This window comes from Leuresthes tenuis, unplaced genomic scaffold (genome assembly GCF_036924035.1).
Source record: "Leuresthes tenuis unplaced genomic scaffold, fLeuTen1.0.hap1 SCAF_13, whole genome shotgun sequence".
Taxonomy (NCBI): domain Eukaryota; kingdom Metazoa; phylum Chordata; class Actinopteri; order Atheriniformes; family Atherinopsidae; genus Leuresthes; species Leuresthes tenuis.
Genome location: NW_027325367.1, coordinates 33,754,031 through 33,896,666, shown reverse-complemented (window position 1 = coordinate 33,896,666; position 142,636 = coordinate 33,754,031). Strand labels below are relative to the sequence as shown.

General features: G+C 45.1%; 7 protein-coding genes across 11 annotated transcripts in view; 3 read left to right on the top strand and 4 right to left on the bottom strand.

Annotated features, from left to right (window-relative positions):
* Positions 1-37,629: 37,629 nt before the first annotated feature.
* On the bottom strand, positions 37,630-44,681 carry gja1b (gap junction protein alpha 1b). Its single transcript, XM_072362842.1, has 2 exons — positions 44,486-44,681; positions 37,630-42,167 (listed from the first exon to the last, which is right to left on the bottom strand). The coding sequence occupies exon 2, from the start codon at positions 42,149-42,151 to the stop codon at positions 40,985-40,987; it is 1,167 nt and encodes a 388-aa protein (XP_072218943.1). The 5' UTR covers positions 42,152-42,167; positions 44,486-44,681; the 3' UTR covers positions 37,630-40,984.
* A 658-nt stretch (positions 44,682-45,339) lies between these two features.
* On the bottom strand, positions 45,340-46,413 carry LOC140267063 (gap junction Cx32.2 protein-like). The gene has a single exon (XM_072362232.1). The coding sequence runs from the start codon at positions 46,373-46,375 to the stop codon at positions 45,533-45,535; it is 843 nt and encodes a 280-aa protein (XP_072218333.1). The 5' UTR covers positions 46,376-46,413; the 3' UTR covers positions 45,340-45,532.
* Positions 46,414-53,644: 7,231 nt separating this feature from the next.
* Positions 53,645-55,710, top strand: LOC140267531 (gap junction Cx32.2 protein-like). Of its 2 annotated transcripts, XM_072362840.1 has the most exons (3): positions 53,645-53,687; positions 54,404-54,481; positions 54,656-55,710. In XM_072362840.1, exons 2-3 carry the CDS (start codon positions 54,413-54,415, stop codon positions 55,187-55,189), a joined length of 603 nt encoding a protein of 200 aa, XP_072218941.1. In that variant the 5' UTR covers positions 53,645-53,687; positions 54,404-54,412; the 3' UTR covers positions 55,190-55,710. The 2 variants fall into 2 exon arrangements, with proteins under 2 accessions (XP_072218941.1, XP_072218940.1); XM_072362839.1 differs by having other exon boundaries at positions 54,404-55,710.
* Positions 55,711-57,916: 2,206 nt separating this feature from the next.
* Positions 57,917-78,360, bottom strand: mcm9 (minichromosome maintenance 9 homologous recombination repair factor). The gene is made up of 15 exons (XM_072362838.1): positions 78,213-78,360; positions 77,420-77,608; positions 75,027-75,192; positions 73,714-73,820; positions 71,246-71,452; positions 71,044-71,125; positions 70,173-70,373; positions 69,950-70,075; positions 67,061-67,180; positions 66,706-66,880; positions 65,179-65,381; positions 64,602-64,805; positions 63,052-63,134; positions 60,218-60,363; positions 57,917-59,848 (listed from the first exon to the last, which is right to left on the bottom strand). The coding sequence occupies exons 2-15, from the start codon at positions 77,582-77,584 to the stop codon at positions 58,117-58,119; spliced, it is 3,717 nt and encodes a 1,238-aa protein (XP_072218939.1). The 5' UTR covers positions 77,585-77,608; positions 78,213-78,360; the 3' UTR covers positions 57,917-58,116.
* A 224-nt stretch (positions 78,361-78,584) lies between these two features.
* cep85l (centrosomal protein 85, like) lies at positions 78,585-105,256 on the top strand. Of its 3 annotated transcripts, none has more exons than XM_072362853.1 (13): positions 78,585-79,223; positions 79,586-79,747; positions 86,315-87,171; positions 88,448-88,533; positions 88,830-88,947; positions 89,030-89,197; positions 91,151-91,303; positions 94,585-94,736; positions 95,065-95,182; positions 95,260-95,310; positions 95,838-95,942; positions 102,818-102,992; positions 103,509-105,256. In XM_072362853.1, the coding sequence occupies exons 1-13, from the start codon at positions 79,175-79,177 to the stop codon at positions 103,670-103,672; spliced, it is 2,358 nt and encodes a 785-aa protein (XP_072218954.1). In that variant the 5' UTR covers positions 78,585-79,174; the 3' UTR covers positions 103,673-105,256. The 3 variants fall into 3 exon arrangements, with proteins under 3 accessions (XP_072218954.1, XP_072218953.1, XP_072218952.1); XM_072362852.1 differs by having other exon boundaries at positions 78,586-79,223; positions 94,582-94,736; positions 102,821-102,992; XM_072362851.1 differs by having other exon boundaries at positions 78,586-79,223; positions 94,582-94,736.
* Positions 104,376-121,210, bottom strand: gopc (golgi-associated PDZ and coiled-coil motif containing). Of its 2 annotated transcripts, XM_072362854.1 has the most exons (9): positions 120,672-121,210; positions 119,788-119,952; positions 115,996-116,019; positions 112,740-112,915; positions 111,278-111,443; positions 111,103-111,198; positions 109,582-109,746; positions 109,337-109,502; positions 104,376-107,208 (listed from the first exon to the last, which is right to left on the bottom strand). In XM_072362854.1, exons 1-9 carry the CDS (start codon positions 120,930-120,932, stop codon positions 107,093-107,095), a joined length of 1,335 nt encoding a protein of 444 aa, XP_072218955.1. In that variant the 5' UTR covers positions 120,933-121,210; the 3' UTR covers positions 104,376-107,092. The 2 variants fall into 2 exon arrangements, with proteins under 2 accessions (XP_072218955.1, XP_072218956.1); XM_072362855.1 differs by lacking the exon at positions 115,996-116,019.
* Positions 121,211-128,326: 7,116 nt separating this feature from the next.
* The window catches only part of katna1 (katanin p60 (ATPase containing) subunit A 1), a 15,570-nt gene continuing 1,260 nt past the window's right edge, over positions 128,327-142,636 (top strand). Inside the window, exons 1-10 of the mRNA XM_072362834.1 lie at positions 128,327-128,429; positions 129,282-129,444; positions 129,539-129,678; positions 131,509-131,713; positions 135,729-135,826; positions 136,195-136,300; positions 136,380-136,538; positions 136,662-136,788; positions 136,956-137,090; positions 141,394-141,520. Coding sequence (XP_072218935.1) covers positions 129,283-129,444; positions 129,539-129,678; positions 131,509-131,713; positions 135,729-135,826; positions 136,195-136,300; positions 136,380-136,538; positions 136,662-136,788; positions 136,956-137,090; positions 141,394-141,520 — 1,259 coding nt within the window. The 5' untranslated portion in view covers positions 128,327-128,429; position 129,282. The remainder of the gene's footprint in view (positions 128,430-129,281; positions 129,445-129,538; positions 129,679-131,508; positions 131,714-135,728; positions 135,827-136,194; positions 136,301-136,379; positions 136,539-136,661; positions 136,789-136,955; positions 137,091-141,393; positions 141,521-142,636) is intronic.

Here is a 142,636-nt window from a genome sequence, read left to right as displayed (position 1 = left end):
CTGCACCCATTCTGTTACCTTTCAGGGCTTTGTTTTACACTATCCACAGCCGTTCTGTTACCTCCCAGGGCTTTGTTCTACGCTGTCCGCAGCCGTTCTGTTACCTCCCAGGGCTTTGTTCTACGCTGTGTGCAGCCGTTCTGTTACCTCCCAGGGCTTTGTTCTACGCTGTCTGCAGCCATTCTGTTACCTCCCAGGGCTTTGTTCTACGCTGTCTGCAGCCATTCTGTTACCTTTCAGGGCTTTGTTCTATGCTGTGTGCAGCCGTTCTGTTACCTCCCAGGGCTTTGTTCTAAGCTGTCTGCAGCCATTCTGTTACCTCCCAGGGCTTTGTTCTACGCTGTGTGCATTCATTCTGTTACCCCCCAGGGCTTTGTTCTACGCTGTGTGCAGCCGTTCTGTTACCTCCCAGGGCTTTGTTCTACGCTGTCTGCAGCCGTTCTGTTACCTCCCAGGGCTTTGTTCTACGCTGTCTGCAGCCGTTCTGTTACCTCCCAGGGCTTTGTTCTACGCTGTGTGCAGCCCTTCTGTTACCTCCCAGGGCTTTGTTCTACACTGTGTGCAGCCGTTCTGTTACCTCCCAGGGCTTTGTTCTACGCTGTCTGCAGCCGTTCTGTTACCTCCCAGGGCTTTGTTCTACGCTGTGTGCATTCATTCTGTTACCCCCCAGGGCTTTGTTCTACTCTGTATGCAGCCATTCTGTTACCTCCCAGGGCTTTGTTCTACGCTGTGTGCAGCCATTCTGTTACCTTTCAGGGCTTTGTTCTACGCTGTGTGCAGCCGTTCTGTTACCTCCCAGGGCTTTGTTCTACGCTGTCTGCAGCCGTTCTGTTACCTCCCAGGGCTTTGTTCTACGCTGTGTGCATTCATTCTGTTACCCCCCAGGGCTTTGTTCTACGCTGTATGCAGCCGTTCTGTTACCTCCCAGGGCTTTGTTCTACGCTGTCTGCAGCCGTTCTGTTACCTCCCAGGGCATTGTTCTACGCTGTGTGCAGCCATTCTGTTACCTTTCAGGGCTTTGTTCTACGCTGTCCGCAGCCGTTCTGTTACCTTTCAGGGCTTTTTTCTACGTTGTCTGCACCCATTTTGTTACCTCCCAGGGCTTTGTTCTACGCTGTGTGCAGCCATTCTGTTACCTTTCAGGGCTTTGTTCTACGCTGTCCGCAGCCGTTTTGTTACCTTTCAGGGCTTTGTTCTACACTGTCTGCAGCCGTTCTGTTACCTCCCAGGGCTTTGTTCTACGCTGTGTGCAGCCATTCTGTTACCTTTCAGGTCTTTGTTCTACGCTGTCCGCAGCCGTTCTGTTACCTTTCAGGGCTTTTTTCTACGTTGTCTGCACCCATTTTGTTACCTTTCAGGGCTTTGTTCTACACTGTCTGCAGCCGTTCTGTTACCTCCCATGGCTTTGTCCTTCGCTCTCCGCAGCCATTTTGTTTCCTCCCAGGGCTTTGTTCTACGCTGTCTGCAGCCGTTCTGTTACCTCCCAGGGCTTTGTTCTACGCTGTCTGCAGCCATTTTGTTTCCTCCCAGGGCTTTGTTCTACGCTGTCTGCACCCGCTCTGTTACCTTTCAGGGCTTTGTTCTACGCTGTCCGCACCCGTTCTGTTACCTTTCAGGGCTTTGTTCTACGCTGTGTGCAGCCGTTCTGTTACCTCCCAGGGCTTTGTTCTACGCTGTCTGCAGCCATTCTGTTACCTCCCAGGGCTTTGTTCTACACTGTGTGCAGCCGTTCTGTTACCTCCCAGGGCTTTGTTCTAAGCTGTGTGCAGCCGTTCTGTTACCTCCCAGGGCTTTGTTCTACGCTGTCTGCAGCCGTTCTGTTACCTCCCAGGGCTTTGTTCTACGCTGTCTGCAGCCGTTCTGTTACCTCCCAGGGCTTTGTTCTACGCTGTCGGCAGCCGTTCTGTTACCTTTCAGGGCTTTTTTCTACGTTGTCTGCACCTATTTTGTTACCTCCCAGGGCTTTGTTCTACGCTGTGTGCAGCCATTCTGTTACCTCCCAGGGCTTTGTTCTACGCTGTGTGCAGCCATTCTGTTACCTTTCAGGGCTTTGTTCTACGCTGTCTGCAGCCGTTCTGTTACCTCCCAGGGCTTTTTTCTACTCTGTGTGCAGCCATTCTGTTACCCCCCAGGGCATTGTTCTACGCTGTATGCAGCCATTCTGTTACTTCCCAGGGCTTTGTTCTACGCTGTCTGCAGCCGTTCTGTTACCTCCCAGGGCTTTGTTCTAAGCTGTCTGCAGCCGTTCTGTTACCTCCCAGGGCTTTGTTCTACGCTGTGGGCATTCATTCTGTTACCCCCCAGGGCTTTGTTCTACGCTGTGTGCAGCCGTTCTGTTACCTCCCAGGGCTTTGTTCTACGCTGTCTGCAGCCGTTCTGTTACCTCCCAGGGCTTTGTTCTACGCTGTCTGCAGCCGTTCTGTTACCTCCCAGGGCTTTGTTCTACGCTGTGTGCAGCCCTTCTGTTACCTCCCAGGGCTTTGTTCTACGCTGTGTGCAGCCGTTCTGTTACCTCCCAGGGCTTTGTTCTACGCTGTGTGCAGCCGTTCTGTTACCTCCCAGGGCTTTGTTCTACGCTGTCTGCAGCCGTTCTGTTACCTCCCAGGGCTTTGTTCTACGCTGTGTGCATTCATTCTGTTACACCCCAGGGCTTTGTTCTACTCTGTATGCAGCCATTCTGTTACCTCCCAGGGCTTTGTTCTACGCTGTGTGCAGCCATTCTGTTACCTTTCAGGGCTTTGTTCTACGCTGTGTGCAGCCGTTCTGTTACCTCCCAGGGCTTTGTTCTACGCTGTCTGCAGCCGTTCTGTTACCTCCCAGGGCTTTGTTCTACGCTGTGTGCATTCATTCTGTTACCCCCCAGGGCTTTGTTCTACGCTGTATGCAGCCGTTCTGTTACCTCCCAGGGCTTTGTTCTACGCTGTCTGCAGCCGTTCTGTTACCTCCCAGGGCATTGTTCTACGCTGTGTGCAGCCATTCTGTTACCTTTCAGGGCTTTTTTCTACGTTGTCTGCACCCATTTTGTTACCTCCCAGGGCTTTGTTCTACGCTGTGTGCAGCCATTCTGTTACCTTTCAGGGCTTTGTTCTACGCTGTCCGCAGCCGTTTTGTTACCTTTCAGGGCTTTGTTCTACACTGTCTGCAGCCGTTCTGTTACCTCCCAGGGCTTTGTTCTACGCTGTGTGCAGCCATTCTGTTACCTTTCAGGGCTTTGTTCTACGCTGTCCGCAGCCGTTCTGTTACCTTTCAGGGCTTTTTTCTACGTTGTCTGCACCCATTTTGTTACCTCCCAGGGCTTTGTTCTACACTGTCTGCAGCCGTTCTGTTACCTCCCATGGCTTTGTCCTTCGCTCTCCGCAGCCATTTTGTTTCCTCCCAGGGCTTTGTTCTACGCTGTCTGCAGCCGTTCTGTTACCTCCCAGGGCTTTATTCTACGTTGTCTGCACCCTTTTTATTACCTTTCAGGGCTTTGTTCTACACTGTCTGCAGCCGTTCTGTTACCTCCCATGGCTTTGTCCTTCGCTCTCCGCAGCCATTTTGTTTCCTCCCAGGGCTTTGTTCTACGCTGTCTGCAGCCATTTTGTTTCCTCCCAGGGCTTTGTTCTACGCTGTCTGCACCCGCTCTGTTACCTTTCAGGGCTTTGTTCTACGCTGTCCGCACCCGTTCTGTTACCTTTCAGGGCTTTGTTCTACGCTGTGTGCAGCCGTTCTGTTACCTCCCAGGGCTTTGTTCTACGCTGTCTGCAGCCATTCTGTTACCTCCCAGGGCTTTGTTCTACACTGTGTGCAGCCGTTCTGTTACCTCCCAGGGCTTTGTTCTACGCTGTGTGCAGCCGTTCTGTTACCTCCCAGGGCTTTGTTCTACGCTGTCTGCAGCCGTTCTGTTACCTCCCAGGGCTTTGTTCTACGCTGTCTGCAGCCGTTCTGTTACCTCCCAGGGCTTTGTTCTACGATGTCGGCAGCCGTTCGGTTGCGTCCCAGGGCTTTGTTCTACGCTGTCCGCAGCCGTTCTGTTACCTTTCAGGGCTTTTTTCTACGTTGTCTGCACCTATTTTGTTACCTCCCAGGGCTTTGTTCTACGCTGTGTGCAGCCATTCTGATACCTTTCAGGGCTTTCTTCTACGTTGTGTGCAGCCATTCTGTTACCTTTCAGGGCTTTGTTCTACGCTGTCTGCAGCCGTTCTGTTACCTCCCAGGGCTTTTTTCTACTCTGTGTGCAGCCATTCTGTTACCCCCCAGGGCTTTGTTCTACGCTGTATGCAGCCGTTCTGTTACTTCCCAGGGCTTTGTTCTACGCTGTCCGCAGCCGTTCTGTTACCTTTCAGGGCTTTTTTCTACGTTGTCTGCACCCATTTTGTTACCTCCCAGGGCTTTGTTCTACGCTGTTTGCAGCCGTTCTGTTACCTCCCAGGGCTTTGTTCTACGCTGTGTGCAGCCGTTCTGTTACCTCCCAGGGCTTTATTCTACTCTGTGTGCAGCCATTCTGTTACCCCCCAGGGCTTTTTTCTACGTTGTCTGCACCTATTTTGTTACCTCCCAGTGCTTTGTTCTACGCTGTCTGCAGCCGTTCTGTTACCTCCCAGGGCTTTGTTCTACGCTTTTTGCAGCCGTTCTGTTACCTCCCAGGGCTTTGTTCTACGCTGTGTGCAGCCATTCTGTTACCTTTCAGGGCTTTGTTCTACGCTGTCCGCAGCCGTTCTGTTACCTTTCAGGGCTTTTTTCTACGTTGTCTGCACCCATTTTGTTACCTCCCAGGGCTTTGTTCTACGCTGTCCGCAGCCGTTCTGTTACCTCCCAGGGCTTTGTTCTACGCTTTTTGCAGCCGTTCTGTTACCTCCCAGGGCTTTGTTCTACGCTGTGTGCAGCCGTTCTGTTACCTCCCAGGGCTTTATTCTACTCTGTGTGCAGCCATTCTGTTACCCCCCAGGGCTTTTTTCTACGTTGTCTGCACCTATTTTGTTACCTCCCAGTGCTTTGTTCTACGCTGTCTGCAGCCGTTCTGTTACCTCCCAGGGCTTTGTTCTACGCTTTTTGCAGCCGTTCTGTTACCTCCCAGGGCTTTGTTCTACGCTGTGTGCAGCCATTCTGTTACCTTTCAGGGCTTTGTTCTACGCTGTCCGCAGCCGTTCTGTTACCTTTCAGGGCTTTTTTCTACGTTGTCTGCACCCATTTTGTTACCTCCCAGGGCTTTGTTCTACGCTGTCCGCAGCCGTTCTGTTACCTCCCAGGGCTTTGTTCTACGCTTTTTGCAGCCGTTCTGTTACCTCCCAGGGCTTTGTTCTACGCTGTTTGCAGCCGTTCTGTTACCTCCCAGGGCTTTGTTCTACGCTGTTTGCAGCCGTTCTGTTACCTCCCAGGGCTTTGTTCTACGCTTTTTGCAGCCGTTCTGTTACCTCCCAGGGCTTTGTTCTACGCTGTGTGCAGCCATTCTGTTACCTTTCAGGGCTTTGTTCTACGCTGTCCGCAGCCGTTTTGTTACCTTTCAGGGCTTTGTTCTACACTGTCTGCAGCCGTTCTGTTACCTCCCAGGGCTTTGTTCTACGCTGTGTGCAGCCATTCTGTTACCTTTCAGGGCTTTGTTCAACGCTGTGTGCAGCCGTTCTGTTACCTCCCAGGGCTTTGTTCTAAGCTGTCTGCAGCCGTTCTGTTACCTCCCAGGGCTTTGTTCTACGCTGTGTGCATTCATTCTGTTACCCCCCAGGGCTTTGTTCTACGCTGTGTGCAGCCGTTCTGTTACCTCCCAGGGCTTTGTTCTACGCTGTCTGCAGCCGTTCTGTTACCTCCCAGGGCTTTGTTCTACGCTGTGTGCAGCCCTTCTGTTACCTCCCAGGGCTTTGTTCTACGCTGTGTGCAGCCGTTCTGTTACCTCCCAGGGCTTTGTTCTACGCTGTCTGCAGCCGTTCTGTTACCTCCCAGGGCTTTGTTCTACGCTGTCTGCAGCCGTTCTGTTGCCTCCCAGGGCTTTGTTCTACGCTGTCTGCACCCTTTTTATTACCTTTCAGGGCTTTGTTCTACACTGTCTGCAGCCGTTCTGTTACCTCCCATGGCTTTTTCCTACGCTGTCCGCAGCCGTTCTGTTGCCTCACAGAGCTTTGTTCTACGCTGTCCGCACCCGTTCTGTTACCTTTCAGGGCTTTGTTCTACGCTGTCCGAACCTGTTATGTTACCTCCCAGGGCTTTGTTCTACGTTGTCTGCGCCCATTTTGTTACCTTTCAGAGCTTTTTCCTACGCTGTACGCAGCCGTTCTGTTGCCTCCCAGAGCTTTGTTCTACGCTGTCCACACCCGTTCTGTTACCTTTCAGGGCTTTGTTCTACGCTGTCCGAACCTGTTTTGTTACCTACCAGGGCTATGTTCTATGTTGTCTGCACCCATTCTGTTACCTTCCAGGGCTTTGTTCTACGCTGTCTGCACCCATTCTGTTACCTTTCAGGGCTTTGTTTTACACTATCCACAGCCGTTCTGTTACCTCCCAGGGCTTTGTTCTACGCTGTCCGCAGCCGTTCTGTTACCTCCCAGGGCTTTGTTCTACGCTGTGTGCAGCCGTTCTGTTACCTCCCAGGGCTTTGTTCTACGCTGTCTGCAGCCATTCTGTTACCTCCCAGGGCTTTGTTCTACGCTGTGTGCAGCCATTCTGTTACCTTTCAGGGCTTTGTTCAACGCTGTGTGCAGCCGTTCTGTTACCTCCCAGGGCTTTGTTCTAAGCTGTCTGCAGCCATTCTGTTACCTCCCAGGGCTTTGTTCTACGCTGTGTGCATTCATTCTGTTACCCCCCAGGGCTTTGTTCTACGCTGTGTGCAGCCGTTCTGTTACCTCCCAGGGCTTTGTTCTACGCTGTCTGCAGCCGTTCTGTTACCTCCCAGGGCTTTGTTCTACGCTGTCTGCAGCCGTTCTGTTACCTCCCAGGGCTTTGTTCTACGCTGTGTGCAGCCCTTCTGTTACCTCCCAGGGCTTTGTTCTACACTGTGTGCAGCCGTTCTGTTACCTCCCAGGGCTTTGTTCTACGCTGTCTGCAGCCGTTCTGTTACCTCCCAGGGCTTTGTTCTACGCTGTGTGCATTCATTCTGTTACCCCCCAGGGCTTTGTTCTACTCTGTATGCAGCCATTCTGTTACCTCCCAGGGCTTTGTTCTACGCTGTGTGCAGCCATTCTGTTACCTTTCAGGGCTTTGTTCTACGCTGTGTGCAGCCGTTCTGTTACCTCCCAGGGCTTTGTTCTACGCTGTCTGCAGCCGTTCTGTTACCTCCCAGGGCTTTGTTCTACGCTGTGTGCATTCATTCTGTTATCCCCCAGGGCTTTGTTCTACGCTGTATGCAGCCGTTCTGTTACCTCCCAGGGCTTTGTTCTACGCTGTCTGCAGCCGTTCTGTTACCTCCCAGGGCATTGTTCTACGCTGTGTGCAGCCATTCTGTTACCTTTCAGGGCTTTGTTCTACGCTGTCCGCAGCCGTTCTGTTACCTTTCAGGGCTTTTTTCTACGTTGTCTGCACCCATTTTGTTACCTCCCAGGGCTTTGTTCTACGCTGTGTGCAGCCATTCTGTTACCTTTCAGGGCTTTGTTCTACGCTGTCCGCAGCCGTTTTGTTACCTTTCAGGGCTTTGTTCTACACTGTCTGCAGCCGTTCTGTTACCTTTCAGGTCTTTGTTCTACGCTGTCCGCAGCCGTTCTGTTACCTTTCAGGGCTTTTTTCTACGTTGTCTGCACCCATTTTGTTACCTTTCAGGGCTTTGTTCTACACTGTCTGCAGCCGTTCTGTTACCTCCCAGGGCTTTGTCCTTCGCTCTCCGCAGCCATTTTGTTTCCTCCCAGGGCTTTGTTCTACGCTGTCTGCAGCCGTTCTGTTACCTCCCAGGGCTTTATTCTACGTTGTCTGCACCCTTTTTATTACCTTTCAGGGCTTTGTTCTACACTGTCTGCAGCCGTTCTGTTACCTCCCATGGCTTTGTCCTTCGCTCTCCGCAGCCATTTTGTTTCCTCCCAGGGCTTTGTTCTACGCTGTCTGCAGCCGTTCTGTTACCTCCCAGGGCTTTGTTCTACGCTGTCTGCAGCCATTTTGTTTCCTCCCAGGGCTTTGTTCTACGCTGTCTGCACCCGCTCTGTTACCTTTCAGGGCTTTGTTCTACGCTGTCCGCACCCGTTCTGTTACCTTTCAGGGCTTTGTTCTACGCTGTGTGCAGCCGTTCTGTTACCTCCCAGGGCTTTGTTCTACGCTGTCTGCAGCCATTCTGTTACCTCCCAGGGCTTTGTTCTACACTGTGTGCAGCCGTTCTGTTACCTCCCAGGGCTTTGTTCTAAGCTGTGTGCAGCCGTTCTGTTACCTCCCAGGGCTTTGTTCTACGCTGTCTGCAGCCGTTCTGTTACCTCCCAGGGCTTTGTTCTACGCTGTCTGCAGCCGTTCTGTTACCTCCCAGGGCTTTGTTCTACGCTGTCGGCAGCCGTTCTGTTACCTTTCAGAGCTTTTTTCTACGTTGTCTGCACCTATTTTGTTACCTCCCAGGGCTTTGTTCTACGCTGTGTGCAGCCATTCTGTTACCTCCCAGGGCTTTGTTCTACGCTGTGTGCAGCCATTCTGTTACCTTTCAGGGCTTTGTTCTACGCTGTCTGCAGCCGTTCTGTTACCTCCCAGGGCTTTTTTCTACTCTGTGTGCAGCCATTCTGTTACCCCCCAGGGCATTGTTCTACGCTGTATGCAGCCATTCTGTTACTTCCCAGGGCTTTGTTCTACGCTGTCCGCAGCCGTTCTGTTACCTTTCAGGGCTTTTTTCTACGTTGTCTGCACCCATTTTGTTACCTCCCAGGGCTTTGTTCTACGCTGTTTGCAGCCGTTCTGTTACCTCCCAGGGCTTTGTTCTACGCTGTGTGCAGCCGTTCTGTTACCTCCCAGGGCTTTATTCTACTCTGTGTGCAGCCATTCTGTTACCTCCCAGGGCTTTTTTCTACGTTGTCTGCACCTATTTTGTTACCTCCCAGTGCTTTGTTCTACGCTGTCTGCAGCCGTTCTGTTACCTCCCAGGGCTTTGTTCTACGCTTTTTGCAGCCGTTCTGTTACCTCCCAGGGCTTTGTTCTACGCTGTGTGCAGCCATTCTGTTACCTTTCAGGGCTTTGTTCTACGCTGTCCGCAGCCGTTCTGTTACCTTTCAGGGCTTTTTTCTACGCTGTCTGCACCCATTTTGTTACCTCCCAGGGCTTTGTTCTACACTGTCCGCAGCCGTTCTGTTACCTCCCAGGGCTTTGTTCTACGCTGTTTGCAGCCGTTCTGTTACCTCCCAGGGCTTTGTTCTACGCTGTCTGCAGCCATTCTGTTACCTCCCAGGGCTTTGTTCTACGCTTTTTGCAGCCGTTCTGTTACCTCCCAGGGCTTTGTTCTACGCTGTGTGCAGCCATTCTGTTACCTTTCAGGGCTTTGTTCTACGCTGTCCGCAGCCGTTTTGTTACCTTTCAGGGCTTTGTTCTACACTGTCTGCAGCCGTTCTGTTACCTCCCATGGCTTTGTCCTTCGCTCTCCACAGCCATTTTGTTTCCTCCCAGGGCTTTGTTCTACGCTGTCTTCAGCCGTTCTGTTACCTCCCAGGGCTTTGTTCTACGTTGTCTGCACCCTTTTTATTACCTTTCAGGGCTTTGTTCTACACTATCTTCAGCCGTTCTGTTACCTCCCAGGGCTTTGTTCTACGCTGTTTGCAGCCGTTCTGTTACCTTTCAGGGCTTTGTTCTACGCTGTCCGCACCCATTTTGTTACCTTTCAGGGCTTTGTTCTACGCTGTCTGCAGCCGTTCTGTTGCCTCCCAGGGCTTTGTTCTACGCTGTCCGCACCCGTTCTGTTACCTTTCAGGGCTTTGTTCTACGCTGTCCGCACCCATTTTGTTACCTTTCAGGGCTTTGTTCTACGCTGTCTGCAGCCGTTCTGTTACCTTCCAGGGCTTTGTTCTACGCTGTGTGCAGCCGTTCTGTTACCTTTCAGGGCTTTGTTCTACACTATCCGCAGCCGTTTTGTTACCTCCCAGGGCTTTGTTCTACGCTGTCTGCACCCATTTTGTTACCTCCCAGGGCTTTGTTCTACGCTGTCTGCAGCCGTTCTGTTGCCTCCCAGGGCTTTGTTCTACGCTGTCTGCACCCATTTTGTTACCTTTCAGGGCTTTGTTCTACGCTGTCTGCAGCCGTTCTGTTACCTCCCAGGGCTTTGTTCTACGCTGTTTGCAGCCGTTCTGTTACCCCCCAGGGCTTTGTTCTACGCTGTGTTCAGCCATTCTGTTACCTTTCAGGGCTTTGTTCTACGCTGTCTGCAGCCGTTCTGTTGCCTCCCAGGGCTTTGTTCTACGCTGTGTGCAGCCATTCTGTTACCTCCCAGGGCTTTGTTCTACACTATCCGCAGCCGTTCTGTTACCTCCCAGGGCTTTGTTCTACGCTGTCTGCACCCATTTTGTTACCTTTCAGGGCTTTGTTCTACGCTGTCTGCAGCCGTTCTGTTACCTCCCAGGGCTTTGTTCTACGCTGTTTGCAGCCGTTCTGTTACCCCCCAGGGCTTTGTTCTACGCTGTGTGCAGCCATTTTGTTACCTTTCAGGGCTTTGTTCCACGCTGTCCGCAGCCGTTCTTTTACCTGTGGTTTCATTTTTTGTCTATGCAGTGTACGTTTTTCAGTGTTATGTATGTCAAGAAGGGAACTCTCGAAGAGGACTCGGACACAGAGCATAGGTTCAGCTGACAACCTTTATAAAAATAAAAAAAAACAGGCGAAATCCCAGGGAACAAAAAACACCTCAAAAGATGGATGATCGGGAAAGGCTCAAATTCTACTATAGGAGCTAGGGAAATACAAAAAGGCAAAAGGCCAACCTAAAAGTCTCTCCTGGCGAGGAAATCAGAAAATAACAACAAAACTGGAAAAGCTTAACTCAAGAGCTGTAAAATATAAAACAACAAAAGGCCAACCAAAAATCTCTCTTAATTAGGAACTAGAAAGTAACAACAAAACTAGTCTATGAGGAAAAAATGCAAAAGGGCAAAAAGCCAACCAAAAATCACTCTTTTAAGGTATTAGACAGACTTGACTATGACAATATTCTTTACTATGGACTATGGACTATGGCTTGTGTGTAGGACAATCAGACATGACAGACTGGCACAGGACAAAGGGAGACGCAGACGATAAGTATACATGAGGGAAGTGGGGAACAGGTGGATACAATCAGGAATCAGGGAAGACAATCAGACTGGTGGCACATGAGGTAGGGCAAGGAATCTGAACCGAGAGGAGAGTTCATTTAAAAAATAAAACAGGAAGCCACAAAACAAACGTGGAGACAGGACAAAAGCTCAGCTTGACATACTAGTGTGACAATGTATTTGTTATCAACTTTGGTGAAGTTCTTCCTTGCTTTTCTTGTGTTTTTTTCTTTTCTGTACATTTCTTATGTTGCAGTACAAATCAGTGTTGATAGGTTTCTATCAATGATCGTTCCTTATAATGAGAAACACAATGCCTTTCCAAAGACACGTGATCTGTGTTGAATGAGCCTTGCATGATCCTGCGTGTGGCTGTAGCTCAGGAGGAAGAGCAGTAGTGCCTGGGAATGACACCTAACCCCACATGGCCTACCGATGTGTCTGTCGGTGTATGAATGTAGAAGAAAGCACTGTATAGACTAAGATGTGCTGTATGAGAATGTGAGTGAATGGGTAAGTGTGTCATGTCGTGTGAAAGCCCTTTGAGTGGTCAGCTAGACTAGAAAAGAGCTACAAGTACAGTTCATTTACCATTTAACTAGAGAAATGTTTTTCCATGTTCACTAGTCAGAACAACAGTGGACATTTAAAATGCATGTCAACATGTTAGTATGACCAAAATCATATGAAATCAAGCTCCATGCTGGGACATCTGACAAAATCACTATTCAAGTAACTTACGTCTGTGAGGTCAATTTAGCTTTACTGACATGCACTATGATCTCCCACACAGAAAGTTAGACATAGAGGGTCCGCCTCGCTTCTGCTGGGGTCACGCTGAGGGGCTCTTCTCCTGGTGGAGGGGTGAGTCTGGTGCTGGGGGAGGAGTTTGGGTCGTCGAAGCTGGCATTAAACCTGTTGAGGGCATCGGGCAGCGAGGGGTCCCTGGGGCATTGTACATCTCTGGTGTTGTAGTTTGTGATGCACTTTAAGCAAGGCAAGGCAAGTTTATTTGTATAGCACAATTCAACAACAAGGTGATTCAAAGTGCTTCACAGAGACATTAAAACAGAAGAAATAAAAAGCATGATTTAAAATTTAAACAAAAGAAGGAAATAAGAACAATAGATAAAATCAGAAAAAATGATATATATGAAAGATAAAATCAATAGTTAAAACATGATTCCGTTTTGAAACTCAAGCTTATTCAAATGCAGCTGAAAATAGATGTGTCTTCAACCTGGACTTAAATACACTGAGTGTTTCAGCTGATCTGAGGCTTTCTGGGAGTTTGTTCCAGACATGTGGAGCATAGAAGCTGAATGCAGCTTCTCCATGTCTGGTTCTGACTCTGGGAACTGATAAGAAACCGGATCCAGATGACCTGAGGGGTCTGGAAGGTTCATAGTGGGTCAGGAGGTCACTGATGTATTTTGGTCCTTGACCATTCAGAGCTTTATAGACCAGCATCAGAACTTTAAAGTCTATCCTCTGATGGACAGGCAGCCAGTGTAAAGACTTCAGAGCTGGACTGATGTGCTCCACTTTTTTGGTCTTAGTGAGGACTCGAGCAGCTGAGTTCTGGATGAGCTGCAGTTGTCTAACTGACTTTTTAGGCAGACCTGTAAAGATGCTGTTACAATAATCAAGCCTACTAAAGATGAATGCATGGACTAGTTTTTCCAGGTCCTGCTGAGACATCAGATCTTTTAGCCTTGATATATTCTTAAGGTGGTAGTAGGCTGACTTTGTTATTGCCTTAATGTGTTTGTCCAAATTTAGGTCTGACTCCATCACTACACCCAGATTTCTGGCTTGGTTGGTAGTTTTTAGATTTATAGATTGAAGCTCTGTGGTGACTTTCAATCGTTTATCTTTGGCTCCAAAGACAATTACCTCAGTTTTGTTTTTGTTTAGCTGGAGGAAGTTGTGGCACATCCAGTCATTAATCTCCTCAATGCATTTTCCAAGGGCCTGTACAGGCCCTCGGTCTCCTGGTGACATTGTTATATACATCTGTGTGTCATCTGCATAGCTACGGTAGTTTATTTGGTTGTTTTTTATAATCTGTGCCAGTGGGAGCATGTAGATGTTAAACAGAAGAGGTCCCAGGATGGAACCTTGGGGAACTCCACATGTGATTCTTGTCTGCTCAGATGTAAAGTTACCTATTGACACAAAGTACTTCCTGTTCTCTAAGTATGTTTTAAACCAGTTTAGTACAGTTCCGGAAAGACCAGCCCAGTTCTCCAGTTGTTTTAGTAATATATTGGTCAACTGTATCAAAGGCAGCACTGAGATCCAGTAAAACTAAGACTGACATTTTTCCACTGTCTGTATTCAGACATATGTCATTAAACACTTTGGTCAGAGCAGTCTCAGTGCTGTGGTGCTGTCTAAAGCCTGACTGGAAGGTATCATAGCAGTTATTTTGTGTTAAAAAGTAATTAAGCTTTTGAAAAACCACTTTTTCAATGATCTTACTTAAAAATGGGAGATTTGAGATGGGCCTGTAGTTGTTAATTTGCGTCTTGTCAAGATTGTCCTTTTTCAGCAGAGGTTTAATTACAGCTGTTTTTAGTGGCTCTGGAAACACACCTGACGTTAAGGACAAGTTCACAATCAGTAACAGGTCTGACTCCAAAGTCTTTGAGACCCCTTTGAAAAAACCTGTTGGTAGGATGTCTAAACAGCAAGAGGAGGAGTTCAGGTGACGTAAGATGTCCTCCAGGTCTTTACTGTTAATGGGTTGAAATAGTGTCATGGTGTTTAAACCGGTTTTCGGTGGACACAGTACATATGCTGAACCTGCTGCTGATGTACCAACTGCTTGTCTAATATTTTGGACTTTGTCTATGAAGAATTTGGCAAAGTCATTGCAGGCCATGGTGGAATGAAGTTCAGTTGACACTGACACCCGAGGGTTTGTTAGCCTGTCAACTGTAGCAAAGAAGGCCTGAGCATTATGACTGTTTTTGGTGATTATGGCAGAGACGTAGGATTTCCTTGCGTTCCTCAGTTGTAAATTATGAGTATATATTGTTTATAGATGTCATAATGAACCTGGAGATTTGTTTTTCTCTATCTGCGCTCAGCTTTCCAGCACTCTCTTTTCCCATTTTTCCCCAATGTGGAATTTCGCCATGGAGACTTCCTTCCAGAGATAACCTTCACCTTAATGGGAGCAATAGTATCCATAACATTTAACATTTTAGTATTAAAGCTACTGACGAGCTCACTGACTGAACCCCCGGACAGGGCAGGTGTTAAAGAGAAGACCTGGTTAAAGATCTTACTACTGTTTTCAGTTATACGCCGTTTTGAGATCACTGCTGTTGAGACATTTGTGTGCACTGAGATCGTACTCTCAAAGAAAACACAGGAATGGTCAGACAGGCCCACAGACACAGTAATCTTTGAAATGCTTAGACCCTTAGAGATCACTAAGTCTAGAGTGTGCCCCCTATTGTGCGTGGGCTCTGTTATATGCTGAGTCAGCCCAAAGTTGTCCAGAGTGTTACTCAGGTCTTTAGTCCCTCTGTCCTGAGGATTGTCCATATGGATGTTAAAATCACCAACAATAATTATACAGTCAAAATCAACACAGATCATAGACAGCAGTTCACTGAGGTCTTCAGAAAAATCTGCACAGTATTTAGGGGGCCTGTAAACATTCAGAAACAGGACTCTGGGTGAGGCCTTCAGCTGTATAGCCATATATTCAAAGGACTGAAAACTTCCAGGAGATAACTGCTTACATTGAAATGATTCATTGAATCCCCTCCACATACTCCGTGGATCGTTGGACGTGAAGTGTCCCCGGATCTTCTGGGCATATGCAGCCTTGGCCCTTTTATCTCCCGAGTGCCAGTCTGTCACCTGACCTGAACGCAACATCCCTGGCTTTCAGCAGAGACCGGACGTCCGCCTTGATCCAGGGTTTCTGGTTACTGGTAATCGGTTACTGTCCTGGTGATGGTGACATCCTCTGCACACTTGCTGATGCATCCAAGGACAGCCGATGTGTATTCCTCCAGGTCTACCTCTCCCTCATAGGCAGCTGCCTCCCCGAAGATCTGCCAGTCTGTGCACTGAAAACAGTCCTGTAGTGCGGGGACCGCATCACTGGGCCACACAGTGAAGGTCCTCTGTGCTAGCGTGTGAAGAGAAATGGCATTAAACATTTTATATCAGCACCTCATCACCCATCAACAAACGGCTTAGCCGAAAGATTTGTCCAGACATTCAAAAGGTCCATTAAAACTATGGAAAAAGAAGATATTTCCCTTCAGCACAAGGTAGACAATTTCCTCTTCGCATACAGAACCTCTCTTCACTCGACTATGACCAAAACACCTGCCATGCTCATGCTGAACAGAAACCTCAAATCTCGCATGGACCTTCTGAAACCAAATTTGCGAAGGGACGTACAAAATAGACAGTTCAGTCACCTTCCTTACAAAGATCAAGAGACTTTCAGATGGGACAGCAGATCCTGGCATGTGACTACAGAAGTGACAAGTGGACCCTTGGCAAGATAGCCACAAGGACAGGACCGCTGACATACACCGTTGATGTAGGTGAGCAATCGTGGAGACATCATGTGGATCAGATCCTAGATACACAACCACAGAATGACACTTCATCATCTCCGGATGCTCCCATCGGTGACATTCAGGCTCCTGCCACCAGCACACCATCTGCAATAGAGACCCAGACAAAATCTCTGCTGCTACCCGTAAGCCTACAACACAGGTTCAGAGGCATTGCCCAGAAATGCACAGGGTGCCCCCTAAGAGACTGGACTTATAATGTTCATATTATTCAACACAGGAACTGTTTTAAATAGTTAACAATGAAATGGGGCTAAATCTTTATTTAATATGTTTCATAAATGAAGGTAATGTTTTGTTGTGGCCTTTTGTTTTTTAGGTGTTTATCTGAAGGTGGAGGAAGTGTAGTGTACAGACTTACTTTCCTATGCAGACTAATACACCCCCTGTGCCCAACAGCGCAGCCTATGTTGTCATGCACGTATGGATTTGTATTGTACTTGTTCTAAACTGGCAGTTATGTAGTAAAGAACGGCTTTAACCAAGACACAGGCTGACTCCGAAATCACTCCCTAACCACTATATAGTGACCACGCCATTTTGTAGTGGTGTCATAATGTTTAGGAGTTTTTGATGCTCGCTATATAGTGCACTCAATGTATCCCACAATTCACCGCAAAATGTAGTGAGCATCCGATGGTCACTGACCGGAGCAAGATCTCCCATAATGCATGGCAAAAAATTCTCTGGGCTGCGCGTAAGGGATGGCAGTCAGACGTTAATTTAATATTTAAACTTCAGTAATAGAGATGGTTGCAGCTTTATCTAGAAAATGTACATAGATCGTTTAATAAGTAAATCTTAATTCGCCATTTATTAATGATGGCTAGTACAGTGTACACTAAAAGCTGAGTGACTCTGACCATTCTGACTACTCACACACAACTGGATTAATCAGTTTGTCCAATATTGTGAGACAGGAAGTAAAGGAGCTGCCTAAGGTTCAGGAAGTTTCGCCAGTAGGGGTTGTAGTTTATTGTTCAGAGAATTTAAAAAGAGTTATATTACTTGAATTAAAAAGGTAGTAAAAAGTAGGCTAACACTCACAATTTGACGATGTCTTGCTAGTTTTACAAGAGCAGCACGTCTTCTCCTTTCACTCTCTCTCACAATTCTAGTTCTCCTCCGTATCATCATTAATCTAATTATTTTTAAAAGAAACACGGTCGGATTGATAGAAGACGGCATTTCGATACAGCTACCTGAGTTTTCTAGATAATGGTAAGTTGTTGTTTTTTTCCCGGTGAATTGCTCGTAGCTGTTGGATGACAGGCCTGAGACAAATTCATGAGCTGTGGAGCAGTACAACAGTCAGGAAGCCAGTTTATTCCATTTTTATTTCATTAGAATTTTTTAAAAAAGGCCTTTTAAATGGCTTCCTCCATTCATTGAAAAAAAGTGTAAAACGAACAGCATGTAATTAAACATTCCAGCAGGTTACACTGTAACTTGCTGTTACTAAAGAGCCAAGAAAACAAAATACGAAATTAAAAATTACATGACAGTAATCAAAAGCCTCTAATTTAACAAAAATGGACAAACGGACAAGATTGTGTGAGACGATATAAATGTGGTACATTTTAATTGTGCGACAGCGATGACGCAATTACCAGCGCAGAGAGTAGTGTCCGAAAGTGTCCAAAAGATTTTTCTGTTAAGCTCACTACGTAGTGCACTACATTTATTTCCCTATGTAGGGAGTGGGGAATGAGTGAGTGATTTCGGACACAGCCACAGATTGCAATGAGACTGGGTTGATCCGTCAGCGAGCAGTGGGCTTATTTCCTCAGCATACAGAAAAACTATTGAGACTTAGTGACAGTCCATTTCCACTGAAAACACACTGTGTTCTCTCAGATGATAGAAACAGCTCTAAGGCTGGAACATGAAGGCAACATGCCTATCGGTCTGCCATCAGAGCTCAGGGTTGATGGTCAGTAGAGTGTATCTGGTGTGAGTGTTAACACATGTGGTCTCCAGAGACTTCTGTTTAGATCTGAATATTTTCCACCTGACATATGCTGGGCCTGAATACAGAGTACCAAGTGCCACATACAGCACAGTTACAGAGTCATGTTGCATTAAAGTCCTTTTAATGTTTAATCATTTTAGTGAAAGAGAAAGAAGAGGATTCATGATGCAGACCCGATGCAGCCATTGTGGAGGGCTTGAATCAAGTGATGGTCATCAATTGTTTCAGAAGCATGGCTGAAGATCTAAGTAGCAATTTATAAAAACAAATGAGATTTGAACACAAGGGTGCGCTGCTCTCTATCAAAATTATTCCATTTACCAGATAGTTGATAAATAGTCACTTAGTCAGCAATAAAACAACAGTGTTCCATCATCAAATTAGATCAGGATTTCATGTGTTATCATATTAGAAAGAAAAGCTGGAAAATGTTCTTTCTGTAAGTTTTTCTTTTCTTTTTTACCTTCTCAGCTCATAGTTATTTTAGTATAATTAGTCACTCTTTTTTAAGGCACTCAAAACAATTACCACCAGGAAAATGTTTGCCATGGAAACACATTGACTTCAATCATGAAACTGCATTTTTGCATCACCTTTTTACTTAGCGAGGTTCTATTGATTTAAGTAAGTACATGACTGAATGTGATAGCAGAAAAACAAACAAACCTTATGTTCGTGTGACCAAAACTAGACTTTTAAAAAGCATGTAAACATGTAAGTGTGTCCAAAACAGGCAGAAGTAAAGCTTCTCAAAACTGGATGAACTCACCCAGGTCTTAATAAGGTCATTGGACAGTAGTTCTATGTAGTACAGTGATCCAGACTTGTTTTTGTCAAGAACAATGGTGCAGAAAGGGAGGACCCATATGCAGACTTCAAAAATACTCAAGAAGGTTTATTTCCAAAAAACACAAAAGCATGAACCAAGGGCCGGGTCTCAAAAATACTCAACTATGACACAATCAAACAAAACAAGACAAGACTATGATTAATAAATAAACAAGACTATGGAAAACAAGACTATGAGGCAAAACCAGACTTAGTGTTGGTGGCGTGAGCATCAAAGGTAAAGTGAGGATTTTGCGAAGACTGTGACTGAACCTGGAAACTAAATACTGCAGGGAGGTAATTCGTGATGACGTGCAGCTGTGAACAGAAACAGGTGACTTGAGTGAGACTAAGTGCCAGGGGAAAAAACATGACCAGAAACCTGAAAACATAACAAAAAATCTGAAAACAAGAATGATCAAAACCTAAAACCGTGACAGTTTTCTGAGCAGACCGGCTTAGTAGCTGCTTTAAAAGTCTTGTCTTGAGTAGAAACAGAGTCTATTTCATAGAGCTGACTGTTCCTTGGGAGGACTTAGTGGCAGAAGCATATGCAAGGCAAAAGCTTAGGTATGTGATGTTAAGTGAAAGTAGGATGTAGAGGATCTGTTGCAACGTCTGTTGTCTCATTGTTGAGGGAGTTGGGTGTAAGTGGACAGAGTGTGAGGAAAATAGTGAAGGAAGTGTCAGGTGAGGCAATAAAGTCCAGTCAGTGGATTTGGATCAGAAGAAGCAATAGTAGCTGGGGGCTGGGGTTTAGGGCAAACAGACTCTTGGAAGAAGCAAGGAAGAAATCCAGGATGTATTTAAGTGGAGGGTGAGAGCCTTTTGAAACCAGGTGGCCATTTTAGGTAAGTTGGCCCGTATGGCCTTGTTTTTGCTGGCATTTTCAGTAAATGTCTGACTGTTTAGGTGAGTTTGTCTGCTGAATCTGCTAATGTGCCTTGTCCTGCCTCCACCTCTGGCACCCTCTATACTGTCATTACCCGCTACCCAAACAGGGCTTTGAATCCCATTCCTACTTATCTGTATCTCTTCTATTTCTACCCCCTACCCGAACCAGGGTTTGTATCCCCACCCCACTATGACTGGTCTGCAGTTGGTGAGAGGCTGGGGCAGCTTGTGGTTGGGGAAAAAAAAAGGTGGTTGTTGTGGTGTGTGAGGAGCAGTGATGGCTGCCATTAGGGGAGTGACTCTGGGACGTCAGTGATCACTGTCTGGCCTCCTGAATGTGTCGTGGGCCCAACTAGATGAAAAGGGGTTCCCACTTGATGACCCAGTGACATGTTGGTGAGCACTGCTCACTGGTAAATACAGGGATTATAGGGATCAGGAGGTTCTTTATTAGGTACTGAGCCAGTATTAGAAGGTTAATTGTTAAATTAAGGGAATTTTTTCACTGGGTCGATTTTCTTTTGTAGCACAAGTTTCTTGTTTAATTTGAATATGATTATCTTCTATAATTCTATAGTTGTTTGCTGGACACCATCTTGACAACCAGCGATTGAATGAGGACATGTGGCTAAACATGTCATCACTGGTCAGATTTGGCAGGGGTCCAGAGAAAACTACGGAGTCCCACGTTGTTTTGGCAAAATTACACACCGATGCAACGTTAATTTTAGTGACCTCCGATTGGTGTAACCGGATGTCATTGCCGCCAACGTGAATAACTTGAATAACTAGCAGTTTTAAATAGGATTCTATGTCGCCCGCTCTGGCCCCTGGAATACATTTGACTATGGTCGCTGGTGTCGCTAATGCCACGTTTCTGACTATAGAGCTGCCAATTACCAGGGTTTTGTCCTCAGGGGTGTATTGCTGAGTTAGGGATGTCATGATACCAGACATTTAGTAGTGGATACCAATACCAGAGGTAATATCAGAGGCTAAAAGGAGATTATTGGTAACTTTCACCAGTGCTGTTTCTGTGCTATGATGCACTCTGAATCCTGACTGAAACTCTTCAAACAGATTATTTCTATGTAAATGATCACAAAGTTGAACTGCAACAATTTTTTCAAGAACTTTAGACAAAAAAGGGAGATTGGATATAGGTCGATAATTAGCCAACACTTCTGAATCAAGAGTAGGTTTTTTAAGTAAAGGTTTAATTACAGCAACCTTAAAAGTCTGAGGTACATATCCTGTCAACAAAGACCGATTGATCAAATCCAATATGGAAGTATCAATAAAGGGGAAAACCTCCTTGAACAGTCTGGTTCCGCACTGACTAAAGGGGCCTGGCTCGCTATCGGGTGGTTTTCAACGGTCCAGAGCTGAGCTTCCAATTCAGATAACCTCTCCTCCAAAACTACAAAAAGTCTACATTTGTTACATGAACCATTATCACTAAAGGAGGCAGAAGAGTAACGAACCATCTGACACACGGAGCAGGTGAAAGCAGGAGATGGAGGAAGAGAATTGGTGGCCATGAGAACTTTAGATGTGTGTCAAAACACCAAAGATCGCATGTGATAGGGTTTATGTTGGGTAGGGGTTAGAATGTGTCACTATAAGAAGAAGTTAATTGACATTTAATAACCTAAGAACAGCAAAAAGTCCCACAGAACACAAATGAGGTAAGAGGAAGTGATGTAATACGTCTTACCATAAAATCTCAGCACGCCGAAGATTGATTTGCTTAGAAATATAGGTTAAATTCAGGCATTCTCGCTCTTGTATTGTACTATTTTCTGACAAGTTGCAAAAAGGGTGACAGGGTTGATAAATACATTTTTTAAAAAAGGACTTTTTTAACCACAACCAGTCGATTAGATTAATTCTAAAAGTGACCAGGTGGTTTGTTTGTTTGTTTTTTGTTGTTGTTTTTTTTGTAGAGGTCCTCCGGGGTGGGGTGGGGCGGGATGGGTACCTTCTGGGGGCACAGTAGCTCCCCTAATACGGTCGCTGCAGGCCCCGAGCCTGGTGGACATCAGGCCCTCCTGCCCTGGGTTGGCTCCCAGGTAGCGGGGATGCCTATTGCAGCCAGTCCCTGGCTGCCCTCTCTGGGGGAGAGTAGCTCCCTCGGTGTATATCCCCATACCCCTCTCCCTTCTGGCTCCTGTACACAGCACACACTCACACATGAAGGGTTTTGGGGGCATGTGTGTTCGGTGGGGTGTAGTGGATGGGGCCACGTAGGTGGTCCCCTTTGGTTGCACTCTGCAGCCCCCCGCCCCTGTTTTAATTACACCTTAGACATCACTACTTATCAAACACACTCACACACACACATTAGGTCTTGGGGGGTGGTTACACTGAGTGGCATCTGGTGGGCAGGGCTCTTTGGGTATGTAGGCTGCCCAGAGGGCCGCGCTCCCAGTTCTACAAGTTTGGCTGCCCCTCAATTTTAATCGCTCACTATTAGCCAGAAGGGTGAGGGGAGGGGTCTTCTTCCCACACCCCTGCTTCCTGGTTGCTGCTCGGGGTGGGAGGGGCCAGGAGGATTAATGAATTGTTCTGCTGGTTCGGGGTCTGTGGTGGCTGGGTGGCTGGGTGGCTGCTGCCCCCCCACCGCCCACCCCCGGTGTGCCCGCTGCGCTACACCCCAGCGGAGTCGAGGGAGGGAGGACGTGTGGACGTGTGGATGTATGGGACGTGAAAGTGTGTGTGGTAATGATTGGGCCTGGATCTGGGACTTGCTGTCGCCTGGCCTGCCTGTGCTTCTCCTGATGGGGGGGCGGGGTTGCCTCTCCCCACTGCTCGCGGCTTCACCCACCTGTGGGCACGTCTTGACTCCCAGGGCACTTGGCCAGGGGCGCTGGGGCAGGCGCTGACCCACTGTGTGGCTGTCTGGGGCGCTTGGCCCTCCTGAGTATTGGGTGGGGCCTCTGCCGGGGGGTTTGGGGGCGCTTGGGCTCTTGGGGCCCGGGTCCATTGCACGGCCCATGTCTGGGTGGCTGGGGCCTGGCGGGGTCAGTGGGTTGTTGCCCCTGGCTCCCGGGGGGCCTCTGCCCTATGCTTATGGGGGCTCTGTCCGGGGGCTTCCTCTGCAGTCTTCTGGGTGGATGCGTGGTTGTCCCTGTGGTGGGCTTCCTGGGTTCTGTGCTCTGTGGGGGCTGCTGGTGGCCTGGGTCTTGTGGCCCTCTCTGCCTGCTTCTGATTGCTTGGGGGGGGGGGCTGTGGATTGTGGCCCTGTACACTTATACACTCATAACTAAGCACGGTTATCATGTAGGTCCTGTGCCATGGGTGTTGCATGTTCTCACACACACACACACACACACACACACTAGTCCAGTAGCATGGTCGCTAAGCAGTTGATGTGTTATCATGTCGTCTCAGGTCATCTATATCCACAGCTGTGTTGTATGTGATTGCCGCTTCTTGTGCTTGTTTTTGTTTGTTTGTGTGTTTGTTTTTTCTCTGCTTGTCTGCTTTCAGGTGCTCCTGGTGGCGCTAAGGCTGGATTCCCCTCAGAGGCCGTGGATTGTTGTCTGTTTTGTTTTTTACAGGTGTAGCAGCTGGTTGTCTGGTTTTTGTTTCTATTTTTGTTCTGTTTCCTCTTCTTTCCTCTTCTTAAAAAAAAAAAAAATAGATTAATTCTAAAATTAATGTAAAGGCAACATTTGGATCCTTAACTAAGGGATTTTCAAGGGGATAGTGAAAAATGTAATATCATTATAACACCACTACTAATGGATGCAGTACCTTGAGTTTAGGTGTGTTAGTATTGGTGTATATCTAACCATCTATGTTTTTGCCAACAGGTCAGTGACATGGTTGTTTGTAAAACTATTATTTCAGAGAGGCTGAGCCTACAAATAAACATAGGGTTTGCCACTCATTACCAGTCTGACCAGATGAAAGCACTTTTAAAACTCTGTTGGTGATACCACCTAAATCTTAGGGATGGTATCTGAGGAGATAGTATGCAAGAGACCTCCAGACCTCCTACTGACAACCACTTTGTTTGTGATAAAAGTCTCAGCCTCTTGCTGTGTGCAACATCGTATTTCACAAGGTGCAGTGAAGCCTTCTTTAATGAAACAACAGCAATACTTCACATGAGCCCTATGCAAAGCTTCAGAGTTTGGGGTTTTCTAAGGCATTTGTATCTTTCTCGCTCTTTCTCTCCCTTTCATGCAGGGCACTTTACCCACAGACTAGCTGAAGTTTTCATGCATGCTTCTAAGCAATTATATTACATAATGTGGACATACACTGCTGCCGGAGGCACTGAAACAGCTACTCTCGAGTTTTCTTAAGAATATGAAGTGTTGAAACAAGGCTATGCTTTGTTATCATCTCTGTGCATGTGTGTTTTTGTGGTAAGAAGGTTGAGTGTTTATACAGTATGGTTGTGTCAGTATTCCCAGAGTTTCTGGTGTCTTGGATTTTAGATAGTGGAAGGTATAAAAGACTCAAGGAAATGTCTCTTTCACTTTTGTCCATTCTAATGAGTACAGAAAAACTCTTAATCTATAATGCAGTCAGAGTCACTGATAAGTCAGTGTCACTCATGTGTAAGAGAAATACTAATCTTTGCCAATATTTTAAAAATATACAGTGGAATCTTCTAACTGTTTCCCTGTTCATGGTATGAATATCTGTTTATTTAGTATTCCTTTATTCAATCAAGATAAGCATTAATAACTGGTCATAATCATTCTTTTCGGTAATTTCATAACAAAGAATTTTGTAATTTTGTGGCATTATGTGGACTTCCTATAACAGGAAATGTCTTGCTCTGCCCCAACCTCAGAACTGTACTAACTCTAATCTCAAATCTCTAATCTCAAAATCAGTTGTATTTGAGTTGGGAAACTGAGAATATTCTAACTCTTTTTGCCCAAGGTGTGACATCCAGCCCAGTCCATTTGGACACTGAAATGGTTTTGGTTCTCAGTTGTTTACAAAAACATATTATAGCTGTGAATATCGGCTTAAATTGAAAGTAAAGCCATTTAAAGATGTTGACATCAAAATGAAGGTTTTTAAGGGCTTAAATGTAATTAGAAAAATGCTGACATGAAAATAGTTAATATTTAATACCTAAATTAGGATATTTTGCAATGACTGCCTGTAGTCTGGAAACTGCAAACATCAAGAAAGAATGAGCATCCTCATTTGTGATGCTTTGCCAGGCTCGACGGTTTTCTGTTGCTGCTTGTTTATGGTATTATCTGCCTCCAGCAAATTAAATTAAGCTCAATCTGGCTGAAATCAGGTAACTGGCTCAGCCAGGGTTGATTATTCCACTCTAGATAATACAGCTCAATCAGTATAATTCAGGATAGAATTATAGAATGTAAATTCATGAAAAGAATAGCGAAGGAAACCAATGGATTGCAATAGATCCCCAGTTTAATTCAGTCCCCTGTCCTCAGCATGCATGAGATGGAGGGAAACAGGAGAGGAACAAATTCCCTTTCAAATAGAAGGAAACCTCCAGCAGAACCTGGTTCAGGAAGGGTAACTCTCTGCCATGACAGGTTGGAGCTGAGAGGAAAAGGATATGAAAACACAGAGTTCATGTCAGCAGTAGAGTGACAAAAGTTGTTCAGAGCGTCAAAAATAAAAGGATAGCTTAGGGTCTCCTGAAACAGCTCTGTAGACTAAAACAGGTTGTATCAGTGTGTGGAACATCCTGTCTCAGAGTGATGCAGAAAAACCTGAAAAACTGCAGGTTTCCTTGTGCTTCCCAGAGTTTCTAAAAGCAGAATGGGAGGCAGAGCCTTCAGTTATCAGACCCCTCTCTGTGGAACCAGCTGCCAGTTTGGCTTCAGGAAGCAGACACCCTCTCTACCTTTAAGATCAGGCTGAAACTTTCCTTTCTGATAAAGCTTATAGTTAGGGATGGCTCAGGTGAGCCTGATACATCCCATAGTTCTGCTGCTATAGGCCCAGCCTGCTGGGGGAGCTCCCATGATGCACCTCTCCTCCCTCCATGAACATATGACATCATTGCTGTCATTAACTTGTGTTTCTCTCTCTCAGCAGGTATCTCTGGCCTGGTGTTACGCTGCTTGTTGTCCCCTCTTTCCTGTCCTCTCAGCCCCCAGCTGGTCCAGCCAGATGGACCCTTCCTGGTTCTGGTTCTGATGGAGGTTTCTTCCTGTTAAAAGGGAGTTTTTTCTCTCCACAGTCGCCTCGTGCAGCTCAGGATCAGAGAGAAGTTTCAGTGCAATCTGCTGGTTTCCTTAGCTGGGCTACTTTTTTGTATCTGTATAAATTGAACTAATTCAAATTCAAATTCACCAAGTTCAATTAACTAGATTTGATTGGATTACAATTAATTGGATTCTAATTGGTTTGAATTGGACTGTATCTCTGAAGTGCGTTGAGATGCATTGTTGTAATTTGGTGTTCTATAAATAAAACTGAATTGAATTAAATCGAATACTGAAAATGTATGGAGCATCATGAAGAGGAGAATCAGACAACAACAACAACAACAACAACCTGGTGAGCAGTTGAAATCTTGTTTTCAGCAAGAATGGACACAGATTCATGCAAACTCCACACAGAAAGGCCCCAGGTGGGGATCCAACCTGGAACCCTCTGCTGTGAGGCGACGGTGCTAACCACCACACCACCGTGCAGCCCCGCAATGGGAAACATCTATAACTAATTTATGGTTTTGTGTGTGTGTGTTGCTAGAATGTGTCTGTTGAAAAAAGATTCAGACCAATTAACAAAATGCAGATTTAAGTTTTTAGCTAAACTTGCTAACCGTTCTGGTTTGTTCTGAAAGGAGCACAGTCTGTGAGTATGGTTTGGTGACTAAAACCTGGAGGTGAATCTCCTCTAACTGAAATCATGCCTGTTTCCTCTTTTCTTCTCATTTACAAATGGTCTTGTGTTTGGACTTAAATGTTGTAATCATTTGGTTTAGCCTCTTATGTAAGCTATTTTCTGACACAGTATATTGACAAGCACAAAAGTACAACTCTGTAATGCTTAACTGTGTGCTTAAAAACAGCTTATACACAGCATTATGACCACTCACCAAAGACCAAATCTACTTTTGGGTGAGTTTTTTTCAAACGCACATTTGGGATTTTTTTTGTACTTTATACAAAGTGGTGTGGTGGTTACACAGCAGAGGGTTCAAGGTTGGATCCCCATCTGGGGCCTTTCTGTGTGGAGTCTGCAGGTTCTCCCCATGTATGTGTGGGTTCCCTCCGGCTACTCCGGCTTCCTCCCACCGTCCAAAAACATGCATGTTAGGTTAACTGGTGACTCTAAAATTGTCCTTAGGAGTGAATGTCAGCGTGTGTGGTTGTCTCGTTTGTCTGTGATGGATTAGCGACCTGTCCAGGGTGTATCTCGCCCGATGACCGCTGGGATAGGCTCCAGCCCCCCCGCAACCCGACCGACAGATTAAGCAGGTATAGAAAATGGATGGATGGGTGTCTGTTTGATTAGATATAGTCTTTCCTATAAGCTGCTCAGTTAGCTCAGTCAGTGTGGTGGTTAGTACTGTTGCCTCACAGTAAGAAGTCTTGTGGTTTGGATCTCAGTTGGGTTCTTTTTGTGAGGAGTTTACATGTTCTCTCTGTGCATGTGTAGGTTCTTCCTGGGTTCTCCAGCATAGTTCCACAGTTCAAAAACATGTATGTTAGGTTGACTGGTGATTCTAAATTTGCTGTCGGAGTGAGCATCATTTGTCTTTGTGATATATTGATTCAATTCAATTCAATTCAATTTTATTTATATAGCGCCAGATTACAACAATTGTCATCTCAAGGCACTTAAATAATATAGTCCAATTCAAGCCAATTGGAATTCAATTCATTGTAATCATAATTCAATTAATTCATATAGAGCCAATTCAAAAAATAATATCCTAGCTAAGGAAACCAACAGATTGCACCAAAACTTGTCTTCAGTCCAATCTCCCGTCCTGAGCCTGAGGGACTGTGGAAAGGAACAACTCCCTTTAACAGGAAGAAAGTCTGTTAAAAGGGAGTCCAGGGTGTATGTTGCCTGTCACCCATTGTCGGTTGGGATAAAATTCCAGTCCCAACCCATGACCCTGACATGGATTAGCAGGTATAGAAAGTGAATGTATAGATGGACTTTCTTACCCGTATGATCACATGTAAAATGTTATAATATTTGTATTGTTTCACATTATTGTTTAGTTTCAGCACAATTAATATGAGGGCATTTCAAATCATTTCAAAATATTTTATCCATTTTACCCATCATGTGTTCAAAAAAGTTGCCTTGCTGAAGAAACAGATTACACTGAAACTTCTCTTTGATCCAATGGGCGTGCATGAGGCAACTGTGGAGAGAAAAAAGGAAGGAACCTCCATCAGAACCAGAACCAGGAAGGGCCCATCTGCCTGGACCAGCTGGGGCTGAGAGGACAGGAAAGAGGGGACAACAAGCAGCGTAACACCAGGCCAGAGATACCTGCTGAGAGAGAGAAACACAAGTTAATGACAGCAATGATGTCATCTGTACATGGAGGGAGGAGAGGTGCATCATGGGAGCTCCCGCAGCAATCCTTTAGTGGGGAGAAAAATCTTCTTTTAACAGGAATCTTAAGAATAAAATAACAAGAAAAGAAGAAGACTGAGGGAAAAAAAGAAGCTATGAACAGGTTTGTGGAGCCATTAACTACAGTTCAGGACAAGAGACCAAGGTGCTATGGAACGCAGGAGCAGGTTGGCGTCCTGACCTGCTACTAGATTACAACTTCAGTACCTCATGCCCCATGGATCAGACCGGACCTTTTTAAAACTTGACTTTTTTTTTATCTGACCTAGACGACTATAGACTTTCATGACTGTCTTGCACAGCTTTACACTTTCAACACAGTACACATTATTTTGATTTTTTCCACATACTCTATTATTATTCTCCATATTATACATACTGTATCACTTTAGCCTCGAATATGAATATACTTATGAGCTATGCTAATATGTTCAGATTTTACTGACACTTAGTAATTACCACCAAGTGGACTATGTTTTAAAATGGTTCATGCAGTGACTATTGTAATTGTGTGTTTGTCAGACATGCAGAAATGTAACTTCCTAGCAGGTGAATGAGATAAGGAGCTCAGCCAGATAAACAGTTCCCATTCATTCTCTGAGCTACAAAGTTTGCCAATACATACTGATATGCAGGAACCATGAGGTTATAAGAACCACTGTGACGCAACTTTAACACGTATACACTTACACACCATAGGTTCTTGTTGCTGAGCCTTTTTGAGTTTGACCTCAAAAGTCACAACACACCCATTCAATTAATGTGAAGGAGTATGCATGTCCAAACTAAACTGGGTTTTCAGTTCTGAAGCTTCTTCACTTCTTACTGAGGTGTATCACCATGCCATCTTATGCTGGATGAGCAATTAACAAGTGTAAAAGTACCACATCCTGACCAATTAATTTTCCAATAACATTAATTTTTAAAAAAAAAAATCATGGGTGTTGGAACAGTCTGCTCTCGCCAAATGAAAGCCTTCTGCTTGCCTTTCATCAGATCAGACGGACAGAGGTACTGTGGGAGTTCAATGCTCATATGGACAATTACAGGGAAAACTGGAGCGGCGTGATTAAGAGTCTAACAGCCTGCCCCATCGGAACTCAAGGGGTGTTTTGTTGTTAGACCTCTGTGGTTGTAAGGTTTGACAAACTGACAAACGCCATGTTTGAGCATAGGAGTGTCCAAGAGTGCATCTGGCACCAGGGCACCCCAGATCAATGATTGATTTTATGATCCTATCATCAAACCTGCAACCATACTATTCTGTCCTGGCAGCTGTGTCCACTACAAAGCACTGACAGATAGCTAACGAGAATAAAATGAAGAATGGGACTTTCCTTCTATGAAACTTTACTTATTTCACTTCTTTTCCATCTCTCACTTTCATTCCATTCAGATTCGTAAAACTACAAGAGACATAAAAATACAGAAAGTTACTAAGTAAGCTGTCAGACATGTTCACATAAATGTTTTAAGATATAACAGATTTAACGATCTCATACATAACATAACGTGGTTGCTAGGCTACAAGTTAGCAATACACAAAGCGGCTAGACAGGTCATGCTAACACACAAGTATTCTTACATTAAAACGAATATTTTGTTAACTTATTATATTTAGAAATATTCCGCTAACTGTTTTATAACTATCAGTATCTCATTTATTGAATACTAATTTATGTACATACTTCAAGGATCAGAGCGAGGAAACAGCTGTTACACGTATCTCAACAAACTGACCAATAACTCAAATCAAATCAAATCAAGTTTATTTGTATAGCCCTTTACAATGCCCAAAAAGGTACCCAAAGTGCTTTACATGCAAGTCATAAAACAGTAACGACATAAAATAAATAAAACAAAAGACATAAAAATAGTTAATAAAACAGTACATAAAATGACACATAAAACCAACCCCAAACATAAAACCAGTATAAGCAAGTGTATTAAATGACCTGAGGAAAGGACTTCTCTAGTTGCCGTTAAAAGCTAGACTAAAAAAGTGGGTCTTCAGTTTTGACTTAAAAAGGTTGAGGTCTGTTGCAGTGCGAATGTCAGGGGGCAGTTTATTCCACAATCTGGGGGCCGTAAAAGCGAAAGAGCGGTCACCCCACTGTTTACATTTAGATCTGGGGACATCCAGTAAAAGCTGGCCTGAGGAGCACAGGGCCCTGCCAGGGTCCCGGATGGTTAGGATCTGGGACAGATAGGTGGGCGCCAGGCCGTTAATGGCCTTTAAAAACAAACATCAAAAATCAATTCTAAAATGGACTGGAAACCAGTGGAGCGACGAAAGGACAGGGGAGATATGCTCGCGTCTGGATGTGCTGGTTAAAAATCGGGCAGCAGTGTTTTGTACCAGTTGAAGATGTCCAGTAGAAGACTGGGAGAGGCCAACATACAGGGCATTGCAATGGTCCAGTCTAGAGCTGATAAAAGCATGGATTGCTTTCTCAAGGTCCTGTTGATTAAGAAAAGGCTTCACTTTGGCCAAGAGACGTAGTTGGAAGAAGCTAGTTCTGACCACAGAACTAATCTGTTTGTCAAATTTTAGCCTGCAGTCGAACATCACACCAAAAATTTTTATGTGTGTTTTAAAAGAAGGGGCCAGGATGCCCGAGTTTTCAGCAAAAGTGCTGGACAGTGGAGATCTATCAAACAGAATACATTCCGTTTTGATGTCGTTAAGGTGCAGGAAGTTCTTAAAGCCACTGCTTTACGTCATTTAGACAGTCCAGTAACTTGGTGATTGCGGAGCTTTCGTTGTGTCTCAATGGCAGATATAATTGAACATCATCAGCGTAAAAGTGAAAGGACAGGTCATGTTTTTTTATAATCGTACTCAAGGGCACAGGGAGAACAGGATAGGGCCAAGAATCGATCCTTGAGGGACCCCACAGGTAAGGGGAGCTTGAGAAGAGCAGTGGTCACCAAACATCACAGAAAAGGTCCGATTTGTCAGGTATGACCTGAACCACTGGAAGATGGTGCCTCGGACACCAGTGTACTGCTCCAAGCGGGTGATAAGTACTGCATGGTCGACTGTGTCGAAGGTGGCTGTGAGGTCCAGGAGCACCAACACAGCGGGACTCCCTGCATCCACAGACAGGGCAATGTCATTGTGCACCTTCAAAAGTGCTGACTCAGTGCTGTGTCGGGATCTAAAACCGGACTGGAACTTTTCGAGAATATCATTTTTCTCTAAGAAAGACTGTAATTGGTTAAAAAAAACTTTTTCCAGTACCTTTGACAGAAAAGGTAAATCAGAAACCGATCTAAAATTAGAAAAAACAGAGGGGTCAAGATGCGATTTTTTTTAAGAAGGTGTCTGACTACAGCATGTGTGAAAGCAGCTGGGACAAACCCTGACAAAAGACAAGTGTTTAAAACAAGTAAACTTGGTCCAACGCAATCAAAAACCTCTTTTAAAAACTTAGCTGGAATAAAATCCAGCGGGAAGTTAGTGGGTTTCATGCCACTAACCAGTTTAGTAAAGGACGGCAGAGAAATTGTTTCAAACTGCTCGAGAATGGTTGGAAGTACAGGAGGAGCACACACATCTTCAGGGGACCTGTCTATATTAGTGATGTTCTGTCTAACAGATGCCACTTTATCTGCGAAAAAGGAGTTCTAAGGAGTTATTGCTGTTCCTTTCTAAAAGATGAACATTATTGTTCCCACATTACTTTGTTAGCTGAAGCTTTCTAGTTGAACGGTTCCGTTCTGTAACTCAGACAACCTGCAGCTGTGTTTAAGGTGTGTTTCCAACACAACACCGGTCCTCTCCTCACTCTCGCTGTGCTAACGTTACATTATCGGCATGTTTCTGATAAAGATGGAGGTCTCCAGGTACAACTGTTTAATGAGGTTAATATATCCAAAATGTTTAAACGCAGTAATTAACGGTTCACATGCATTACTACGAGTTACGCTGTGCACATCTCCGGCTTGGTCCATTGCTGTTGATGAGAAAGCCTCGTTTGCTAGCATCTGCCGCTAATTTACAGCTAACTGCTAACTTACAGCTAACTGCTAACCTACACCTAACTGCTGACTTACAGCTAACTGCTAACTTACAGCTAACTGCTAACCTACACCTAACTGCTGACTTACAGCTAACTGCTAACTTACAGCTAACTGCTAACCTACACCAAACTTCTGACTTACAGCTAACTGCTAACTTACAGCTAACTGCTAACCTACACCTAACTGCTGACTTACAGCTAACTGCTAACTTACAGCTAACTGCTGAACTATTTCACTCTGGGATCAATACAGTAAAGTCTAGTTTTAAGCCGTCATTGAGCATTTGAAGTTCTGTGTCGAGGGAACTCGTTGCTCTGCAGTTCACCATGCCTCTAGGGGGGTGTGGCTGTGTGTTTGTGTGGTTTCAGGGATTATAGCCGAATCATTGCTTTTTTTTCCGGTCACAGTTAACAACAGTAAACGATGGCAACCAAGTTGGAGCATATTGCAAATGTTGAAGCGCAGGCAACAGAGAAGACGTTTGCGGAGGTGGTCTGTTCAAAGCTGAACGGGTGAATTTACAACACTGGTTCACCCACTGAGGGACCTGGATGAACAAATGCACTTTCCATCATTTTGAATGTCAACGGGCTTATTTGACGAGCTTCTTGGCCGTATACAGCCATTAAGATGGGAAAAAGCAACTGCCGGAAATAACGTTCTGAGCGGGCCAATCACAGCCTTTATGGTCCGCGTCAACGTGACATGTAGTTAATAGTTTTTGGAGGTGCACGTCAGGCTACGGCGTAAGGGTCCAAGTCGACACCATAGCTACGCCGTCGACTTGATGTAGAAGCATAAACTAGGCTTAACTATCTATATCTATGTTGTGTTTTTGGTATAAATGGAGGAATATCTTCATGAGACAACATACGATGTACATAAAATTACCCCCACTGATGTCCTGCTGCAAGCAGGTTGAAACTTACAGGGAACTTTATTTAGTGTCAAACGATGATGATAACTTCTGCTAAATTAGGATACAAACCAATTCTTGGAGTTAAAACATTCGGTCTCTCAAACTCTTGAATGAAGAGTTGTCATAAAGAAAAATATTATGTTATTTTATTATATTACAACTTCTTAGAATTGTTTTAAATGTGTCTTGTAACATCTATCACATGTCATTGACATGGTTGTTTTGGCCTGGTGATAGCTTCTTGCATGTTTGTTCTAATGTTGAGTGAGGCCCTGGACAGTTTCAACACTGTAAAACTCAAGCAACTCTAAACAGGACTTAGTGATGATATAAATGGACTGTATAGTGTGCAGTGATGTCCTGTTGTTACTTTTAATTGCTTATATTAGAGCAGAATATATTAGAATCAGAATGTTCACTCTATGTTTTTCCTTTCAACTGCATCCCACAGGGCTCATGAGTCAATAAAGTTGGTTTAGTTGTTGTGGAGATGACTCCACAACACCAGTCTTTCTTTCAGGGGGGTTGAATAGCTTTTGGTAAGCCCTGGCCCTTTTTGCCATGAAGACTTTGGCAGAATTGATCATCTGTCTGACCATTTAAGGTGCTATTTAGGATATTTCTATTAGTCACTGTTGATTTGACTTCCTTGATCTTCAGTTGAAGCTGTATTCTGCAATCCTTTTATCCATTGGCCCATGGTCAAACGTTGGTAATTAAGTCATCTGATCTAAGTCCAGGATCAGATGCAACATCATAGGGAAGCATCATTATCCGAAGACCGGAGCAAGACTGTCAGACAAGAAACTGAAACAATACCAGAAACAGACCGCAGCTCATTTGTAACATCAAAAACGTTCTGGACATAAAATACCACTGCCCTGATTATATGGAGCCAGCAGTACTTTGAGTCCGCTGCTATCTTCAGGGAGATAAAACTCTCAGAAGCTTTAATCAAGGAACACACTTTTGGACTGAACAATAACATGCCGCCATCCACATCTATCAATCCCAACCTCTTGTCTACAACTTACGCGCAGTCGAAAATCACGAAACAATATTCCACGTAACCATGACAGCTGTCATAACCAAACAACAAAGAACAGTTTGTATAAACATAGTTTCTATAAGTCAAGACTGATCTTTGAACAGCGGAGAGTTAGAGAAAGACATATTTAACTACACCATCACAATCGACAACCCAGTCTTTGGGATAGCTGCAGTTCAGGATGAAGAGCAGTTGTATGCCGTGGTTTCATTTCTGGTTTCCCTGATTTCTGCTCGACCCCATGTGGCCTCCAATGCAGCTATCAGTGTGTGATAGAGGGAAAAAAGCATTGTGTAGCCTATAACATTACACAAACTAAGGCGCGCTGTTTGAGTGTGTGTGTGTGTGTGTGTGTGAATGAGGCTTGTAGTAAGTGCTTTGAGTGGTCAACTCGACTAGAAAAGCATTAGATAAATGCAGGCCATTAGTATTTAACTATTTAACATTTTTGCTGTTTTTTGGGGGGCAACAACAATGATTTCATGGAGTAACTCAGTGTCATCAGCTTTGGTGAAATAGTCCCAAAACGACAACAAGGTTGTGTTTGGAGGATGGAGGGCCACACGCCAGACTATCGAGCTGAAGAACGATGTTTTACTCCCATTCCAACTACTCGTAATTTGAGGTAACTTCACTTAGAAATGTCTTTTTAAGATTAAGCCCCAGCTTTTTTGCTGTTTTATATATTACAAAAAACTTGATTAATGAGTGAAATACAATATTTTTAATTAAAATACTTACTCATATCAAGTAACAAGTTTTTTATTTGATCATTTTACATTTTATCAAGAGACTGGGTGGGTTATCACATTGAACAACACATATAATCAATATTAATGCATATGGAGGATAATTTGTTCATCCATGTCAAAGTACTGGAGAGCAGGATCATTTCATCAGTTTCACCCAGCAGTAAATATTGTATTATAAATGCTGGGTCTTGGGCTGGAGGGTTGTTGAGCAGTCTGTCAGCATGATGTCTGAGGAACTTTGTCAGGTGCCTTCCTGTACCACTGCAGCAGAGAAACAGTTTGTCTGCTAAATGTCTATGTGACAAACATCAGGAAATGTATTCGAAAGGGCAGAAAATCTTCCACTATACAAAGGATTTATGTTATCTTAATTCTTAAAAAATGTTGATTGTGTGATTTGATTCCTTCATATTCACAGTTATAGTGAAATTGACAGTAACAAACTAATTAGCTTGACACCTCTAGAGCCAGTGAATGTATTGTAAGTTTATGGAAATCATTATGAAAAACAGATTAATTAAAGCTTAACACCCCCTCCCCAGCCCCATTATACACACACAAACACACACACACAATCCTTTGCCCCCCTAAGTTTGAGCCACATGTAGTCTTCAGACTGCAGCTCGACTGTCTGCACACATGTGGTTTGATTTAGTACCGCGGAAAGATTAAATAGGGAACTTGGAGAGGTTAAAAAAAAGCTATTCCCTTTTATATTATGAAATTTAACTGCGTCTCTCTGAAGCTTCAATCAATGGAATACAGTTCTGGACTGAGTACCTCTGAAGCCCATTTATGTTCCTATATTTTATCATGACTTAATGTATGTGGTGTTCAGAAAGACAGACAGACAGACAGACAGACAGACAGACAGAAAGGCAGGCAGAAAGGCAGGCAGACACAGAGACAGACAGAAAGGCAGAAAGGCAGGCAGGAGGGAAGACAGGCAGAAAGACAGATAGACAGACAGACAGGCAGACACAGAGACAGACAGACACACAGAAAGGGAGGCAGGAGGGCAGACAGACAGATAGACAGATAGGACACAGACAAGCAGACAGACTGACAGACAGAGAGACAGAGAGACACACAGAAAGGGAGGCAGGAGGGCAGACAGACTGACAGACAGAGAGACAGAGAGACACACAGACAGATACTCAGCAACTCGCACCTGATTCAGATCAATGCATCATTAGCAGGCTTATGCAGAACTTAACAATCTTTCGAAGAGATCCATTTGATCTGGATCAGGTGTGTTGAAGCAGGGAAGCATCTAAAACCTGCAGGACAGCGGCCCTCGAGGACCGGAGTTCGACATCCCTGCTCTACATGCATTCTGCAGCAACAAGGACACTCTGCATATGAATATATGGAACTGCAATTGGCCACTTATTGTAAGGAAATAAGTTCTGTGTTATGAGATGAAAGAAGGACAGAAGCATGGTGAGAGGGCAGCTGTTCCACAACATGTGCCTGGATGGTAAATGGTAAATGGACTTGTATAGCGCTTTTCTAGTCTAATGGACCACTCAAAGCGCTTCACTACATGCCGCATTCACCCCACTCACACACACAGCACGTCTTAAGATTCTTAACTACATGCTTTTCTAATCATACATACACACATTCATACCCCAAATGATACACTGGGGTTCAGTGTCTTTGACATGTAGCCCGGGGAAGCCAGAGTCGAACCACCAACCTTCCGATTGGTGGGCGACTGCTCTTCCTCCTGAGCTACAGCCTGAGCTACAGGATGGTGAGACTCTCACATGCTCATTGACACAACCCAGCAGGTCTTGAAATGGTCTGATGATGAGTATAAAAGTTTCTCAACACAACCAGCACAGTGGTCAGTAATGGCATGTGGCAGCTGGCATGTCAAGAATGTGGTGCTCTTAACCTAAAAACACTGGCCTTTAACTTTTTTTTTACCATCCGTCTGGATGTGCAGTCAAAGCTAAAGCTTAATGCTTCATTCATTTAGTCTGAAACACAAAAAAGCACTGCTAAATGAACAGATAATATTTGGATTTGGATATGTCACATCACAGGGCTATTTTCTTTCATCAGAAGGTTTTTATGCAGCATTTTCTGATGAGAAATCTCTTACAAGTATTTTACACAAGATGATGAAGAAGAACATGAGATGAAGAGGATGTGAACGATGCTGTATTCTTACATTCATTCATCCATTCTCTATAAGCCCTTTATTCTGGTCAGGATCATGGGGGGGACAGGTCACTGTTGTGTTAAAGGTGTCACACTGACACAGACACCTACACAATCCTATCAATACAGAACTAATAGTCTTTCAAGTGTGGGAGGAAAGCTAGATGGAACCTTCACATGCTGGAGAAACCACTGTGAGATGAAAAAATGGAACTGTTTTTCCTCTTGTGTTGGTCAAAGTTGCAGATGAGTCCTTGTTATCATACAAGGAGCAATAAAGCAGGAACAAATTAATGTTTTGTGATTTGTCAATCATAGGAGTCTCTCTTAAATATATTTGAAACAAAATAGCGCTGTGCATGCACCATCTTCACGTTGTAACTGCTCACCTCAGTCTAACGTCAGGAGATACAGTTGGCCTTGTGTCTAAACCCCTACAGTCAGCTGTAATGATCTTTCTCCAAACTTGGTCAACATCTGTAACATCTGTAACATCAGAGATGGCGATGAATGATCAGAAAAAACAGAATGATTGATGAAAAACAGAAAAAACAAATGACCTGCAACAAAGATCGTTTTAGTTCAAATGCTAAACCGCTAAGACAGAAGAAGTGCAGCAGTGGCTCCTCTGCACCAAACTGAGGACAAAGAAAAGCTGGAATGAAACTATGTGATCACGAGTTAAGAAAGAAAATATTTATTGGTTAAAATAGCATTTCACAGATACAATTAATGAGTTTTCCTTTTGCCATCATGCACTTACACTGTACAACAGTGGATCCTTACAGGTAAACATTGTCTGAATAACTGCAACAAATGACTATTGCTCCTGTTCTGTCAAAGAGTGGAAGACGTATCACACAGAACCAATGAAACCAGTGGTTAGATGTCCGATATTATGTCATGTAGAGAATTCTGTTGTAAAATAAATTAGTAATGTCTATCAGAAAACTCTAACGCTCACATGCATCAAATTACATCTTTTAACACCAAGATCTCAGTGCAAATGCCATTGTAGCAAAATGATCTGTGACGTGTAAGTACCGACGAAACGATGAATAACTGGCATTTTTAGAAATTACAATTAAAAGAAAAACAAGTCCAGATTAGGATTTAATCTAATGTTTGACAGATGTGGAGCTACAAAGGCATACTTTTAATACAAATGACTAAATATTAGTCCAGATCTATGACCAGTCTTCTAAAAACTCACATTTTAATTGTGACAGTTAGCTTGATTTACAGTACTAAATATCTATTTCTCAAGCAGCAATGGGTTAAAAATACCTACCGGGAAAGACATTCACTCAAATATGTAAAACACAGATGTAATTCTCTAGCACTCAAAAGATACAAACAAACAGAAAACACATGGATGAATGAAGGACTGTGATAAAGCCTCTCCTGATAGAAGCCAGACAGGCAGATGAGAGTTTACTGTGTGAGCAGCCGCTCTCATAGGCACCAAAAAACACGAAGCCACTGGACAAAACATAACACCACACAAATTCAAAGTTTATCAGGAATTAACAGTCGAAGGTGACCGATAAAGTCAGAATGAAAAACTCAACAAAATAATCTTTCCTCTCAATAAATACACATTTGTGTTGGGGGCGTTGATGAAGATGACTTCTTTGAGTTATTGGACAGTAGTCAATTTTTTTCTCGAAGTAGTAGATATACTCTGTGTGTTAGGTAATGAATACCTACTTACATGCGTCATAAAGCCCTTTTTGTAACTAACATGCAAAAAATGAGCCAAATGATTACTCCTTCCATAAAGTTGTTCTTTCACCACAGTATGCAATAAGTCCTGTTTGTGTCTAAGAGAAGCGTTCTCTTTGCTCTCCATGTACCTATGACATCATTGCTGTCATTAACTTGTGTTTCTCTCTCTCAGCAGGTATCTCTGGCCTGGTGTTACGCTGCTTGTTGTCCCCTCTTTCCTGTCCTCTCAGCCCCAGCTGGTCCAGGCAGATGGACCCTTCCTGGTTCTGGTTCTGATGGAGGTTTCTTCCTGTTAAAAGGGAGTTTTTTCTCTCCACAGTCGCCTCGTGCAGCTCAGGACGGGGACTGGATCAGAGAGAAGTTTTGGTGCAATCTGCTGGTTTCCTTAGCTAGGTTTTTAAATTGGCTCTGTATGAATTGGACTAATTTGGAATTTAATGAATTGGACTGTATCTTTGAAATGTGCTGAGATGACATCTGTTGTGATTTGGGGCTGTATAGATAAACTGAATAAGATGAGAAGTCAAACTAAAAGAATACCTATTGATACCTTTCAAAAGCATAGTGATTGAAATGAGTGCAGTAAGTATGGTAAAGTCCAACGGTCTGAACAACTGTAACTCTCTGTCAGCAGCCATGATCCAGTCATTTTATTGGTAACGATCATGTCGCATTCACTAGGTTTACAACAGTGACACACGCAGTGGATCATAGCTGTCCTAACCTGAAACACTACCACTGGTTGGCTGTTCAAACACTGACAGAACTCTGGTCAAATGTTCCATTGCTGAAAATGTACTTAAAAAAGTGGGAAACACTACAGAAACACTCCTTTGGGACAAAGAAAGGGACTTCAAGGAAGAGCTTCTATCTTTACCAAGACTGTGTTGATATTTAAACACAGAAGAGATATTTTCCTATCATTCATTCAGTAGTTTCAGTTATGTTAAGTTATGCTATGATTATGATTATGCTATGTTAAGATTACTCCACTTTCATGCAGTTGCTGAACTTAAATGAGTCGCCAAAGAATTTCAGGTATGGACAATGTGGTCCGGGTATGACCAAAAACATGGTTGCAGTTCAAATTCCTGCCTGCGATCAGAATGAGGGCTCACACCCAACTGGCTCTTTCAATTTCAAATTCGAGGCTTGGTGTTGTCAAGAGAAGCCTGAATGGATAGGGATTTGTTCCTTGCACTGGTTTTATTGACCAGATGAGTACAGAACAAAGAAACTCTAAGTAAACCAGAGTTACTCTGACGGGGTCATCTGGGGCATCTCAAGTCTGGCCAAATGTTGCAAAGTGAGCAGGGGGGACATACCCTCAGATCTCGGTTTTAATATGAAGTCATTACTAAGAGCTCTAACAGAAAATATAAGACAAGAACAAAAGATAAACCCAGTTCGACCAGTGTGGCCCTCTGAGTCTGAACAAGTCACTTCTCACTTAGATTTTTTTACCTAGAAGTTTAGAAAACGCCATTTTTAGTGAAGTCGGGTCATTGTACGGTGCACACTACACAACATGCTTGTCATGTGATCAGGAGATTTAAAGTGATACACAATTCACTGGTGACAGAGGGTCGCACACCACAAGATTTTAACCCTGACTCGTCTGTCCGGTCTCCAAACAACATGTCGCGCTGTCTTCCATGTCGTCCAAGTACAGTGTTTTCACAATATAGTGCAGGCTACAAACATTAAGAGACAGAGACAGGCTGGATTCTGCTCAGTTTCCTGAGTCCAAGCAGTCTGTGTTTTCTTTGTCACTGTCATGTTTGCTGTATTCCTCTTTCAGGCCCCCCCCCCCCCCTCGGGTTCAGCTACTCTCTGAGCTTTCCCTACTGACTCCTCAACATCAAGCATGCCACTCACACTAATGACATGTTTGACGCGTTCGCACATAACAGCTTGTTACCATCCACTGAATGCCTACTTGCCTCCGATCTGTGACCTCTGGAAATATTGAATATTGAGCAGAAATCATATAATGTGAATTGGATTTTTGATTTCATAGGAAAATTCTATTCCTATGGCAGTTCTATTTTCCTAAAGCTGCGCTACTGCCAATATAAAGTTATAATGAAAGAAAAAATAGATCTGCAACTTGTACCTTTGAAAGTGTTACATGAAAGGATTTAATGTCTGTCTGACTGACTTTTCGCAGAGTCTCTATACTGAGGACAGTGACGGAGGTTAGTCCAATCTTTTAAAATTAACCTATGTGATCAGGTGTTGCTGATTTTCTGCCTACAGCCACATATCCCATCAGCCAGGCTGAGGTGGAGGAGGGCAGAACCATGGTTTACACGTCCAGGTCGTCTGGCCTTGCCCTGCTGCTCATCCTGCTGCTGGCACGGCTACAAGGCCTGGCGTCCATCAGTGCCAGAGGCTGGAGTTCGTGCCCTGCTGATGACGACAGTTTCTTATGCTCGTGGGTATCGTCGGGAAAGTCAAAGGCTTGTGCATGGGAGTTTGAAATGGTGCTTCCTCCACCAGTCTGGCCAAGCCGGTTCTGCTCTGTAGAGTAGTTGGCCCAGTTCTGCTCGTTGGCCTGCTTATTATAATTACGACATGAACCAGTTCCTCGCTCCCCTGTGGCCAGCTTGTAACCTGGGGGGGACATAGGTGAGAGTGGGGCAGTTGGAGAGGAGCAGCCGTTATAGTAGGCGTATTTTGCGGCGGACAGGTCTTTAGGTGTGGGGCTTAGGGTGCCTGCGCTTGGGTAGAGAGTGGGCTGCTGTTTTCCCTTCACACGATCTTTGATCCTCTTAAAAAAGACATAGAAAAGCTCAATGACATTGAGCATCAAGGAGACCAGTGAGACCACGAGCATGAAGATGATGAAAACAGTCTTCTCGGTGGGACGGGACAGGAAACAGTCCACCCTGTGTGGGCATGGGGACCTCTCACATGTGTAGACGGCAGACAGCCTGAAACCGTAGATGTACCACTGGATCACCAGGAAGCCCACCTCAAACAAAGACTTGAAAAAGATGCTGACGATATAGGTTCTGAGAAGGGCTCCCTTCATCTTCACTTTGCCATGCTCCTCAATGCCATACTTCAGCTTTTTCAACTCCAGTTTCTTCAGTGGGATGTCAACATCGCCGCCATCATTTTGCACAGCTTTAAGCTCCTCCTCCTTCCTGTTGAACTTCTGCTCCTTCCTGTTCAGGTAGAACACATGAGCCAGGTAAAGAAGTGTGGGGGTGGAGACAAAGATGATCTGAAGGACCCAGAAGCGAACATGGGAGATGGGGAAAGATTTATCATAGCAGACGTTCTCACAACCAGGCTGCTGGGTATTGCATTTGAATGCAGACTGCTCATCTCCCCAGGCTGATTCCACTGCCGTACCCAGCACCAGGATCCTGAAGATGAAGAGGACTGACAGCCAGACCTTCCCCCCAGCAGTAGAGTAGGCCTGGACCTTGTCCAGCAGACGACCCAGAGCACTCCAATCACCCATTCTCAGGGAGTGTTAGCTGGTGAAAAAACAAAAAAACAGGCACACGGTATGAAGTATGAAGTAAAAATTCATGCTTACACACATACTTATGCTCGCTCTGCAGTGAAAATCTTCAGGGCGGTTCTTTATGCGTTTGTTCTTCACAGCATTATGTGATTAAGTAGAATTGTCAGTGCAGGAGACCAAATTAACTGTTTAATGACGCAATACACAAGCTAATCCATTTACTGGAAGCAGGGACAAAGGACACATTTTGATCTCTTTCCGCCCTCTTAATCCAGACAGGGGGTCAAAATAAACTATGAGAATGGACGTAAGTAAAGGAAAAAACTTTGTCAGACCTGAAAATTGCTCCAGGACACCCTGGAACTCAGCATTAGGTCCATGATCAAATCATAGACCCATGACAATTCTTTGTTCACCCCTTCGGCCCTCGACTAGTTATGAAACTTCTCCTCAAACAACAACCTCACTGATACGAGACACTTCTGATAAGAAGTTGGTCTCTCTGCTCATCACCAGTCCAGCGTCAGTAATAAAATTTAAAAAAGTCCGCAGAGGAGCAGCAACTGTCAAATTCAAGTCACAAATTCTACATCCCTTTCAGCAGCAGGCCACTTGGTGACCTCTGCAATCAAGAGGCTCTGCTGGTAAACCTTTGAGGAATGGCAGTGATTTTGCTTTTATAACCATTAGAGGCAGATCCAGTACAGGGAGCTTAACCCAGAGTCCACACTCTCAGGAGAAAAGTGCCCCGAAAAAACAGATTTACCAGTGTACCTCTAAACCTATTTCTCAGGCCTTCAAAATATGTCATGTGACCACTTTTAGCATTAAGACTGTGTGTCAAAGGTTGTACACACTAACAGCTTGTTTAACTCATGACACCTATGGTTACTAAGCAAAAGCCATCTCCAGCTGCCAAACCTTTATACTCAAACTCCAAAACTAAGATTTCTCCACACTTTTTCAGCCTGTGCCCCTGCCTGAGCAGGAGGGGACACAAAGCTGCTGGACAGACACACAAAATGGCTTCAAAGAACACAAGAAAAGTGACTCAGTGCTGTCGCATTAGCAGGAAAAGGCTGCAGCGCTGTGTGACTGTGCTCTCAGATGAGTGTGTGGCAGAACACTGTGCTCAGTGAGGCCTGTGGTGAGCTTCTCTGCTCACATCCACAACACATATCCTCTGGGGAAAACTGCAAATTCCAAAAATGACAATAGTTGGTTACAGGATGCAAAACGTCGTCTTTAATGTGAATTTGGTAACCACGGCCCCTTAAAGTGGCTCCAGTCTGAGTGGATCCTCAGAATGAACAGAAGTGACTACAACTTCAACTGCTTTAAAACACCGTTTTCATGCCAAAAACATCCAAAATACACATTTATTTGAATTTGTGTTATCTGAGCTGAGATTTGAAAATGTAAAATAAAGGTTTCAGATAAAATGTGATCCGTAGTCTCCAGGTTTCAGCTTCACAGCTCCACCTCTCTGACGGAGGTTTCCACACCGCTCAGAGATGAAAATAACTACCATGAATGTGTGGACATTTTACTTCAGAGGACAATGTTGGCCATGCCTTCGTTAGGAAATTACTTGGATAAGTAGGAACCTCCAGCCTCATCCACATGGTGCCAAATTAAGTGCATGTGCTCTCACTTTTCCTCCATCAAACTGCAGGCAGGACGTGTCTATCAGAGCTGAAAACAACTTTAGAAGGCATCCACCTTCAGGAAAGTCGGAGGAAAGGAGAAGCTGAGAGTAATAAAGTTTATTTGTTCTTCTCAGACAGACAATGTCCCGCCACTTTCTACATGACTGAGTTTGCCTTGAACAAATGTAGAGACAGAGCAGAACAATGGACTCCAACACAATGAGCCACTCAGCAGAGCTCTCACTCTTCTTTAAGTCTGTAACCTTCTTCTTCATAAGTCATGGGACACGATTGAAAAAAGTAAATGAGTGAGTTGGAGCAATTCTTGGTTGAACAGAACTCTGCAGTGAAAACTCACTGGATCTGTGAGCAGAAATCAGAACATTCCTTAAAGCAGAAGGAGGTCAGTGGCTTCAAACCAGCAAAACCCACAATCAGCAGCTCGAGTGGTCCAAAAAGGAGGAAAAATCTCTCTATCCTTCATCAGTGCACAGATAGAGTATTGATTTGTGTTTAGGGACGTTTCATTAGAGGGAAACGGATAAGAAGTACGACGGCTTTTTTCCTGTAAGTCACAGAAAATGTGAAAGTTTCCTCGTTGAGGTGCGTGAGTTTGGAGCGTTTCTAACGGGACGTTTCCTCGCGTCTTCTCTAACAAACAAAAGGCACTTGAACTTACCTGGAAGGCTCCAGAGACACAGAAAGACACCCAGCGGGACTTTCTCCAAAGTTTCTTGCACAGTTGATATCCACGTCTGGGACCAGGAGGGAGACTGAGCCGAACTTGTCAAACTTTCCTTATAAGAGCCCCGTCAGAGTTCCAGTCACCTGATCTCTACGTCAGGAGCGGAGCCCTGAGTGCTGGGAGCCAGCGGAGTCCCACAGGAAGAGCCCAGGCTCCTCACTTCACCTCAGTCTGACTGTTTTCTGATCGGACACATTTGTGTTTAGCTCATCTGTGACTTTACACTCCAACAGTGTGTGTGTGAGAGTGTGTGTGTGTGTGTGAGTGTGTGTGTGTGTGTGTGTGCTGATTCTTTTCCTGAGGTGAAACCAGCACTTTCTGAGGCTTCAGCCCCTGGAACAACACAGTGAACACTGCTCTCACACTTTCGGGGACTTTTTGTTCAGCATCAGTCCTCAAACAGAACTGCACTGAGCAAACTGTCGGTAGCTTTTAGGAAAGTGACTAAATGACCCACATGAAGCCATGTTCCTGATGTAGCTGAACATCTGAAACTAAATAAATGATTCATCAGGTAAAAGTCTCACTGTAATGATGTCATATTACACCTTAGTGACATATTGGTTCTGCTGGGCGATCAAGTCTTGCAAACTCATCCTTCATCATGCACCGACACTATACTGTGCACACGCATTGTTGTTAAGCAGTGCACAGCACCACCTGGTGACGCAACCAGCACAGTGCAGATGTGTTCACGAGCACAGAGGGTCCCAGTAACATGCAGCCATGAACTCAGTGTCATGTGTGGAAGAGATTATTCTACCTGTGAGATAATGGAGCAGTCATCCAGCAGAACAATCAGTGTAATTCTTTATCAAGTCATTACAGTGCGTCAGTAATTCAGTAAAGATTCATGTTACAGTATGATTTTACCTTTGTGATTGACAGAGTTTCCTCACAGTAACACAAAGCAACAACTGGGAAGAACATGGGACAGACAGATGTTTAATGAAAGAAAGCATCCAAAAGTGAATTCCTGCATCAGGTGTCCTTCTCTTTAGCATCAGCACGGAAGTCTGACAGGCTGTGAACAGGCAGGGGCAGCAGCGGAAAGCCTCCACACTGGTTGACCCCCCAGGCTTGGTTGGATGGGTAGTGCTGCGAACTGAGCACATGCTGTTGATCTAGGAGACGTTTCGTGGCACCTCTCCTCTTGTGACAGAGCAGGTATATGATTTCAATTATGTTGAGGAGCACAGAAATGCCTGAAACTACAAGCATGAAAAGGACAAAGATGGTCTTCTCAGTTGGACGGGATATGTAACACTGGGCTCCGCTGTAATGGGCACAAGGTGGGCACATGCAGTGAAAGATGGAGACCATGAACACAGAACCAAAGATGTAGAACTGGCCCACGCAGAATCCCACTTCCAGGAGGATCTTAACAATCAGCTGGGTCATGTAAGTGCGGAACAGGATTCCTGTTATCTTCACCTTCCCTCTGTCATCTGTATACTTGGGTTTCTTCAGCACAGTTCCATGAGCTCCATCCTGAAGCCGCGCCATCAGTCTTTTCTCTTTGTGAATGATGTGCACAGCATAGCCCAGGTAGACCAGGGTGGGTGTAGACACAAAGGTGATCTGCAGAACCCAGTAATGGACGTAGGATATTGGAAACTTCCAGTTGTAGCAGGCATGTTCACATCCTGGTTCCATGGAGTCACAGTAGAATTCTGACACTTCATCTCCCCATACATTGTCTGCGGCTGCACCCAGAACAAAGATCCTGAAGAGGAAGAGGACGCTCATCCAAATCTTCCCCACTACAGTGGAGTGAGACTGGACTTTGTCCAGCAGTGAGGACAGGTACGACCAGTCACCCATGGCTGGAAACCAAGGTCTGAACTGGAAGAAAAACACAGAGGTGTCAAACCTACAGGTGGAGGTTGAAAAATTAGACTAAAGCAGGCGTAGCATTATTCTACAGCATTTTTAAGACAAGCCAGGGAGTCAGGGATAACTGTCAAATCTATGAAAAAATCAAACAAGTGAAAATGAAAGTTGTCCCCCCTGACTGATGAGATTTCACAGAAACACCTTCTCTTATTTATTCCTTTCAAATTCAACTTTGACATGGCAAAAAGAACTCTGGCATGAAGGAAATCTGGCACTGAGTGAAAGAAACAAGGTGCGAGTAAGTCCTGGAAGAAAGCCTTCACGTGAAAACCATTTTATACTTTTGAAGAGAAAAGATATCCCAGCTGTCAATGGGCCAGAGGCGGGGCCCACCCTGAACTGGTCAACTTGTAATATTGACTATGTTTGCATCCTTTGCACAGTTACAGAGTAAATATAATCTACCTGGACATAGTTTCTTTAGGTATTTGCAAATAAGGGACTATGTAAGAACACATCTGCAAAATTATGAGACTTTCAAAGGCTTGTGTCTTGATAAATGCCTCCGCCCCATGTCTTGCTCAGAAAAATCAATATCTTTTATATATGATATCTTGCAATCTACTAGTCCTGTGAACTCCATCCCAATTAAAACAAAATGGGAGGAAGAACTGGGCACTGAGATACCGGACACTATATGGGAAGAGAGTTTGCAGCACACTCATCGATGCTCCAATAATGCCAGGCACTGCCTAATCCAATTTAAAATTTTACATCGTCTTCATTACTCTAAGGAAAGGTTACATAGAATATTGTCCCCTATATGTGACAAATGTCATGCAGCGGACGACACGTTGCTTCACAGCTTTGCTCTATGTTCTAAGGTCAAGTTCTTTAGGTCTAATATCTTCAGTTTAATGTCTGAAATACTTAAGGTACAGTTAGAGCCTAAACCACTCACTATTATCCTTGGAGTGTCAGATGATATTAAGAAATTAAACAAATCCCAGCAATGTTTCCTCTCCTATAGTCTCATCGTTGCCAAGAAATTACTTGTCATGCATTGGAAAAAGAAAGAAGCACCCACCACAAAGATGTGGCTAAGGGATCTTACTAACACTCTGCATTTAGAGAGAATTAAATATACTCTCATGGATTTTTTGTTGCTGTTTTCTTTGTAATTTATGTATGTTTTTTCTTCCCTTTACATGTTTGGCTATTATTTCACTTTCCATTGTTATGTAAAAAAAAACAAAAAGAGAGCACTGTATCCTAGCTGCGCACATAGTCCCTTATTTGCACACATTGGTGTACTGTATACTTATATGTTTGCTGTAAATGTGTAACTCTATAACAACGTGCTCTAATAAAAAATATTTGAAACTTGTAATATTGACTAAGTGAAATTTAGAAACAGTATGAAAGATGTTTCAGTGGTGGTCTTTGGACAAGTTTGGACTGCACTCTAAAGTTTTGGAGCATAATTCTTTTGTTTCAACCCTAATTACACATTTAAAGTGATTTAAGGATTGTGATTAAGAATTTGAAGCTGATACAGATGTTGCTGCTCAAACCTTGTGGCAACACTCAATGACCATAAACTCCTCTTGAGAAAGTTTCCACTGTCCAAGATGTCATAAAAAACAGGAAGTAAGGCAGAGCTGTGCCAGTTTAGTCAAGATCTGGAAGGCTGAATAAAGTTTCAGTTAAAGCTGCAGATCTGCTGCTCACAAAGTCAAATTAAACCACCATATAAGCTACTCTTAGAGTTCTATTGGCCCTTTGGAAGGTCCTGTTGGAAGTCCAGGCGTCTGTACTATCAGACAGGTTCCGTACATCCAGGTTATCTTCTGTTTGAATAACCCTAACAACAGAAATCTTGCTAATCAGTATGAAATTGTGTGAATTTGATGTACTGCACATTCGCGTAATGTATGAGAAATATGTTCTATTTGGTCATGTCTTTGACATATAAATGTAATTCATGTTCATTTCAAATCCTTCAAAGTCAGCAGGAGGAGGTTTTAGAAGGATCGGCCCCTGTTTCAGGCTGCATAAACAGTCCCTTCAGCAGACGTGTCTCTCCTAAAGATGCTTCTGAGTGAAAGTCAAACAGTGAAGTCTCTAGTGTGAGTAGACCCTAACCGTCCACACACCAATGTCTATTTCATTTAGCATTTTCTAAGAGAACTGACTGGTCAGGGGGGTGCTTTCACACAGATGTTTCATCTCAAAACCTAACCTCCTCCAAGCAGGGGAGCTTTACAGCATCGGTTAGCATGGTGAGACAAACCAGTAAGCAGCGGACCAGCTTCATGATACTGAAAATCCAGAGTTAGCTCACTGAGACTCTGATCTTACTAAAGGCCGCTGGCCAAGATGGCGGCACAAATAGTTTCACATCAACAAAACTATTTCTACTAACAGGGTGTACATGGAAGGAAACTACAAATGCTCCATTCATTTAAGAAGGCTTCCTATGATCAGATGATATCAAAATCATTCTTAGTGAGTCACCACGATAGGTTCAGATGGAGCAGCATTTGATGAAAGACCAGCAATCCAAGCTGAACTTAAAATGAGCTGCCAGAATGAACCACTCCAAGCTGAAACACAAGCTGAAGCTTTAGGGTGACCCTGTAGTCCCTGGACCTGAACACCACTGATTAATGTGTGGGGAGGGAACACCAGATGCCCCAAAGCACATTAACCTGAAGTGCGTGTGAACAAAACAAGCAAAGAAATCCTTCCTCACTCATATTAACATGTTAAATAAGCATTTTCATTCTGAATGGTAAAAATAGAAAATGTACTCGCCTGTTAGGCTTCAGATATTAGAAATTCTTTGCCATGAGCCTACCGCAGAGGAAGCCCAGTGCAGGCAACAAAAGACACAATGCAGCGACCAGGGTCAGACTTAAATAGTGGTGAGAAGTGTGGGTTTGGTCCGACTGACTCAGACATGTTCGTAACAATCTGCTGACTGCAGCTTCTCATTTCCCTTTAGCAAACTGGGCGCGATCCTGCTCAACCCGGTGACAATGTTTTTATCAGTGTCACTAACTGGAAAGGGAGACCTGACGATCCCTAACACCACATTTCTTCAGTATCACCTCACCCATCCAGGCCTGTGTTCGGCTGCTCGTTCTGCAGGTGTGAAACGCTATCATGCAGAAATGTGCATCCATGAGCAGGATTATAAGAAACTGCATTGACTCATAAGTCATTTCTGTACAAAAATGTTGAAACCTAAAACTGTATTCCTTTTTTTTAATATGCCTACATGCTCATTTTGAATTAGATGCCTGCTGTATGCTTTATGAAGGTTGGGCCAGGAGCAACAAATGGCTGAGGAAAGAATTCGTCCTGTGCTGTATTAGTACTGTCATTTTACAGCACTTTACGAGCCACATTCCCACACACAGCTTAGTCCACATGGTATTACAGGCTACCCCGGGCTTTTTGCCTACCACACACACACGCTGATGGACGTATCAGAAGCAAAGGGAGGTTCATTGTCTTGATCAAGGACACTTTGTGGTCCAGGGAAGTGTGACCTTTCAGCTGACAGACGGCCACTCTTCCTGCTGAGCTTCAGCTGCCCCACATGTCAGTAACATGACCGAGTATTAATGATAGGCTGAATGTTTCAAAGGGGCTCACCACCCTGTAAAGGTCTGTGGGGGGAACAGCAACATCCTGTTGCCTGACAGGAAGTGATGTCACTCATAGACATCACATCACATCATTCATTTTCTTTTCCATCTAACTCAACTCATTTTAATTTGATGCTCACTGTCATTGTTGACATCAATAAAAATGAGTTTAGGAACTCCCACAGTTCAGAAAACAACCTTTCAGCCAGTTAGAACCACAATAAAGTTCCAACATGAACAATAACTGCACAGCCAATAGTAATGAAGCAGGCAGTGTTAAAGAGTTAACCAAACTCAGGTGGTCACCTTTCCTACTGGTGTTTCTGCTTCCTTCTGAGCTCCGACCCCCCCACTGTGCTGCGTTCACCACCTGCAGCAGATCCCAGCATTTTATTCCACCTGTCTGTTCACTTTAAGATGCACCACAAGGATAGCTGTGAGTGTCTGTAACAACATTCAAATGGCATTCTTGTTCAGGGGAGACACACAGTAGATAGCTGATAATAACAACGAGGATGTGAAAAAGAACAGAGAAAATCAAGCAGTTAATGTTCAAAAAGGCTGATAAGATGAGTAATGACTAATGAGTAACAGCAAACAGGTGGCAACATGGTGACCAGAAGGTGTTCCACGAAGCTGGATTAAGGGAAAGCCTGGCTTATCTCCATAAGTCTGGCTCATTTAAGAGAGAGTTCACACCATGACCTTCTCCTTTGTCAGAGTTTCTACTTACATCCCTCTCCAGCTTCTTGTGTTCCACATCTAGTTTGGTGCTCTCTATACCCAGCAGAAGTTTCTGTTTGTACAGAGTTTGACATCCTGTGATAGAGGAAATGTGCCTGTGAGCAACAAAGTATGAAGGCAGTGACAGTAATGGGAAGAGTTACTTACTTCACCCTTTGCTGCTGGAGTTTGTGTTCCTGTTGCAACCTGCAGTAAAGAGTATTGGTGATAATTAGGCCTGTTGGTGTAGAACAGACAGACTGCAGACGCATCCAAACCGGTTCACAGGTTTAATAATAAGCAGCCGACCTGTGGCTTTTCTGTGTCTACAGACACAGTTTCATCATCGAATGCCCGAGATGTGCCGAGGCCATCAAACTGCAAACAGAGAAACACGCAGCTGTTGAAGCAGGAGATCACAGGGATGCATGAGATGCAGAGTGTCTCCATGGGAAGAGAATTAAATGGAACAGAACTGCTCACACATGGGTTAGGGACGTCCTCTGTGGTCTGAGGATCCAGCAGGCAGATGGTGTCTCCCACCTCTGACAGATGCACCGTCATTCTAACTGAGGGAAAGTGATCAGTACCTTCTACACACTGATCCCACACACTTTGGGAACATAACCCGAGGAGGTCCCTCCCTCTATTCCTTCCACAAGGCCTCGGCCTTTTTTTGGTAGCTGCAGTGCAACATATTTACAGCTCAACACATTTCTTCAAAGGCTCCTCTGAAATATGTTCTTTACTTTCACCTGCTGCCAGGTTCACTTCTGGCTGTTCAGATTGCTGCTGTTGAGCTGTAACAGTGAAGAGTCACACACTCATGATAATACAGTCACAAAGTATGATGATGTGTGCTGATTATGGGGTTATTAATAAACTGAGCAGGGACAGTATATCTGTGCAGTACATCTCATAAAGAGACAATTCAGCTCCATCAGCATTCTTTGTTCAGCTGCAGAGGAAATTACAGCTCTTGTCTTGTTCTCCTTTTTTCCACCATCCACTCCTCAGAGCTTCCTACGTTCCTCGAGCACTCGCACATAGCCAAGTTACGTAAGCCTCACTTGAATCAGCCTCGATTAGATGCAGCTGAAATGTCTGAGTGGAACGACTTCAGGCTTAATTGGGAGATGGTGTTAGTCTCAGTGAGGCTTTCCCGATACAGCCTGGCTTTCTTTAGCTACGTTTGTGGAACACCCCTCTGGGGTCCAGTCCAATAATCTATTTTATTTAGGAACCTTCCAATCACAGTGAAATGACCCGAAAGCAGCAGCCATGATCAGAGCTGTCAGGATCCTCCAAATACTCAGGAAAGGAGCTCCAGTGCTTCCTTAATGATCAGAGTGGTTGTCTTTTCCTGAGTCCTGAAGGAGCTTTAACCTAAACAAGGCAGAGGAAACGAGGGGTTTTTGTTTGTTTGATCAGACACGGGGGAAGATAACTGAGGACACCTACAGAAAATGACAGATAACAGAGAAAACTGGGGGGAAAAGACTAGAAGCATTAAGTGGCAGACAGTCAAACAGCTGAAAGAAAATCTGCTAGAGACCTGTTAGAGAGGAGGCTAACAAACACACACTGGGCATTAACACTGATGTGGCCACCCTGCATCTGACCTTCTATTCTCTGAAGCTGTAGGGATATCTTTTGTGGTCAAAGGTTTGGGTGCTGTGTAAAATGTCATTTTAAAAACAGGATGCATTCATTTCCAGATCTCAATAAAGACAACATCTTAACCACGACAGAACATAGAAAACATAGCCAGTGGTGACAGTGAGACACTCCACTACTACGTGATGAACATCAGCGACCGCTGAATCTGATGGAGAGGGGAGTCTTTTTGGTTGGAGCATCATCCTGCACCCACCCACATCTTAGCCAAAGGTCTCGTCCGCTGGCTGTGGGCCAGCCACAGAAACTGGGATGAGCCTACACTCCCTGAAGAAGTCTGGGAGACTTGCACCAGCATTCTACCTTCTTTTCACGCCACAGTTTGTAGTTGATAGTTGACAGAAGATTAGCAAACCAGTTTTCTTTAGTTTGGCATGGAAAATAAGCCGTTTTGGACCCAGGTGTCAGATTTGATTTGTCTGTATTCATATTGTGTGGAGTAGGGACCGTATCAGCTGCTCTCTGTTGCTTTCTTCTCCTTGTCATTGCTGTGCTGCCTGTAACCTTGGTAACCTTGGGACTATGACACAGACTGCATTAATAATTCTGTTTATCATTCAGTGGCACTTCTCTCTGTTGGGTTTTGGCAGTGTTAGAGCACACTTTAAGAGGTCTGCACTCAAATATTCTCACAAAAGACAAATATAGGATTTCCTGTCTCACTTTATTCATCTTCCCTTGGGATAGTGGTTTCTGTCCCTCAGGGTAAGGCTGTGAAGGCTATGCTGGACACAGGCCATTTTTATCTGTATGATGTACTGCACGATATTCATTTACGATAGTCTTTCTTTTTCTAGTACATTACTTCTTTAGCTATGTCTTCCCACTGTTTCTCATATTGGGCAACACAGGCCTTGCTGTACGGACCTGATCCAATCATGTCGGTGTCAGAGGAGATGAGAGGTCGCATCCTAACTCAGAACAGTAAAAATGCTGAAAGATGCTTACACAGCATTCCAGACACACACAGCATGTGGCTACACTGCTCGTTCTGAGGCAGTTTTCCCTGAAATACTAGGATTCTAGTGCAGAGAAATGAACCACAGGCCAATAAAAATGACTTTTTTACTTCCCAGAGTATCTGTTTCAACACTACTGAGTGACTGAAGACACTTTGTTAGGGAGTGTGGGTGGCTCAGACAAGACAGAAATCCGATGATTTGGCAATCGACATGAACTATAAAAAGGGAAGTGACAGTATCGCATTCAGGGACTGACTGAACAAGGCAGTGGTCATTGCTAAGGTAGGGACGCACCTAATCTCATACAAATACAATGAAAGTCTAACAGTCTGTGGGAGCAGAGCAGGGCCATTTCAATTCATGAAAAGCTAAAAAAGAAAAAAAATGATGCTCTAAATGAGGCTTCAAATACTGATCGGAAATGATTTAACGTAGCTGACAGAAGAAAAAAAAGCTGCTCCCAATCCAGTAATAATGAAGTTTAAAAATGTCTCTTCTAAAATGTTCAGTTTAGAATAGCTGATGAATATTTGTCCTGCACTTATTTGAACAGACTTTAATGAAAATTATATGAGACAAAGCAGCACTAATGTTAAATTTCATTAAGAGTTTTTCCATCCAGCAGTAACACATTTGGATTTATGTGAACAAACCAAAGCATGTTTTATCTTTCAAATTCCTCAAAGTGTCCATTGTTTGCCTAAATGACAGCTTTGTAAACTACTGCCAGCGTGTGTACTCTGACGTGGGAACAAACGAGGTGGGATGTAACATCCTGCTTTCACTCGCTGTCAGGACACCATCAATCTGTTCTTTTAGAGGTTTTCAGTGCAGTGGCTGAACAGAACGATGGATGTATCTAAGTCAGAATCGGACACACCAAATGAATGCTGTGAATGCTCAAATAAAAGTAAAATAGAAAAAAAATGTTACGAATAACACAAAGTCATGCAGTGAATCTAAATAATGTATTCATCCAAACTTCTTGTGTCTTGAAGGCTGTCACCATGGGGCAGTGGTCTTTTCTGTCTGATCTGTTGGACAAGGTGCAGTCTCACTCCACTGTGTTTGGGAAGGTATGGATGAGTGTTCTTTTCCTCTTCAGGATCTTTATCCTGGCTGCTGGTGTCGATAAAATATGGGGAGATGAACAAGGAAATATGAACTGTAACATCAAAAGTGTCGGATGCAAAAACATCTGCTACGATCAGTTTTTCCCTCTGTCCCACACACGCTTCTGGGTCCTTCAGATCCTCACCGTCTCCACGCCAACACTCATCTATCTGGGCCACGTCCTGCTGGTGATACGCAAAGAAAATAAGATGAGAAGACGCCTGCAACAGAAAATGAGTAAGACTGGGATGAATAAACTTCCCAAGTACTCAGATGAATGTGGCAAAGTGCAGCTCAAGGGTGTCCTACTGGTCAGCTATTTGATTCAGCTGGTGTTCAAGATAATGCTTGAAGTGTCTTTCATTGTAGGCCAGTACTACCTGTACGGCTTCATACGCATGCCCACTAAGATCTCATGTCACACCTACCCTTGTCCAACACCAGTGGACTGCTTCATCAGTCGGCCCACAGAGAAGACCATCTTTATTGTCTTCATGTTGGCCATGGCTGTCCTCTCTGTGTTTCTCAACATTGTGGAGATATTCCATCTGATGCTCTCAAAGATGAAGGAGAAGAGCAAGAGGAAGAGGAGAAGCAGCTGCTCCACTCCACAGGAGGTCGGCTGCATCAAGTCAAACCAAAACGAACCTGGGGGAGTTACACTTTGCTGAAGGACTGTGTGCTGCTGGGCATGCTTAAGACTGAGATAAGTCCCTTCCAAGCAGATCAGAGCTATAAGCACCTTGTGTAGCCATTCATACACGACAGTGTAACAACTTTTATTTCAGGCTTTAAATCGAGTCAGATTGAACCGAATCTGTTCACTTCATTTCACTACAAAGCGTTTTGTACTTCAGATGTGATGGTCTTAGTCTGTGCAGAACTGCATGCTTCCTACTCATTCACACACGTCCATACACCGATGGATGCCTACCTGGTTCAGTGTCTTGCCCAAGGACGCTGTGACATGTGGCCCAGGGAAGCCGGAGTCCAACCGCCGACCTTCTGAGTCCTGGGTGACTGCTCAGGTCGGCTCCATTGGGATCCATGTTAGTCTGATGGCTCAGCGGCTTTACATGTGCTTTGCTTCTTTTCAAGCCAACAGATATTCAGTTGTCCCTTTGTGCTGTAAGTCTCATGATGTATTGCTTCATTGTGGTGCTGTACAGTGGAAAATGCAATCGATTTTCAATCCTTTATTAATTCCACAAATAAAAGTGTGAATATAATTTGACTCCAAGCTTTTTTCTAAGATATGAGCAGATACGCTGTTCAGAATCCATCATCCGACCCTTCTTTTAACCAGACGAGTCACTGCTGCATACGAAATATAAGAGATCATCAAACTAAAGACCGAATGAAGGAAATGAAGGAAAAATAGTTCAGGAGACTTTTTAGGGATTCATTTTCTAAGACAGCTGGTCATTTATTGCTTTATTTTAGTCAGTAGAACTGATAGCAAACATATGGAATAACCACAATTCATATTTTTTGGAAAATGCTCATCCAGCTCTTTTATTTTGAAGGGGGAAAAAAATCACAAATCCTGCAAACAACATTAGTAATAAATAGCTTTTTCAGAACAAATAGAGGTGAAAGAAATGATGGAATCCTTAACCCCAAAATCAGTTAGTGCTTAGTTCCAGATCCTGAGTCCTTTCTTGACTAAGAAAGACTCCATTCCTCATCAGTCGGTTCCAGATCAGCTCTGCAGGATGGAGTTTCCTCCATAAAGCTGGACTCAGACGGAGTTTGCAGGTCACATTGTTGAGCCTGTGGAGAGATGCAGTCCTCCTGAACATACCTGCAGAGGTGATGGCTGCCATCTCCCCTCACTCAGTTGTGTCAGTTTGAGTTTGGGAACGTGCCCGTTGTCTTCAGCCAGTCATCTTTCTATGCTTCAGTGGAGCAAACTAAAGTTCCAGATTGGTGATTCATCTGTGAATCTCACTTCCACCCAAGCATCCACAGTCAGACTGCTTCTCTTCAGCCCACTGTGACGGTTTGCTTTGGCTTTTCTGGGTGGAAATCCCATTTCCTTCAGTTTGCTCTCACACATCGACTCCTGTTTCTGCCCTTTAGTTCATTTTTCTTTGAGTTTTCTGTCCTGAGTCTTTGACATCTTCCTTGGTCAACCTGTATGTTTCCCTGTTACAAACGTTTTATCGGTTTCGTTTGTTCTTGCTCCAAAATTCAGACACAGCTGACTGGGAACATCTCGTGTCACACTCTGAGTTGCATCATTTCCTTGACGTGGATTTAGAACCATTTCCATTGTCTCTGCTGCCCGCCCGCCGGCTGCCAGCTACGTGGAACTGCTCCTTGATATAACCTTTGCCTCTACTTTGCTCAAATGGCATTAATTCCATCATTAACTAGTTTTTCATCAGTAAGTTTTACAAAGACAGATCCTCAAATGAAATGTTTGTTCACTGCTGACTTCGTGCATGTGTGCAGGCCAGTTTCAGTGAGTCAGTTCAGACCTCAGCCTGCTCTGGTTCACTAGCATCAGAGGAAATGTGTGTTTCTATGTGTGCACTGATTGAATAAGGAGAACAGTCTTCACCATGTTTGTTCAGTAAAAAGTGGTTACCTTCTGTGAGGAGTGACAGCACTTTTACAACCGCTCAGCTCCATCATTACTTAAAGGTATTTTGGGTACTAATGGCCTTTGTTCAACAGACAGAAAAGGAGACAAAGAGAGATGGGAAGGACATGAGGAAGGGGCACAGGCCCAGGACTCTGACTGGGGCTGTGCCTCTGGACAGGAGTTGAGCAGGAGTCTCACGGCGCTCCAATCCTTTACCTTTTTTCCAAAATGTGTAATCTGATCAGTCCATCGTGTCTTCAACTAAAGCCTCCCTTTCACTGTATATATGAGATCAAAATGTAATAAAATGATGGGAACAGGAACAGCATGATGACACTGTGAGTTTCATTTCTGTAGGAGTGAGGAAACAGCTGTCCAGGCCAAAGGTCTTCTTACAGAGCGACTGCTAAAAGCAGCACGTGACAAATTACATGAATCCAATCCAAACAGGAAAGGAACTCTGATCTTAGTTCCTCACACAGAACAGAACCTTCAGCAGAACAGAACCATAACAGCAAGGTTGAATTAAAAAAATTTAAAAAGTGGGGTTTTTTTTAATAAAAGCCCTGCTAATGACACTAAATGACTGGTGTATCCTTTAATTTATTCAAGAAGGGACTGATCAAACAGTCCTTAGTGGGTCCAGCAGGAGTCTGATGTCACATGGCTTTCAGAACCATTCCAAGAAAACCAGCAAACCTTACATTTAGTTTCCTGCACATGAACAGCTGTCAGTGTCCCTGCTCCACCGAGCGTTAACAGCTGGTTCCCCCTGAGCTGCCAGCGCTCAGAAGTGGGCTCAGGTGGCGACACCGGCACCGGTCCACAGCTCAACAGCTGCAGTCAGGCAGCTCAAAGAAACTGCTCTTGTTCCAGCACAGAACTAGTTGAGAGTCTGTGAAGCTAAGATCAAACGATTCATTTCCCGATTCATTCACACAACAGTGCAGCAGGGTGTGGACCCACAGGTACTTTGATCTCCACACACACTCACAGCAGCTTGTGACTTCAGACTTTGGCTGTCTTTAAAATCTCTTGGTCCCAGTCGGTGTCAAGAACATCATTACATACCTCAGTAGAGCTGAACAGAGACGGTGCTGAGGGGAGAGTTTTTGGTGGGGGGCTTAAACGGAAACACCTTCTCTTCTTCAGACTCGCAGTGCTCTCACCGTTATCCGGACCCCTGTTCACCTGTGGCACACCATGGTCTGGCACATGAGGGGGGCCCGCCTGCTTTGGTCTGGTTGGGGACCCTGGCCCTTGGTCCTCTCCTGCTGGGAGCTTTGGAACTGGGCAGGCTGTTGTTTTTGTCCCCTTTCCTTTGGAGGAATTTAGTGCTTCCTTGATTCTTGAATTAGCTCTCAAACCCCCCATGCCGTTTCTTTTGAATGGACTTTTCCCCCCTTTAGTTTGAGCTGTTGTTGCGGGTTCATTCGTGCAGGTGAAGGAGAATCTTGACAGTTTGGTGGCAGCAGAGCAGGCCACAGTCTTGATTTGGCCTGATTTGAAGCTTGGACTGAACGTGGAGCTGCCAGTGCAGGTGTCTACTTTCTCATCACTTGTGTTAACTGTGGATCTTTGCTGACATAGATTTCCTGTCCCTGTATTTTTCTCCCCCTCAGTATCACTCTTTAGCCCTTCATCCTTTGTAAAGACTGCAGAAGCCATGGTGGCTTTAGCTCCTTTGTCTCCCACATCGCTGACTAAATGCACCTCTTTTCCTCTGCTAACTTCTGAAAGGGTGTCATCTGTGCTTTGCATCCATTTTCTCTTTCTTGCGTGTGGAAGTGGGCTGGCAGAGTCATCGTGACTCACTGCTTTCTGTGTATTCATTAGCTCCTCTGAGTTGGCAGTAATGTTGTGGCTGTGGACAGGTCTCATTTTTCTCGGTTTGAACATAAAACCAGACAACCTTGCATGCAGGACTGAGTGTGTTTCAGCTTTAGCCTCCATCTTTGCCCTGAGCACGGCACTGATGTTCTTCAGCCCAGTCAAGCCCTTCTCATCTTTCTTCTCCAGTCCACTGTCTGTATTGGTGGACCGGTTATCCTGACCTGGGATGGATGGAGGGTGGAAGCTGTCTAATGCCGGTGTGTTGCTTGGATGAAAACGATCTGAAACTGCATCCAGGGCATCATTCATAGTCGTACTTGCAGCATCTTCACAAACTCTCCTCTCTGCATGTCCTCCTATGGTCTCTTCATCACGCTGCTGCTGACTCAGCACCAGCTGCTGGACCCTTTTGTCTGTCAGATCCTTAGAGAGCCTCTGACCTCCACAGCCAAACAGCTGTGGATGGGTTGCATCTTTCTGTATCTCCTCTAGGGTTTGAGGAAGTCTCTTATTAATGTTTTCACTTTTATCAGCCTCTTCTGAACAAAAGGTAATGATTTCGAGAGGATATGGAATCACATCATGATTTAACATTGAGCTAACATTACTCAGAACATCAGCCTGACAACTTGGCTGTTTCGTTGCTGTTGGCATGCCTGACCAACCAGAGTTTACATTCCTATTTAGGGTGTCTTGAGTCAATGTAATCATGGATAAATTAGCATCCTGTAGTGAGAGAGAGGGACTGCTGGTATGGAACCTGTCCAGACCACTCTCCACTGTGACACTGCTGGTTAAGTCACTGGTGATGTCGCTGCTCTGTGTTTTGTCGGAGTTTGTGCTGCTGAGTTGATGCTGGTGATCGGCAGCTGGGGGGTCAGAGGCCTCTGAGGTGCTGCTCCTCAGCCTGGTGAAGAAAGACAACAGATATACAATGTTATCCTGCCAGACATCTCCAGGCTGGCTGCGTGAATGAGTGGGTCGCTCTGCACTGTGGAAATCTTCAGCTAATTCAAGCTCACCAACTCAGTCATGTTTACTGTGACGGGCACGGTTGCCAGAGCAACGGTATGCTTGTTCTCTGATCAGTTTTGGTACAACAATGAGAATAATAGTGGGATTAGAAAAACTGTCAAAGCAGGAAGTTAAACATTGCAAATTGCTTGCAGGGTGTCTTGAAAATGAGAAGAACCTTTGGCATCCTTTAAGCACTGTGCACAGCAGCAGGAAACAGCCCAGCACGAGCACTACTGTGGAGACTCAACAGATGACTCACCTGTCCAGTCTGTCCATCTCATTCTGAAGCAGCAGTGGCAGGTTCAGTCCTTCCAGCACTTTCTGACACTGAGTTTGATACTGCTGAACTGGGTCAGCAGGGAACGAGGTGAGCAGTGCATTTACGTTTCCCAGCAGAGCGCCACCCTGAAGGAGGAGTGCAGCAGATGGTTACAGACTGCTTCAGGATCAGGCTGCAGAGTTAGGGTGGAACACAGACACGAGTGGACACGAGTATTCAGCTTTGAAATATGTCACGATCATTTATGGTTTACAGCCAAAAGTGTCAACACTGAATCGGTTAATATTCTCCAGGCTCAGCACATCCCACTGAGATCAGATGAAACAGTGCCCAGCACGCCCGTGTGCTCAGGCAAAGACACTGAAGCCCACATGTGCTCACCAGTGTGTGACTGGTGCTGTGTGAGGCTGTGGACCAATGACAAACACATTGTGAAGCGCCTTATAGAACCCAGATAAGGTTACAAGACATGAGTGAAGCAGCAAGTCAGCCATAATAAGCGGCTGGACCCACGGCTCGGGCAGTTTCAGCTTAGAAAATAAGGTAGTTATCTGCTGTGCTGAGTCAAGGGGAGAAAAGGCAGGATGACAAATATCCAGACTTGTAGAAACGCCACAGACTGAGGTAGCACCACATGCTGCTCTGACTTCCATTTACTCTCCAATACTTACCCGTAAAGTCATCCCCACCACACAGCTCTGCACACCCACAGCTTAGGACACACTGGACCTCATCATGACATCACTGCAGCCTCAACGAGTGCAGGAGGAGGGATCAGAGATACACATATTATGGACTCTCCATGCTGGTGAGAACAGTGCTGAGCTGACCTTCAGTTCAGCTGCTCATGCCCTCCAAGCTGGGACAGATTTCCATTTGATTTGTTTCCTAAAGGCTGAGCTAAAGATGTTCAAGGTCATGTACCCAAATATCAAATGGCCCCTTTTTGTGGTGCATTACAAGAAAAAAAGCAATTCTGTCATTGTACAGAATACAATTCCATTTTTACAAACTGCAGGTCAGCTGTAAGAACCGTCCTGAGCGTGCCTGAGGCGACTGTGGAAAGGAACGACTCCCTTTTAACAGGAAGAAACCTCTGGCAGAACCAGAACCAGAACCAGGAAGGGTGGCCATCCGCCTCGACCAGCTGGGGTTTGTATGTTTCAACCACACATACATGGAATTAACAGATGCATCGCTGCCATAATTTACCAAAGCTGGATGGAGACGGTTTATCTCTGACTTCTATGCTCACTATGTTGGCGGCTCGGCCACATCATCAGCAGATGTGCAAACTCAGGAAAGTGCACGTTACACAACTGAAGAATGTTGATAAGTTAGTCCACAGCAGGAAGATGAGTGAAATGCAATATTTGCAGGCAGCAGTGCGCGTTTGAAAAGTCAAATCAAGCCAGGGTGCTTCAGCTAAAACAAGCCGTTTTCCCATTATTATGGTTCATCTGAGCTGATTTAGAATCCGTCTTCAGTGGGGACACCCCCAATGTTTTTACATGTTGTTGTAATCATCCATGCTTGGCTGAGAGGTGACTAACATTTCATCTAAATGTGACAAACATCAATAAAAAACTAGGCACAGAAGACAGACTTTCAGAAAATTCTTAGTCAGGCAGCTGGCTGTCACATTTGGCTCTGTGTCAATGAGAGATGACTGTTGCTTACAAGTGGGGAGAAGTAAAGGAGTGGCCAAATAAGTGAAAAAGACTTCACTTTTAATCAGTTATAAATAAGGGACCGGACATGTCCAATATAAACGGCTGGATTCATTTAGCTTTGCCAGGAAAACCAGCAGAGGAAGCACACAGTATCCTACAACCCAAGCTCTGAATGACCGAGCTCCATCACATCTTAAAGATCTCAGACCAACAGAGCACTTTGCTCTCAGGCTGCAGGTTTCCTTGTGATTCCCAGAGTTTCTAAAAGCAGAATGGGAGGCAGAGCCTTCAGTTATCAGGGCCCTCTCTGTGGAACCAGCTGCCAGTTTGGCTTCAGGAAGCAGACACCCCCTCTACCTTTAAAGGGGAACTCTGGTATTTTTAAACCTTATTTCTGGCATGAAATACGTTCATCTGCTCACTGAGAACAGTTTGGTGAAAGTCGGCGTCCTTCTGAAGATATTTAGATAACTGGAGATCCATATAACAGAGTGAACGGGGCTTAGAGGATGCAGCCTCTAAATAAGGCTTTATCTGTCTTTATTTCACCAATACTTTAAGAAGAATTAATGAATGAACGTGTGCTATAGCTCTGTTAGTTCATAGCTGCTGTTATGTGGCTACTTGCAGCTATAGGAGAGCTAACGGAGGGATTTCTACACAGGCACTCTACTGGGACCACTTCATCCACAGCATGGCTGCAGCACAGCTTAAAACATTCCTTTCTGATAAAGCTTAGTAAAGTTTGACTCTCAAATACAGTGGATCGTGTCTATGGTTGTTGTGATTAGCTACACTTGCAGTTCCTTTGTTCGGGCCATCTTTGTGAACTTGAGACGATATACGTTCACTATATGCGTCAATCAACACTTTTTGAAATGGAAGTGGTTTGGGAAATTTCTGCTGGCAATTCCAATTGTGAAAAGGAGAGTTAAAAAGGAGAGCTTATTCTATGCCACTGTCTGTGCTGCCATCTTACACAGAAGCCCCTTGATAACCACTTTTTTTTTACGTATCTTTGGAACATATTACTGGCAATGCTAGGTGTAACAACGGTTAGCATTCATTAGGATAAAAAAAACCACCAATTTATATTGCATTGTTCTTGCATTAAAGTAGGTCATTTCATTTTCTCCTTACCTGCATTGAGCACTCCATAACAGAGACAGCAATGACAGCATCCTCTATGGTTACAGTCTCTCTGTACATGAGCCTGGCATGAGCTGAAAGATAAAAAAAAATAATGTCTCTTCCTTAATTGTAAATGTACATTACCTGTACAGCACTTTTCTCATCCAGTTCACTACTCACTAAAGTGCTTTTACAGGATAAGATTGTTTGCTCTGTGTCAGGTTCTACCATCTACTGCCTGTACAAAGACGTCTTTGTCTGCTAGAAGTACAACCACAGCTGTATCATCTGCAAACTGTTGTCAAGGCAGAGAGAAGGGGTTTCAGTCCCTACACCAACAATTTGTTGACTACAGTCTGTGGATGACAATATTGAAAACACACCTAAAGTAAAGGAAACAAGGAGCAGTTTGCCATAAGAATCTTTGCTCTCTGGGTGGGTGAGAGCAGTGTAGAGGACTGCTGACATTCATGTTGTTTGCATCCTTTAAATGGGACACCAGCAGTTCAAAGCCCTTCATAACTCTTATGGTGAGGGCCACTTGACAATATCTTGAGATAAACAGGTACCTCAACTTGGGAAAGTGAGAGGTTATAGATGCCCATTAACACCCCTGTGAGCACAGCCTCCTATAACCAGTACTGGGATGTAATCTGGGCCTAGTGCTTTGCGGGGCTTGATCCTGCTCAGACTCCCCCTCATATCCATAGCAGTCACACCGAGGCTCAGCTCACCTGGTGGGAGAGTAAGTCTGGTGCTGTGGGAGAAGTTCAATGACTTGAAGTGGGCACAGAAGGCATTCATTCTATTTACCTTAGGTAACTGGGTGGTAATGAGATATTACCACCCAATACTTAACCTATCTCAAAGGGAAATAATGTTTGCATTATTTCTTTTTATAAATTAAGCAATCATCATAAGATTTCATTGTGAGCAGTTATTGCTGCTGGCAGGAAGGACCTCTGGTATCTTTCTGTATTGCAGAGGAGCTGAAGAAGCCTCAAACCGATCACACTACATTGTCATCATTCAACACGATGTTAAGATGTCAACTCATCATAACTGATGTTGAAATGTGTCAAAAATACATGGAGAACTAGTGTAAAAAAATCTTTTTGCGCTGTTTTTGTAGGGAAAAAAAGCTCAGTAGGATGAGCACTCTTCTTCCTGAGCAACGGCTGCTACTACCTGCTACTTCTCAATGATTTATAATTTAGTCTAGCTCTTATTTCTGTGAAACTATGCACATTTTCCTACATATATAAGATCTAGCTTTTCCTTTTACATGTGTAACTAGAGTCATGAGCGCTGGCAAAGATTTATGCTAATCTGCATGAAGACCTTCATTGACCACCAGAGTTGCTGCTGCTGTTCTGCCAATACTGCATGTTATTTATACTACACCTCCAGTAAAGATCTAGAGACATTATTGTAAACACAACTATGAAAACTGAAAGCCACAGATCAGCTTTGAGGACAGAGGTAAAAAGTCAGTTGCCTTAAGATGCAAATTACTTTGAATATAGCGTAACATGATGAAGTCAAAAGTCCAATCTTACCTTCAGCCAGTCTGCTCAGACTCTCCAGCATGCGGATAGTTGTGCGGGCAGCATTGCGACCATCACTCTGTCGCTGCAGCTGGTAGTAACGACTCAAGATGCAGTTAGCTTGCTCGGTAACATGTGGCTGGAATTGCTTAATCACACTGAAATAAGCCTTCATTTTCTCCATGGACCACAGGCCAGAGGACTCAGCTGGAAGTCCTTCAAGCAAACACAAAGAGACACATTTCATAGCCTGAGCGGCATGAAAAACAATTAACAATTACTGTCAATGTAAATGTCAATCTCAGCCAATTTTTACATGTTCTGCTAAAGCAAAAGTTTAACATAAGTATAATGTCATATAAGTATAATATTTACTGTCATACATAAATACTGTTTATTTACTGGTAAATGCAATTGCTACATATGTTATCTACCTGAAATTATGCTGTATGAAATGTATCCTTCAACATTAAAATACTTGAGAATAACAGTCATTATGACTGACACAATTAATTTATTAAAACATAATGCCAGTCAGATTCAATGTTTTTAGTATCTAATTTGCTTGATTCTAAAGCACATGCATTACCTCTGTCTTCCAGAATAAAAGAAGAGATGATGCGGTCCCACTCAGGATTTCTGGTGTCAAGCAGAACTAGGACAAGGTCAAAACGGCTTAGCAAAGGGCTGGCCAGAGCCACATTCACAGAGAGCGGCTCGTTGGAGTCATACTGGCCTTTTGGGTTGGTGGCTGCCAAGATGGTAGTCCTTGTGTTCAGCTTACAAACCATACTGCAGAGCAGAGATTGTATAGGAGAGAGCAGAAAAACAGGGCGGTGAATGAAGAGGTCCTACATATTTGAATAATTACACACATTAGGGTTACCACAATACGAGAATTATATACTTGATATGCTGGAAAACACTCAATACCATTTTCAATACAACAGAAGAAAACAATGACTCATTAGGAGATGTTTTTTTGCTTGTATTCTACACACACATATACAAGGTGTTGGAAACATTCCTCAGAGATTTTGCTCCATATTGATATGACAGCATCACGCAGTTGCTGCAGATCTGTCGGCTGCACATCTATGATACAAATCTCCCGTTCCATCACATCCCAAAGGTGCTCTGTTGGATTGAGATCTGGTGACTGTGGAGCCATGCAGTGAACTCATTGTCATGTTCAGGGTCAGCAGCAAAACTCAGGCAGGCTGCAGCATTTAAACGATGCTCAATTGGTACTAAGGGGCCCAAAGTGTGCCAAAACATATCCCCCACACCATTACACCACCACCAGCCTGAACTGTTGATACAAGGCAGGATGGATCCATGCTTTCATGTTGTTTACGCCAAATTCTGACCCGGCCATCTGAATGTTGCAGCTGAAATCAAGACTCGTCAGACCAGGCAACCTTTGTCCGAATTGTAGTCTCAGTTTCCTGTTGTGAGCTGACAGCAGTGGCACCAGGTGTGGTCTTCAGTGGCACCAGGTGTGGTCTTCTGCTGCTGTAGCCCAAGGTTCCACGTGTTGTGTGTTCAGAGATGGTATTCTGCAAAGAGTGCTTATCTGAGTTCCTGTTGCCTTCCTATCATCTCGATCCAGTCTGCCCACTCTCCTCTGCCCTCCAACATCAACAAGGCATTTTCGTCCACACAACTGCCGCTCACTGGACATTTTCTCTTTTTCGGATTATTCTCTGTAAACCCCAGAGATGGTTGTGCGTGAAAATCCCAGCAGATCAGAAGTTTCTGAAATACTCAGACCAGCAACCATGCCACGTTCAAAGTCACTTAAATCCTCTTTCATCCCCATTCTGATGCTCGGTTTGAACTTCAGCAAGTTGTCTTGACCACCTCTACATGTCTAAATCCACTGAATTGCGGCCATGTGATTGGCCGATTAGCTGTCTGTGTTAATAAACAATTGAACAGGTGTTCCTGATAAAATCGCCGGTGAGCGTGTACATGTATATACATGCATGTCTTTAAAAGAATTTATGTTTAAACTTTTTTTTACATTCAATTATGGTGAATGATTCCAATTTAACTGAAAACAGTTGTGTTGTTTGAATATTGTGGAATTCAGTGTAATGTATGGTTGTTGTACCCAGCTTTGGCCACACTGATGGACTGCTGCTCCATAGCTTCATGAATGCTAATGCGGTCATGTTCCTTGATGCTGTTGAATTCATCAATGCAGCACAAACCACCATCTGACAGAACCAGGGCTCCTGCCTCGAGATGCCAGTCACCTCCATCCTTCACTGCAGCAACTGTCAACCCTTCAACAAAGAACAAGTTGACTTCATGTAGAAATCTATAAACAAGCAGTCTCTTTATGAATTCAAATTCTATTCCTGAGAAAATCAAGCAGTAGATGAAAACCTCCTGATAAACACCAACTTCTGAGGTAAATATAAATGGTCCTTTAACACAGGGAGCTGACAGAGAATAGGGCCTACCTGCACTTGTTGATCCAATTCCAGCTGTAAGCACAGATCGGGATACAATCTTTGCTGCATATTTCAGGAACTGAGACTTCCCTGTACCAGGATCACCAACGAGCAACATGTGACACTCCCCTAGAGAGAACATGCGAGTAAATATATATACACATGAAAGAAAAAAATGGTATAAACAATCAGTATATCAGCTATTGACTATGGACCAAATGATCGTTTTTAACATTGTGTCTGCTCACAATCGGCGTGTGATTTCTCTTTGATGTTCCACTGTGAACAAAGTATTGGTTTCTGATATTTTTTATTTATAGTTTACACAACATTTTATTCTAACTTTTTGAGATTTGGAGATGGCTTAAACTGAGAAATGGGAATGCTCTTCTGCAACACTTTTTCTAACCTTAGTTAGAGACAGCTAATGTCATTTACCCATTTACACACGCACACAAGTGGTACTGGAGCTGCCATTGGAGCTAGATGGATCTTTTCTGCCCAAACTTGTTCTTATCTTGTCCACGTATCGTGCCTTAGTGAAATCTCATTAAAAGAAAAAAATGTTTAATGGGGCACTTCTAAATATGCAGGAAGAGATCTTGTCAAAACTCAGGCATCAATCTATTATTAACATCAACAGAAACCATTTGGCTTGAAGGAGTTGGAGCTGTTCTATTTCCAATTATGTCCAAAAGATGTGCCAAACTTGTAGAGACATAACTATAGACACTTGTTGCTGTAATAGCCACAAAAGGAAGCTCAACCAAGAAGTGTCACTGGTGGATGAATACAGGCTTACACTCAGTTTTTTTCCTTGGGAAAGAGGACGAAAAGACAAACCTATTTCATATCTTAAATGGGTTGTGATGTTGAGTTGACTGTACTTGCATGCATGTCCTGTACTCTCAAATCTCTACCAGTTGGAGCAGATGGCCACCCTCCCTGGTAGCATTAATAAACTCTATATCGTGATCAAGACAGAGATCAATCAATATAAAAGATAATGGGAAAATATTTTTTGGCCATTTCACTCTGCCCTACTTTGGACTGAACTAAATTGATTGTATGAATAAACCCTGGTAATTGGCAGCTCTATAGTCAGAAACGTGGCATTAGCGACACCAGCGACCATAGTCAAATGTAGTCCAGGGGCCAGAGCAGGCAACATAGAATCCTATTTAAAACTGCTGGCTAAGGATAAGCGGAAATACGGTAAAATAGTTATTCACGTCGGCGGTAATGACACCCGGTTACGCCAATCGGAGGTCACTAAAATTAGAAGAATCCCAGGTTTCTTTTCAGCACTGTTGCCAGGCTGACAAAGGCTACGTTCACACTGCAGGTGTTAATGTACAAATCTGGTTTTTTTTTGGCAGTTCACATCACCTCTTTAATTGTGGCCTGTCTACGGATTGCTGTGTGAACAGCTCACGCTCCTGAAGTGACCCGCATGCTCATTGATGACACCACGCCCATTGACCACGCCACAATGGTGTTTGCGGAAGCGACCATGGCAATAGCAACCGGTACTGCAGGACTGTATGGCTTAATGCTATAAATAGTGTGTGGTGGCAGCCAGTAAATCTGTGAGTGCATGACATCACGAAGGAGGAAGAAAATTCAGATGTTAGTGATGGCTCTATGCGGAGCAATAACCGCAACATCCGCACAGAGAAGTATTTGGATGCGGCGTCGGAGCCAGGAGTGGTGGGATCAGGATGTGGCTGGTTTCCGGAACTTTAGAATGTGGAGGAATGCCTTTCATCACATTTGTCAGCGCCTCTCCCCGAGACTTTCAAGAGACACGTCGTTCAGGAGATCCATCTCCTTGAGACAGCGAGTGGGAGTGGGGCTATATTGGGTAGCAACGGAGGTGGGTTACTGCACCTTGGCCAACCTGTTTGGCATCGCAAAGTCCTCTGTTTGCGCTATTGTGGCTCCAGCCTAACCCTGCCTGTGGCACACTTTATTTTCTTTTTTCAATTAACTTTATTTGTCATTCATTTACAAAAAAAAAATCAGATAGGTATTCAGTCCAATTCAGTACCACATTTAAAAGTGGCCTGATTCTGATTTGAAAATGTCAGATTCAATGCGACTTGTGCTGTTCACACTGTCAAAAGTAAATTGGATATGGGTCACATATGAGTGAAAAGATAAATAAATAAAAAATAAAACCTCGGCACTCTACTGGGACCACTTCATCCACACGCCCCCCTGCAGCACAGTTTATTCACTCCGTGCTCTGTGACAGTCGGCTAACTTCACACAGAGTTTGCTGCTGATAGTTTTGTGCAACATGGCAGGATATTTATCAGATTTTGACAACGTGAACGACGACTTTGAGTAAGATGGACGTTCTTACCGGAGTGAATGAGCTGTGCTGCAGCCATGCTGTGGATGAAGTGGTCCCAGTAGAGTGCCTAAGCCCCGTTCACTCCGTTATATGGATCTCCAGTTATCTAAATATCTTCCGAAGGATGCCGACTTTCACCAAACTGTTCTCTGAGAGCAGATGAACGTATTTCATGCCAGAAATAAGGTTTAAAAATACCGGAGTTCCCCTTGAACCAGTTTTTATTTGTGAATTGGAAGTATGTAAATAAAACTTTATGGAATCGAATGATAACCTTGATAATTGAAGTGTTTTAGGTTTTTTTTCTGGCTATTCGTTTACCAAACGAATAGTCTGTCTCATACAAGTCTGGAGTACGGAGTGGTTCAACAGTGGCGGTCGCCCGCATTTCAGTTCACATCTTGTCTTTTACTTTGCAAGTCAGGCAACTTTACTTGTTCAAAAAGGCAAGTTTGAGCCCTTTTCAATGTTAGCTTTTTAGATCAAACAGTGTGTTTTTCAGGTGCTTAATTTGATTGCATAAAAAACAAGATAGGTACCCCTGATCTTGGTCCCAGAAGAATCTATCCTCTGCACCCCACCGGCCAACACCATTGCCACAGCCAGTTTAATCACATACATGCCAAACACCTGCGGGCATAGGCTCAACAAGATCTGGTTCCTACCTACGAAAAAAAATTAAGAGAATGACATTTTTAACAATAAATTAAAGATAAAGTAGAAATTAAAATATTGTTATGATACCTGGGAAATTATACATACCAGCTATAGGATCATGTCTGTAGCTGTTCCAGAAATCTTCAAATTCTTTCTGAACATCCTTCACAAGCAGAGCAGCAGCAGCGTGCTGGTTGTTTACCTCTATGTTGTTAGCTTTAAGGACCAGCTCCACATCACAGCGAGTGCCATCATAGAAGGGCTTCCAGCGGAGACACATCACGCCATAGACAGTTATGTCGTCCCCTGAGAACATTCCATACAATTCAACATATGTGAAAACTAAAGCTTGAGTGTGACACTGTGCTTCACAACCTTTAGGTAACAATGGCTTTTTTTTTTTTTTCAGATATGTGAGCATTTTCATTCATCAATAATTATACATTTCTTTATCTATGATCAGTGTGATCAAACAGAAAGGGATGGGACTATCTGTACTGCTGCTTCTGCTTTACTTTACAAGAAGTAGACATGCTAATATGGCCATTAACAGTTAAGTGTGAACTGCACATACATAAAGATTCTCAAAAGTTGTAAACTTCAAGCAGCTTCTTAAATGCCGACAGATACCCGAGTGCTCAGCTCACCAGACAGAATTGGAAATGTTACACGAAGATATTTTATATACAAACAAGTATCTCTATGCTAGGTCTCCTCGTGTCACCAGTGTCTGGGCATACAATGACCATTTGAACATCAAAATACCGTCCAGGTCATACAATTTAGACCCGCGTAAGAAGACAAAGCTCACCTCTGCAGACGAGGCTAGCAGTATTTCTGACTGTATTACTACATAATTGGATTATTTTGTACAGGTCTTTCACATTAAATCCAAAAACATGACACCTTAAATGTGTTGAAATGCAGCAAAAAAAGCTAGAATCTTTTCAACGGTATCTTACTGTCCCAGTCTTACCAGATTTACAGCTGTCAACCAGGTCATCCTCCAGAACTACCACTAAAGAACGAGGAATACTTCCCACTGACAGCCTCTGCACCTGTGATAAGAAAATTCACCTTTTTCTATCTGAATACATTTTAATGTATGCGTGTACACAAAACTTTATTTATAATATGCATCATAGAAAACCAAAATATCACATGCAAAGGTGCCATACTTGCTCTTGTATCTTTATCTCCTGGTAGTCCCTGCAGGCAGCAGGCTCAGATCCATCAGAGAGACAACTGAATTTGTATGAGTTACAACCAACAGGACTGGTGCAGCTAACCGGTGGGACAAAGGTATAGAACTGGTCAAAATCCGCCTGTGCGTTAAAAACATGTCTACACTTTGTGCACATGTAATCACGCTCATACTCCAGAACCTATGAAAGAAAAGAGAGAAACAAAGAATGACAAGTGCGTACAGATATAGATATCTATATATGATATATCTATAGATATATGATTATAAATATACACTATATTGCCTAAAGTATTCACTCAGCCATCCATCAGCTCAGTGAATTCCAGCGTGTTACCGTGATCTGCTCGCTGCTAAATATTCCACAGTCAGCTGTCAGGGGTGTTATAACAGAGTGGAAGTGATTGGGAACGACAGCAACTCAGGCACCAAGGGGTAAGCCGTAGGGATGTCACGATACCAGATATTTAGTAGTCGATACCAATACCAGGGAAATTCCACGATTCTCAATTCCACAGATGGAGACTGTGGTCACAAGAACCTGTTCCAACATGACTGCGCACCAGTGCACAAAGCAAGGTCCATGAAGACATGGATGAGCCAGTTTGGTGAGGAAGAACCTGACTGGCCTGCACAGAGTCCTGACCTCACCCCGACAGAACACCTTTGGGATGAATTAGAGCGGAGACTGTGAGCCTTCTGTCCAACATCAGACCTGCCTGATCTCACAAATGCACTTCTGTAAGAATGGTCAAAAATTCCCATAAACACACTCCTAAACCTTGTGGAAAGCTTTCCCAGGAGAGTTGAAGCTGTTATAGCTGCAAAGGGTGGGCCTACGTCATATTAAACCCTATGGATTAAGAATGGGATGTTACTGAAGTTCAGATGTGTGTAAAGGCAGGTGAGCCAATACTTTTGGCAATATAGTGCAAGTGTGTATGTGTATACTGAAAGAACTTCTCAATATCACTAGCACTAGCCTCCCTTCTTTCACAGTCCCAGCGTGCTGAACTTGGGGTGAAACCCTCTGTGCATTGTGAGGCGTTTTCTTGTCTTGGTACCAGTGGCTTCTACCTCCTTCTTTTGGCCAGGTTATTGTTCCAGTAATAATATTTTTCTCATTCAGCTGACCTTTCCTCACTCTTTGTAGTTACTTGGTTGACTTCCTTATGGTCTCATCATAGTTACCATTTGCCTATTGGATCCTAAAGTATTTGTAACTGTCCTGAACATCTGATGTGGTGCCTGCTGGTAGTTCAACTCCTTTAGCTGTGATCACCTTTCCTCTCACTCGGCCACATTTATCTCGTCCGAGTAGCATCTTGAGGTCCTTCCTGAATATCTTGGGGAGATGCATCTGAACTGATGTCTCGCTCAGTCCTGGCATACAGCTTGAAGTCGACCATGAAGAAGAGGTGGCTGATGGTTGTTGCTCATCAGAACCGGTATCCAAAGCCACTCCATAGGGGTTCAGGCCTTTACAAAACAGCAGCAGGGAGCGTCTCCTTGTTAGAGACAGCACTTGATGTTAACTTGTGCAGTTGGCATGTTATACTTCTTTCTCTGCAGTTTCTTTGCTCTTCCAGTTTTGTTCAGTCTCAGCCTTGAGTTACTCTCATCTTATTAACCTGCGACAGAGTACACTTTGGATGGCTCAGTGGAGAACATCCTATTTATTCTCCTGGTTTCAGCCTCTCTACTGTACCTTCTCAGGTGGGTAGCCAGAGCTGTTTTTTGGCATTTTCCAGTGTCTCGTGTATAGAGAGTTTGTCATAATTATTTTCCTGTTCTCTTCATTGTAACTTTTGAATCTCTGTCAGTTGGCTAATCTCCCTCTGTGTTGCATTGATCTTGGCTTCCAATCTTTGGTCTCCATGAGGGGGGCCGTGCCTTACTGCTCCTTGTGTTGTTCATCTTGTAGCCTAGCATCTCTATGATCACTACAGCTGTGGCGTACATCAGCTTATTGGTCTGTGATGGTCACAGTAGGTACAGTATGTTGCACTGCATTCACATCCTCTAGCAGACCATTTGTGTCTTAGCCTTGGCAAAGGGGCATGCTGGCTCCAAATTCCAAGGTTATTCATGATCTTCCATCTCAGGTCAGCTGAACCTCATGTTAAGGTTTATATAAATTGGCTTGGCACTCATTCTCGGATGGTGGTGATGATTTGTCCCCCGGAGCTCTACTCTAGTCCATGAATGTCTTGTTCCAGTAGCCCATTTGCCATCCGTATGTCTTGATCCACTAAAAACACTGCAACAACATAATTTCCCTTTCTAAAGTATTACTTTACCTTTTATTATCAGTGGAGCTGATTATGGACAACTTTTTATATCATCTCTTATACAATCTCTGCTTTTCATGCATGACAAATCACATTTGCCTGCTGTGAGTAGGGTCTATGACTGAAAGCAGATCATGTCATATGTAGTTACCTTGGCAACACTGGTACGTATGACAGTACCAGTCACAGACAAAAAGTGTCCCACATCTCTGGACCTGGGAATAGTATGCCTGGTCAGTTCTGGACACACTGGTAAACCTGAGAACAAGTGTTTTAATGAAGAACAAAAATAATAAATCATCATTAGCATAATAGCTAACTTGAGAAATATATAGAGTGCGTATGCATATATTAATCAACTGATCAACCCACGTTACATGTGAGCACAGTCGTAAGACATTACTGCCTCACAGGACCCTCTGTCTCTGTCACTGTAAATGCAATTTAAGAAAGTTCTCAACAGCCCTGGATAGAGGCATTTGTTCATATTTTTTTAGTGACATGCTAACTAAAGTGGTCCACAACAAGGGACGTTGCAGACTGTACTTAGGAAGCTTAGGTGCTTGAACGTCTGCATCAAGATACTGCATATGTTTTCTAAGTCTGTGGTGGAGAGTACAACCTGCTCTGCAGCCATCTGTTGGGGCAGCAGCATCAGAGCCAGAGACTTGTGATCACATCTATTGGTTTGTTTGTTCTTTTGCCCAGTTGAGTGTTGACGTAAGTTATGCTTACCTCCCACCCACACTCGTGAATTGGCTTTTTTAGGCTAGTTTTTGCCACATCACATCTCACCAAAAACATACACATCGAACAATTTGTCACTGCTTGTTTTGTTAATACAAAAAAAAAAAAAATCGATCACATGTGAAATAGCCACTAACATGATTTTATCCGATATCCTTATTTTGATTGGACTCAACTAACTGTATATTTTTACCGTCTTCTCACCACATCCATCCATCCAACTGCTTACCATTTATTGAATGCTTTTCATATCTAGCGTTACTCCTATCAAGTCCTCTCACCAACTCAAATCAGTTCTATTGATCAGACTCCATTTCATGGGTGACACTTATCTCTGGAGTTTGTTGCATTACGGTTCTACTTTGGGACCACAGTTGAACTTGATGTTCCCTTCCCTGTTCTCTAACATGATACCCAGGTGACTACAGTACTCACATGAGAACCCGCGAGAGGATTAATACCTGAGAAATCCTACCAGCCATTTTTGACCAAACAGGCCTATTTGAGCACAAATACCTTCAACAGTGTGAAAAAGAAATTGGGAAACCAATCATTTCAATAGTTGGCCTTATAGTAAAAACCATAGGGATACATTATCAAACCCAGAGTGTGGCTGATACACAACAATAGAAGAGAAATTCATGTGACATGAAAGTCTGAGAGTACAAATGTCTCAAAAACTATGAGCAGAGTCTGACTTCAAGCTGGATGTCTAACCTGTAATGCGGGCATGAAGGATTTGCCTCATCCTCGGTCCTTTAGACCTTTGTTCTCCTTGATGTTTGGAAGAAGCATCATCCGATAACTCCATAGCTTTCTTCTGTAACACTTCATCAAAAATAGCCAATACATCATTTGGATATGCGTTGAAGAAGTCCCCAACCTGTAACAAGACAGCACAAATAGCAAATATTTTTGTTGGCAATGTGCAGGGATTCCTAATCAGTAACATCATAGATTTGTATCTATATGTGTTGCTACTAAAAGGAGACATGACTGATAGAAGCAAACCAAAGCATTGAAACATTTCATTACTCTGACCTATGAGTAGCATGTGTTGACCTTTGTTAATTCTGCTAGTGTGTATTTGGGGTTTGCTGTTGTGCACTCAAATTACAACTGTGTTCATTTATTAAACCTTTGTGGAATAAGTGTGCTGGTGTGGATCTGCTTTTGTTGTCTGCACCTTGAAAGTTAAACTAAGGGGATTTTTTTCCACCAAAAGAGTTCAAGTGCTGGTTCAGAGCAAGAGCCTGACTTAAAACCTGTTCTGTTCATGCTTATAAATCCAGAGCTAATATAGTGTTTAGAGCCATAAAAACTGAGCTGTAATGTGGATGTGAAGTCGAAGCAGCAGTGGATGAAATTGAGTACAATCTTCCTCTCATTTTACAGCTGTTAAATTGTCCATCTGCTTATCTGAGGTCAGCTCGGGGAGGCAACAAGTTCAGGAAAGAAACCCAGACGTCCCTCTACCCAGGCCCAGAGGGACACAAATCCCCTCCAGCGGGTTCTGCCCAGAAAAACTCTAAAGGGAGACACCCAGAAGACATCCTAACCAGACGCCAAACCACCTTTCAATACAGAGGAGCGGTGGCTCTACTCCGGATTCCCTCCAGATGGCAGAGCTCCTCCCCCTATCGCTAAGGCTGAGCCCAGCCAGAAGGAAACTCATTTCAGCCGCTTGCATCAGAGATCGCGTTCAGCCAAAACCCAGATCTCGTGACCATAGGTGAGGATTGGAACAAAGCTGGACGAGTAAATTGAAAGCCTTCCGACTCAGCTCCCTCTTTACCACAACGGACTGGAGCAGCACCTTCATTACAGCCGATGAAGCCCCGATCCACCTGTCCATTTCTCACTCCAATCTGCCATCACTCATGAACAAGATACCCAGATACTTAAACTCGTCTGCCTGAGGCAGAAACTCATCTCCAACCCAGACAGAGCTTTCCACCTATTCCTGGTTAAGAACCATGGCTCTGGATTTGGAGAAGCTGACCTTCATCCTAGCCGCCTCCCACTCAGCTGCAAACCGCTCCAATGCTTGTGAAGGTCATGGCTTGAAGACACCAACAGAACAACATCATCCACAAAAAGCAGATATGCAAGCCTGAGGTTCCAAAACCAGACGCCATGCACTCCACGCTTATGCCTTAAGATCCCGTCCATGAAAATCTTAAACAGGATGGGCAGCCCTGGCAGAGTCTAACATGCACTGTAAACAAGTTTGATTTCATTCCAAGAATGCAGACGTAGCTCTTGCTTTAATTATACAGGGACTGGATAGCTCGTAAAAGCTGCTCCAGTACCACATATTCACTCAGCAACCCTGTCCAACATCTGTCCAACATCTGTTCTGAGCCCACTGTTCCCCAACCTGTGCAAAAAACCACACAGCTTCTCCTTAATCTGAGGAGCTTCCTCTCCAACACCATGGAGTAGCCTTTCCTGTGGAGGCTGAGTAGTGTGATCCCCTGTAGTTTGAACGCACTCTTCGGTCCCCTTCCTTAAAAATGGGGACAACCACCCTGGTCTGCCACTTCGTTAGTGTTGTGTCGCAGACCTCCATGCGACACTGAAGAGGCATGTCTGCCAAGACAGGCTCATCATGTCCAGGGCCTTTAGCATCTCAGGGCAAATCGCATCCATCCCTGACACTTTGACACCAAGAAGCTTTTTAACAACTTCAGCGACTTCCGCCAAAGTGATGGAGGAGTCCTCCCACAAGTCCTCAGACTCTGCCTCCTCAATTGAAGACATGCTAACCGGGTTGAGGAGATCCTCAAAGAGCTCCTTCCGCTGCCAGACAATATCCTCATTTTGAGTCGGCAGTTCTCCTTATTAACTTAACTTATTATAAGTTAACATAAAAGGTAGAAAAGGTTCATGTTTCTTAGAGTTAAAAACAGTGTCAGAGTGGGTGCTCTGTTCTTTAGTTTTTTCCCCAGTAGAGTGCCTGTGTAGAAATCCCTCCGTTAGCTCTCCTATAGCTGCAAGATTATGATGATTATTATGATTATTTTAAAAATTGCAGTTATGCTAAAAGAGTAACAATAATGTCAGCTTTCGTTAAAAAAATTCTAAACACAGTTTTACTATAACTTTACCTCCATATTGGCCTCGAACAATGTCATGGCATTAACCACCACAGGGTGATGCGTCTCCTCATTTGTATCTGCAATGAACTGGAGAATGTCATCATGATGATGCTCCGTCAGATAGGATTCAAACACTCTGCCAATCAGAGCCTTCTGTTCTGGGCTGATCAACATAATGAAGCGATGTGATCTGAAACCCTGCCAGCAAATAAATGAACAAAGTCATGGTCAGCTTTTACCATTTCTGTGGGCTGGTTTATATAAAAACAGAAGTTATGCTGGTTCAACTCAGTTCAGAACAGTTTTCTGCTTCAGCATTTGTATTCAGAAGTATAAGATATGGATAAGTGGATTCCACGGCAGGGGCCTAATCAGAAATTAAACAGAAGAACAAACTAAATGGAAAGAATGTGTAGGTCATGGGGAAATATCAATTTACCTGTCTCAGTATGAATTATTATCATCTTGATGCATTATTCTCATTTAACCACCAATTTAAATTTGATCAAATGTGACTTATTTGAAAACATAAGAAAATAAATGTTTCAGCTCTAAGCAGTTCCCTATAATCAAGAACAAACTGATAGGGTTTGAGAAAGAAGTGATATGATGCACGTTTCCAAATCAGAAATTAGCAGCTGTTAAATCAGAGTACCCTCTCATCTCTTAATTCAATATGTATCATAACAGACGATCAAACATGAGTACATTATTAATGTTCTGTTGCTTAGGAAGAGACCAAACAAACTGTGCTTCTTCCATGTATATGTGTGTGAGTATATATCGTACAGCAGACACCAACCTGGAGGCTTGGTGTCTTGTTCCCACTGTGTGCTTATAAGGTCCAATAGGCCGCAGCCGAGGAGCGGTGAGCTGTCTTTGCCCGGTCCGGCTCCGCAATAACACACCCTCTCATCTCACACACACTCTACCTCACATCCAGTGGAGAGTCACTTCTGTTTCGCGGGCTTTCTTCCCTTCTTCTTCTTCTGCGTCCTGACAGTAAGACGTCCTTCTTCTTCTTTGGTTTTTACGGCACCCTGCGTAGAGTTCAACTACTGCCACCTTCTGGCCTCACTCAGTTCTTATAGTGTAGAGCAGGGCCGGTTGGTGTGAGGATTTAGAGGAAGAAATCCTTCTTTTTGTCAGTGCTCACAGTGACAGGAGTCTGAATCAGGGTGGGAGACATGACTGTAACAGCAGTAACGAGTGTACTTGCTGTTGGCGGCGGATAAAGCAGGAGGTGCCTGGCTTTTCTCCGCTTTTCTAATACCTCCCTAACTTCTGACAGTGAACTGAACGTGCATCCCGTCCCCTGTGCTGCTGCCACTTTCAGGATTATTCTCCTCTGGTGTTCAGAGTCTGTGTAAAACATGGGAAATAGTGGGTCACGTAAGTTACAAGAGAACACAGGACTTTGTTATTTTACAGCGGCTGGAACAGTCCCGCAAACATGAAGTGGCGCCGGGATCGGAACAGAACCGCGTCCCAACCGGAACACGACGCTGATACATCCGGTGATGCGACGCACGGAATGAGCGGCGCTGATGAGGAGGCGTTTGCTGACTGCGTGCACGACAGGGGGTTCATCGCTGAGCGTCCACACTAATGTTAACACAGGAGGGCATCGAACAGCTGTGTGAAACCTGGCTTCTGGAGCAGAGCGCCATGACTGACCCAGAACCGGAGTCCTCGCTGAGCCCGGTTCTCATCCTTTGTCTTCCGACCGGACTGCGGTTCTCCTACAGCTCATGATCAGACAGAATGTGGCGCATGAGTGACTTTGAGGACGGCAGTGAGTCTAATAAAGCAGGTGAGAGGCTGAGGTGCGTTCAGGGCCCGGCGCGGCTGCACCGCAGCGGCTAACAGCTGCACCGCAGCGGCTAACAGCTGCAGCTGCACGGCGGTCAGTCTCTGCCGTCTGCCTGCTGATGCCACACAGGCTAACTAACACACAAGGCTGGTATGTACAGCTGATGAACCGATCAGACTGACGACCTTTAAAATAAAGTGTTCTGGACCTATTCACAGAGTTTAGGGACATTCTTGGGCCCAACACCGACAGAAAGTAGCACATATAAACTGTCCGGGAAGTAAGTTCTGTTCTCGGCCTCTCTGGGTAACCTGCTATCCAAGTTTTTTAGTATAACAGATGGCCTTGTGATTTGTCTGTAGGCCCCAGAGGTGGCTCCCCAGGATGGGTCCCTGGACATGAGTCAGCCTGGCACAGCAGCCCCCCCGGTCCCATCAGCAGCATCCGTGATGGACGCAGACACAGCACCGTGTCTGACAGCGGGGACACTGGGATCGGCACCTACTGCTCTGACAGTGTGGAAGGTAGGATGTCCGGTTTGCTTCACCTCAAAGTGTTGATCACCTGTACTGGACTGTATAGGTTCAGAGACACCCTTCACCTTTCCAAATCAGCTTTATATCAGATCAGTACACCACTTCCTTGTATTTGACCTAAAAGAGATGAGACAGAATGTGTGGGTACCACATCCACTGAAAGAAAAACTGTCCACTTGGACAGAGGCTTAAACATTCCATAGACTTCTGCTGTGAAGGCTGCTGGGAACTTTTAGGAAAAAGTTGTTTCATAGGGGAACATTTGCAGAGGTCTGTCACACCCAGCCTTTGTTTCAAAAGTCATTTGGAGCATTTGAGAGGGATCTAAACTGTCTGTGTTCTGTTAACGGGGGCTTCACCACTGCAGCCCCCCCTTGTTCTGCTGAATTACATTTATTTCATGTGTTTAAGGTAAGGCTCTCGAGCTGCCCAGTATTTCTACCTGTAAGCCAATGAGGGGTCTGAAAGTTGTGTCACATGATGTGAAGAGCAGCGCAGGAGGTAGGGTCGCCTCAAAGTGTCGCTCTCAGTCTATGGTGTGCAGTGACAGAGGATCTCACGTCACCTTCCAAACACTTTCAGTAAAAGGATTTTTCTGTTTGGATATCAGCTGCCATCAGCAGTAACAACCAGCATGCAAACAGTGACACACTTTGTGAGGTCACTTAGTTGCTCTTCTCTTGTTAGATTCATTAGTTTGCTCTTCCATTGGTAAAAACGGTGCAAATTAAACCTTTTTCACACAAAATATGTACCATGAATTAATCTTAAAGCAGCAGACATTGGTCACATTAACATTCATGTCCCTCAGGCTTCATTCAGACACCTGAATGTGACAGAGAGACACCACGTGCACATGATGTTTGTCATCCACACAAGGCTTGGCAGTAAATTAAGTGAGTTTTATCGCTGAAGTCGTCATAGAGCCAGTTTTCACACGTGTCAGAAAGCTGGGGGCATATATGTCCCTGTGATGTGTGCAATGACAGTGAAGATGGATCTAATGCAGGGATGACTAACTCCCGCTGTCCTGCACGCTTTTAGATGTTCCCCTGCTGCAACACACCAGATCCAGATGAAATGGATCTCTTCAAAAGATTGTTGAATTCTGCACAAACCAACAAATGATGCATTGATCTGAATCAGGTGTGTTGAAGCAGGGAAGCGTCTAAAAGCTGCAGGACAGCGCCCTCGAGGACCGGAGTTTGACATCCCTGATCTAATCTAATGCGTGAGACATAGTGGTGGTGATTGGAATAGGCTGAAAATGTCACCTCTATACATGCTGACGCTTATTAAACAGTCAATGTTCCACTGATAGAAGTTTTATTCACCGTCTGCATCCCTGCTGTTAGTCTGCAGTTCCAGTGTTTCAGCTGTCTCATTACAACAAGTCATTTTGTCCTTTAAACTCCCATTGAGCTAACAAACACAGCACTGTGGTACACTGGTGGACGGGAGCAGCTGAAAGTATTGATCTGCGATCAGAGAGCAGAGCTGCAGCTGAAAGGCTTCCTAACAGTTTCCTCTCTTTCATTTGGCTCAGCCGCTGAGAAAAAGCAGCTGATTATGGGAGATAAAACCATGAGGGAGGTCATTTATTAACATGATCCGTCAGACTCCTCTGAACAGCTGATCTGAAGCCACCTGAACCTGCTGCTGTGTCACACTTGTGTTCAAAGTGATACCAACAAGGTCCAACCTGGTCATCAGTAAATGTTAGAGAGAAGGAGGCGACTCAGGCAGGACGACACGTACAGCTGCCAGCACATTAATGGAAAGCAGCCTGTGTGTGAATCAATCCTTCGATGGGTCGTCCCAACAAGTATCCGGTTCTCCTGACCTGCGCACGAGGCTTACAGAGAGGGAAGTGCCACATGTCACTCTTTAGACAGAAACTATAACCACACACTCTGTGCAGCCTGTCTTCTCTGTGCACGGTTAATGTCAAACTGGCACAGAAAAGCCAGCCACAGTGGAACCCTCACAAGGTGCCACAGTGGAACCCTCACATAGTGCCACAGTGGAACCCTCACATGGTGCCACAGTGGAACCCTCACATAGTGCCACAGTGGAACCCTCACATGGTGCCACAGTGGAACCCTCACATAGTGCCACAGTGGAACCCTCACAAGGTGCCACAGTGGAACCCTCACATAGTGCCACGGTGGAACCCTCACATGGTGCCACAGTGGAACCCTCACATAGTGCCACAGTGGAACCCTCACAAGGTGCCACAGTGGAACCCTCACATAGTGCCACAGTGGAACCCTCACAAGGTGCCACAGTGGAACCCTCACATAGTGCCACAGTGGAACCCTCACATGGTGCCACGGTGGAACCCTCACATAGTGCCACAGTGGAACCCTCACATAGTGCCACGGTGGAACCCTCACATAGTGCCACAGTGGAACCCTCACATAGTGCCACAGTGGAACCCTCACAAGGTGCCACGGTGGAACCCTCACATAGTGCCACGGTGGAACCCTCACATAGTGCCACAGTGGAACCCTCACATAGTGCCACTGTGGAACCCTCACATAGTGCCACGGTGGAACCCTCACAAGGTGCCACAGTGGAACCCTCACATAGTGCCAAAGTGGAACCCTCACATGGTGCCACAGTGGAACCCTCACAAGGTGCCACAGTGGAACCCTCACATAGTGCCACGGTAGAACCCTCACATGGTGCCACGGTGGAACCCTCACATGGTGCCACGGTGGAACCCTCACAAGGTGCCACGGTGGAACCCTCACATGGTGCCACGGTGGAACCCTCACATGGTGCCACGGTGGAACCCTCACATGGTGCCACAGTGGAACCCTCACATAGTGCCACAGTGGAACCCTCACATGGTGCCACAGTGGAACCCTCACATAGTGCCACGGTGGAACCCTCACAAGGTGCCACAGTGGAACCCTCACATAGTGCCACAGTGGAACCCTCACATGGTGCCACGGTGGAACCCTCACATGGTGCCACAGTGGAACCCTCACATAGTGCCACAGTGGAACCCTCACAAGGTGCCACAGTGGAACCCTCACATAGTGCCACAGTGGAACCCTCACATGGTGCCACAGTGGAACCCTCACATAGTGCCACAGTGGAACCCTCACATGGTGCCACAGTGGAACCCTCACATAGTGCCACAGTGGAACCCTCACATAGTGCCACAGTGGAACCCTCACATGGTGCCACGGTGGAACCCTCACATGGTGCCACAGTGGAACCCTCACATAGTGCCACAGTGGAACCCTCACAAGGTGCCACAGTGGAACCCTCACATAGTGCCACAGTGGAACCCTCACAAGGTGCCACAGTGGAACCCTCACATAGTGCCACAGTGGAACCCTCACATGGTGCCACGGTGGAACCCTCACATAGTGCCACAGTGGAACCCTCACATAGTGCCACAGTGGAACCCTCACATAGTGCCACAGTGGAACCCTCACAAGGTGCCACGGTGGAACCCTCACATAGTGCCACGGTGGAACCCTCACATAGTGCCACGGTGGAACCCTCACATAGTGCCACGGTGGAACCCTCACAAGGTGCCACAGTGGAACCCTCACATAGTGCCACAGTGGAACCCTCACATGGTGCCACAGTGGAACCCTCACAAGGTGCCACAGTGGAACCCTCACATAGTGCCACGGTAGAACCCTCACATGGTGCCACGGTGGAACCCTCACATGGTGCCACGGTGGAACCCTCACATGGTGCCACGGTGGAACCCTCACATGGTGCCACGGTGGAACCCTCACATGGTGCCACGGTGGAACCCTCACATGGTGCCACGGTGGAACCCTCACATGGTGCCACGGTGGAACCCTCACATGGTGCCACGGTGGAACCCTCACAAGGTGCCACGGTGGAACCCTCACAAGGTGCCACGGTGGAACCCTCACAAGGTGCCACGGTGGAACCCTCACATGGTGCCACGGTGGAACCCTCACAAGGTGCCACAGTGGAACCCTCACAAAGTGCCACAGTGGAACCCTCACAAAGTGCCACAGTGGAACCCTCACAAAGTGCCACAGTGGAAATTGCCACGGTGGAACCCTCACATAGTGCCACGGTGGAACCCTCACATGGTGCCACGGTGGAACCCTCACATGGTGCCACGGTGGAAACCTCACATGGTGCCACGGTGGAACCCTCACATGGTGCCACGGTGGAACCCTCACAAGGTGCCACGGTGGAACCCTCACATGGTGCCACGGTGGAACCCTCACATGGTGCCACGGTGGAACCCTCACATGGTGCCACGGTGGAACCCTCACATGGTGCCACGGTGGAACCCTCACATGGTGCCACGGTGGAACCCTCACATGGTGCCACGGTGGAACCCTCACATGGTGCCACGGTGGAACCCTCACAAGGTGCCACGGTGGAACCCTCACAAGGTGCCACGGTGGAACCCTCACAAGGTGCCACGGTGGAACCCTCACAAGGTGCCACGGTGGAACCCTCACAAGGTGCCACGGTGGAACCCTCACATGGTGCCACGGTGGAACCCTCACAAGGTGCCACAGTGGAACCCTCACAAAGTGCCACAGTGGAACCCTCACAAAGTGCCACAGTGGAAATTGCCACGGTGGAACCCTCACATAGTGCCACGGTGGAACCCTCACATGGTGCCACGGTGGAACCCTCACATGGTGCCACGGTGGAACCCTCACATGGTGCCACGGTGGAACCCTCACATGGTGCCACGGTGGAACCCTCACAAGGTGCCACGGTGGAACCCTCACATGGTGCCACGGTGGAACCCTCACAAGGTGCCACAGTGGAACCCTCACAAGGTGCCACAGTGGAACCCTCACAAAGTGCCACAGTGGAACCCTCACATGGTGCCACAGTGGAACCCTCACAAGGTGCCACGGTGGAACCCTCACAAGGTGCCACGGTGGAACCCTCACATGGTGCCACGGTGGAACCCTCACATGGTGCCACGGTGGAACCCTCACATGGTGCCACGGTGGAACCCTCACAAGGTGCCACAGTGGAACCCTCACAAGGTGCCACAGTGGAACCCTCACATAGTGCCACAGTGGAAATTGCCACAGTGGAACCCTCACATAGTGCCACAGTGGAAAGTGCCACAGTGTAACCCTCACATAGTGCCACAGTGGAACCCTCACAAGGTGCCACAGTGGAACCCTCACATAGTGCCACAGTGGAACCCTCACATGGTGCCACAGTGGAACCCTCACAAGGTGCCACAGTGGAACCCTCACAAGGTGCCACAGTGGAACCCTCACAAGGTGCCACAGTGGAACCCTCACATAATGCCACAGTGGAAATTGCCACAGTGGAACCCTCACAAAGTGCCACAGTGGAAATTGCCACAGTGGAACCCTCACATAGTGCCACAGTGGAAATTGCCACAGTGGAACCCTCACATAGTGTCACAGTGGAAAGTGCCACAGTGGAACCCTCACATAGTGCCACAGTGGAACCCTCACATAGTGCCACAGTGGAACCCTCACAAGGTGCCACAGTGGAACCCTCACATGGTGCCACAGTGGAACCCTCACATGGTGCCACAGTGGAACCCTCACATGGTGCCACAGTGGAACCCTCACATGGTGCCACAGTGGAACCCTCACATGGTGCCACAGTGGAACCCTCACATGGTGCCACAGTGGAACCCTCACATGGTGCCACAGTGGAACCCTCACATGGTGCCACAGTGGAACCCTCACATGGTGCCACAGTGGAACCCTCACATGGTGCCACAGTGGAACCCTCACATGGTGCCACAGTGGAACCCTCACATGGTGCCACAGTGGAACCCTCACATGGTGCCACAGTGGAACCCTCACATGGTGCCACAGTGGAACCCTCACATGGTGCCACAGTGGAACCCTCACATGGTGCCACAGTGGAACCCTCACATGGTGCCACAGTGGAACCCTCACATGGTGCCACAGTGGAACCCTCACATGGTGCCACAGTGGAACCCTCACATGGTGCCACAGTGGAACCCTCACATGGTGCCACAGTGGAACCCTCACATGGTGCCACAGTGGAACCCTCACATGGTGCCACAGTGGAACCCTCACATGGTGCCACAGTGGAACCCTCACATAGTGCCACAGTGGAAAGTGCCACAGTGGAACCCTCACATGGTGCCACAGTGGAACCCTCACATGGTGCCACAGTGGAACCCTCACATGGTGCCACAGTGGAACCCTCACATGGTGCCACAGTGGAACCCTCACATGGTGCCACAGTGGAACCCTCACATGGTGCCACAGTGGAACCCTCACATGGTGCCACAGTGGAACCCTCACATGGTGCCACAGTGGAACCCTCACATGGTGCCACAGTGGAACCCTCACATGGTGCCACAGTGGAACCCTCACATGGTGCCACAGTGGAACCCTCACAAGGTGCCACAGTGGAACCCTCACATGGTGCCACAGTGGAACCCCCACATGGTGCCACAGTGGAACCCTCACATGGTGCCACAGCTTTAATGCTCACCCTTTCACTTGTGCTGATGTTGGTAAAGTCATGACATTCTTTGGCTTGTGTGTCCTTCTACAGATGACTCCGGTTCCAGTACAACGCCTCTCTCTTTCCAGCCACTGCCGCTGCATCACCACAGCCAGGGAGATCATGACCCCCCCATTGTTCCTGCCATGTCCTCGCCATCATCTTCACCCAGAAACTGTTTTAGAATTCCAGCTTCACTCCACAGCACAGGGCGCTGGAGCAGGTCTTGCCACTTTCCTGTGCCAGCCACCTCCCCTGTGGGGGCACCAAAGTGCCTGGACATGAGGGAGCATCGGCCCATCCGGAGGTGCTCCTCCTTCACCAAGCTGTCGTCAGGAGTTGATCAGAACCCCAACAGGACACCTGCTGGATTCCACTACAGCCCAGATGCTCAAGGCTCCCTGGACCGAAGCTTGCTTTCTGCGTATAGAAAGGAGAGCCTGGGTTCAAACAAGGACCTGTATTTACCTTTATCTTCCTCCTTGATGTGCAATAGCTTGCTGCAGCGTTCACCAGGTGCCAGCCCTGGTTACCGGTACAGCCGCAGCACAAGGCTCACTGGTTTAGAAACGGAGCTGTTTCCTTCCTCTGCGCATTCTTCTCCCATTAAACAGAACAGTTTGAACATGAGTTCCTGTGCCACACCTGAAGCTAACGCAGCTCTGGGAGGCGGACAGGTTCACGGCCTCGGCTTATCCAAACAGGCAGACTTACCTGTGGCTCAGAAGGCAGACCGAGGCTCCCCCATCCAACCTGCTGTTCGCACCCAGATGTGGCTGACTGAGCAGATGGAGTACAGGCCCAAAGTGGAGCCCAGAAACGAACCTGCTCAGATCAGCAGTGCTGGTCCAGAGGGCTGTGGTGTCGATGGGCTGTCACCGTGGCAACAGGAACAGGATCTTAACCAGGTGAGAGGAACATCACTGTAGTGGGATGAGGAAAGAAAGGGGGCGAATGAGCTGGTTGAAATGTTTAGAAAGGTGCAAAAAAGTTTTATATTGAACAAACTCCATTTCCAGAACAGTTAGAAAATGCAACAAAACCACAAATCTGTGATTTGTACATTTAACTGACCCTTTATTCTGAGCTGTGTGTGTGTGTGTGCTGGTGAGAGTTTGTTGCTGTGGATCTGCACAGATGCACAGAACTCATATGGACACAATAAGGAGCCTCATCTGCTGCTGTGAAGGAAACAGAGATTCCCACAGCCGCCTCACCTCTTATGAGGATTCTGACAGCTACCAAAGCCGAGCGTCACCTTATAGTTCATATCTGTGGTGCTCTGGACAACAGTTGAGCGCACGAGCTGCCTGTGAACAGTGCAGCCAAAGCTCAGAGGTTCTGATGGAAGGGTTATTCTGTGGCTAACAGACGCCACAGTTAGGACTGGAAAGGTGTCCTGTGTGTGAGGATCGGTCTTCAGGATAAAGTCCTTTCTGTATGAAGCAGTGAGGGGTAAGAAGGGTGCTGAGTTGCAGGGTTCTGGGGTCACTGCGTGATGCAGCTATCACCCATATACTGAGCGTAGCGGTCTGAGATGCTTCTCCGAAGCTCATCGATGTCTCTTCTCAGCTGGCCGACCTCAAGTAGCTTGTAGCTCAGTTCCTCTTCCGCCACCTTGGAGTCGCTCTCCTCTGCTGAGACACTAAAGGCTGAACCGAGACAGTGCAGGAGGAGAGGTTATCATGAAGGAAGCCGTGATATGGAGGAGAGCTGTCACCAGCTGCAATTAGATGGGAATCACACCTCTCCCATAAAGACAGCTGGAGGGATCATTTAAAGATCTGAGAGCTAAAGACACTAAAGATACTTTAGGAACTCGTGCATGAGATCAGCTGGCGCCACAGATCAACACACGGATCCTTGTGTTTTACTTCAACATCACATTTAAATGAGGCTCAAATGCATTTAGACTCATTGCTCGTCACATTCTGCAACACATTTGCAGTTGTTTGTATCACTCTTGTTCAATAACTTGATAAAACTAACAGCAACCAGCTCTTATTGTTAAATCTGAGCTCATATTTCTCATCTTTAAGCGTTTAACAGCATTTTGATTCTAATTGAATTCGACTGATTTGGTATTGTACATGTATGCTTTCTTAATATTGATTTTCAGCTATTGTGGTAACATTATTCTGCATATTGAAGTAATAAGTGAACGATCCCTTTACGTGTTACCAGATCCTGCTGGGAGCCTCACTTCCTGTCAACACTCTGATGAAGGTTAAGGAGGGGCTGCTCAGACAGAGGGAACTGGAGATAAACAGGTACTGCAGAGCACTGAAGAAAGCATGTTTACATGAAATTATTGTCAGTCCTACCATAGCCACACTTAAAAATGCAGGTAGACATATTTTCATCCTACAAAATCAAGCTTCTCAACGCAGACTAACAGCCAGATGAGGATCAAATCACTCCTTGTCTTTGTCTCACCTGCACCTTTCATAGGCCCTCTCTGCTTTGACTTGATCATCCTCTCTTGATGTATATCCGTATGGAATATAATCTGAAAACCAGTGCTCTGAATTTGCAGTGAAACTAAAGCTGGTGCTCTCTGTTTCAGACAAAAGCAGCAGATCTTGCAGCTACACGCTCGGATAAGAGAGAACGAGCTCCGAGCACAGCAGGTCCTGCAGAGCCAGAGAGGCTTGTTTGATGATGCCCTCATCCTAAATATTGAGGTAAGATATGATGATGAACAAGCATTCAAATTCAAGTATTTTCAGAATGGAATTCACAGAGTAAGTCTTCCTTGTCCTTCAGGAATCAGCAATGAGAACGCCATGCAAACACACGTCTGATAAGCTGAGCAGTGATGAAGAACTTGGGAGGAAATTAGTCATGGCTGAACTTGAAGTCCTCCATTTGAAAAAGTTCTTCAATCAAGTCACAGAAAAATATACAGAGGACGTCAGAAAACTGGAGGAAAAGGTACGAATTAACGAGAGGATTTAATGGCAAATTTAAGTTTAGAATGTGATTCCAGAATGGCGCCGCCCTGCTGGCAGCAGCAGGCTGGACAGACTGAGTCTTTCTCTGCATCTTCTTCAGATTTTTTTACTGTAAAAACTCAGATTTCTGTGATTTTGTTAACCCGTTGGTGCAGCTAACTGAATTTTTTTACATTTTGAATTTCTGAATTTATTTCAGACAATTACCACAAAAAGTGATTGATAAACAGTAGTTACAAAAAGAACAATCCCACACAACACATATGTATCCACCAGTATTAGCTCAACATCACATTACATATTCATACATGAATAGAAACTAATAATAAAAACAAAACTTCCAATTGAATAAACCTGTAAGTATTTCTACCTTCAGACATGACATTAATTAATGCAAATGGTCTGAAAAGGGGTAAGAAGAAGTAAAACCTATTTATTCCTACCCCTTCTCCCTCTAATTGCCCTGATACTGGAGGATGAATAAAGTCTTTCTATTTCTATAGTAACCTTCCTGTTTGATTTCTATGCTTTTATCCAAAATTCACCAAAAAAATTAATATATATATATATACACACACGCTTATTAAACTGAATTCAAACCTACATAACAACAACCCCACAGCAGGCCCCTGTGAGACAATCGCTAAATACACATTCACACCCTTGTACATCAGCACTCAGAGTACAGAGACCCTCCACAATCCCCCAATAATCTGACACCACAGTCCCTCTGCCAGGCCCCCTCACCAATCCCAACCCTGCACCCCCCTTTTTTTTTTTTCCTGCACCCTGAGACCCCCGCAAACCAGCCCCGGAGCCAAGTTCAATTCAATTCAGTTTTATTTATATAGCACCAGATTACAACAATTGTCATCTCAAGGCACTTAAATAATATAGTCCAATTCAAGCCAATTGGAATTCAATTCATTGTAATCATAATCCAATTAATTCATATAGAGCCAATTCAAAAAATATCCTAGCTAAGGAAACCAACAGATTGCACCGAAACTTGTCTTCAGTCCAATCTCCCGTCCTGAGCCTGAGGGACTGTGGAAAGGAACGACTCCCTTTAACAGGAAGAAACCTCTGGCAGAACCAGAACCAGGAAGAAACCTCTGGGAGAACCAGAACCAGGAAGAAACCTCTGGGAGAACCAGAACCAGGAAGAAACCTCTGGCAGAACCAGAACCAGGAAGAAACCTCTGGCAGAACCAGACTCAGGAAGAAACCTCTGGCAGAACCAGAACCAGGAAGAAACCTCTGGCAGAACCAGAACCAGGAAGAAACCTCTGGCAGAACCAGACTCAGGAAGAAACCTCTGGCAGAACCAGAACCAGGAAGAAACCTCTGGCAGAACCAGAACCAGGAAGGGTGGCCATCCGCCTCGACCAGCTGGGGTTTGAGAGGACAGAAAAGAGGAATTAAAGGTCAAAGTAGGACTATCAGTAAAGCAATAGGATTCTTTTTTTCCCCGAGACATGGCTTCAGGAACAATTCCAACACCTCTTTACTCAGCTTTGGGCCATGCAGGTGACTGCAGATGAAGAGATGTTGAACTGCTGGCTGTGAGTTTCTGTCCATGTTGTCTGCTGAGAGTTCACCTGAGTCACCTGCTGACATCATCAGCTGTTGTTGCTAAGCTACAGGAACAGCAGCCCAACCCACTGATGGAGACCTCTGAAGGTTCCTACCACACCTTCCTCTCTGCTACATGTTTGTCAGCTGGTTTCTGTTTTATTTGATCATTTTAACAATAATATATCTGAACAATATCATTCCCGTTGGGGATTAATAAAGTATTTTTTAATTCAGTTGAATTTCTCCATCAATAACACAGAGGAAGAAGACTTTGATGTGTCCAACATGACGACTGCTGGGAATAAAAGATTTCACATTCTTCTTCTTCCCTTTTCTTTCTCTTTTTAATCCCCAGATAAAGACAAGGGACCGTTACATCAGTAGTCTGAAAAAGAAGTGTCAAAGAGAAAGTGAGCAGAGCCAAGAAAAGCAGCAACGCATAGAGACGCTGGAAAAATACCTCTCTGATCTGCCCACACCAGATGAAGTGCACGTCCAGTCCAAGCAGGTACGTGCACACACCTGAGCATACAGCACACGTGGAATATCTTCTACCAGAGGCAGGCTTCCCCAGTCCCAGGGGAGGAAATATCACACGTTATCAAGAGTTAACTGGATGTTTGACTGGATGTGCTGTAGGAGCTCAGAAAAACTGTTCCCATTGTTGTCTCAAAAAACAAATGAGCCTCAGCCTCCGGGAGCCGCAGCCTCCGGGAGCCTCAGCCTCCGGGAGCCGCAGCCTCCGGGAGCCTCAGCCTCCGGGAGCCTCGGCCTCCGGGAGCCTCAGCCTCCGGGAGCCTCGGCCTCCGGGAGCCTCAGCCTCCGGGAGCCGCAGCCTCCGGGAGCCTCAGCCTCCGGGAGCCTCGGCCTCCGGGAGCCTCAGCCTCCGGGAGCCTCGGCCTCCGGGAGCCGCAGCCTCCGGGAGCCGCAGCCTCCGGGAGCCGCAGCCTCCGGGAGCCTCGGCCTCCGGGAGCCGCAGCCTCCGGGAGCCTCGGCCTCCGGGAGCCGCAGCCTCCGGGAGCCTCGGCCTCCGGGAGCCGCAGCCTCCGGGAGCCTCAGCCTCCGGGAGCCGCAGCCTCCGGGAGCCTCAGCCTCCGGGAGCCTCAGCCTCCGGGAGCCGCAGCCTCCGGGAGCCTCAGCCTCCGGGAGCCGCAGCCTCCGGGAGCCGCGGCCTCCGGGAGCCTCGGCCTCCGGGAGCCTCGGCCTCCGGGAGCCGCAGCCTCCGGGAGCCGCAGCCTCCGGGAGCCTCAGCCTCCGGGAGCCTCAGCCTCCGGGAGCCGCAGCCTCCGGGAGCCGCAGCCTCCGGGAGCCTCAGCCTCCGGGAGCCGCAGCCTCCGGGAGCCGAAGCCTCCAGAATGCCTTTAAGGAAAGGCCGGCTTTAAGGAAGTAGGGAAGGCTCTACACAATGACTTTTTATAGTGATTAATGACTTAATACTGATAACTGTTACCTTTTTTTAACGGTGGGCTGTCTTGTCTGACATGGCTCTTCAGTACAAGACCTATGGAATGGCAGGCCTGGTAATGGTCTCCATTTTTAAGGAGGGGGACTGGCGAGTGTGTTCTTGCAGGGGGAGACTGCACCACTCTGCCTCCTCAGGAAAGTTACCTCAGGGTGTTGGAAGGGAGGCTCCAATCGACAGAGGTTTGACAACCTCTGGTTCAGGAGGAACGGTGTGTTTTCCGTCCAGATTGTGTGGGATAGTGGACCGGATCTGTACCCTCGCAGAGCTGCTGTCAAAGACTCAGTTTATGATGGAGGAGCTTCATCTTTTCCTGCAAGAACCAGATTCACACCCGTTCTGTTTCCAAACAAAAAGGGATTCTTGCCAATCTTCACAGCTGCTTTCTTAAGCTGCACACTCCCAGCTCTTTGGTTTAATCAGTTCAGGCTTCTTCATGAAGTATTATTCAATTAAATTAGTTTCTGCTGTGATTAAAAAGAAAAAAGAATTCCAGGACATGGCCAGTTTGACATGGCCAGACTCCTACACCAAATTGTATAAAAAGTACCTCTTTAAAGCAATGTTGGGAGAAAAAAATACTTTTCTTCCTTGTTGCTTTAGTCAGAAATGCTGTTTTACACCCTGGAGAGTATAAAACCTCCAATGCATCAGAATTTATTCAGGAAAGTGGATCCTCTGGAGGAGGACTGAATCCTCAGCTTTCTCCTTCATCCTTTGATACACAGAAAAAGAGAGAAACTTTGATTCTCTGATTGGTTGGCAGTGCTCCACCCCCATGTTCTCATCTGCTAATTGTTTGGGTGGTTCTGTAATACTGGGGTTCACAATTTCCTTCTGCTGCACAGCAAAAAGTGCCCAGTTTCAACCGGTTTACACCGGTCCCTCAGCAGGCTCCATAGCCAAGGCGGCCCCTAATTAAGACCTGTATGAGGGATTTCTGGCTTTCTCTCCGGAGCCTGTTGCCGACCTCAGATAAGTGGATGACAATGGATGGATGGAAGGATGAGGTGGGCTGCCTTTCTCATCAGCTACTAGTGTTTATGGCTAATTCAGATCCTGCCTGCCTCTCTCCGCTGCCTGACTTCACTGCTGTTTCCAGAGGAAAACATACTGCTAAGTTTTCATGGAAATTAGGATTTCTTCCAGTCATTTAATAAAATATATTTTCATATTCCCTGTGGAGCATTATCATAATTGCTACTTTTCTTGACCACCTACAGCATAAAGGGATTCCATCAAATGCTTTTATTGGCAGTAATGCGGCTGGAAGCTGGCTGTTAACTAAAGAAACAGAATGAGCTACCAGTGGACTGAGGAAGAAGCTGAGCAGGACCACAGGGGAGAATGAGTGAAGCCAAAGAGAAGACTTTATAAGGTGTTAAAGTGCTTAATAAAGAAATACTGACTGATCGACTTTATCTTCCCAGACTGTCCAAGTAGCTGACCAAAGGCTCCATCTACGCCAGTCGTATGGAGGTGGTTTGGATTCAGGACAGATTGATACAAGGTGGAAATGAACTCGCCCCAGCGACTGTGCAGAAAGTATGAACGTGCACGTTTACATGGTGTCGCCAGACTTTGGTTAATAACTTCTATTGTGAAGTTCAGCTCTGTTTGTTTCATGCTGCAGTCATTATTAGTGCACGTTTGACACTGACGGCCATAACAAAGCTCTATGTTGAGATCTACTTTGTGTGGGTCTCATGCTGAGCTGTCAGTGATTAGCAGAGGTTGATCGTAGATTTGTTTGTGCGGTGCTCGTTCACACATGGCGCTGCCACGTTCAGTTCCTGTCAGATTAATGATTAGTGTCTCATTGAGCCAATCCAAAATAATCCTTCTGTGGACTGCATTGAAGTGAGAGGTGGTGTCTTTCTCTCAGTGGAGCAGTCCATCTGCCTATTTGAAGGTTGGTGGTTCAGTCTCCATGTGAAAGTGTCCTTGGGTCGGATGAATCCATAATGCCTCTGATGGATTCATCTGTGTGTATGAAAGAAAAAAAGCAGTAAAAGGCTGAAAATAAGTGTCGCCAAAGAGCTGTTTTTTACCTTCATGAAGCTGTTCGTCACCATCTCAGACTTTACTGCCTGAGCTTTGCCGTTGTGACAGCTTCTCATGTGTTGTGTAGAGTTGTGGATGTATTTTATCTGTCCACAGTTGAGCTTTTTCTGTAACTGACCGGTCTTTCTGACTTTATCATCACCACTGCTGCTCTGTAGCAAAAAGAGGGGGCCTCTGGACTCCAGAAGACAGTGAAACTTTGTCAGTTTGATGCAGATTGTTCAGTTGCTATGAGCACACTGTCTGCTTCATATGCTCAGCAGGAGGAATTGCAGCAGAGAGCCATGGAAATGGAGAAAACTGTGTCTCGGTTACAGCAGAACCTGGAGGAAGGATGTGCCCTGATCAAGAAGAAAGACATCATGATTGAGATGCAGACCAAGAGGGAGAAGGAGTTGATAGCAACTGTACACAGGTAGATAACAAAATGCATGTCCTGATGAATGGCTTCTCAGAGCAAAGCACACCTTCAGCTGATTGCTCTGCGACTGTTTTCTGCCCCAGACAAGCAGCCCGTTTTCATTTGGCTGGATGTCGAAAAGTACACACCAGCCATATGTCTGGGATGTACAGAAAACTATGGTTATATGGTCATCTCAATTCATGTCCACAGGAGTCTTTGCATCAGCTCCCCTCTCCCTCAATTAGATGAGAAAAGTTGGGCTAACGTATCTTTGTCTGGGTGCAGATGTACGCCATGTGGAATCTTTCTGTTTGTGATTAGCTGTCACATTTTTCTAAAGGCTGCAGGAGAAGGTGCAGCAGTGTTTGGATGATGGGGTGAGGTTGCCCATGCAAGACTTGAAGCGGCTTGAGGTGGAAAACACTAAGCTACTGCAGCAGCAAGACCACAGCAGCAGGGTAACATCTTTAATATGTACGCACATGCACAATTTATATTAAAAAGACATTAACCTGTCATATTTGCCCCATAACAGCTGTTTAAGCATCAGAAAGAGGAGATTGACAGACTGACCTCACAACTAATGGTAGGGCCTTCACATATATACACCATGTCATTGTAGTCATTTCAGTTTGTTATTACCTCTTCCAGATATATTTGACAATTACGGTGACCCCCTCAGTACATGTGACCCACATGATTTAACATAGCACTGTGCTCAAGTATCAGAAAGAGTCACTTTGCTGCAGCACAGCAGCTCCATCAATAAGAGTCTCAAATACTCTAACAGGAAAAGTCATTCTGAGCAACAGCACAGTTCTGTGTGGACAGGATGGACAATACTGAACAGTCAGAAAAAAGTGAATGAATTCATCACCAGCTAATTAAAGTGTTAAAGTGAAAGTCATGACATGATAGTGAGGTTATAAGACATAAGGAAGACGCTTCTTTTTTGCAAGTGACTAATATTACCTCATTTAACATTTATCAGTGCAGTAAAACGCTTGATTCAGCTGCCTCCTCTGTGCACGACTCCACGATGTGCTGTTCCCAGTCTGTCTTCTGTATATTACTCCTGTGAAGAGGAAATAAAGTGTAGCTGTCACCTGTTAGGTAACCAGCACCAGACTGCAGAAGAAGAAAGGCCTTTCTCATCAACCACAGTCCGTTCTGCTGCAGGAGGAAAGCGTGGCCACGCCGTTCGAAGCCCTCCAACAGGTATCAGTGCTGGGAGTGTGAAAAGTAGTGCCTGTCCAAGCAGTGTTGTTATTGAAATGTACTAGTTGTTGTTATCCAGTCAGTGACACTGCTGCTAAGCATCCATCCATCAGCTCACTCCTTTCTATGTGGAGGAGCAGCAGCTCCTCCCCCCCTGGATCCGGGGGGGAGGAGCTCCACCATCATCTGGGGGGAGGAGCTCCACCATCATCTGGGGGGACCACACGGTCTCAGCACGAATCTCAGACTCTCTCTGACATATCAACATGGATGAAAGCCCATCACCTCCAACTTAACCTCCCAAAAACTGAACTGCTGGTCTTTCCAGCCAAACCAACCACACACCACTGCATCTGCATCCAAACTGAATCTCTGGCTCCATCAAAGGTTGCTAGAAACTTGGGTGTCATGACTGATGACCAACTAACCTTCAAAGAACACGTTACCTCGGTTGCTCGTTCGTGCCGCTTTGCATTACTAAACATAAGAAAGATCAGACCATACCTAACCCAACATGCCCCCCAACTCCTGGTGCAGGCCATGGTCATCTCCCACCTTGACTCCTGCAACGCTCTCCTAACTGGTTTCCTAACTGCTCTCCTAACTGCTCTCCTAACTGCTCTCCTAACTGCTCTCCTACCTGCTCTCCTAACTGGTTTCCTAACTGCTCTCCTAACTGCTCTCCTAACTGCTCTCCTAACTGCTCTCCTACCTGCTCTCCTAACTGGTCTCCTAACTGCTCTCCTAACTGCTCTCCTAACTGCTCTCCTACCTGCTCTCCTAACTGGTCTCCTAACTGCTCTCCTAACTGCTCTCCTAACTGCTCTCCTACCTGCTCTCCTACCTGCTCTCCTACCTGCTCTCCTACCTGCTCTCCTACCTGCTCTCCTAACTGGTCTCCTAACTAGTTCTCTAACTGGTCTCCTAACTGGTGTCCTAACTGGTCTCCTAACTGCTCTCCTAACTGCTCTCCTAACTGCTCTCCTACCTGCTCTCCTAACTGGTCTCCTAACTGCTCTCCTAACTGCTCTCCTAACTGCTCTCCTACCTGCTCTCCTACCTGCTCTCCTACCTGCTCTCCTACCTGCTCTCCTACCTGCTCTCCTACCTGCTCTCCTAACTGGTCTCCTAACTAGTTCTCTAACTGGTCTCCTAACTGCTCTCCTAACTGCTCTCCTAACTGCTCTCCTAACTGCTCTCCTAACTGCTCTCCTACCTGCTCTCCTACCTGCTCTCCTAACTGGTCTCCTAACTAGTCTCCTAACTGGTCTCCTAACTGGTCTCCTAACTGGTCTCCTAACTGGTCTCCTAACTGGTCTCCTAACTGCTCTCCTAACTGGTCTCCTAACTAGTTTCCTAACTGGTCTCCTAACTGGTCTCCTAACTGGTCTCCTAACTGGTCTCCTAACTGGTCTCCCAGCCTGTACTATGAAACCTCTGACGATGGTCCAGAACGCGGCGGTGCGTCTGGTCTTGGATCAGCCTAAAAGAACACGCCCCCCCTCTGTTCATTGAGCTCCTCTGGCTGCCCTTAGCCGCCTGCATCAGGTTCAAGTCCCTGATGTTAGCTACAAAGAGCTTAATGGAACTTGAATGCTCCTGCAAAGGCTTCTGTCCCAACTGGGTCCCTCCGTTGGTCCCAGGATTGTCGTCTAGCAGCTCCTACACCACGCCTAAGACAATCCAAACTCTGTTCATGTGTCGTCCCACGATGGTGGAATGACCTACCGAGCGCTACCAGAACAGGGGCGTCCCTGTCTATCTTCAAGAAGCTCCTGAAAACCCAGCTCTTCAGAGAGCATCTCCTATCCCAGCACTTACCTTGTACTTCCCTCCCCCCTCTATCTCTGCACTTCATCTTTCTGCTCTTCCTTCTATGCCTGCACCCTATCTCTACTCTGTCCCCTCTGACAGAGTCGGACTCCTGGGTTCCTTCTATGGAGCTTATTGTTAGCTTTTTATAAAGCTGTTATATCTTCATTTGTAAGTCGCTTTGGATAAAAGCGTCTGATAAATACAGAAACAAATCCTTCTGGAACAGCTGGAGTTAGCTCAGTATACTTCAGTCTGTGTCAGGACCCCAGCCTTTTCCAAAGCCCTCCTTCTATGATTACCATGGCAACAGCTGATCAGACAGTAGGGTCTCAATTTGAGCTGGAAAAACAAATGCATGACAGTGCAGGCCATTCAAAAAAAAGCTGAAAAACAAAACCAATACCACTTAACTAAGACAGCAGATCCTAATTCAATTCAATTCAGTTTATTTTTACAGCACCAAATCACAGCAATTGTCACCTCAAGGCACTTCAGCCAATTAGACTCTAATTAATCGTATTCATAATCCAATCAAATCCAATTAGTTCAGTTCAAACATACACTGTGATGGAATTTTGGAGTTACATCTTAATTAACATGTAGTATAAAAGTATTGCATGCTTACATTCACATCTTTTACTTAGATTTTCTATTCACTTTTGGCCATCCTTGTGTATATTGGATTTAATCTGTAACTTGGTTGTCAGTCAGTCAGTTTGAAACCCATTGAACAGTTTCCTGATGGACGCAGCTGTTAATGATTATATTTCCACACCAGAAACTCACATGATTCTGTCCAAACTAATTAACTGTATGAATTTGTTAAACAAATCCTAAATTAGGCAGAATTGACCCTACATGCAAACCTCTTTCTTCCAGTTCTATTTTTCTGTTTTGGTGCACTTTTTGGATGTGTATTTGATGAGTTAAGCAGGCCCATGCTCATGTGGTCCTTGCTGACAGGAACGTCTCAGCGAGGCAGCGTGGAGGCTGTGTGGTCTAAAGCTTGAAAAGCTTGGATTTAGTTACCATGCCCCCAGATGAGCTGCCACTCTGTCCACAGAGGAGAAGTTTTTGCTTCGACAGCATCCCTCACGTGGAACAAATGTAATCCAGCTATCTGACATTTTGTTCCCATCTACTTTAAAAGAGCCATCATCATCCCAGCAAACACCCCACCCCCACCCACCAGGCCGTGTTCAGTCATCACTCTGTAGATTCCCCCTCCATCATGTTCACTTCTGGTTGTCACAGACCAACCTGTTGCTCAGTGTCAGCCAAACCAAGGTCCTGACAGGGACCTACACTTACCAGTTTATCTCGTGGTGCAGGGGAGCGTTTCAAGGTTGGATCCTTTCATCCACATCTCCAGCGCAGAGCCACGTGCACGTACTGAGGAAATTTAAGACGGCTGAACTCACATCACTCTAAACTTCTGCAGAGGGGCGTCTGAACTGAAACTTCACAAACCTGCACCGCTGGGGGGGGGGGGTGGAACCTGCTCAGAACAGTAAAAGTGACAGATATTAGCAGGGCGAGCTGTTGGTGCAGAGCTTAAAGGATGCTGAAGGTCAGACCCCACCCTGCCACAGCCTGTTGATCCGGCTGGTTGCCATGCCAACAGACTGTCGTTCCTCACTCCCTGTGACACGTGTGACAGATAATAGGTTATTTTCATGTTGTGGGTGTGCATGCTTTGTCAGACTCAGCAGAGGCTTGTGTTGCTCAGGGTTGTACGACCAATACATTCATTATAAAAAAACGTGTTGCCATGGTAACTAACCATGAGTTTGACTTACCTCTCTGGACAGAAAGTAAGTAAGTAAGTAAAATGTATTTGTATAGCACCTTTCTCAGCAGTCCCAAAGTGCTTCACAGGGAGGAATCAGTGAGTACAACATGGACATTTGAAACGACATCACAGCAACATGCAGTTAAAATAAGTCCCAGCAGCCCGGGGAGCGTTGGGCGAGAATGCTTGTTTAAAAAAGGATGTGTTAGGCTGGATTTTAAAAACATCGACAGAGTCAAGAGTGGTAATTCATTCCACACTGTTGGTCCAACAGCCTGGAACGATCTGTCTCCTCGGGTCCTAAAGCGAGTGCGAGGGACCTCCAACAGATGTGGATCTGAGGCTCTGAAGCTACGAGCTGCAGCTGGATCAGATCACAGGTGCAGGGAGGAGCCTGTCCATGCAACGTTCTGAATGTCGAAACCTACGTTTGTCAGACGGGGTGATGTGGGCTCTGCAGAGTTTGGTACGAGCTGTAAACGAGTGAAATCCTTCCTGCTCAGACAGGTGAACAGGCTGAACAGAGTCCAGAGGTGATGAAATAAATACATGTATCAGCATCTCAAGGTCATTCTGAGAGACGACCCTTCTTAGTTTGGTGATGTTACGCAGCTGGAAAAGGCTAGAGTTCCAGAGACTCTAAATGACTCCTACATTTCTCAGGCTAGTTTTGGATGTCTGTGTGAGGCTGCCTGAGTGCTGTTTGATGCCAGGAATAGCACTCGGACATTTATCACTCAACCACTGTTTTATCTGTGATAAACTGATGGCAGGGAGCTCATTTTATGGGCCTCAGGTATCTTAAAAGAACTATATAATTGGATGTCGTCTGCAAACAGATGATAAAAGACGTCAGAAAACTGTTGTATAATCCTCCCAAAGGGGAGCATGTGCAGCAGAAATAGAACTGGTCCCAGGACAGAACCTTGGGGTAGACACATAGGAGACCTGCAGGGTCGGACGTTAAGTTGAGACACTAAAGTAGGAGGAGAAAACCAGAAACCTACTTTAACCTACCTTCTGGAACACATCGCACACCTGTTGTTACTTACATGAGGACGTTCCTCAGTGACTCAGACAGGTTTAATATGCCCCAGGTATCATTTGGATACATGGCTGAACAAACTCATCCAGATATAAAGAAAAATAAAGTTATAAATATAAAAATAAAGTAAAAGAAAATAAAGAAAAAGCTGTTGTCCTGAACAAACATGCAGAATTTGAATATTTATCGTGTGATACAGGCTGAAACCTCAGCAGCAGGAAGGCAGGAAGAAATGAGTGGGCTTGAGCGGATCAGGACGAGTGGATGCCACGGTTATTCCAGCGTGGTATTTGGGGTCATTCAGGTGTATCTGTGAGGCACGCCCCCCCGGCTGCTGTCAAAGCTGAAAAAAAGTGTGAATATTGCAGATGTCTGAGTTTATTTTCCAGGCTTTGAAATGGATTTTAAAAGCTAGATGAATAAAGTTTATCATTTCAGTTCAATAAGATAAAATATTGAAAAATGAAAATATGTAGAAAGCATTTAGTGCCGTGCATTAAAATAAGCACAATGAGCACATCATGCTTGGCCAACATCTATGGATTTGTGTTTATGTGGGTCTACTTTTTCCTTATTGAATTTTAAATTTTTTTGTTACTTATATAGATTTAATTTACCTGTGTGTGTAAAGACTGAGGTTATGGGCTAATAACAGTAATAATTGGGTGTGTGCTGTCTCTAATCATTGCAAGACCAAAGTCATTCATATCCTGTTAATAATCTGTTTATTGTAAATGATGTCAGTGGCTGCTGGATCTGTGTTGTGATTGGTTAATAACTGTCTTAGAATCTGACAGCAAATGACAGCTGCTGAATCACATACTATAGAAGTTGTGAAAAGAGGATGCATCGTGGTTGTTTTGGTCATAAACCGCTGCAGTAATAATTGGTTTATTATTCTATAAATTATAATGAATCTGCTTTCAGACTTCAGACATCTGCAGCTCATCCAGAACGCTGCTGCTGGAGTTTTAACCAGGACTAAGAGATCTGAACACATCTCACCAGCTTTAAAATCTTTACTCTGGCTTCCAGTCAGTCACAGAATAGATTTTAAAAGCCTGCTGATGGTTTACAAATCTCAGAATCTGTGATATGTTCAGAGAATATAAACCCAGCAGAGCTCTTAGATCCAAGGACTCGGTTCGGCTGGTCCAGTCCAGAGTCCAGACTAAACCTGGAGAAGCACTTGTATCTTTTAACTTATCCAGACTGTTGCTTGTTTTTATTCATTTTAATTCTTTTCTTTCTTTCTCTTTATATTCTTTTCCATATTTTTAATGCTTCTTCTGCTCCCTGCTGCAAAGCTTTTATTCCATATAAAGCATTTTGAATTGTTCTGTTCATGAAATGTGCTTCAGATAAATCTGACTGTGACTCATGAGTAAAAAGCTTTGAGTTTATTGAGTGTTCAGGGTTCCAATTCCACCAATGTTCCCAGTTCTAAAGTTCTAAATTTAGATGTGATGTCAGTCTGCGTATGAGTGTGTGTGACGGCTGAATTAAAGGTTCAGAAATGGCATGAATCATCCAGCTGCTTTGAACTCTTCAGACACACAGATCCACCTTTGCTTTTATTTTCCTTTCTTGGGAATTAAGTTAAGGTTTTGATCTTTTGGGTGGTTCAGAAAAACCTGGGCCTGACATTGTCATCGTGACAGTTTGCTTTGTTTCCTTCTGTTGTGTTTTCTGAGGGGAAGTAGACGCCGGTGTTTCTGTTAAAGTCTTAACAGGCGGGCGGCGCCTGCTTCCTGGACGTTTCTGTCCGATGCGGTGTCCACAGTGGATTTAACGAATGGCGTCTGGGGAGATTTGGAGGTGATGGATCCTTTGATTAACTGTTCAGGGTTCTCACGGGTGGTTCTTCAGGGTTTCTGGGATGGATGAGGTCGTCTCTCATGCTTGTAAGTGGAGTCTGTAGTGATGGAGGTGAGTTGTTCTGCTGGTGTTGAAGCGGAGTTTAGGAATGATTTGTTGTCTTTGGTAGGCATGAGGATTTGTTGTTGGCTGAATTCCAGACTGTCGTAGCGGTGTTTCGATTCCTTGTGCAGGACTTTTAGAGCAACTGTTCTTGAACAGAGTTCTCAGAGGTAATGTTCCTGCATTACATGGGTTTACCAGTGTGTTCATGTGTGTGTAACTCAGGGTCAAACCTGACGGATCCCTGTGGGGCCAGTTTCCCGCTGCTTGAAACTAAAATATGTCCGTTTTATTCCCTTTCAGAAGCAGGATGAAGGCTTGTTGGTGCAGTCCCCATCTCATGTGGGGAAGTCAGAAGTGGACCAGCTGTTAAAGGAGATGTCCCTGTGTCTACTTGACCTTCAGGGACTCTGCAGCATCATGGCCCAGAGAGCACAGGGGAAGGAGCCCAACCTCTCTCTGCTCCTCAGCATGAAATGTATGTGCATGACACAACCTGTAGGCCTTACATTTATCCTTGATGCAGAGCTTTAAACGCTGGTAAAGTGTGTTATTTACAGCAGGTATCTCCTGTGTACGTATCATGTCTCATGATGACGAACAGCAGAGCGCGCAGTGACCATCGCTGAGCGCAGCGTTGACAATATGAAGAGAAATTAAATCTGTTGATTCTCTACAGTTGGTTGATTAGTAAAATGTAACAAATGTGTTGCAGAATGTGACGAGCAATGAGTCTAAATGCATTTGAGCCTCATTTAAATGTGATGTTGAAGTAAAACACAAGGATCCGTGTGTTGATCTGTGGCGCCAGCTGATCTCATGCACGAGTTCCTAAAGTATCTTTAGTGTCTTTAGCTCTCAGATCTTTAAATGATCCCTCCAGCTGTCTTTATGGGAGAGGTGTGATTCCCATCTAATTGCAGCTGGTGACAGCTCTCCTCCATATCACGGCTTCCTTCATGATAACCTCTCCTCCTGCACTGTCTCGGTTCAGCCTTTAGTGTCTCAGCAGAGGAGAGCGACTCCAAGGTGGCGGAAGAGGAACTGAGCTACAAGCTACTTGAGGTCGGCCAGCTGAGAAGAGACATCGATGAGCTTCGGAGAAGCATCTCAGACCGCTACGCTCAGTATATGGGTGATAGCTGCATCACGCAGTGACCCCAGAACCCTGCAACTCAGCACCCTTCTTACCCCTCACTGCTTCATACAGAAAGGACTTTATCCTGAAGACCGATCCTCACACACAGGACACCTTTCCAGTCCTAACTGTGGCGTCTGTTAGCCACAGAATAACCCTTCCATCAGAAGCTCTGAGCTTTGGCTGCACTGTTCACAGGCAGCTCGTGCGCTCAACTGTTGTCCAGAGCACCACAGATATGAACTATAAGGTGACGCTCGGCTTTGGTAGCTGTCAGAATCCTCATAAGAGGTGAGGCGGCTGTGGGAATCTCTGTTTCCTTCACAGCAGCAGATGAGGCTCCTTATTGTGTCCATATGAGTTCTGTGCATCTGTGCAGATCCACAGCAACAAACTCTCACCAGCACACACACACACACACACACACACACACACACAGAGAGAGAGGTCAGAAACACGTCCATACATGCTGATGTTCACATTTTACTGTGGGTGGAACATCTCTCCAACATTTCAGGACTCCGGTGTGTGAGAGAAGCTCCAGGAAACGGTCTGTCTGTGATAAAACCGCTTTTCTTTCTCAGGAGACTGAATCATCATGAAGAAGTTCAGAAAAGCATGCGCCTCCTCCTTAAAACACTCAGTCCAAGTGTGGGTGGCATCAGTCCCTGCAAGTCTTAGACCAGTTCAGTTTAACATGCGCCACACTGGAAGCGCCTCATCTGGTTCTGTGGAAGGTTCCGGGTGTGATGCAGTAATGTGATGCCCCCCCCCCTCCAGGACAAACATGAGGGAGTCTCAACTTTTGTACAAACTGACATGATTAATGCTTTATTTAGTTTTATATTTCACAACGTAATGCTTGTTACTGCATTAAAACTGTTTAAGTACTCTTACTGTATAATTTGACTCGTGTTTTCAAATGTTGAAAGTTTCCAGGCTTAAATGACCATGTTAAAGATGATTTTCTGTCTTTATGCTCAGTCCAACTTGTGCCCTGTGGATGTTGGAGAACTTTCTCTGTGAAGGTGGATCTGGGCTGCATGGTGCAGGTGTGGCGGCCTCACAGCTGGTTCTCCCCGTGCACGTGTGAGTGCACGTGTGAGTCGGGTAACTTTGTGGTGGAAGGCAAGCTGATTAGGTGTTGTTACATGTTAGGAAAGCTGTAGTTCACCCGTCTCTTGGCTGATGTGTCTGATGGTTCTAACAGATTTCAGGAGAGCGTCACACAGCTGGATTACTCCCCTCTTCCTCTTCTGCTGCTTTTGTGACAGAGTTAGATCCGTTCAAAGGTTACCGACTTCTTTTGGATTTCAGGTTATGGGAGCAGCCCAGATCCAACAGCGTGGCTGGATTGTGGCCTACTCTTAACTTTTGTTCTGTCAAGTATTAATTTAGATAGAATTTTTTTTAAACATTGATGGTTTTATATGGTCTGGGTCTGTTTTGGGGACTAACTCAAGCCAACACTTGCACTTTTTGGTATGAGAACATTTATCCAGTCTTACAGCCTAAGTTCAATGATTATTGAAGGTAAATTTATACACAGAAGTGTTTCTAAATGGTTTTTTGTTCCTTGATATGACATGACAAGTAAAAATATTTTTCTAAACGGCTTGTTTCTTCTGAATTGTGTACTAAATATTTAGAAAGCTGAAAAGGAGGTGGTGTTCCACTAAGAAGATGCTTGTATGTCCTGTGGATGGAAGCACTGTGCACGGCTTCCTCTTGTTTCCCTTTTTTGGGAACGTGTGGAACCATAGCACCGGCATGAGATGGAACCAAGGCTTCAGTGCTGAACCAGGCCCAAAAGGGTTGAAGGTCACCCAGAAAACCTGCCAACATGACCGGCTGGCTTTGAAAGCTAACATCACGATGATCTGACGTGAAGCCAGAGCATCTATGCCTGTGCTGGCGTCTGATCCAAACGTGACCAGTGGTACCACAGGCATGCTTTGTTGGTCAGTTTTAAATCATGCCTTCAACTCTAATATAACTTCACTATAGCTTAGAGAAAGAGGACCTACTCATAAAGATGCACATAGTTAGCAAAGAGTTCTGAAACTAAATACCAGAGAAACAAACTGACAGAATGCAATCAGCTCCAAGTTAGAACATAGAAACAAGTCTTTTGGGCCAGAACACAAGTAGTTAAATAAGGAGAGATCAACTTAAAGATGTACTGTTGTGTTCCAATGTGTCACCTCAGTGGAGCGGTGGCATGAACAAAGGAAGTGGACAGGAGCTACCAGGAGCTTCTGATGAGGCTCCTGTGGGAGCGCCTGGTGCCAACGTCAGCCTGAAGGGACGAGTTTAAAGAGCGGGGATCAGAGTGATAGTTCTCTGGCACCGAGTAGTGACGATGGATCCAAACACAAAGCAACATGTAGCAGGAAGAAAAGTCCAAACGCCACAGATCTGACCTTCCTTACTGAAGGAAAACGGATCACACATCTGAGTGTTTCTGTTAGAGAGCAGAGAGGCCTCCAGGACGCAGGCTGGATTTAACCCTGTTCAGTTTCTGCTTTAGTGGATTTTATTGCAATAGTGACATGTTCCTGACAAAATATGTTGTGTTAGAACAGTGGCACAAAATAAAATACAATATACAGCAATGTACACAAGATCAGATGAAAAAAAAGATTCCATTTACTTCCTTTATGTCACTGGTAGCGTGTCCAGCTCTGTGTGTTTGACCTATCGGTGTCATGCCAGAATCTAAGACATGGAACAAGGTTAAAAAAGGTACAGCAGTAACGTTCTACCTGACCTCCTGCCTTCTAAACTGCATCAGGCATTAAAATGTGTGATATGTCATCACTGTGCCAACACATACAAAAAAGAAGCAGAGACCTTGTCAAGGACTCCCTGAAAATGCCATTTACAGCTGAGATTCGGCTACCAGCTGCCCCCCCCCAACAGACGGCTGCTTCATGGTACACAGTCACTGTTGTCAAAGGTCACAAACGGGTTCATTCCATCTCCTGTAGGAAAGATTTTCAAATCCCAGAAAACACTGAAGCTTTTATTTAATTTTGTTACAGCTAATTATAGAGAAAGAGTCAACATGTGAAACGTAGGAGCTGGAGGGAGCATTTATCTGGTAAAGCAATCTGTTTTAAAGTCCTTCTCTTTCTCTAATTAAATGGGGTTTTTTTAAAGTTTGCATCCCCTGAAAGACCTTTAGGATGTCCCCCCAAAGCTCTCTGCTGTCCTGCAGATTTCCATCAGTACTGTAAGAAAATGTCCCCAAATGAATCCCACCATCATCATCCTCCACATAACTTTGCTTGAAACACATACTTTTACACTAAAATCATTTCCACAACAACATAAAAATCCAACTGACCCCAGCCTCAAAGAGGGAAACATAAGATGTAAAAGAAGATTGTCATTTTTCTCTTTCCGTTATGTTCTTGTCTCAAAACTCCGATGAGCTTCTATGATGAGCAGTCGGTCTCAGGCGGCTTTGAAGGGGTTTCATCTGATGCGGTGTCAGAGGAGATCCCAGGATTTCCATTCTCTGGTCCATTGCTCAGGGACAGCTTCTCCAGAGCTGAGGGGTAGACAAAGAAGCACTCTTATTCTGTTCTACATCAACTAAGATGAATCCCTCCATCACAGAAGCTCAAGCCAGTTTCATTCATCATCAATACAAGATGTTGGTGAAAAATTAATGAAAAGACCCTGATGAAAATGGACTCACCATTTTCATCAGGGTCAGCAGACTGCCTGCTGGTCAAACCTTGAGCCCTTCTCTAATGCTGCCACACGATCACAAAGCCAACTGAACAACTTTTTTTATATTATCTTAAGCTTCTGTGTCTGCTTTCTTCAGGACCTTCTCCTGATCATAGCAGAAACTTTTTCATGATGTCATTTGTTTAGTTTTATTTTTCCACCAACTTCTGTGGTTAGCAGAGCACGTTCAACCCAAATTCAGCCAGCTGCTCGCGCTGCGTGTGTGAGCTCATGGAAGTGCATAACGCGAATGGCCAGTTAGACTTGAAGATTGCATGTGCTGCTAACAGGATTAGTACTAGCTACCTACCCAGCCCTACGCAGCATTACCCAGCCCTACGCAGCCCTACGCAGCCGTACCCAGCCCTACGCAGCCGTACCCATCCGTAAGAAGCCTTACCCAGCCGTAAGCAGCCCTACCCAGCCGTAAGCAGCCCTACGCAGCCGTACCCAGCCCTACCCAGCCGTACGCATCCGTACCCAGCCGTACCCAGCCTTGCCCAGCCGTACGCATCCGTACCCAGCCTTGCCCAGCCGTACCCAGCCGTAAGCAGCCCAACCCAGCCGTAAGCAGCCCTACCCAGCCGTACGCATCCGTACCCAGCCTTGCCCAGCCGTACCCAGCCGTAAGCAGCCCAACCCAGCCGTAAGCAGCCCTACCCAGCCGTACGCATCCGTACCCAGCCTTGCCCAGCCGTACGCAGCCTTGCCCAGCCGTACGCAGCCTTGCCCAGCCGTACGCAGCCTTGCCCAGCCGTACGCAGCCTTACGCACCCTTACGCACCCCTACCCAGCCTTACCCAGCCGTACCCAGCCTTGCCCAGCCGTACGCAGCCCTACCCAGCCGTACGCAGTCCTACCCAGCCGTACGCAGTCCTACCCAGCCTTACCCAGCCGTACGCAGCCTTGCCCAGCCGTACCCAGCCTTGCCCAGCCGTACGCAGCCGTACGCAGCCTTACCCAGCCGTACGCAGCCTTGCCCAGCCGTACGCAGCCTTACCCAGCCGTACGCAGCCTTGCCCAGCCGTACCCAGCCTTGCCCAGCCGTACGCAGCCTTACCCAGCCGTACGCAGTCCTACCCAGCCGTACGCAGCCGTACCCAGCCTTACCCAGCCGTACGCAGTCCTACCCAGCCGTACGCAGCCGTACCCAGCCGTACGCAGCCGTACGCAGTCCTACCCAGCCTTACCCAGCCGTACGCAGCCCTACCCAGCCGTACGCAGTCCTACCCAGCCGTACGCAGTCCTACCCAGCCGTACGCAGTCCTACCCAGCCGTACGCAGTCCTACCCAGCCGTACGCAGTCCTACCCAGCCTTACCCAGCCGTACGCAGTCCTACCCAGCCTTACCCAGCCGTACGCAGTCCTACCCAGCCTTACCTAGCCGTATGCAGCCCTACCCAGCCTTACCCAGCCGTACGCAGTCCTACCCAGCCTTACCTAGCCGTATGCAGCCCTACCCAGCCTTACCCAGCCGTACGGAGCCCTACCCAGCCCTACCCAGCCTTACCCAGCCGTACGGAGCCCTACACTATCTAAATATAACTGAACTAAATTTAATTAAATGTATCATCTTTTTTTTTTAATGATTCAAGAACAGCAGAGTAAATGAGGTGATTATTAAGTAATTAAATATGCTAATATGCTGTAATAACAGGAAGAAAAAATATTTTGAATGTATCATGGCCTACTGTCCACCCCTCAATGCCTGTAAAAAGCTGCTTTTCCTCAAACTGAAGGTATTTAACTTCAACCACACATGGTCCTTGGAAAAGCCTCCAGGACATTTAGAAAAATGTTGTTGTCATGTCCTTATTCCCAATGTTGTTCCTCTCGGTGTGTTCTAAAATATTGAATATATGCAGGTATTTATCTGCATGGCCTTAAAAAGCTTCTTTGGACTACAGCCTACATGTCAGTAGTACAGTGATGTACTCGCTTACCCTGCAGTGATGCTGAGCTGTTGCTCGGTGCAGTGCTGCCGTTGTCATCCAGTTCATCCAGGTAGAGTCTGTACCGATGGCCACTGTCATCCTCATACTCCACATTCTCGTCATCACTGTCCACTTCTGGAGCCACATACACCACCTCAAACTCAATCTGTCCTCGCTGACACATACACCCACAATAAGCATTTCAGATGGGGACAAAGTCGTGCAATGGCCATATGTATGCACACACGTGTTACCTGCTGGGAGAGAATGGTGACAGCCTCCTTGTGTTTGGCATCTCGCAAATTGATACTGTTGACAGCAAGGATGGCATCTCCCACATGCAGACCTCCACACCTGTCTGCAGGCTGACTTGGATGGATCTCTGAAATCAGGATAGGAACACCATGCTCCTTCCCACCCTGAGGGAGACAGAGAACACCACTTAAAAGGCACAGCATGAGCTTCATCGTACAGAAGACGTTGGCTCATGCTTAGAGGTGTTCAACACAAATATAATTAATTTATCAGAAGGCCATTCCTGCCTGCAGCAATAACAACACAAATATGTAACAAAGTTACATATAACTGTAATAAGTCATGCCAGCCAATCAAGTGCTGTGGTTGTCTAAAACATACCAGTGGTGGACAATGATAATTGACTATGTGATGTAATAATCATTAGTTTGATGAGGCTAACGAAGAAGAGAGGCGGTCACCACAGCTCAACCCAAAGCACTGCAGGGTGAAAAGGGTGAATACTGCAGAAACAAAGCTAAGAGCTAAGGCACGGCAGAGGGATGACTTCCAACAATGGAGCCGTCATTTATTCATTTCATAACATGATGTGTCCGAGTTTTCTGAAAAGTACCCCATAAACCACCTAAGAGCCACCACTAGAGTGCGCTGCAGCAGTTCAGAGTAGTGCTCGTTAAAAGAGTTCTCATGAAAGCACCAGCGAGCTTTTTAAACCTGTTCAGTTGTTCAGGAAGCAGTGCCTGTCTGAAAGGAGCTTTGGGCAAAATGAAGGTCTTACACCCTGCAGTGAAATCGGACTTCCTGCGCGAACCAGGGACCTAAAATCAGTTGACATGTTACAGATCATAGTGTGATTAATGACTCGCTCCCACATTACTTCTCCCTACACCACTGGCAGCCTGAGTTTTCATTACATAAACATCTCCAGAAAATCCAGAACTTTTCCTCAGACTGCCTGCTCTGAACTGGACTCTGCTGAGCCAGGAACATAAAGCAGCAGCATGTGTCGCAAGATGCAGTGAAAACATCAGCCACACATCACACTGACTAAAAGAGGAATACTCTGCAAGGTTTCATTTGATTAACGTTTAGCCCAAATTTGATGTTATTCAGGTTAAAGTGATTAGAAAATGTTTTTGTTAATGGTCTTAATCAGGTTACAATTGTTGTGGATGTAAAGAAAGCCGTTGCTGTGAATGATTGTAACACTCACACTGCTTTTAACCTTTTCAGGGGCACAGAGCTTATCCCAGCTACCATTGCATGCATGGAGAGAACATGCAAGCTGTACACAGAAAGAATAGGAAGCAGGACGCTTGTTGCCGAGGCGACAGTGCTCACCACCACACCACTGTGCAGCCCTAAATACTACAGCTCCATATATCAGAGGAAGGTTGAAAAATGTTAGAATTTCCATCAAAGTAAACCAAACATGGTCAGCTCCTGATATAAAATGACCTTAGATTCAACTTCAAGATGCTGACGTATCCATTTCCAGGAAGAGAAAGAAAACGTCTTACTGTGATAGAGATTCCCAGGCCTTCGTGATCCTCTTTGACCAGCACTACCTTTCTGATTGGGCCCACTCCCTGGGTTTTCTTCAGCATGTCAGGGTCCTGTAATCACATTTAAAAAATCTGCTTTGGATGCAAAAAGAGATAAATGGTTTAATCTGCTTACTGCTTTGATACTCACATGTCCCACAGGAGAAGGAAGAGGTTTTTTGGGGTCACTGCGCCCTCTACATGCTCGGATGACTGTCTTATGGCGGTGAAGGTGAATCTCTGCCTCCAGTTGATTCCACAGCTTGTCGTGGGCCGGCCCTTTCATGTCCCGACCAAGCAACTGAATCTGCTGTACCCTGCAAAGAATAACAAAACACTTTTCTGTCCATTCAAATTAGGCCATTACATAACTAAAAAAATACATTTTTATGAGCTGCTCAACATGGTAATCGCTGTATCTGACATATTCCATGAAAGGATCTATGATGGTGAACTATCAGGCACACCAACTTCAGACTGTAGAGATTTATCAACCAATAAGTTTTATTTGTTCCAAGTTTAAATTAGATTACATACCATTATGCTAACGATGAGCTACGAATGATGGAAACCATTCTGGAATGTCCTGCACCTTTAGTGGCAGCAGGTTACAGTAAAAATGTTTCCTGTTAACCTTTTTCCCCACAAATTAAAGATTTCTGAGAGATTTTTATGCACTGAGTTGATTCTTTTTGTCTTTCTGACACTTTTGAATATCTGTTATGAGTTACCGTGGCAACACCAGAGTTGTTTATAAATGGGTGGAGCTAATTCAGTTTTCCAAATGCCAACTAAATCCTGAAAAAGGACCCCACATCCCAGAGAATTAGAGGAGGAGACGCAGGGGATGTCAGGCAGCAGCAAGACGGAGGACAAGGAAGTTTAAACCAAGATCGCTAGCAAATAAAATGGAAGGGCTAGGATCGCTAATGAGAACACAGCAGGAGAATCGGGAATGCTGCTGGAGCATATACTGGAGTCCAACACCTCCAAGAAAGTATTTCTGATTCTGGTTCTCACACAAAAACTGCAACAGAAGCAAATCAAACGCATGCACGGCTGCTGTTTATCCATCTTATCTTTACTCGTGTATTCTGCTGTGTTCATGCCTAAATAAGGGTTAGTGTAAAGATACAGGGTATAAAAGACCTGCAGTGTGTAAAATCTGAATTTCAAATTTTACATTTTTATCTTCAATAAATCATTTGCAACTTCAAGGAACGTAGCCCCATCAACCAGGAACTATCAGGGAGTCATTAAGTTTGACCTGTATGACATCATCGTCTGTGAGGGTCCACCAGGCGCCTCTGGGACCAACCACATGCACTTAGAATATTTGTGAGTGCACTGAGTGCATTGACTATGTCTGTACCTGATTAATGACCATTCAGAAACACAACATATAGTACCAGTCTAATGAGATGAGGAGCATGTTCGTTTCCCAGACAACATACCCTGACATCATATGAACTGGATTCATTCTAATGCTAATGAATTTGGTAATAACGATAATCAAATTGAAAGTGTATCGTTAAATGCTATGACATGACTGTTTTTGTGAATTTGCTCTGTAGAAATAAAACCCAGAGCTGCGGTGAGCAGTACCTTCTTACCTGCCAGCCAGTTCCTTGTCCAAGTATTTGGCAGCCAGTCTGGCGCCATACACTTCCGCCTGCAGCACCGCCATGTGTCTGCGAAGGGCCTCGTTTTCTTTCTTATAAAGTCGGACTTCTGTCTCGAGCCTTGCTTCGGAAAATTTCTCCTTCTTACTGGCTTCAAGCTCCTGTTCCTAGTACAAGCACAGCTCGTGTTATCAACTCAAACAGCACAGGAAGGAAGAGAAGGGGCGTCTCAAAAGATACAAAGTGCTGCAGCTGAAAGACTGATCAGCTTAGTGTAAACGTAGTTTGGACATGACAGCTTTGCTTGATTTCATTCAGCCGTCTTCAGTACCAACAGAACATGGACACATATCCTGGAGATATGAGATTCTGTACTGCCATATTCCATTTCTGTGCATTCATATCTTCCAGGTTTTCTGTGCTGTAATGTCTTTGAGTTCATCAGACTAGTTTGTTTCCAAGGGACGACATTAGAACTGAAGAGTTCTTGTTAGTGTGTTTGAATGTCTACACACATTTAACACACATCTAACACACAAAAAGCAGCATTTGCATTCATTTCAGGGTTTTTTCCTACACAAATGCCAATAGCTATCCATTTCCAGTTAGTTTGGTTTCCCTTTAAACCTGAGAAATACATCTTTAACTCTTTAGCTTTCGAGTGTGGCATTATATTCATCTGTTAGATATCCACATCAGGCTTGTTGGGAGAGGTCTAAAATACTATGAGATCTAAAAATAAACTGTAATTAATCTTCCATTAAAAGATTCCCAAAGATTAAAATGGCATATAGCCAACATGCCTTTCCTCATGGACACATCTGGTCTCAATTAATTTATGCAAACCATTCATCTATATCATATTAAAACTATAGAATTTCTAAATTTTAAAAAGTGCACGTCATTAAAAAGGCCACATGATAGATTTTCAAGTGGAGTGACGGCAGCCTAATTCTTTACACTTCTGTGAAAGCAGCGTGAGCAGCAGAGAACACATCACTACTGAGCGAATACCACAAGATGGACAGCAAAACACTGCTTATATGTATTTAAAAGAGAGCTAGCTGCTGTTTCCACGTGCTGGGTTCAGTTTCCCAAGTTAAATACTACATTAAACTTTTCTCTCTCTAGAGAAGCACTGTAACACAGCAATACTGTGGACTGTGTGAGAAACCTTCGAGACATTCTGCTGCTTGTAACCTTTTCTGTGGGAGATCACGGTACATGCGAGTACAGAATTCACTGCACAGACGTTGTTTTTAAGTTCCAGGAACGCCGATTCTGTCAGATGAGGCTGTGCTTATAAAATCAGGATTTTATTAGAGCAGAGCGACAGTCTGGGAATACTTGAAATAAGCTGACACGTAGTCTTAATGGGCTGATTTTCAGTCCCAGTTTCTGATGAAAGTAACAGAAAAATGTGTGAATGAGAGCAGCTGCATTAATATACACTTTACTGTTTTTACTAATAGATGCAAAAAGGATGGAACCTAACAGAGCACCTAGGACAATCTAAGCCTAGCTGAGTGTTACATGCACAAGTGATTCAACCACCAAACACATTATCTGAGGGTGTTAGTCCAGCTTGTCCAAGTAAGATTTTTATACAATTTTGATCGGACTAACACATTTAGTTTATATTTAATTAGGGGTGTGACGAGATCTTGCGAGATTAAACTCAACGATATTTCTTGTCGCATTAAAAAAAGAGATTTGTGAGCTATCCAAACTTCTATTTGTGACCTGTGGGGGCAGTAATCCGCCTTTGCTACGTCTCGCCTGCCAGAACCTAAAGAAGGAGAAAGAAAAGAAGAAGAGGAGGAGCAGAAGGGGAAGCAGCAAGCAGCCAGAATGACGTCGGAAAATGCCAGTATTACCATTGAAGATGCTCCTGCCACTTTCAAATCGTTTGTTTGGCAGCATGTTGGTTACTCGGCAGAAATGATAAATGGCAGTAGAGTGACTGATAAGACAGGGACGATATGCAAGCATTGTATGAAAATAATACACCGTGGCAATTTAGCTTCAATTTGTGGAAGAAGACATTTATTAAAAGCTCCTGCTTACATCCTGCATGTAAAGAGTTAGAATAAAACATTTCAAAATGCATGTGCAGCTCGTTTAAATAAAAGTCTGTTGGTGCCGTCATATATTTTGTCATGGTAGTTTTCTTAAAATCTCATCTTGTTCTTGTGAGCTGAGTGTATCGTCACACCCCTACATCTAATACATTACATCATTTTTTTGTGTCTTAGAAAAGTAGTGACTGCAAAGCACTGTACAAACATTAAGGTTAGAAATCACTATTCCAGAGAAACCAGTTCTCAGGTTTCCAGTTTCTTGGCTGAGGTGTATGTAAAGGGGAATTTACTTCATTTACAAATGTATATATTCCGATAGTATATATTGCTTATTATTCATCATTGATAGAAGAGAATAAGAATAATCCCAGGTTTTTTTTCAGCACTGTTGCCAGGCTGACAAAGAGTCCGAGCTCTGTTGAGCCATGTATTCCTTTAACTCTCAGCAGTGATGATTTCATGAGATTCTTTATCAATAAAATGGTTTCTATCAGAGAGAAGATTAATGGAATCCTTCCCACTATCATATCTGATGTATCATCAAGTAGAGCAGCTTTAGAAGTATCTTTCGAACCTGAATTGTATTTAGACAGCTTCTGCCCAGTTGATCTCTCTGAGCTAACAACAGCAATAGTCTCTTCTAAACCATCAACTTGTATTTTAGACCCAATTCCAACCAGACTGTTCTAGGAGGTTTTCCCCTTAATCAATACTTCCATATTGGATTTGATCAATCGGTCTTTGTTGACAGGATATGTACCTCTGACTTTTAAGGTTGCTGTAATTAAACCTTTACTTAAGAAACCTACTCTTGATTCAGAAATTAATTATCAGTAAAGCACTAATACGTGGCATAAATCCTTTTTTTCCCCCAAACAGTGCCTGTTACACCGATGGTTTTAACTTAAAAACCTCTCTGTAACGCACAAATACGTGGCGTAAATGCTTTTTTTTTTTTTTTTTTTCGAACAGCGCCTGCAAGTTTCGGTTGGGCTACTCATTGTCAACAGAACGACTACATCGCCAACTTTACTGTTCTTGCCACAAGGGAGCAGAGAAACTTAAAGCAGCAGTCATTTGTTACTTCTGCAGCAATGCTCATTCAAAGGTTTTTTGATAACTCTTTTTTCTGCTAAACATACTCAAAAAAAAAAAAAAAAACTTACCATCTCTTCCAATATTGGTGTAGGCTTTAGGGGAAAAGAAGCAGAAGAAGAACAGAAAGAAGTCATGGATTAAAGTAATTATAGACATCAGTATGAAAAAAACAGTAAGTAAAAGCACAGGAAGCATGGGAAGGCAGGAATAGGAGCACCAGCAGCCTACACCAACTCAAACTGTAGCTAGCATGTAGTTTTACACCATGGCAGTCGTCAAGCTGAAGAAGGAGACCTGTCGGGCTTGGTTGTCCTGGGGGTTACCTGAAGCAGCTGACAGGTACCAAGTGGCTAAAAGGGCTGCAGCATTGGTGGTTGCCGAAGCTAAACCTCGGATGTGGGAGGAATTCTGTGAGGCCATGGAGAAGGACAAATGATTCTGGGGGCAGAATCATTTGGGGAAAATCATCAGAGGTTCGAACTGTAATTTTGTGCGTGTCGTCGAACCGGTTAAACAACGCCACCGAGGTCTAAAGCGTGGCTCCATTTCCGTGGCTCCAGATTGATGCAACATGTGCCAAAAAGTCCTCTCTGCTAAGGCCAGCAACACGACTAATTTAATGAATTATTTGACCTGCACAAAATCAATTTAAGAGCAGAAAGTTGCTCCCTGTTTGACTGGAGTCGGACCGCAGCCATCCTCCTCTCAGCATTCAGGTCAGCCTGTGGACGCCACAGAGCCGAGCGGCATAATTAAAAGTCTCCACCACTGGACTCGGCTTCATCTAAGAGCACCGAGGACGGAGCAGTGTGTGGGATTATAACAGGTAACGTTCAGCGAAATCCGGCAGTAAAATGTTACTGCAGCTTAATACGAGCAGAAAGCAGACATGATGATGTTTCTGAAGGAAAACTGCTCAGTGAAAAGTATCCTCAGTATGTGGGATAGTGTTAGACACCAACCTGTCACCTGTTTGCAACTGTTTTGCTCTGGAAATTATTTGTTGTTCATTTTTTCTGTAAGAAAACTGCCTGGTTTGGAAAAATACTGAGCTGAAAAATAAGACTGAAGATTTGTGCTGTTATGTGTGATGTCATTTCCTTTTTGTTAGAACTGATATTATAAAATTGGTATCAAAAAAAGTATTGTTCAGGAACCGGTATTGAAGTGAAGGTATTGGTACCAGTATCGAAAACCCCTTTAAGTGGTCAATAAGTAATATTTAAGTGGTCATTAATGAAGAATAATTATCAGACTGAGCTAAAATTCATCAAATTCTGAGATCAAAGATTTATTTTTGGTTATCTTTGGTTCTAAATCACAGAAGTCAACTGAGATCTTAAATCAAAGTTTACTTGTTATGTAATCAGAGCTGTCTTCCAAACCCTGAAACCAGAGAAAAGGCCAGAATAACACTTGCAGGGTAATGCAGAAGATGACTGATTCTGTCTTGTCCTCTCTAATATTAAACATGAATACACCGAGTCCTTCTCACCTCAACCATCCTCCTGAAGCCAACTGATAAAAGTAGCAACATCAGTTTTAAAATCCAACTTAACATCATTGTTGAATGCAATGAAAAATTGTTACATAGAACAAACAGACTGTGCCCCAAGACACACTGAGTGCACTGAAGAAATGAGCCACGTACACTCCACTGGTTTATATGGCTGATATTTTCAGGTGGTACAAATTAAACCATAATGTAATTAAATTAAAATCAATAATACTTTGTCAATCCCAGAAGTTAAATTATATTGCTGCTGTGTTATTTATTATCAAAGATATGCAATTGTTTGATAAATAGCTAAATCAGCTGACAAACGTAGAAATCAGCTGACAAACGTAGTGTAGCAGAGAGGAAGGTGTGGTAGAAATCTTCAGAGTTCTCCATCAGTGGGTTGGGCTGTTGAACAGCTCTCTGCTCAGCTTTAAGACTATCCGGGCAGACAGAGACTGCAGACAGAGCGCTAACAGTAAAGGAGGAGGATCACAGAGCTGGTTAACAACAGATGGTGGAATCCTGGACCTGGCTGCAGGAACAGCTCTAACAGCTCTCTGCTCAGCTTTAAGACTATCCGGGCAGACAGAGACTGCAGACAGAGCGCTAACAGTAAAGCAGGAGGATCACAGAGCTGGTTAACAACAGATGGTGGATTGTGGTTAACTGAAATGAATTAAACTGAATGTGGACATATGGAGTGTGGCATCTATCCATCCATTCAATTTCTGACACTTATCTAGGACCAGTTCACTGGTGTAACAGTTTAAGCAGAAATCCCCAGACCTTCCTCTCCCCAGCCATTTCCTCCTGCTCTCCCAGACACTGAGGTATTTACAAGCCAGTCAATAGATTCAATTCCTCCAGCAAGTCCTGTGTGTGTCCGGAGGCCAACTCCCATTAGGACATGTCTGAAACTCTTCTGGAAGGCATCTAGAAGGCATCTGACTATTTTTTTTACAACCCTACAGGGCAATCTACCCAACTGATGACCATGACCTCAGAATTGGAGGTGTAGTTCAAGTCCCTGATGTTAGCTACAAAGAGCTTAATGGAACGGCTCCATCTACTTGAATGCTCCTGCAAAGGCTTCTGTCCCAACTGGGTCCCTCCGTTGGTCCCAGGATTGTCGTCTAGCAGCTCCTACACCACGCCTAAGACAATCCAAACTCTGTTCATGTGTCGTCCCACGATGGTGGAATGACCTACCGAGCGCTACCAGAACAGGGGCGTCCCTGTCTATCTTCAAGAAGCTCCTGAAAACCCAGCTCTAAGAGAGCATCTCCTATCCCAGCACTTACCTTGTACTTCCCTACCCCCTCTATCTCTGCACTTTATCTTTCTGCACTTCCTTCTATGCCTGCACCCTATCTCTACTCTGTCCCCTCTGACAGAGTCGGACTCCTGGGTTCCTTCTATGGAGCTTATTGTTAGCTTTTTATATAGCTGTTATATCTTCATTTGTAAGTCGCTTTGGATAAAAGAGTCTGCTAAACACAGAAACATAAATCCTCATCCCACCTGCAAACACAAAACATCATCTAGACAAAGCAAAGAAACAATCCTAAACTGACTTGCCCTTTGGCTGCACCAAGAAATTCTGTTCATAAAGGTTATGAGAAGAATTGGTGTCTAAGGAAGGATTCTTTCTTCAGCCTAAAGGCTCTCTTCCCCTCAGGTGTCCACCACAGAGTTCAATGGGTTAATGCCATGACAAGCACCAACAACCACCTCACGACTGCAAATCTGTATAGCCACCCCAGCAAGACAGGTCTGGAACGCAGCCCATTCAAACCCAATGTGTCTTGCCTCTATCAGTATGTTTGAGAGGCTCCTCTGAGATAAGAGTTGAAGCATCGTCCTTTGCACCTGCTCTAACTCGCCATCAGTGAACAGTTGAAAGCTCAGTCCGCTTCTTCAACCTAATGTCCAAGACATATGGTTGGAGATCCAATAAAACATTTTCTTTTTTTCTTTTTTTTTTAAATCAATAGAAAATCTGCGACCTGGGCTGTCCTGGTGCCAGACGCACTAATGGACGCTTCCATGCTCAAAGAGGGTGCTTGTTATAAACAAGCCATGACTAGTATAGAAGTCCAACAACAAAACACCAATCAGGGTCAGACTGGACAGGATATTCCTCACAATCACAACCTCTCCAGGTTTTCCTGCCATCCCCCACATGAGCGTTTAACTCCCTCAGCTGGGCAATGGACTCTCTGGGAAGCCTTCCTGTTTCAATCATATAAATATTTCCCTAAGTCTGCTCCCTCTGTCATAGAAGGGAAAATGTTTAAAAGTGTTTCTGATGTGTAGAAATGTGTAGAAACATAGACTGGTCTCTTTTGCTCACACTTACCAGTCTATCTTTGATGGTGTCAGAGTCCTCAGCTTGGCCTTGCTTGACACGAAGCTGCAACTGAAGAGCATGAAGCTGCAGGAGCAGGTCATGGACCTCCCGTTCCACAACTGCCCGCTCAGCTTTAGCCTCCGTCAACTCAGAGCGCAGATCAACCAGCTGGGCCTATCATGGATGACACAAAAGACACAACAGGTAGGTGTTTCAGGTCAGAACTGCACTGGCCTTCACACACAACAGAATACTCACAACAGGAGTGGGAACCATCCATCTTATAAGCGCTGTGCGTCACTTGCAGCCAAGCAAATGTTCATTACTGACATGATTACAGTGTTTTGCCAAAGTGTTCACTACCTTTGCAAGATTTTTTTGCAACAAGGGGTCAAGAATGTTTTATTTTCTAAAGTGTAGAGCCCTATAGATTGTAGAGTCACTGTCATTTTGAACGTCTCTCATGGGCTTGGACAGGGGCTACCACTGCAGGGATAACGTTCTCTGGGTGTTGGGTTCACTTTTTTGGCTTTGTGGAGCGTAGAGCGCAACACAACAGAAGTGTCATGTACAATGAACATCACATTAATATAAAAAAACACAATTATTATTTTAAAAATGATACATTTAACAACAGAATGTGTCATTTACAATAAAAACCCAAGGTTTAACTTCTAAAGAAGCTTTTATCTAATCATGTTAGCGTCTTCAATACTGAAAAAAAAGTTTCAAAAAGGAAAAGGTCTCTACGTTTAGAATTCCCCCCACAAGGGGAGAATGAAGTATTTTCTATTCTCTCTATAAATAAATATATCACAGCTGAACAATGTTACCCTCTCCTGCTACGTTTCAGACTTACTCAGCAGTAATGTGACTCTAGAAGACATACAAACCTCTAGTTTGTGGTTGAGCTGGAAAACCGTCTGAGTTTTGTGACAGAGTTGGGCAAAACAGGAGCTCAAGCTGGTCATTTTCTGCCGACCCTCATATGTTATATCCACTTGATCTGGGTCTATTTCTCCGAGCAGGAGATCCACGTCCACAAAGGCCTTATCAAACTCTTTCTCGAGCACCTCCAGCCATCGAAACATAGACATGGCAGGGCCGAGGCCTGAGCTGTGGCCCGGTGGGGAGCATCCAGTTGAAGCGGACATGGTCAGAGTACAGCACAGCCCTGACGTTCACGTTAGCTACACTCGCTAGCTAACTTTGATGATGAACGATAATGTATCCCTTCTATGTTGAGCACTGCGACACAACGCTGAAAATAACGACGAGACGTAGTGGATGAATCTCGTAATAGATTAACGGAGAGAAATCGGACAAACTGTGTTTCTTGAGAAAAGCCCTGTCTGACCAGGAAGTTCCTCATCGGGCTGACTACTACGGTCTGGCTGCCTGTCGGAGCGGTGCTGCTACGCTGGATAGGTGCAGGGTATACAGGGACGCGCTTCTCAGTTGTGATTGGTTGTTTTGCCGTGATTCAACTGATGACGCTTTATGCATTCTTACATTACATGCAGTGTTTACAGAAAACGCGAACATGACGTCACGCTCCGGCTTGTTTGGACGCCATATTGTATTGCCGCTGGCTCTCAAGTGTACAGACGCTTTATTTACTTCAGATCTGTAGGATCAACCTCTGAAATCAAATCTCAGTTCGTTTCTAATCCTTACAATCAAATATTAGGAATATTGGTCCACTGTTATGGGGAAAAAACACGTTTTAAAATTAGTTTCAATATTTAAATATTATCAATATAGTGACTACGATCCACTAAACATGACTCCACAAAATTAAAGTATTAGGATTTGCTCACTTCAATCAAGTAGAAAAAAAACTGGGCCAGATTTCCTAAAGGAATCAGATATCAATACAATACCATCATGTTAATTAGGAGATTCTGCATTGAGCAGTGTAATTCAATTACTTTATTACCATTTTAGTCCTTTTTCCCCTCTCCTGTTCTCTTATAAATTTGACTGTTTTGGCCAAAAATAAATAAATAAATTATCTAAATTGGCAACAAAGGCCTGAAATGTAGGTAATGGAAGACAATTCCTCACCAGATAGTGCTAATGTCCCAGCATACGACATGGTGTGCTTTATCTTGACATGCTCTGTACTGGTTAAGTTGCAATATGTGGTCCCTGCTTTTTTCTGTTTTGTTTATGACAAGTAGCACAGACATGCTTTGCCTATGTTGATCCCTGTGTCCTTCCTATATGGTGTTTTAGGATTGCCACAGCTCATTTTGTCCTCCACTTGTCCAATTTCATTAATTTTTTCAATAACACACACTGCACACTATGCTGAGATATGCCAAGTTTTCACCAAATAGCTCCTTTGGGAATCACATTGTTGGTACAAAATATTCTATTTCTGTCAAACTCTTATCTTTGGCATTTTTAGTTGTTTTTTGCACAGTTGTCCATTATGTGTAGAAACAATACTTATTCATCCCTTGAGTTAGGTAAACGATTCAAAGGTAAGTTTTATGTGGCATTCCAAAACAAAACAAAAATATTGAAATCATGATAACAAATTCTCCTGACAAATGGTCAGGTACAAGGAAAATTGTTTATTCTAACCCCAACCCCTAATTCCATTCAACCCTGAGTTGGATGAGGCTGGAATAGAAAATTGATGGATGGGAGCTGGGCTTAAAATCTTAAGCCTGAAGTGATAAAAAAACAACTTCACTGACTGTATTAGACATGATGGCATTATTCCGATGAGATTGCACAGACTGTGGAACAGAAAATGTGACAACGGCCACCATCCAGTGCACTCTTCACCATCACCACAGAGATTACTATGCTGGTGCCAGAGGCCACATCCGTAACAAGGTTCCGCATGGATTGAGTTTGCAAAGCATCCTTATTATCGTTTCCCGTCAGCCACATTATTCTGTACCCAAACAGCTGTCCAGGTCCGCGCAGCTCTGATACAATGGCCATTCTAACTTAAGTTGGCAATGAGTAGCCGCCCCGTCTCCTCAGTCATAAATCTTTCAGTCATGCCTTCAGAGTCTCACGAGACATTTTAATGTCATGATGGGTCGAGAGCATATCGCGAATGACATCATATGCAGGTCCTTTGTTAAAATACTCTCTTATCAATTCAAGCTCATTTTCCATCCTTGCAAACTGGGTTTAAAATTCCTACACCGACACTGCTGAGAGTAACAGGAAATGACATGTCACCAGACTTGGGTTCGTCCAATCACAAACACAAAGTGTTGTCCCCATGGTCCCTACCCTTTCCGTAATCTGAAATGTTTTCATTTTTTTCTGAAATGTTGTGTTTTCTGAAATGTCGTCATGTTTTCTCAAATGTTGTTGTGTTTTGCCCCTCAGGGCCACTGTAAAAGTCTGATCATAACCTGGGGCCTCGTGTACAAAGGGTGCGTACGCACAAAAAAGTGGCATACGCTCTTTTTCACGTCAACGATCAGATGTATCAAGAGCTAATTTCTCCTCAGACTGAGTGATGTGTACATCTGAACAATTAACACTGATGAACAAATACAACACCCATGGGTCTGGAATTACACGAGTGGATATAAAAGCATGCGCAAAGTGGTGCAATGCATACTGTTAAAAACAATGGCTTGATGAGTAACTTTATTCGTGTAGTCCCAATATTACTCCCCGTGACGTGCATTGAGCATGTGCCCCCCCTCCCAATTTCTATCCCGTCTTCACAGCATCATAGTTGGTGGTTAAAGTTAGTAACTTGCTGTTTTTTGCTGGTTAAACTCCAGCTTAAGATCTTTCTAACAAGCCCCTGATCGTCTCTGTGTGCAAATGTTAATAACCCTGTGCGTAAAGTGTGAAATGTCTTAATCAGCCTCACCTTTTCCCCGGCACATTTCTGCTCTGTACTGTATGAACACATTTGCTGTGAGTTACACAAATACAGGTATTTACCTTTAATCAGAGTCACCCACATGCGCTCCCAGCACCCATGAGAGAGCAGTGTCACCCATAATTGCACCGACTCTCTGTTCAAACAGGGTGGGCCCTTCTTCTCCTGTCCCCCCCGCCTTTATTGGCCACACTTCGGTGGTGGGCAGCCAGTCTCCGCTTCACATTCACCTTAATATTGGACCACATCTTTTTCACCTCTGCTTGTGTGCGCTTCTCAGACCCCACAACATTGACAGCCTTGCACACGCTCTCCCATCCACTCCTCTTACGTTTGCTGCTTATGCCGGAGGACAGCGACTTTGATTGTGGAGAGATTGCTGGTGCAGGGCTAATTTAAATATGATTTGCATATGTAAGTAGGGGCATGGACAGGGAGGAGTTGGACACTCAATTCCGCGTTGATTGGGATGTACAAAGGAAATGTGCTTGAATTCACATGTACGCACAGATTCATCCGGGTAGTTTTGTGCGTAGGAGGGCATTTGGGTTTGAGCGTACGCCAGGTTTCAGTCGGAAATCCAAGCAAGTCTTTGTACATGAGGCACCTGGTATTGCTCACACCACACTAAAGGCCAAAGATCCAGAGACACTATACAATCACACACTCCTTCAGGAAATGGTTTCCTGGGGCATTGGAGGCTGTGAGGGACTGCTTTGAATCTACTGACTGGAACGTCCTGCAGGACGCACATGGTGAGGACATGGAGGGGGTCAGCCACTGCACTACTGACTACCTGTATGGATATTGTGGTTCCCATTAAAACTGTACGCTGCTTCCCTAACAACAAGCCTTGAGTCACCAGTGAGTGACCCAATGTCACGGTTCGGAGAGGTAGGACCCAGATGCAGTTCTTTTCCAAAATCAAAAGGTTTATTTACAAAACGGGGAGCAGGAACAAAAGGCGCGGCAGAGCCGGATCATCAAAAATACTTAACATGAAAAAAAAAAAACACTAAACAAAACAAGGCTATGAAAAAACACTGACTATATTAAACAGACTATGAGGCAGGCAATCAAACTTATCTTTTTCCGTGGACGCATGAAGGGATAGTGAGGTAAGGATTCTGCAGTGACTGAAAGGAAACCAGAAGACTAAATACTGTGGAGGGAGTGATCAGTGAATGAGGTGCAGCTGTGAACAATGAGCCAGGTGACTTGAGTGAACCGAGGTGGCAGGGGAAAAACAGGACTAGAACATAACTGAAACCATGATTAAACAAACTGTGACCGATAAAACATAGACTGTGAAAGAGCAGGCTGTGACACCCAAGACAGAGAAGAGCTGAAGGATATACAGGGAGAACTCAAGGTCCTGCTGAGAGAGGCAAAGGAGGAATACAGAAGGAAAGTGGAACAGAAGCTGCAGCGGAAAAACATGAGGGAGGTCTGGGATGGCATGAAAACCATCACAGGCAGCAAGAAGAAGGGCAGTAGCACAGAAGAGGGGGATGCTGGGACAGAAAACCAGCTAAACCTGTTTTTTAACAGGTTTGATACTCCAGCTCCCACAGCCAGTTACTGCCCACTTCACACCCTTCACACACCATCACGTCCATCATCACCTCAGACTGCAGAGCACACCCACCCACCACACCCATGGGCATTTCAACCCCTCTCCCCACCACAACAGACATTTCAACCCACCTCCCCTTCACTATCACCAAGGAACAGGTGAGCAGAGAGCTGAGGAGGCCCCAAGGATCCATTCCACCCCAGCCACCACCTGTTCGACCTGTTGAACTATGGATTCAATTCAATTCAATTTTATTTATATAGCGCCAGATTACAACAATTGTCATCTCAAGGCACTTAAGTAATATAGTCCAATTCAAGCCAATTGGAATTCAATTCATTGTAATCATAATCCAATTAATTCATATAGAGCCAATTCAAAAATTAATATCCTAGCTAAGGAAACCAACAGATTGCACCGAAACTTGTCTTCAGTCCAATCTCCCGTCCTGAGCCTGAGGGACTGTGGAAAGGAACGACTCCCTTTAACAGGAAGAAACCTCTGACAGAACCAGAACCAGGAAGAAACCTCTGGCAGAACCAGACTCAGGAAGGGTGGCCATCCGCCTCGACCAGCTGGGGTTTGAGAGGACAGAAAAGAGGGAAAAGAGGGGGGAAAACACCATAACACCATTCAAAGGATACCTGTTGGAACAGGGAAACACAAGTTAATAACCACAATAATGTCACATGTACATAATATCATTTGAGAAATTAAACAGGGGAAAAAAGAGAGCAAAGAGAGGAAAGATGTGACAGATGAGGTCCCCCAGCAGTCTAAGCCTATAGCAGCTTAACTATGGGATGTTTCAGGATTACCTGAGCCATCCCTAACTATAAGCTTTATCGAAAAGGAAAGTTTTAAGCCTAATCTTAAAAGTGGAAACGGTGTCTGCTTCCCGGACATTTACTGGCAGCTTATTCCACAAGAGAGGGGCCTGATAACTGAAGGCTCTACCTCCCATTCTACTTTTAGAAACTCTGGGAACAACAAGTAAACCTGCAGTTTGGGAGCAAAGTGCTCTGTTAGGAAAATATCTTACAATGAGATCTTTAAGATATGATGGAGCTCGGTCATTAAGAGCTTTATATGTGAGGAGAAGAATCTTAAATTCTATTCTGAATTTAACAGGGAGCCAATGAAGAGAAGCTAAAACTGGAGAAACATGATCTCTCCTGTTAGTTCTCATCAGAACTCTGGCTGCAACTCTGGATGTGGCTAATGGTCACAAAAATCACAGACAAACAGACTCAAGGATAGCTTCTTTCCCAGAGCTGTAACCACAATTAATCACCACACAAGAAATCGTTCTTATGTGCAATATACAGCAAAAACTAGTAAAGTAAAATACTGAATATATATATATATATATATATATATATATATATATATATATATATATATGTCTCAATAACACAATAACTTTTACCTTTAAAGTCAGTATTTTACTTTACTAGTTTTTGCTGTTGGAATAAACTTGTATAACCTGATTTTCCAATTTAAGTTAAATGTTCAACCTGTTACCTGTTACAAATGAATAAATCTACCTTTTCTAATCAGAGTAGTTCAGACCCTTGATTTCCACTACACTGGGCTGCATTTGAGTCCTCTTCTCTCCATACAACCATAAGAATAGGATTGGACATGGACCCAGTGGATCAGCTTTTACAGGAGGATTTTAAAGCAATGCGTGTGGTTGGGAAAGCTTTTTACAACTATGTGGACAGACCCTCTGGACCATGGACTATGGTGGCAGACGAGTCGATGGAGGTGCTGCTGAATTCTCTACACACATCAGCAGTCTCCTCCTGGTCATAGTACAACAGTAGCGGAGGCGGGGCATGATGCTGGTTTACTTGCACTTGCAGCCACTGATATGCCTGAAACCATTATGTGTTAGAATTTTTATTTCTAGTGTTAAGAGTTTGATAAAACAAAGAAAACTCAATTTCTCTATTCTTTAGTCTTACCAAACATTTGTTAAGAAGATTCTGAAAACCATATCTTGTTAAGATATGAAGGTAAATCCATGAAATAAACGTATGAAATAAAAGACGTCAAACAACATAAAATAACATAGATAATGGTTGTGGGTTTTGAATATGTCTCAAATTCAGATGGATATCTGTAAAGTTATGACATATGAATAAAGAACCAAACAATCTTATTTTCCGTGTTAACCATAATGGAGCACATTATGTTATTATGTTACTATTCCTCGCCCCTTTGGCCGCTTCCGGCGGCAGAAGAAGCAGAAGCGGCGGGTTGGTGTGAGCCCTCGGTTGGCCTACAACCCTACTTATTCTGTCCTTGCAGCTGTGTCCACTACAAAGCACTGACAGATAGCTAAAGAGAATAAAATGAAGAATGGGACTTTCCTTCTATGAAACTTTACTTATTTCACTTTTTTCCATCTCCCACTTTCATTCCATTCAGATTCGTAAAACTACAAGAGACATAAAAATACAGAAAGTTACTAAGTAAGCTGTCAGACATGTTCACATACATGTAAACAACTGTTTAAGACATAACAGATTGATGATAGATTAAGATAACATATTTAACGATCTCATACATACAACATAACGTGGTTGCTAGGCTACTAGTTAGCAATACACAAAGTGGCTAGACAGGTCATGCTAACACACAAGTATTCTTACATTAAAACGAATATTTTGTTAACTTATTATCTTTGGAAATGTTCCACTAACTGTTTCATAACTATCAGTATCTCATTTATTGAATACTAATTTATGTACATACTTTATTTATTGAATACTAATTTATGTACATACTTTATGTATATACACGTAACTCAACAAACTGACCAATAACTGACAGGCAACGGCTCGTGAAGGGAACGCCAACGGCAAGGGCATGCATGCTGCTGCAGTACCAACATCCACCACCAGGTGTCCCCATCGAAAAACAGATGACAGAAAAACAACAACCACACAGGAGTCAGAACACTACTGGAAACTCCACTTTTTGTTCCTTTTTACTATTACCAGCTGTCGCCTTATTATTTTACTATGTGGAGTACAAATATGTTAAGTGTTTTATGTTCTTATTTTGAAGGGCGGAAGTTCTAACTTTTAGTTTGCTTGAGAAGCCTGACTTCCGTGACTATCCCCAGGTCGTTCGGCTCCACTTCAAAGCTTCACAACGGCCGCCACGAAGAGTCTGCCAGCCGTCATTAAAAAAGTTGAGTATGAACTTTAATCAAGTCAATTTAGTGTAAAAGGTCTGACTCGGACAAGTTGCTTCATTTTGTGTAGGTGCTTTTGTACTAGAGAGAAACCAGACAAGTTATCTGAATGTAAATTAGTTACAGCTGGTAGTCCTGAACAATACAGTGTAGCGTACACTGAGGTAAAGTTTGCCTGACATCCAACTTGTCCGGTTATTACTTCAAACAGAGAAGCCTTTCTTCACTGAACGCTAGCATCCTGTCCGTGTGGGCTTCAGGGTTGTATTTAGCCACAAACAGGGCTCTGTTGGGCGAGGCTGCGCGTAGCCAGAGGAGGAAAGTTACTGAGAGGCATAGCTAGCATAAGCGTTTTAAATCTAAAGCTTTAGTGTTTACTGGAATTATTTCTGCTCCCCAAAAAGGCCCATTCTTCTTAGGTTTCTTAAGCGGTTTCCAAGAAAGTCTCTCATTGTATTCAGCCCTTTGATATTCGTGATACTTTCACAGCGTGCAAAAACTTACCTGATGAGTGAAAAAGCAGTTTTACTGTGACACGCAGCTATACAAACCATCCATCAGGCTCGGATCATCTTTGGCACCACACTTTCACTTGGGTTTGCAGGCTGTGGTCCTGGTGCTGCAAGTTATTCCAGAGGTTTGGGTTTTTTGTCCTCAGAGGTGCTTCACAAGGCTTCGCTCCAACGTGATGTGACTGTGCCAGGAGCACATGATCTGCCTGTGCACTGGGAAACCAGAAGCTGGTGTTCCATGCATATGAGATATCGGTTACTATTTCAGGCTTTAACTGTTCGGCCCTCCTCTTCAAAGCCATTTTAACACTTTTTTTTGTTGTGTCTCCACTGCAGCATGAGTCTACGAGAGATCAGCGAGAATGTAAAGCTGGCCCGAGAATATGCTTTGCTGGGAAACTACAGCTCAGCCAGCGTTCTCTATCATGGGTTGCTTGAACAAATCAAAAAATATATCTACACTGTGCGAGACAGCAGTTTCCAGCGGCGATGGCAACAGGTACTGTAGTTATTAACAAGGTTTCAGAACACATCTCGAGGGAATCCAGGCTTTTCTGATGTCTGTGTGTGTGTGTATGAAAATATCTTCCCAGCTGTGGCAAGAAATTAGTGAGGAGAATCAACAAGTTCAGGACATAATGTCGACTCTGGAGAACTTTCAGCTGGATGCAACACCTGCCAAACCCAGTAACTTTGATGATAATGAGAAAAGGCCGGTGCACGTGGAACAGAGGTATTGCATTTTGTCATTTTTTAATTTATTCGTATTATTTAGGTTGTTTGTTTCTTTCCTGCAGTCGATGATTTGAGTTGGGTTCATTACTTGAACATCATCACATACACTGTGGCTGGCCTCAAGATGCTTCTTTAGAATTTATTGATGATTTGTTCGATAAACTTGGACTGAGCCTTTACTCTCTGGCAAATAAATGTTTGCTTTTTAACCTTGTGCTCAGTTGGTTATTCCAACTCTGTTGTCTGTAGAGTTTCTAGGGCTGTATAGAACTGGCAACTACATAAGAGGTTAGTGTTGGTTAAAGTCAAGATCAAAGAGGAAAAAAATGACAGCTGCAAAGTCATCAATGGTTTTCCACATTTAGCTTCACGTGGCCTCTCTTGGTCACCCAGATCTCTTATACACCGCTGTTCATCTCTGTGATTACCTCCACTGATGGCTCAGAAGGGCATTGACACCCATCACTGTCCCATTCTGCCGCTGCCCCTTACAAACAGGATGAACAGGGGCAGAAAAATGCCTCCAGTCCCCCCACGGCTCCGGGCTTAGCCACTAAAGCTCGACTTGATTGCAAAGCCAAACCTGTTGCAGAAAAATATTCTGTGTCTGACTAAAGAAACAGAAAAATATATAAACGAGCTGCATCAAAGAAACCTATATCTTCAATTGCAAAACAATATCCTCCAGGTACAAAACTCAACTCTGGCACGTGCTGTGTCTCAGCTGTGCACATCAGTCATTCTGAGGACAAACTGTGTTCACATTGATTTATTATAACAGTTCCCAACATCACCTCTAAGGGTCGCCAAAGAATCAGCAGCTGTAGGAAAGTGCGAACGCCAGCCCTGAAGGTGGCGTGAGGCGCCGCACATTTCCACGGCATCTGATGGTTGATGTGACATGTCTTAATGTGGGAAGAGTCCTTAAGGTGAAAAATGTCTGACTGAACGCTGTCGCTTCAACAAAAGACAAAAGGATTATGTGTGTCGTGTCAGAAAAGGGCCTCAGTCCTGTTAACAGCTGGTGCTCCACTTTGTCTGCCTGATTCATCCCTTTTGTTTGTTCCTGTCCTATTCTATCAAATACTGTTTTATTCCAGTCAAATGTCCACTAATACCCCTCTGTAGCATAATTCTATGTTGTTGTTGTTGTCGGACAGCACAAGTCTGGAGTATTGATTAATAAACTGGTATTAATCAGCTGTCTCAGATTTATTTTGTCACAGCTGATAGCAACAGCGCTTGATCTCAGTTTACTGGCTGCTGCTACTCTGCAAGATGGTTGTTGGAGGAAACGCGCACCAAGGTGGTTCTGGTGACTTATTTCAACAAAAAGTAGTTATTGCAAAACTTCTGGGTCTTTGCGAGTAAAGCATAAGGTCAGGTTGGAATAAATGCCTGTGAACCTGTTCAGCTACACTGGAAATGAGATGTATGACACAGCATCGGGCTGCGTTTAACTGCATCGTGCCTTGGATCTCATTAGAAAGGGAAGAAAATGGAAAAAGATATACTGCTCAGCTCAGAATAGACTTCTTAAAAGACAAAAAAAAGGCATTTGATTTCTTACCAGCAACAATGGAGGATTTGTTGATTCTGTTGATTCTATTCACCTGCCAGAACAGAAATGTCAAGGTGCTCATTTCCAAGCCCCAGTTCTCCCCATGTGCAAGAGAAGCCACCGTCGCAGTAGTCCACCGGGGTTCTGACTGTGGCTTATGAAGAATAATGTGAAACAGATGTTGTCATTGTTTTAAACGTTTAAATTCTGACTCTAACGGCTTAGGACTGGTTGTCATTAATGGCATCATCTCTCCTTCTTTCACAGACATTCTCCTTGTCCCGTGAGACGTCCTTCTAACCTCTATAAGGAGAGCAAACCTCCCAATAACCGTCTGAGTGTGGCTGTCAGGGCCCAGCAGAGGCACTCACCTCGAGGGGCTAATGGGGACAGAGGCAAATTTTCCAAGGGCAAAGAAAAGAAGGAGTCCAAAGAGGTGAAGGAGACTGTTGGCAAAGTCAAGGATGATAAGGTGAATACCATGGAGCAGTTTGATGCCATTTTTACGCTGGTCAGAAAACCTGCTAACAGTGTTTATATCTGGCTTTTGAGTGCAATGTGTTTTTTGCATTTTGCATCAAGTGATTCCGTTTGTTGTTTAGCTGGCTGATGACAGAATCTGGCAGCTATGAAAGGAGAGACACAGGAGAGGTTGTCTCCTCACATCTGTACGGCACCTGGGTGCACGGGTAGTCTCCTCACGTCTGTACGGCACCTGGGTGCATGGGTACGGCACCTGGGTGCACGGGTAGTCTCCTCACATCTGTACGGCACCTGGGTGCATGGGTACGGCACCTGGGTGCATGGGTACGGCACCTGGGTGCACGGGTAGTCTCCTCACGTCTGTACGGCACCTGGGTGCATGGGTACGGCACCTGGGTGCACGGGTAGTCTCCTCACATCTGTACGGCACCTGGGTGCATGGGTACGGCACCTGGGTGCATGGGTACGGCACCTGGGTGCACGGGTAGTCTCCTCACATCTGTACGGCACCTGGGTGCATGGGTACGGCACCTGGGTGCATGGGTACGGCACCTGGGTGCACGGGTAGTCTCCTCACGTCTGTACAGCACCTGGGTGCACGGGTTGTCTCCTCACATCTGTACGGCACCTGGGTGCACGGGTTGTCTCCTCACATCTGTACGGCACCTGGGTGCACGGGTAGTCTCCTCACGTCTGTACAGCACCTGGGTGCACGGGTAGTCTCCTCACATCTGTACGGCACCTGGGTGCACGGGTAGTCTCCTCACGTCTGTACAGCACCTGGGTGCACGGGTAGTCTCCTCACGTCTGTACGGCACCTGGGTGCACGGGTAGTCTCCTCACATCTGTACGACACCTGGGTGCACGGGTAGTCTCCTCACATCTGTACGGCACCTGGGTGCACGGGTTGTCTCCTCACATCTGTACAGCACCTGGGTGCACGGGTAGTCTCCTCACGTCTGTACAGCACCTGGGTGCACGGGTAGTCTCCTCACATCTGTACGGCACCTGGGTGCACGGGTAGTCTCCTCACATCTGTACGGCACCTGGGTGCACAGGTAGTCTCCTCACATCTGTACGGCACCTGGGTGCACGGGTAGTCTCCTCACGTCTGTACAGCACCTGGGTGCATGGGTACGGCACCTGGGTGCACGGGTAGTCTCCTCACGTCTGTACGGCACCTGGGTGCATGGGTACGGCACCTGGGTGCACGGGTAGTCTCCTCACATCTGTACGGCACCTGGGTGCACGGGTAGTCTCCTCACGTCTGTACAGCACCTGGGTGCACGGGTAGTCTCCTCACGTCTGTACGGCACCTGGGTGCACGGGTAGTCTCCTCACATCTGTACGGCACCTGGGTGCACGGGTAGTCTCCTCACATCTGTACGGCACCTGGGTGCACGGGTAGTCTCCTCACATCTGTACGGCACCTGGGTGCACGGGTAGTCTCCTCACATCTGTACGGCACCTGGGTGCACAGGTAGTCTCCTCACATCTGTACGGCACCTGGGTGCACGGGTAGTCTCCTCACGTCTGTACGGCACCTGGGTGCACGGGTAGTCTCCTCACATCTGTACGGCACCTGGGTGCACGGGTAGTCTCCTCACGTCTGTACGGCACCTGGGTGCACAGGTAGTCTCCTCACATCTGTACGGCACCTGGGTGCACGGGTAGTCTCCTCACGTCTGTACGGCACCTGGGTGCACAGGTAGTCTCCTCACATCTGTACGGCACCTGGGTGCACGGGTAGTCTCCTCACGTCTGTACGGCACCTGGGTGCACGGGTAGTCTCCTCACGTCTGTACAGCACCTGGGTGCACAGGTAGTCTCCTCACATCTGTACGGCACCTGGGTGCACGGGTAGTCTCCTCACGTCTGTACAGCACCTGGGTGCATGGGTACGGCACCTGGGTGCACGGGTAGTCTCCTCACGTCTGTACGGCACCTGGGTGCATGGGTACGGCACCTGGGTGCATGGGTACGGCACCTGGGTGCACGGGTAGTCTCCTCACATCTGTACGGCACCTGGGTGCACAGGTAGTCTCCTCACATCTGTACGGCACCTGGGTGCACGGGTAGTCTCCTCACGTCTGTACAGCACCTGGGTGCACGGGTAGTCTCCTCACGTCTGTACGGCACCTGGGTGCACGGGTAGTCTCCTCACATCTGTACGGCACCTGGGTGCACGGGTAGTCTCCTCACATCTGTACGGCACCTGGGTGCACGGGTAGTCTCCTCACATCTGTACGGCACCTGGGTGCACGGGTAGTCTCCTCACATCTGTACGGCACCTGGGTGCACAGGTAGTCTCCTCACATCTGTACGGCACCTGGGTGCACGGGTAGTCTCCTCACGTCTGTACGGCACCTGGGTGCACGGGTAGTCTCCTCACATCTGTACGGCACCTGGGTGCACGGGTAGTCTCCTCACGTCTGTACGGCACCTGGGTGCACAGGTAGTCTCCTCACATCTGTACGGCACCTGGGTGCACGGGTAGTCTCCTCACGTCTGTACGGCACCTGGGTGCACAGGTAGTCTCCTCACATCTGTACGGCACCTGGGTGCACGGGTAGTCTCCTCACGTCTGTACGGCACCTGGGTGCACGGGTAGTCTCCTCACGTCTGTACAGCACCTGGGTGCACGGGTAGTCTCCTCACGTCTGTACGGCACCTGGGTGCACGGGTAGTCTCCTCACATCTGTACGGCACCTGGGTGCACGGGTAGTCTCCTCACGTCTGTACAGCACCTGGGTGCACGGGTAGTCTCCTCACGTCTGTACGGCACCTGGGTGCACGGGTAGTCTCCTCACATCTGTACGGCACCTGGGTGCACGGGTAGTCTCCTCACATCTGTACGGCACCTGGGTGCACGGGTAGTCTCCTCACATCTGTACGGCACCTGGGTGCACGGGTAGTCTCCTCACATCTGTACGGCACCTGGGTGCACGGGTAGTCTCCTCACATCTGTACGGCACCTGGGTGCACAGGTAGTCTCCTCACATCTGTACGGCACCTGGGTGCACGGGTAGTCTCCTCACATCTGTACGGCACCTGGGTGCACGGGTAGTCTCCTCACATCTGTACGGCACCTGGGTGCACGGGTAGTCTCCTCACATCTGTACGGCACCTGGGTGCACAGGTAGTCTCCTCACATCTGTACGGCACCTGGGTGCACAGGTAGTCTCCTCACATCTGTACGGCACCTGGGTGCACGGGTTGTCTCCTCACATCTGTACGGCACCTGGGTGCACGGGTAGTCTCCTCACATCTGTACGGCACCTGGGTGCACGGGTTGTCTCCTCACATCTGTACGGCACCTGGGTGCACGGGTTGTCTCCTCACATCTGTACGGCACCTGGGTGCACGGGTAGTCTCCTCACATCTGTACGGCACCTGGGTGCACGGGTAGTCTCCTCACGTCTGTACGGCACCTGGGTGCACGGGTAGTCTCCTCACATCTGTACGGCACCTGGGTGCACGGGTAGTCTCCTCACATCTGTACGGCACCTGGGTGCACGGGTAGTCTCCTCACGTCTGTACGGCACCTGGGTGCACGGGTAGTCTCCTCACATCTGTACGGCACCTGGGTGCACGGGTTGACTTTCAGTCGGGCTGCTCAGTTGTTGTCAGGGCTACAACAATGGGAATAGCTCACTGTTTCATTGTAGAAACACGTTTAGTTTACTGTGTGTGCTGCTGTGTTAAAGGGGTTGTCCGCGGTCCTCCTGAGAATATTAGCCCAGCTGAATTGTGTCAGACTCGTGCTTTTCAGAAACTGAGCTCTGTTACAGCCTGCAGCTTCTACATGTTTGTAGAGCTATACCACTTCAATAAGTTGTAACTCTCACTTCTAATGGCAACGGGAAAGGAAGTAACCAGCTTGTTTTAGTGGGTGTACCCACAATTGAAAAGCCCCATTTAAACATGCTGCTTTTGGTTAAAAACATTCGGTCACAGCTCTTTACATTTCTTGTCTACTTTTTTAAGTGTTTTCCTTTTTCCAGGAGAAAGAAGTGCAGAAGTTTGATGGGACAGGATATGATAAAGACCTTGTGGAAGCTCTGGAGAGAGATATCATATCTCAGAATCCAAATGTGAAATGGTAGGTGCTGTGGTTCTGTGTGGGGTGTAGTGTACCTTTTTGTTTCTTACAAAGGCCAGCTGAACACAAGTCAGACTCTTCTAGTTGGATCTGTTAAGCTCATTATCATGATTTTAGGCTTAATGCTCTAAAAGCCCTGAACCTCAGGAATTTGGGCTTGTTAAAGTTGCTTGTCCCATTAGCCCATTCAGTGGCAGCTTAGCTGCCCCAGCAGCTTATTACCATTCTGTTTGATTTCACTTGTTTAATAGGGACACTCAGATAAACATACGTCACACCATGCATGGCTTAGGAAACTGCTTTGGCATGCTTTTAACCTCCCTGATAGTTGTTGAATGTGACATCTTTCCATATTGTTTTTCTTTTAGGGATGATATTGCAGACTTGGAAGATGCAAAAAAACTCCTGAAAGAAGCAGTTGTGCTGCCAATGTGGATGCCAGCATTTTTCAAAGGCATCCGAAGACCATGGAAGGTACTCACTTGAAGGCAGCTGTGTTTTCTCACTTTTCATCACATGCTTTGCTGTTACATGGAAGTTATTCCCATTTTAGGGAGTGCTTATGGTGGGACCTCCAGGGACGGGGAAAACACTTTTGGCCAAAGCGGTTGCTACTGAATGCAGAACCACTTTCTTCAATGTGTCCTCATCTACTCTCACATCCAAGTACAGAGGAGAGTCTGAGAAGCTAGTTCGTCTTCTTTTTGAAATGGTAAGCTTAAGAGTTCTGCACTCACCATAATCTATGGACATAGCCTCTATGACACCATTCATTCCTTTGTCAGCAACCATTCAGCTGTTGCTGCACTGAAATCATAATATAAAATTTTTACAGGCACGCTTTTATGCTCCCACTACAATCTTCATCGATGAAATTGATTCCATGTGCAGTCGCAGAGGGACTTCAGAGGAGCATGAGGCCAGCAGGAGGGTCAAGGCAGAGCTACTGGTGCAAATGGATGGTATGATAATTAGAAGTGTTCAGTTTCATTAACCACTTACGTTTTATATTAAAATCTAGTTTTCACCCTAACACGTTCAGATGGGAATGTTCTTTTAAAAAAATGCTGTTTTGCAGCATCATTTGAACAGTTATTCTGAAGTGTTCTCTGTCATGGCTTTGATGCAGGTGTTGGAGGAGCTTCAGAAAACGACGACCCATCAAAGATGGTGATGGTGCTAGCTGCAACCAACTTCCCATGGGACATCGACGAGGCCCTGAGGAGACGGCTTGAGAAGAGGATTTACATCCCTCTGCCTTCAAGTAAAGTCATTTCTGAACTGCTACAAGTTGTTGGCAGTTACATGTGATTAACTGGAAACTGAAGTTGGGGCATACTGTAACAAGGCTTATATTATTACTCAACAACCAGAAAATAGTTTAAGGCAAAAGTTTAAAAAGAAGTGTTGGGTCACCACATTCCCTTAGTCTGTAAATTGTTACCATCGAGTATAGTTTTTAGGAAAGTTGTGCTGAAATCTGTCCAGATTCTGACTTAAATCCAACTGTCAGACTTTGCATAGTTGGAAATACTACATTAAGATCACAGATCAGGGATAATAACATAATTAATCATTAAAATGATTAATTTGATTTAATTTTTAATTGATTTAACCTTTATTAATTAATACATTAACAACTGAAACAGAGGATATTATCCCTGATCTGTAATATCCTCAGTTTAGGTAAAAAGTTTTCCACCCAGGTCAAGCACACCCTGGGATGGACCCTGCTTTCCCTTTCTGAGTCGTCGAATGGTTTGCCAGAACATCCTTGAGGCCAAGTGAAAGTCCTTCTCCATGGCCTCACCAAATTTGAGTTTTAGCTTCAGCAACCACCAAGATGCAAGTGTTGTCATACATTAATTAACCAGAAGTATTCACTCACCCATCCAAGGATGCTGAGGCACATAGTGCGCAGAGGTGCAGAGTCCATCGCTACAGACCTCCAAACTTCCTGTGGCCTTCAGATTAGCACAAGATCAGTGCGTAGAGAGCTTCATGGAATGGGTTTCCATGGTAACTGCATCCAAGCCATACATCACCAAGTGCAATACAAAGCGTCGGATTCAGTGGAGTAAAGCTGCCGCCACTGGACTCGAGAGCAGTGGAGACTCTGGAGTGACCAATCACGCTTCTCCATCTGGCAACCTGATGGAGGAGTCTGGGTTTGGCGGTTGCCAGGGAAACAGTACTTGTCTGACGGCATTGTGCCAAGTGTAAAGTTTGGTGGAGGGGGGATTATGGTGTGGGGTTGTTCTTCAGGAGCTGGGCTTGGCCCCTTAGTTCCAGTGAAAGGAACTCTGAATGCTTCAGCATACCAAGAGATTTTGGACCATTTCATGCTCCCAACTTTGTGGAAACAGTTTGGGGATGGCCCCCTCCTGTTCCAACATGACTGCGCACCAGTGCACAAAGCAAGGTCCATAAAGACATGGATGAGCCAGTTTGGTGAGGAAGAACCTGACTGGCCTGCACAGAGTCCTGACCTCAACCCGATAGAACACCTTTGGGATGAATTAGAGCGGAGACTGTGAGCCTTCTCTCCAACATCAGACCTGCCTGATCTCACAAATGAGCTTCTGGAAGAATGGTGAAAAATTCCCATAAACACACTCCTAAACCTTGTGGAAAGCTTTCCCAGGAGAGTTGAAGCTGTTATAGCTGCAAAGGGTGGGCCGACGTCATATTAAACCCTATGGATTAAGAATGGGATGTTACTGAAGTTCAGATGTGTGTAAAGGCAGGTGAGCCAATACTTTTGAAATTATAGGGCATATACAGTACATGTTAGAAACATGTTCCTCTACAATGAGATTCTTCCTTTGCTGTCCACAGAGATGCTGTTGGATTGAAAGGACACAAAGTAAAAGGGCAGCGTGTGCAAAAATACAGTGGGGATATACATACTTAAGTATACATAATAGGAAATAACACTACTGTAGCTGTGCATGTGTGCAGAAGTTCAACAGGGTGTAGTATCAGCTTAAATGTACTGGATACAATAATGATACAAGTCCAGTGTGTGCAGTTCCCTGAGGTAGAGAAGTAGTGGAGTATTGTCCATGAAAGTAACACTTCTGTAACTGAGCTTGTGTGCAATAGTAATGTTCAAGGTGCAATAGTGAAATCAGGTCCAATGTGTGCAGTTCCTGAGATAGAAGTAGTGAAATATTGTCTGTAGTATGTCTACTATTTAGGAGTCTGATGGCAGTTTGAAAGAGAGAGTTAGCATGGAAGCCTCCCCTCTTGCCTTGCTTGCGTCACCGTCTCCAGTGCGCTCTCCTGGGGTCCGTCTGTTCACTCGACCTTGGTGCTTCTGGGCCTTCCCTGGGGTGGTGATGGTGACTGCTGGGGTGAACAATGAGTTGTGCCTCCGGTGGTAGATTCCAGCACATTCTTGTGAATTCCAGAGTATCTTGTGTGTTGGCGATGTCTAGTAGTGTCTGTCTGCTGTAAGTTATAAGTGCACTGCAGAATGTGCAAGAAGAGTAAGAAAAAGTACAAAAGCTGGCATTTAGGAGCGGAGTGAGCAAACATGTCTGCTATGGAGGTGCCCCCTGGTCCTTTTAGCCACTTTTACCTGTCAGCTTAAGTGACCGCTGAGACAACCAAGCCCGAACAGCCTCCTTCTTTAGCTTGATGGTTAAATGGTAAATGGACTTGTACTTGTATCGTGCTTTTCTAGTCTAGCTGACCACTCAAAGCGCTTCACTACATGATGGCTACCCTCACTGCTTGTGTCCACCAGTGAGTCCTCGAAAGGCACCAACAACCTTCAGGCCACAGCTCTTAGAAGCAGCATCCACAGTGGAAGTCCTGAACATAGTCCAGTCAGATTCCATGTTCCCAACCTCCCCTGGTATGTAAGAAAAATTCTGGTGCAAGTTACAGGCCTCACGGACAGGGGCCTTTGCCACATGTTCCCAGTTCACCCTCACTACTCGCTTGGGCTGTTCGACAGTCTTCCTCGCCAACTGATCCATCTCACCACCAGGTAGTGATCGGTTGACAGTTCTGCACCTCTCTTCACCCAAGTGTAGTCAAAGTCAAGTTTATTTGTAGCACATTTCATGTCCAAAACAATTCAAAGTGCTTTACATAAAATAAAAGCATTGCTGCAGGGAGCAGAAAAAGCATTAAAATATGTAAAAGAATATAAATGGAAAGAAAGAAAATAATTCAAATGAATAAAAACAAGCAACAGTCTGGATAAGTTAACAGATAGCGTGCAGATTTCATGCACAGACACATGAGAAAAGACATATTTTTAACCTGGATTTAAAAACATTTGGTGACAGTTTAATCTCCTCTGGCAGTTTGTTCCATTGGTTGTAGCATAGCAGCTAAATGCTGCTTCTCCAGGTTTAGTCTGGACTCTGGACTACCCTGTGTATTTGTTTATGTTACCATACACATTTAAAAATCCTCCCATGTAACATCTTTCTGTGTAAATATCTCATATTAACATGTGGAAACCCGCAGCCTATACAAGCACTAAATGGATTTTCTTTTTAAAATTGGAGGGTGCTGCTTATATTCAGGTGTGCTCTATAGTCCAGAATTTACAGTATACATGTACAAAACAATGCATAAGATGTAACATGACTAAACCAAACCAACAGGTGAGCTGGAACCATGTTGATAATAAAGCTGAGCTAATGATGAGCTGACTTCATACAGTCTTTTACCTCATTTGTACACTTTTGCTCCATTCTGTAGAACAAAGTTACGGATGTCTCCATTGAACGTTGGAGTTGGCGGTTAGAGGTCGACTTTGCGGTGTGTTCAAGTGTATTTTTTTTATTTTACTCTCTCCGACACAGCAGAGGAGGTCTGCCGTTGCTGACTCTTTGATTCCTTGTTTGGTGAACTAAAGGCTTTAGGTTCAGAGTAGAAGCTGAAGTGTGAAATGTGAAACTCCTCCCTGGAGTCCTGGAGTGTCCCTGTTGGCAGCACAGAGCAGTGAATGTGAGAAGTATGCTTCAGACACTAGTTATATTAACTCAAAATCAGGTTCTATGTTTTGTATGTGTACCTGACTACAGAACCGCTGTAAATGTATTCATTTTTTTATATGCTCCAAGTTACTGCATGTTCATTTCAGAGTTCCTCCACCACCGCAGTGTGTGGTGCAGGCTGTGTCCCTTATTAACTGAAGCTGTAGAGCTGAATTTGAGCATCATGTTGCCAGTTATTCCTGTGGTACAATGAACAGCAACAATTTTAGTCATCATATATCATGATATTAATTGTGAGATGACTGGGACAGAATGGTGGTAATAATTCTTTGAATATTTAGAAAGGCCCAGTGCTGCAAGCCCAACTCCAGAGGTTCTGGGTGATCTCTAAAGTACTACTGCATTATCAAGGAGTAAGATTTCCCCCCCAGAAGACCCTCAAATGGCCTTAATTCCCGGAAAACTTCCTGCAGTTGAAATTCAGCTTTTATTGCTAAGTTTGTAGCTCAGACTTTACTGTCCCCAGGTTTGGACACATGGACTTTTCCATGCTGTGGGCAGAAAATGGGTTTCCTGCACCCTCTACTAACAGTTGTCTGTTTGCAGCTAAGGGACGGGTGGAGCTGCTCAGGATCAACCTGAAGGAGCTGGAGCTGGCCAGCAACGTGGACTTGGACAAGATTGCAGAACAGATGGAGGGTTATTCAGGAGCTGACATCACTAATGTGTGCAGGTCAGTTAATTCTCCCACAGCAGCTTCTTTAGCAAACCGTAAAGAGAAGAGAACACGTTCAACAAAGTAAGATGAGTTTTCATATGAGCAGTGGGACAAAAGAAAAACCAGGCACTGCATCTTCATGTTGGCTCAGCACAGTCATTAACTGTAGTTTTCACTTTGTTTTAAATTCTGACGTGGTGAAGCCTTTTGATGGTAAGTTTCACTTATTAAGTTTTATTCATGTGTTTTATATGGAAACCAAGAGGCCATGCTTAGAAAAAGGGATTTATTGACAATACCTTGAGATCACACATGAATTATCTCACTGAGTTAAAGGAGCAGTGTGCAATAATCATGGTGCTTTATTAACAGAAATGGATTATAATACATAGAACTGTGTTGTTAGTGCTATAGTCACCCTATGAAACGAGTCGTTTGGATTTTGCCTTTTTATTTACAAAGGTTACAAAGGCTTACCTGGAAGGACACCACTGGTGTCGCCATATTGATTACAGTGGCCTAGAAGGGACAAAGGGTGATGCAAGCGTGATTCGCCATCACTTTGCAGACGAAGAAGCCAGATGTGACGTTGTAGAAGAAGAGGAAGAAGGAGACGAGGAAGTTTTTCAATTTTGTGAAGCTCTCTGAATAGACATGTCAGACCACACTTACTGTTCTGCAGAACAAACCTCTAAAGACCACGAGTCATCGTCAAAGAAACGAAAATATGACGAGTCCAAAAGGATGTGAGACAGAAGACAGGGTCAAACACGGGTAAATATCGGCGTGGCCTTTCCCAAATGGAGGTCGCTGATAAGGGAGAACGGCTTTAAAAGTGACGCTGAAGTTGCCTCTTTTCTGCTGGAAAGATAATTCAGCTCAGTGTTACTAATGGAAATGATAAGTGTTGTTTGGTGGCTGCAGCTCATGCAGATCATCTTCAATCCTCTCCTCCTCTTCACGTGAGGCAGTGAACTTGAAAAGGTGGTTTCACTCCATGGGGAAGACATCGTGACACATTTGAGTGATGGAAGTGTTGGGTAGTGTGTGCTGCACAGCGGCTCTTACACACTGCCCCTTTAAGGAGCTGAGTGGTAAAGGTTTTATGGCATTATCTCAACATAATGGGGA

Excerpts from the sequence above, each read along its gene's own strand:
- gja1b (XM_072362842.1), bottom strand. The coding sequence starts at position 42,151 with ATGGGTGATTGGAGTGCTCTGGGTCGTCTGCTGGACAAGGTCCAGGCC.
- LOC140267063 (XM_072362232.1), bottom strand. The coding sequence starts at position 46,375 with ATGGGTGACTGGTCGTACCTGTCCTCACTGCTGGACAAAGTCCAGTCT.
- LOC140267531 (XM_072362839.1), top strand. The coding sequence starts at position 54,413 with ATGGGGCAGTGGTCTTTTCTGTCTGATCTGTTGGACAAGGTGCAGTCT.
- mcm9 (XM_072362838.1), bottom strand. The coding sequence starts at position 77,584 with ATGTTGATCAGCCCAGAACAGAAGGCTCTGATTGGCAGAGTGTTTGAA. Across the intron at positions 71,453-73,713 it reads TACGTACCAGTGTTGCCAAG|GTTCTGGAGTATGAGCGTGA; the intron begins GTAACTACATAT and ends TTTCTTTCATAG. Across the intron at positions 71,126-71,245 it reads AGATAAAGATACAAGAGCAA|GTGCAGAGGCTGTCAGTGGG; the intron begins GTATGGCACCTT and ends TTCTTATCACAG.
- cep85l (XM_072362851.1), top strand. The coding sequence starts at position 79,175 with ATGTGGCGCATGAGTGACTTTGAGGACGGCAGTGAGTCTAATAAAGCA. Across the intron at positions 87,172-88,447 it reads AGGAACAGGATCTTAACCAG|ATCCTGCTGGGAGCCTCACT; the intron begins GTGAGAGGAACA and ends ACGTGTTACCAG. Across the intron at positions 94,737-95,064 it reads TTGATAGCAACTGTACACAG|GCTGCAGGAGAAGGTGCAGC; the intron begins GTAGATAACAAA and ends ATTTTTCTAAAG.
- gopc (XM_072362854.1), bottom strand. The coding sequence starts at position 120,932 with ATGTCCGCTTCAACTGGATGCTCCCCACCGGGCCACAGCTCAGGCCTC. Across the intron at positions 111,199-111,277 it reads TTCCTTCTCCTGTGGGACAT|GACCCTGACATGCTGAAGAA; the intron begins GTGAGTATCAAA and ends ATGTGATTACAG. Across the intron at positions 109,747-111,102 it reads GCCTGGGAATCTCTATCACA|GGTGGGAAGGAGCATGGTGT; the intron begins GTAAGACGTTTT and ends TGTCTCCCTCAG.